Source organism: Gigantopelta aegis, chromosome 6 (assembly GCF_016097555.1).
Source record: "Gigantopelta aegis isolate Gae_Host chromosome 6, Gae_host_genome, whole genome shotgun sequence".
Classification (NCBI taxonomy): Eukaryota; Metazoa; Mollusca; class Gastropoda; order Neomphalida; family Peltospiridae; genus Gigantopelta; species Gigantopelta aegis.
The window spans coordinates 51,016,016-51,151,109 of NC_054704.1; the positions used below are offsets into that span (position 1 = coordinate 51,016,016).

The following is a 135,094-nucleotide window of genomic DNA, read 5'->3' on the forward strand; positions in this document are numbered from 1 at the left end:
GTAAATAAAATGTGTTGAGTGCGTCGTTAAATAAAACATTTCTTTCTTTCTTTTGCACCGACCAGTGATCCATAACTGGTTCAACAAAGGCCATGGTTTGTGCTGTTCTGCCTGTGGGAAGCGCAAATAAAAGATCCCTTGCTGCTAATCGGTAAGAGTAGCCCATGTAGTGGCGACAGTGGGTTTCCTCTCAAGATCTGTGTGGTCCTTAACCATATGTTCGACACCATATAACCGTAAATAAAATGTGTTGAGTGCATTGTTAAATAAAACATTTCTTTCTTTCTTTCAGTTAATTAAAAGATTTGTTTGATTAGTACATCTTCTAAGAGTTCTATACCTTTTGTAGTCATCACTTGTTAAATTTTCATTGCATAAAAATATCTCATGCACTTTGCCTTGTGCTGACATAAATAGGGTAAACTGAAAATAAAATTAAAGATTTCTATTGAATGTAAACCATGGATCGTATTTAACCGATTGATAATATTCTTGCTTAAGAGAATATATGTACTTAGTCCTACATAAGATTTTATTATAAAAAAGTTAAGTTACATCATTGGAAAGACGAGTTTCAGACATTGCATTAAACAGTCTATTTTCTGATCTAGATACCATGTATTTAAAACATTTTATCCACAAGTAATTGAATAACATAACGCTCCACAACTATTAAGTATCGTAAACAAGGCCATTGTGAATTGTTGGAATGGGAAATACTGAGGAGTAATAATCCTGTATATCACTGCACCTCAGTAGTGTTTTACAGCCCACTTTGCACTAGTTCAATAAATAAACCTCAGGCGTATGGTTTTATTTTAATGAACTAACTCTGTACAAGTAATCACTACTGGTACATTTAAGTGACACATGCTCGTCATCAAATCTTGTGAATCGATTTAAATGGCATAAAGTGGTGACAGCAGGTTTTCTTCCTCAATATCTGTGGTAAATGGAATTGAAATAAATCGTCAACAATTGGTATGTGCTCCAGGACTCTTCCAGGAAGCAATCTTAGCACGAAGATCACGTTTAGTGCACAACTTTATGCACTTATGGTGATCATAGAGCTAAGATTGCTTTGTGGAACAGGAACCTGGAGGCAGGGGTAGTGCCAAGTTTTTTGGTTTGTTTAATGACATCACTAGAACACATTGATTTATTAATCATCGGCTATTGGATGTCAAACATTTGGTAATTTTGAGTCTTAGGGGAAACCCAATACATTTTTCCATTTCTAAGCAAGGGATCTTTTATATGCATCATCCTAGACAGGATAGCACATACCACAACCTTTGATATACCAGGCTGGAACGAGAAATAGCCCAATGGGCCCCCAAAAAGAGAAAATTACCATGTGATTACAATCAGTCGCTGATGGACTTTTCTGTGTCAGACTGCGATTGAGCCAAAACTACTAAATCCACAGCTGATCCATTGTTAATTTTGCATGTGTGATTTCTAGTTTGTGATCTGGGCATAAATTTTTATTGATCCTGACTGTTGGGTCTGATCTTTGTAATCACAAGGTTGAACTGTGCTAGCATTTATACATTAAAAATTGTCAATATATTCCATTAAAAGAACTCACTTGAACTCTTGATTTCGCCAAGCTAAAAACAACAACAAAATACCAACAAATGTGGTGGCAGATTAAATATAGTGAATTTTATTGTGAAAGCCAAAAAACACAACACTTGTATTATTATCATCGTGTCAATAAACTATTATATTTAAGTACATAATTGTGTATTATTTGCGACAGTAGTTTTGCATACAGCAATCTGGCTATGAGTGAGTGGTACTCTCCAATTGTTCTAAATATCTCTAGCTTAATTAATACAATAATATTCATATTTATTCTCTCCTGCTAATTATTTTTGATAGGCGATCGGAAAGAAAGAGGAAAGTAGTTTTGTTCTTTTTTGTTTTCTTTCTCTTTTTGTGCTTATGAATGAGTTTATGAATGAATGCCATTTTGATAATGAAATGTAAAACTCACAAAAATACAAAACTGAATAGTAAAATATGTACATCTTTTTAATCTCTAACTTTACAAATAGTTTAATGTTAAACAACAACAAACAACAATTTGGATGGAATTCTTGAAGCACAATGGCATAAACTGAATTTGATGTTTCTTGATCTACATGTAAATAATTAATTAATCTAAATTCACTGCTACATTTAAACTAATTTCCTATTATTCTGTATCATTCAAGGCAGACAAGAATTTTCAGATATAAGCATAAAAACAGTATGTCATTGACTAACAATTATTATACTTTATGAAATAAAACTAAAATTTTAATTTTTTTTATTTCAGAAATAAGTTCTGCGACCCAATTTCCAGCTAAAAACAATTGATCCCAATTTAACCATTTCTACCTACCAAGGTATTCTTGCACGATTACCTGAATCAAATAATACACTGTTGTACGTGTTAATGGTATGTTCACTATTCTACAAGTTTTCAACTCTTTGGTTTGAAATTAATATGATGTACGTTAAGCGTAACGAGTTAAAATTGCTTTAACAAAACAAGTAAATGTACGTTATAAAATTTATATAATGTTTTTGGTTGGGTAAAATTTTACTGTTTTTCTTAAGAGAAGCATATCAACAATGACCAAAGAAAGGCAGTATATAATTTGACAATGTAACATTGCGTGGCTAAAGCATTATTAACAGCATACATGTGTTATTTGAAAGGAAAGGGTTATTGGGAAGGATGATAAAGGTTCTTTATTTTTGCTAATTTTTTATTTTTCACCAGTTCTATATTTGTTTTACAGAAGGGAAGGAGTGGAAGCTGAATATAATTGTCAGAATTTGCAATATTGCACTACTTTATGCAAGCAAGCAAACACACACATAAATACCAACATTCAACTAGGACTGAAACAATTATATTCAATTTTTGTTGTCAAATTCAACAATCTAAAATAACAGAATTAACATAAGACACAAAGACTTGTCTATACATTCAAAATCCAACCCTTTCCTACCAATCCTCCTGGGCTTATTTAGTTTAAGTTTTGTTTTAAATGGCTTGTTTTTTAGATTACCCATCTAAAACTGGCTCCCAATAAATTAAAGTATTAGAATTTATCTTTTGGCAGTTTTGTTTCGATGATGTCATCAATTTTTTTTGGTCTACACCCCCCCCCACCCCATCAGTTCTCTTTTATAAATTATTTAAAATTGACCCTTTAATTTAAATACCTTCTGTCCGACACCCAGCCACTGACCATACCAGAGACTGAGTGTGGGATAGAGGTGCCTGAACCTCTCTTGGATATAGGCACGTTAATAAAGTAACCATTACCATTATAAATTCACAACACCAGATATCCACTAGCAGATAAACAGAAACTGATTTCACCCACTTGTCAGCTAGTTATGTCATTGTTAAGAGCCCATCTTGAAATAACCTAACACCATTAACCACGATGGATCCTTGTGATCACTGAAATACAATTTTCATGGTCTTTTCAAATACTGTGTTCTAAAGTTATTATAAACAATAAATCTTATTTTATCAGTTGTATTTTAAAATACCTGGCCTGGTGCTTATAACACTTTTAAGAGTCTAGACTCAAGATGCATGTGTGTGATGTCATTAAAGATCAAGTCTGGACTCTAAAAGTTTTATAAGCACGGGCACTGATAACATTATACCCTATGCAATATTCAAAATATTTACATGTATTATTTTCCAAAACAGCCATAAATACAGCACCTACAGTGTTCATTAATTTTCATCTACTACTGTTGGCATCATGCTTATTTTTCAAGATTACAATTACAAAACTCATTGCATTCGTTATTTACAGCCGCCTAATTTTTCACAAACAGTATCCTACTTTCAAAGATATTAGCACCCAGATTCCCATGTGAACCCTAATTCACTTGTTAAAAACAGTAAAGTTCATTTTAAAAGGCATGAAAGCAAATAACCAAAAACAAATACCTCAACTTTTTATAGTTACAAAATCATGTTTACTTCCAACCTATAGCCTTATATTATAAAAACAATTTTATAGCAATTATAAACTTGACAAAATGCAATGAAAGTAGACCCCCCCCCCCCCCCCCAAAATGCATTCACATATTAACATAAATGTGAAACACTGCAAACATTAGGAAAACAAAGAATATAGAGAATACAAAAATTTAGTGTTTTTAAAGAATTCTGCTGACATTTACATTTAACTGTAACTGTACATCTGATTTGTAAGCAAAAATCCAGAGATCAATCACAAAATTGCTCAGTTGTTAACCAGTAGGAAGAGCAAACAAATAAATGTAAAAATGGTTATAGGAATTCATGGGAGAAAAACAAAAACGGATGATCTCTATTCTAAATAATAAAAATATATTTAAGATTATAGCTTTAAAAACTATACATTAGCCTACAGCATAGATAAAAAAATATCCCCAGTCAAATTAACCAACCAACTGCTTATTAGTTATTTTGAATATGTCACTTTGTTTTTAGTCTCATAAAATTTCTCATACCTACAGCATTTAAAAACATCTGGTTCCAACATTTAATGACACCAAAGACAAATAAATATGATTCGTGCAATACTATCTCCATGGTAACAAGAGCCATTCTAAAACTGTTCACACTGGTGGGAGGGGAGGGGCTACAGTTATTATTTTATGCCTGGTAGAACTGCTTAATTTTTTTCCTATGCATACAGGGTTTTAAAATTATTATATTTTTGGAGTGATAGTTATACAGATGTTGTTCAATCAGACCCTCCCCCACCCCATGACATTAATTGTGGAACAGTCCTTACCTTATGTCACAGAAGACATATGCATGGGACTGGGAGCTTTTCTTCTGGTTGGTAACAGTGCGTGTATTATTAAATTTCACTTTTAGTTTGAAAATATCAATCTCAAAATGAAGCTCACAGTCTGTGTGGTATAGTAAATATCAAACAACTCGATGTAAGAAAGAACTGATGCCAAGGCGCTGAGTGTAATTACCCGTTGTGCACAAAACACGAATAGTCCCAAGGCCTTAAGTTGTGTGAATATAACATGCAAGTAATAACATCACAACACTTTCATGTCACCATACACCATGCGATGACAAACATTTTTTAACTGATTTAAATCTGCCAATACAGCAGTTACACTGGGACAAAATGGTGAAACTTTAATACATAATATAGTTTATAAATACATGTATTACAAAATAATGTTTCCTTTTCATATCACAGAACTTGAAATTATTTTCCATACCAAACAATTTTCAATACAAAGATTTGGTCATTGTCAGTGGACCACAAGGCGCATTACATAATGTTCTGTCAATGAGTTAAAGAAACCAAAAGTAAGATGATGTTGAAATGCACTAAAAATATATGTTACAACACCACACACGCACACATACATACACATTTTTAAGTAACGAGCAAATGACAAAATACTAAATAAAAATACATTTCATGTTGTAGAAACAGTAGACAGGAAAAATGTGGATGTTTTAATAAAAGAACCAGAAATATATACATCATTTGCTGCAACATATCCTGCATTTAGGAGAGGCAAGCGATTTCACTGTAATGTTAAATTCTATAACATCATTATTCCACACATAAGAACAGTAGCTGAAATTTTATTTTAACTAAATTCAGTTAACATTAATTAATCAGCAATTGCTGTTATAAAAAAAGCCAGCAATGGAGTATCCCCTTATGTCATTGGTACAATTCCTGGTGAAGTCAGAGAGGCACACCTGAACTTTAAATAGATGGTTATGGCTGGAGACTTTAGTGGGACTGTTTGTATTAGGACATCAAAGGAGAGTGGGTCATTTCCTTAACAAACTTCTGTATAAAATAATCTGGTGGTATGTACAAATCCCCAGCCCACGTTCTGCTAGAATAGAAAGTGAATGCTACAAACGTAAAACCCTGTTTTCGTGCAAGAAAATGTGTTGACATCCGTTATGATCAACCATGTTTGAGATCGATGCTGAATAATATACCTTCTCTTTAACCAAGTCAACATGAGACTCTTATCTACTTACTTAAAGTATGTAGTAAAGTATTGTACGTCGACTTAAGTACGTCTGAAAATATGGAGACAGTGCTCAATGGTACACAATACCAGCTAGGAGCTTCGCACACTCCTCACATGTTTAAAGTCATTTTACTTGTCCTAAACTAAGTAAAATATAATTTTTATATATTGTATATATTATTTTAGATGCTTGTTTTTGCTAGTTCACCATTACTGGTTAATAATATAAACTGTTTAAACTTTAAAAATGTGAGAAAAAAAATGTCAAATTCCCTGTTATACTTCTTATAGTGTTCAGAAGGCTGGAAGGAGGATGTTCAATTTTTTGCAAGTAAAGTAAAAGTAAAGTTTGTTTTATTTAATGACGCCGCTAGAACACATTGATTTTTTTTATCTTATCATCGGCTATTGGACGTCAAACATATGGTCATTCTGACACTGTTTTTAGAGGAAACCCACTGTCATCACATAGGCTACTCTTTTTATGACAGGCAGCAAGGGATCTTTTATTTGCACTTCCCACAGGCAGGATAGCACAAACCATGGCCTTTGTTGAACCAGTTATGGATCACTGGTCGGTGCAAGTGGTTTACACCTACCCACTGAGCCTTGCGGAGCACTCACTCAGGGTTTGGAGTCGGTATCTGGATTAAAAATCCCATGGCTCGACTGGGATCCGAACCCAGTACCTACCAGCCTGTAGACCGATGGCCTGCCACGACGCCGGTATTTTTTGCAAGATGCTCAAGAGGTTGAAAATGCCGTATTTGAACACCAGAAATTTAAATTGTTCTCAGGCTGTATGCCACCGGAGCTCCACCCTCCCTCCACACACACACACACACACCAACAGTATTGGAACCATTAGGCCCTCAAATATCAATTTCCCAAGCCATGACACTAACAGTGACCCCGTTCCTTTGAAATACACTCAAGGGCCCTGCAATTCTTGTACTTCTTCTATAAATATATATAATTTAGACACTCATGAGTTTATTATAAACCATTAAATTAAATGAACTATTGATTGCATTTTATAAAACCAATACAATTCAGGATCATCACCAATCTACCACAACTCGATAACTCACACTTGTTTCATGTTAACACAAAATGTCATTAATAAATATTAACTTCACAATAGCATTATTTCTGTGCCTAAAAAAACTAGTAGTTAAAGTTTAAACACCAAAGCAAAATCTAATACTGAACTCTATATAAGACATACAATAAGCTTTATCTACATTACAACTTACAGCATTATGTCACAGGAATGTGACCAGTCAATTGCAAAATAGTTGTGATACATTATAAATAGCATTCACAGGAAAGGATATGAGGCTTGTGTTACTTCACAACATGCAAAACATAACATAACTAAAAGAATGCTAGTAAGCATTTAGAAATCAATTGTTTTTAGCTATGTGATAAGCTTAATTTTTTTTTGCTAAAATGTATAGTTTGACAGCCTGCATCACTGTTGGCCAGTGATATTGGCATTTATCCAAGACGAGAAAAGTAAGCTTGATTTATGTGTATATATATATATATTTATTTTAAAATCAGGTCACTGAAAGGGAGCTATGGAAAATATTTATATACCACTAACCTAAAGTATGTCTTGTATCACTGAAATTCTGTACGATATACAATATTTACATACACTAAATATACACGGGTAACTGCATTCCAAAAAAGAACAACTTCACTGCCTCCATATTCATAATATACACAAGTGTAAAAGATTTCAAACACTTTCAACAACAGTAAACCCGCAGCAGCAAACATGTAAAAACTATTGAACGTGTTATCAATAGCACACCTCGATGCAGCAGTATTGTTTCATGGGAAGCAATAGCTCAAAAATACTTTTACATTTAATTTAGCAAATATTAAAGTACTGTAAATTCTAGTCACAAAACAGTGTGTCATGGTACTACATTGGACAGTTTTGTTTTAAAACAACAATTAACACCCACTCATAATAAATACCAATAATATGATATTGCCTTTGAAAATAGTATAGTTCATTTGATTAAAATTGTGAATAATAAACTTCGGTACTTCTCTGTAAATGGTGGTGTAGTGAAATTATTTGTGTAATTTGTCTTTCAAAATCTAAATGATAAATTCTTCATCTCAGTAGAAATATGCATGTGATGGTTCAGTTGTTTATGAAGTCACTGAGATTACATAACTATAATGTGTAGCTAAGAATGCACATTTTCCAGAACACCACATAATTAGATTTTCTAATAACATTAGCTAAAATACGACATATTAGCATTTCTTAATCCCAATTTAAAGTGGAATGCTTCAGTAATGATCATTAATGAAGTTATTAGCAATATGTAATAATACACAAAACTTGAAATCATTTTTGGTATCTGTAATCTTAATACATTCTTGGTAACAAACACTTTCAGAAACACTGTCATCGAACTTTTGACCTATAAACACAAGGTGGTTTGTTACACCTGAATATATACTTGGTAAACTAAATACAACAATGAAACGTGTCGTACATAACCAACTGTCTAATAACTGTTTAAATAGTAAATTTGTGAAATCAAGAGGAACAGTCAAACAGTCTGTAAGGTAGCCAGCAATATACTTCATGCAAAAGAATCTGAAAAATAAAAGGAAAGGTTATTCAAGTTTTACATTCAACACTATGCCAATAATAATATTAATAATAAAGGGAAGACGTTTCTAAAATAACTGAATGAAAACAGTGTTGTCAAATGTAACTGGTAATATACTTTTATATATATATTTTATTACAATTAGCAGGGCTCACCCTGGATCAAAAATACCTGTAGCCAAAATATTAGCCAAATGGTATTTTTATTAGCCATATTGAAAATGTTTTAGCCAAAATTGTTTTAGGCATTACTATTGAGTATTTATATATGGATATAAAAATGCATCTTTTTCAGCTAATTTTGTACAAACTGGAATAAATCTGAATAACAAAAACCATATTACCTGATCAAAATCAAAGACAGCAATGGGGGTAGGGACAGTTCATATTACTTTGATTTTTCAGTGTGTGTGGGGGGGGGGGGGGGGGGGGGGGGGGGGGGGGGGGAAGAGGGGAGGGAGGGGGATGCATTATCGGAATCATCCCACTATCCCTAATTTCACTAGCCCTGAAAAATGACCAATTAATGGCTGCCATGGATGTTCCATTTCTTTAGACTACTCCCCTGTACATATAAACTATTAATAAATAAACATGTCTTGTTTTACTGATTAGGTAGACACAATAGATGAGATACCCTTTTAATGCCTCAATTGAAAATGTGGAGTACATGAAGGAAAAGAAAGCCGGGAAATCGCATCCAAATATATACTGAATTGTTTGCTCATGAAGAAGCTTCAACTGCTGTATCCATGCTCCAACTCGAATCTGGACAGAAAGCACCCAAAAGAAGACGAAAGTATATTGACATTGATACTCGTATTGACAAACTCGGGCTTGCCTACATTACAACAGAACGGACCCTAGACTCCTACCCCAGTGCCATTGGTCATCTGATGGATAGGAAGTGTTGAACAATCAGTTGCTAAATGTGTCAGTGCAATGACGTATGTTGCATTGTTTGTATGGTTTTGAAATGTCATGTTTTAAATGTATTATTAAAGTGCTATTACAGTGCTATTACCATAAACACTATCGAATAAAACATTTATTTAACTATATTCATTTTTGTAATTACTTATTTGATTTAGTTTGTTTATAATGGGGATGACAACCGGTGGCAGTAACAGCCAATATGACTGACAATCTGGGGCTAGTGGAACCAGGGCTAGTGGGGCTAACTCGCATTATCTTCACAGTTGGAAGCCAGTACCCCGTACACCCACCCCTACTTCTAAAGCCTATGACATTAAATTAACAAACATACAGAAAAATGGGAATAAGTGGATGTTTATGGAAGGTGTTGTTGTTTTTTCTTTCTTCCTTTTTCTCAAATAAAAATTTGATAGCTCTTTTTTTTTTTTTAATATAGAGCTCATTATTTCTTTAAATAGCAATTTTTATGTTAGTTTGAATTGCTTATTTTTTTTTCTGCTTTAAAATACCTAGGCTAAGAATGCCGACTCCACAGTATATTCCATTTATTAAAAAAATCCACCCAAAAAACGTTAATAAAATAAAATTTACGGTCTTTTTAAAGTCCAGCTAACTTATTAACTGTCACCTCACAGTCTTATGATTATTGTAAACAAATTTTATTCAGTGTACATTTAACTGCAAATTGTATAAATACTGCATGTTCATTTCCTGCGATCGCGATCTGCATGCGTGCTCTCGACCATGAGTACGAAATTAACAGACAAAGGAAACTGTAATTAGGTATTCATTGATGCAAACAACTATTGTTTTTCTACAAATTTACATCAAGATTTACTTCTGTGTAATCATATTGCTTAATCCGCAACGCTGTCTCTTGACATGTGGGTGTCAGCTGACTGAAGCGTGACATATATTCGCATCGAGAGCTGTTCTCAGTTCAGCCAACGAACGTTCTTCCTAATGTTCGCAAACTATTTGATTGGTGTCCATCATGTCCATTTGGTTTAATGTGAAGCGCACAAACCAGTCTAGCAAACATTTAGTTTTCGCTCGGTCTGGCTGAACTCAGCCCGTGAGATGGCCTACATGTCTTTCGGCATTAGGCTTATGCTTTATTCTGGATGACACCGTTTCTCATTAGCAGTCGCGAGATCGCCATTACACCAAATGAATATTTGGTATTATTATTATGTTTGAGGTGTCGATAGATTATGTAACCGTTTGTTCACATCAGAAGATAGAAAATGGCTTAGCCAAAATTTTAGCCAGTTGCAAATTTTATTAGTCATGTTTTCTAAAAATTAGCCAATGGCTAATTTGGCTACTGACAGCGCGAGCCCTGATTAGTATAGATTCCCTAAATTATTTTGAGTAGTGCAGCTATGCACACATGTGAACACACACACACACACACACACACACACACACACACAAACAGACACACATGAACACACATACAATTAGTACATACATACTCATGTACCTACACAATATGCCATAAATATAATTCTCAGGCGTTCATCAAATACCTGGATCTTTAATGGCATTCCCGTCTCCAGCCTGCTCATCACCAGTGTTCATTTCCAACAGAATCGCTTCCGGTCCTGTCACTTCCTTTTCTTCTTCATCTAACTTTTTAGCTAAACCAGGCTGAAACATGAGATCAAAATGCAGGAAATTTCAATGCCATGAATTTGAGTGGCAAGCAAACAATACTTAATGTAGCTTAAATAAATTTACCAAATTATTCCATCACATTTTAGCAAATAGTAAAGTTTGTTTTATTTAATGACGCCACTAGAGCACACTGATTTTTTTTATCTTATGATTGGCCATTAGACGTCTTTAGCAAATAGTGTACAAGGAGCACCTGAAATAATTCTTCTTTTGATGTGCTTAATGAACTCTGTATAGTCCATCAAAACAACAACAAAAATTCATAAGTCATTAGTGATATTCTTTTAATTATGATAAGTGTGTGTATCAGAGTTGGAAATATCCTCGGACACAAAATCCAGAACATGGTCTTGAAAAGAAGTGGATTACTGTGAGCTTTTCAATAAAGATCAAGGGTAGAAATTATTTTCAGATGCCTAAATTTGTAAAATGTTCATCTCTAATGGTAGAAGTTTAGCTGACCTGGCACTTAGTTTCCAAGAATAAGTATTACATAGACCCATGCAATTATTTAACAGCTGTAATGAAGCTCATATTTAAACTTACAGGGCCATCAATATTTAATGATGCAGGTAAGTCATCTACACCAATTTCTCCTTCAATCTCTCCATTCACCTGAAAAAAGAATATATTTCATATTATTCTAGACCTCCTCTTGAATTCATTTATAGTACTGAAGGTGTGCTGCTGAAAAACTCATGTGGTGAACCAACATACCAAATATGAAAGCCATTCATTAAAATGTTCGAGTTGCAAACAATTTTTAAAATTTTAAGGTCCCATATGATCTCAACTCATGGGGCAGGCATGAAAGTTAACCATTAAAGGAATCAAGAGCTAAAAGAAATTAGAAAGACATATCCAAATGGTAAACAAGTTGTAAATGAATTTCACTTTCATTGGGGTCATATTGCACTTCTACACTGATAACCACCTAAACCAAATACAAAAGAAATCTATTTAAGAATTTAAGTGTTAAAGACAATCAGAGAAACTGGAAATTACTATTCTATTGACACGCTTTATTCATTGCAATCGAGACAAAACAGCTATCAAATACCCAACTTTCAATTAGCTACTGGTACCTGAGAAGGTAAATGATTTTCCATCTGATGTGAGGCATCGGTGGCTGGACGTGTTTCTGATTCTGTGACGTTATCCGTCTCTGTACCTGGCTGTGCTCCTCCAGTGGAAGAACTCACTTCTGTTACTGTGCCGTCGGCATCACAGCTCGGTGACGACGAAACCTGGTTGACTTCCTGAAAACCATCGTCCTGGGTGGTATCTTGGGCCGGTGCTGCCGGCTGTGATTTACTATCAGCTTCCACAGTTTCCTGTGGTGCTGCCGTGTGCTCCAGTTTGGCATCACGGGACACAGCCGTTTCTGAGGGATCCTCCATGCTCTGGGACTCATCAATTTCGTCGTCATCTTCATCACTGCCAATTCTAAGAATCAGTTAAAAAACCCAATAAGAATTGTTAACTAGGAATCTCAAAATGAAGCTCAGAATAAAATAACCACAATGTAATTTAAATACTTTTAACATGTTATAATCACTTAGTTTGTATTTTACATATAATTTCTCACAAATCTCATTTTAAAGAAATGGTGAAAAACAAAAAAAAGAACACTCTACTTCTGTGACAAGTAATTTTGGTTTAATGGACACCATTCATTAATCATAACAAAGCATGTGTATTGCAATCAGACATTATGTGAGCTTATATTTTGTCAACAAAATTTCCAGCCAAAATATGCATTTTTAAAATACCTGCTCGTCAAATTCCACTTAAATATTTTAAAGACATGGTATAAAAACAACTATACTACTCAAAAGAATTTAAGGATCAAAAATTTATAACCAAATAAGTTTCAGAGTGTATTAGATTGATGATGTAAACTACACCAAAAATTTAATTTATTGTTCCATATTTACAAAAAAACACAAATAAACGTCACTGTATACAAGAAAGTCACATGACATGCTGTCAAAGTTGAAGGTTGTCAAACATGGATTTTACACATTAGAACATTCGTTTAATAGTGTGTGAATCCACCCCTGGCGCGAATACACTCGACACATCGTTGCCTCATGCTGTTGATCAGATGTCTGAAGAACTCTTGGGGAATGGCCTGCCACTCTGCCATAAGAAGTTGACCCAGATCATGAAGGTTGGCCGGAGGGGCATGGTTATCCCGAACTCTCCTGCCTAATTCGTCCCAGGCGTGCTCTATTGGGATCAAGTCAGGCGAATATGCTGGCCAATCCATCCTGGCGATACCTTGTTGTCTGAGAAAGTCCGTTACCACCCTGGCGCGGTAGGGTCTGGCATTGTCATCCTGCAGAACTGCCCCGCCGCCAATCTGCTGAAGGCCTGGGAGAACCAACGGCCGGATAATCTCATTCAGATAGCGGATTCCATTCAGATTGCCATCCACCACATAGAGGGGGGTCCTGTGGTGGATAGAGATGCCGCCCCACACCATGACGCTGCCACCACCGAACCGGTGACGTTGTCTAACGTTAACGTCAGCGAAGCTCTCCCCAGGACGTCTGTAGACACGAACCCGACCGTCGTTGAACTGGAGACTAAAGCTGGACTTATCAGTGAACATCACTCGACCCCACTGAACACGTTGCCACCGCAGATGAAGCGTGCACCATTGACGTCTGGCCGTTCTGTGACGTGGAAGGAGTGGTGGTCGAACAGCCTGGCGACGGCAGCGTAGATTATTGGCTCTCAGACGATTGCGTATGGTTTGATCAGACACTCGAGTTCCAGTCGCAGTCCGCAGATTGTCACGTAATCGGCGTGCAGTGGTTGTGCGTTGACGTAGAGCCATATTGGTGATGTAGCGGTCCTCTCTATTTGTAGTGCTTCGGGGTCTTCCCGAACGTGGACGATTTCGAACAGAATTCGTTGCTTGGTACCGTTGCCACAGTCGGCCAACGACACTCTGACTGACACCAAGTCTCAGAGCAACATTTCTTTGCGTATTGCCATCCTGAAGCCAAGCAATAGCCCTTCCTCGATCTTCGATAGTCAGTTGTTGTCGTACCATTGTCGAATTTGGAGTGTGCACCGTACACGAACGCAAGCTCCAATTATACGGAAATTCAGCACTGGGAACATGGAATACACATGCAAAGCGTGCAAATGAAGCGCTTTGTGAAAAAGCAAGTTATGGGCACTTAGCAGACCTTTCGCTTTCGCCTTATTTACGTGCAAATGTAAGCATGTTTTCGCCATTAGAACTAGTCGACAGTGTCAATGACAGTGGATTTTAATTCATTTATGGGTTGCTTAGACCCACTTTCGTCAAAATGGAACAATACCATGCGTGACATTATGGTCTAGCTAATATAATTGACATTCAGAAAATAATGTCGAAAATATCGTCCGACCCTTAAATTCTTTTGAGTAGTATATTTTCAAACACTTGGTCTATTTTCAATATAAATGATAGCCTATTCAGTGTGTCAGAAACTATCATTTGATCTGCAGACAGCAATTATGGCCTAATGAAAAAGTGGACTGGAGGTTAACTGGGGACAAATATCTTGGGACACAATGTCCTGAATGTAAATGTCCTAATTAACTTTTGCCCTATTTAGAAGGGATGAAAGTGACATTTGACAAAAAAAATCTGCAAAACTTTGCAGGACTTTGACAGGTGTAGTAGGATACTTTCAACTTTTCATCCAAGAACACAAAACATTTTCAGATTGCAATGAATGCCAAAACAATTGTGCAACTATAAAGTTTAAGTTTCATTGGCCTACCCTTATAGTTTGTGAGAAACTAACCATGCAACTTAATATTAAACTTTAACGCGAAGTTAAAGCCATCACAATCAAACACGTAATGCCTATTTATCATCCATTAAAGGCTTTTGTAGGAGATATTGCTGGCATTATAATTATCTCCTGCAATATTCTCCAAGGAGATATTGCTTCTTTTTGTTACGTCACTGTGTATGTTTCAGTGCTAAACCTATCATTAGTGACATCACGCCACTGTCGTTCTACTAGTTAGCGAGTCTATTGCTGCCAAATATAGTGACATTCAACCCACATTACTGACATTGTTTACAATTGTCGCAAATAAAAAGAATGATAATGGATGATAAAAAGAATACTGCCCCTCGGGTCTTGTAATATCATAATTTTTCAGCACGAGTCGACAAATTATGATATCACAAAACCCTCAGGGAGTATCCTCTATATCTCGCCTTTTTATGTCATACAGCGAGACAAAAACTGGGAGATTTTTTTTCAGATATAGACCAGATTTCTTGTTAATGGTTCAACCAAGATTCTAGATTCAAAATAAAATTTCCTATTTTAATTTTTTTTATTTAGCCATGTCTGAAGTGAAGTAACTATACTGAGGGATATTTACAGGCAGCATGATTGCCATGATCTTTCTTACTTGGGATTGATTTTTTTTTCGTGGACATTTCAACAATTCATGTGAAAACTGACCAACTAGGTATTTTCAGTTGATGCAAGTATGAATTGAAACACATTGAGCACATGTTTAGTTGTGTTATAAGAAATTGTGAACCACATTATTACAGTACAATTGTATCAACCTGGTGAATGGCTTTGTTTCACTTGGGGCCAGCTCAATTTTAAGGCCAGAACTCTGGTATGATTCATCATCTTTGTCGGTGTCTTGATAAGTCATCTCATTGGCTAGTTCATCATCACGTTCCTACAAAACAAACCCATTATCAGGTAACAACAATACTGAAACAATACAAAAAAAATACATCAAAAACACATCAGAAAATGTTAAGATAAAATAACTGAATAATAATATATCAAAAGACATAAATAAGCATGCATAAAAACGTATTAACAAGTAATTGAAAATTATCATATGGATGCCATTTATCAGTCCATATCCAGGTACAGTGGACTCTGTCTAAACCGGACTCACTTCGTACCGTCGAAATAGTCCGGTTTTACATAAAGGACCGGTTTAGACAGTTTCACCCAGAGTTATGGTTCTTGAATGATCGACAGTGACATTTAATCCCATGTTTTGACTGCGGATTTGAATCAAATTCTTGTATTAATTTGACTTTAGTTTCTAACGAAATTTCGATACGTTGCCGTTTTTGGGGTCGTTCTGCCATTATAAATGAAATAAGATAACACAAAATATACGAGCGATTCGCACCTATTTATACATGCGTTAGGTTGACAAGTATAACTTGCCGAATTCATAAGTGTGTAATCAGTTAGGTATCAATACACACACTAATATTAATCTGATTGATCTAACGACCTACCACAATAAGAGTAAACTTCACACGTGTACGATTACATTTTGTATTTGGCGTCCTGATTACTTGGCAATTGACGATCATTGTTCAACTAATTAAGCAGCCCGTCGTTCAGACAAATCCCAATCCGGTGTAGACAAAGGTAATTAATGCATGAACGGTTCTTTCGTTCTTGATTTTTGATCCGGAGTCCGGAGTAGACAGAGTACGGATTAGGCAGAGATTTATATCTAAGAGATAAACGGTAGCTGGGCGGGACTTTAGAAATGGACCGGTTTACGCAGAGATCCAAATTACACAGAATCCGGTTTAGACAGACTCCACTGTATGTTGTTTGCAGTAATGATGAAAACCAAACTTGTAAATCTAATTTAGTGAATGGTGGGTTATACAATAGAGCCCCCTTCATCCCATCATTTGTCCATTTCTAAAAATATCCACAGAACAGTGGAAGACTGTAAGACTGTTTATCTTAACCTTGCCAAGATCTTCCTCTTCATTGAAATTCATCCTCAGGTTGGTCTCCGCCCCCTCCTCATCTGTCAGTTCTACAGACGACTCTTTACCATCTGAGTTCTCGCCAACAAGTGCCGCCATCTCCTTGCTATTGGGAAGAGGTTGATCAGACTGAAAACAAAAACAGCAACATCTGGTGTGATTTTACAAAGTTAAAAAAAAAAATTGGTCAATGCAAAGAAATGTTTTTTCGACAAATGCAAAAAAAGAATAAAAGTGAATTTAAATGATTTTGAAGTACCTGAAACCATGTTTTTCCAATTAGTTTGTCAGCTAAATTAACTGGCTGGTGAAGATCTTGCATAAGTCTTAGGAAGGCCAGCTCATTAAACAGCACTTCTGACATCTCCACCAGGATCTCCTCACCACACTCTCGCATCCTGAAATTCAAAGAAAGACAATTCTATTTAGTTTTGTTGTTACTTGAAAATTTATGACCGATTCAGAATTGATCACATGATTATTATAACAATTACAGTGCCTCTCCTCAACTCTATATGACTCATTCTAGAACAGCCCTTGGAATAACACAAAACACTGAGATAAACATCCTACTTAGTCTGAATCACAAAGCAGAATTTCATTACAGCATGTGGTCATATTGGATCAGTAGATACAAATTGTAACAATTCAACTTCTAGCCATAATCCATTATTAGATATGGCTTTGTTAAATGTTAATAATAATGAAAATCAGAAACACATTTTCTCCACTTAGTTTTGCTTGTGTCTAACAAACATAAACATGGATATAATTAAAAAAAACTAAAAAACTATACATAACAAAAAAGAAAAAAACCTTTTAAATAAATAATTGTCATAACACAAACTATTATTTAAAGTTTACATACTTTCTTCCCTCGAACTTGGCCATGGAGTCTTGAAGAATGGATCCGAGCTGCCTGTGGAAGAACCGTGTGAACTCCTGCCCGTTGTCGTGCTGTCTTGTGAGCGAGAGAACGAGCCGCTTGATGTAGGCGAGGAGCTGTGGCGAGCAGACGTCGTCCATGTGCTCCTTGATCACGGGAATCACCTCCGTCATGATGCTCTTGATCTGCTGGTCCAGCTGGGCCGTGTCAATCCGGGGGTACTAAAATAATCACACACACACATGAGTACTGTACCACTGGGCTACATCCTTCCCCTCGTTCCACGAAGTGACCGTAGTGAGTCTAAGACCACCGTAAGTGCATATGGTAGTTATGCACATAAGGCGATTTTAGTGCTGAGATTGCTTCGTGGAACGGGGCCTGGACAGACATCATAGATACATGTAGCTGGGGTGTATACTCAGGACAGCACGATTGAACCGTAACTAGATAGAAGACAAGAACAGAAATCACAATAAAATAAAATGAAAATGATGTTATCTCAGGCTACAAGACAAACTGTTATTTTTCTACTTGGTTAAGAGCCCCTAAAAGCTTGGATCTCAATTTGTTGCTTGATTGTCTTAATATATATATATATATATATAATTTATTATATATATATCTATCTATTTATATATACTTTTTTTATCCCACTACTTCCTTTCCTTTCTCTTCTTTGAAATTCGTCTCATTTCAGTTTTCATTTCTAGTCCTTGTCTCTCCAACTGTGACAGGTACTTGCTACACACTGGCCATTTCCCATCAGCTTTTAGCTGTGGGCTTAGTCTGACCACTTCGGGGAGTGTTCAGTATTTACTTCTGGCATTGTTAAAACGCACTTGTAACCAACTACTATACACCCCTACTACCGGCTATGTTAGTTCTGTGGATCAGATCATCTTTATTAGCAGTAGAGGATGAGATTGTCAGGTGAGTGCAGGGAAATACACAGAGACTACACCAGTGGAGGAAGCTGAGACAGGTAGGTGATGGTGTGGACAGCTCAGAAGACAGAGTTGGAGGAAACAGACAGAAAGGGTTGAAACATTGAAATCGTGGGAGAAATTGGAATTTTTTTTTAATATTAAAATATGAGAATGATAGGTAGAGGGTGAAAGATGAGAAGGATGAAAGAAAGTGTGAGCCAGCTTTGACGAGATTTGAACCACTGTTGTCAGCTTGATTGTCCAGCAGCTTATCCAACAGACCACGGAGCTCACTGATTGTTCTTAATATTAATTAAAATTTAATTCAGGAGACAAATTTTGATTTTTTTTTCGCAATAAAAGCTATTCAGGCAGTGCAGTCACTAACCATGAGTCAACAATTATTGCATGAGACACATTAAGTCATCATCACGTGTATGATGTTAGTGCACTGCTGAGACATTTTTATGCATAGTTAACATACCGTCACTTCAGAACTCTCGCTCCCCTGATCCAGGTTGGTCCCAGCTTGCTCAGACATAGCTGCTTGTCGAACTTCTTTCAGTCGTTGCTGAAAACCCTGATATGATCTTTCTTCTGCATTTTCTTCATCCTTCTGTGTCTTTTTATACTCCTGCATTCTTTCTAATGCCTTCAAATTGAAAAACTATTTTAAAAAATCCCTTAAGTTTACTTGGTAGTGTATTTTGTTACTAATAACGAATAAGTAACACCATTTAGATTATGATTATGTTTTGTTTAACGACACCACTAGAGAACATTGATTTATTAATCATCAGCTATCGGATTTCAAAAATGTGGTAATTGTTTTATGTATAGTCTTAGCAAGCAAACGCATTAGTAGCAAGGAATCTTTCATATGCACCATCCCAGACAGGATAACACATACCACAACCGTTGATATATTAGTCATGGTGCACTGGCTGGAACGAGAAATTGCCCAATGGGCCCACCAATGGGGAACAATCCTGCACTATCCCACAGACAGGATAACACATACCACGACCTTTGATATACCAGTCATGGTGCACTGGCTGGAACAAGAAATTGCCCAATGGGCCACCAGTGGGGATCAATCCTAGACGAGGGCTATACCAGTGGGCTATGTCCCACCCCTATACACATATAAATTGTTATTTACCTTATCAAAGTGAATGACTGTGTCTCCGAGGGAGTCCTGAGCGAAGGGGGAATCCCAGAGACTTGTGGAAGGAGTGGACAGTGAGCTAGTGTTGTCGGCCAGCTCAACATAGTCAAATTGGTCATTGTGCAGAGCCCCGGTAGCCTGCAGTTCACTCAACTTCTTCTTCTTGGCAGATGCTGCCAAGTGTTTCTTCACCTGAGACTGTGTGTAAAAAGTATGGCAATGCAAAGCTGGGATGAATAAATGTTTATCAACATCTCAGCACAAAAATAATGCTTTGTTATTGGATGTTAAACAAAGGTAAAGAAGTTGATACATTGAGGATTGTTTTAGAAATAATTACATTTATTTTGTAATATAGGTAATTTATTTTAATACTCAGTGTATGTGGTTGCGTGTGAACACATCTGTGTGAATGTTTTTAATATTATCCAAGATTTAGTCATGAGCTGTAACAGTGTCTCTGTGAAATAAAATTTATATTAAAAAAAAACCCAGAAATAAAACCCGATTTGGTCAAGACATTTCACACAGGAAATGGGAAGGTACTTTATTTTATTAATTTCCACATCTATATGGATACAAAATAGTAATTAACAAAATACAGTAGTCTCGAATGTGATATCCATTATGTATTGTAACGGGACAGGGGGAGAGAAAAGCACTTAAAAATGTGGAGTGGAATTGATACTGTGTGAAGGCTGTTCCAAAAATGTTTACAATCATTGGTAAAAAACAAAAAGGCACTCACTTTAATTTCTTCCTCATCAGAGGTTGCTATACTCTCACTTGGAGTTAACTCTGATGCTGTCCAGTTCTCACCAGCATTACCCATCCATGGGGAACGTACCTAAAAATATTTAATAAAAATATTAACACTCAAAGGATATTTAAAATATATTCTCATAATCATCATCAGTCAATGGAGAAAATCACATGGCCTTTGTTGAATAAACAAGGTAGTTGGCCACAAAAAAATAATTATGCACCCAGGAATAAAGTCAACAACATGCAGACAAGGTGATTAATGAAACAATTACCGTATTTGACCGGAAATAAGCCCATGTCTTTGAATAAGCCCCCCTCCGTTTTGATAGCATTTAAGAAATTAGGCCCTCATTCGTAAATAAGCCCACCCCCAACTTCGTCACCTTATAAATAACATGAAATTGCAAGTTTGCTCAAAGTTCATTTAAAAGGTCATACCTCCTGTAGATAATTAAACACAAATGTAACACAATATTTTACCACCAGTGAGATTTAGCAGTCTAACAATAACAGTGTGTAACATTGTTTTCAATTTCATGCCTGCAGTATTTCTCTGAAGTATCCCAGCCCAAGTATGAACTAAAAACCAATGTCTATTTTTACCACCACACTGGGTCCGCAGTTAATGCTAATTAAGCAAATACCTTATTCTGATTGGCTAAGAACAATGACCTTAGATTGACAATTCTTTGTAGTGTACGCTGGCTGCTTGTGTCAGAAACGTGTGTATAGGCTACTGAGTTTGTTGTTAATTGCTGTTGTTTTAAGTCTTCTCAGCATTAAATTTTGGATGTAAATAAACAGCACTGGTAAGTAATTGTAACATAGAAGGTGTGTTTCTATTAATTAGATACTAGTAAAAAAAAACCACAATTTAATTAATAAACAATTATTATTTATTAATAACAAATGGAACACTAATTAATAGATGTGCTACTGAACGTTTTTTTTCTTCCTAGTTCATTTAAGTATTGTTATTTATTTTAATTATTATTATGAAAAAAAAATTCTACAAAACTGGCCTCTTGTCTGGGAATAAGCCCACCCCATGCTAAGCTCACAATGAGTTGTCTTGGCCCCCTGGGCTTATTTCCGGTCAAATACGGTAATGAATATCATGAGTGATTAAACAAAGATAATTCAACAAGGTTATTCTTCCAAAGATTTTATATTTTGAAAATTTTTAATATTTTTGTTAAAAGCAATTATTTTATGTCATTGAGATTTGGAATAAGTATAGTATAACTATAGCAATTCCATCACACAATTACCAGCTTAAAAAACATGGCGATCCATAAATGTTTGGCGGCGGTTGTCTGATGGTATTGGGGGTAATCAACTGTGATTTCAGGAGTGATCTCATCATTGTCCATGATGCCCTTACAGCCCAGCGTTATGTTGACGTTATTCTAAGACCAGTTCTCTAGCCACTTTTGCGCCGTCACCGAAGACCAGGAGCTCCCCTTCTGTTTCAACAAGCCAATGCCTGTCCACATACTGCAAGAATTACCCAGGCATTCCTGCAACAAGCCGGTATCACCGTTCTGAACTGGCCTGCAGTTTCACTGGATTTGAACCCAATTAAACACATGTGGGACGAGTTAGGATGTCGTGTACGTCACCGCCAGCCACCACCGAGTAACGTCGCTGAGCTTGCACAGGCATTGCAGGAGGAGTGGAGGAACATTCCTGTGGCTTATTCCTGTGACGTTTGTGCCAATCCTTTCCCTGTCGTCTTCACGCATGCTCAAAGGCCAATGGTGGACACACCAGATACTGACCTTGATATGGGGGGGGGGGGGGGGGGGGGGGGGGGGGGGGGTTTTGAACTTTTTGATTACGAATGCAACTCGATTACTGATGATAACTGGCCATGTTTCCATGTGAATGTATCTCATGAATACCAGTCATTAATGTCATATCACATTATCCATCAATTCATTAATAGTTGTTTTTGCGTTTTCATTGTGTGTCAGTATATGTAATTTACTACAAGTTATTTATTTCAGAGCCAATTGATTTGTAAATTGCACATACAAATTGTATTTCTTTGTTATTTCCAAAACACTTTTACTTTTCTTCTTACATCAAACCAAACTGAAATTATTTACAAAACACATTTTAATAGAATGACTATAGATGTTTTCCTTTTAAAAAAACTTTTCGTGAATTCCCTAATTTTATACTTTTCCCAGCCATGGTAGATGGATTAGTACCATATTCAAGCACTAATATTTTCACCATGTTTGAACTTTGAACTCTGAAAAAAATTAGAATAAGCAGGTTACATCGTATTAAACTCGTTACATACTGAAGGTACGCAGTTGTTGTTGTTTCCTTCCTTTGAAAGAGTTTTAGAGACCAAGTCCTGAACTGCATAGAGTCCCCTCTGGCGAAGGTAGTCAGTATTGAGCTGCTGTAATATTCTGAAGAGCTCGATCAGGAAGTGAGGACGGCTTTCATTCTGAGATATGAAGACTGCCACTTCAGAGTAGATAGTCTCTTTCAATGCCTCAAAGAGAGATAACTCCCCGGCACTTCTGTACTCTCTGTGGAAAAAGAAAAGAAAAGAAATGTACATAAGAAATGAAATATTTCGGTTTCAAGCAAACCTGATGGTCAAAACAAAGCATTACAAAACTGTAACAATTCAAATATTTATCAAAAATAATATCCTCAGAATATGAATATCTGGATGTTATTTTTTAATGTTTATTTTTTGTTTCGAATAAAACTTTAGTATGTAGCTGGCACTCATAAACTTCAGTAGACCCACTTCCATCAATCTAAATCTAACAAAGGTAACTATCAAACTAAACTTCACACCCCTCATCACCTAACTCATTCTTTTATTTCTGAAATAGTTTCCAAACTGAAGAAACATTTTAGTCTGTTGGGGTTTTTGGGTGGTTTTTGTTAAAATATTTAACATGACTCTCCCATAACACAATGGAGGATTTCAACCAGTCAGATTACTGGTTTGTTTGGGACCAGTCCACTGGGAAAGTCGGAAATCCTATTAGCTAAAAGCCACATTATATTATAAAAAGAAGAATAGTTTCTGGCACAAGTCCTTTTGTAGTTGGTTTTTCTGACACAGGGGTGCACAAATGTGAAATTGTGATAGTTGCCCGGTGGACAACCAGTAACTGAAATTTGGTTGCCCAACATCATCTCTTGGTTGCCCACATATTTCATAAAACGTTTTATGAATATAATTTTGAACTGTCTTTAAAATGAAACTGAAATTTAAAATGTTATTATTATTATCATTACTTATCAGTTTAGTTTTATTTCTTTTTTAACATTATTTATCTACAGCTCATCTTCGCTTAGGCTGAAAAAAAGTTTGATTTGTTTAACGACACCACTGGAGCACACTGATTAATTAATCATCGGCTATTGGATGTCAAACATTTAGTAATTCTGACTCCTAGTCATCAGAGGAAACCCGCTACATTTTTCCTAATGCAGCAAGGGATCTTTTATATGCACTTTCCCACAGACAGGAAGGCACATACCACAGCCTTTGTCCGGTTGTTGTGCACTGGTTCGATCTCGCTTGGGCTGTCACAGTCATAATACTTTGATGAAGTCGGGGCTCATCCAGGATTAAAAATACCTGTTGCCAAAACAATTGCCAAACGGGATTTTTATTTGCCATAATGAAAATGTTTTAGCCAAAATTGTTTTGTGTAGTACTGTATAGAGTATTTATATATGAATATGAAAATGTATCTTTTTCAGCTAATTATGTACAAACTGGAATACATCTGAATAACAAAATTATCCCCGATTAAAATCAAAGACAGCAATGGGGGTAGGGGCAGTTAATATATTACTTTAATTTTTCAGTGGGTGAGGGGAGATATGCAGAGTTGGAAGCCAACGCCCTATGGAAACACACCAAAAATTCTAAGGCCTATGGCATTGATAAAAATCTGAGAGCCAATACTCTTCCTTCTTTTTTTAAACAGTGCTCATTATTTCTGTAAAATAACAATCTTTATTTTGGTTTGAACTGCTTTTAATTGTATTTTAAAATAACCCATCTATTCCACACCCCAACAATTTCGTAATTTGCACCATTTTGTTGATTTCTTTTTTTGATACTTATTATGTCCTTAAGTCTCCTTTTGATTTTTTCATACATGTATGTCTGATTGTCAGTCACATATATTCGATCTTAGCTAAATATCTCCTTTGCTACTTCGTTTTTTTTATGTGGATCTTTTTATCATATGTACTGTATACATCTGTGTGTGGATATCAATAAAAAATGGGAATAATTTCCGCGTCGTGTTAAATGCTTGTTGTTGATTTCAGCTTATAAAATACATAGCCTTAAGAATGCTGACTTCACGTTATGACAACTATCCATTTACGTCAAAAGGTTTTGATTAAAAAGAGAATGAATTCAATTTTTTTAAATCTAGCTAACTTTTGAGATGTCACTTCAGTCAACAAATTTATATAATATTTTATCTAACAAATATCATGATTATTTTTAACTAATTGTATTCAGTGTACGTTTAACCGCAATTTGTATAAATACTGCATGTTCCTTTCCCGCGATCGCGAAATGCATGAGTGCGAAATTAACTAAGACAACGGAAATAAACAAACGAAACAGCAATTAAGTATTCATTGATGCGAACAACTATTTGGTGGGGGTTTTTTTCTCACAAATTTACATCAAGATTTACTTCTGTGTAATCGTATTGTTTAATGTCTGCAACAATGTCTTTTGACACATGCAACAGTCTCAGCTGACTGTCAAGTGTGACCTATATGCACACTGAGAACAGCCAACGAACGTTTTCCATTGGTTCCCAACGTGGACATTTGGTTTAACGTGAAGCGCATAAACCAGTTTAGCGGACGTTTTTTGTTTTGCTCGGTCTAGCTGAACTCGGCCCTAGCCTACTTGTCTTTGGCCCTGAACTAGCATGTGTACTGAAACTGACACGCAATTTCGGTCCATTTTTATGCTGAATTCTTGATGTCAACGCTTCTTGTTACTAGTTGCGAGATCCCTGTTAATATTTGGTATTATTAATATATGTTAGGTGTCGGGATAGATTATGTAACCGATTGTTCACATTGGAAGATAGAAAATGGCTTAGCCAAATTTTTTGCTCAGAACTGGATGGTTGTTGGGTGTAGTTTGTGGCCTTTCACATGTCTTGTGCCCTTTGCTAATAGCCGCCATTCTGAAACGTATCTGTCTGCATTGAATTCGTCAAAATCATGCACGATGGATATTTATATTGCCTGTCAGTCAAGTTATCAGTTTCGATACTTTTGAATTGCCCGTGACTGTCCAAGTGTCGGGAAGTTTTGTTTTTCATTTTACTTGTTTTATGATTTTCTTGGTTGCCCGTCGGACAACTGTTTGACAAAGATTGGTTGCCCGCAACATATTTTGGTTGTCCTGGGCGCGCGGACAACCGATTTGTGCACCCTTGTGACACGAGTCTCAAGAAAATCAATCCTCTGAGTGAGCTTTCGTGAGCTCCAAGGATTGATTTTCTTGAGATGAGTGTCAGAAAAACCATCTACAAAAGGACGAGTGCCAGAAATATTTTCTAGTTCAATCATACTTATCATTTTATTATAATTATTATAAAATTCACTGCATCTTATTTTTGTACAGTGACCTCAAGACCCTGCTCACAGCTGTTATATATTATGTCACTAGAAGGAATGCATGCAGTGTTACATGATGGAATGATGCAATGAACATGTAGCAACGGCCGTCTATCTCATAAACGACGAGACCAATTAACCAATGAAAAGGGTGCATTACCGTCTAGAGGACATGTGCTAGATGCTTTTTTTAACAAGGATTTCTAGCATCTTTCTACTGGGTGACTGAACTAGAAATAAGATTTCTACGAGTTCACACAGGCTTTAGTCAACTCATTGTTTATACCTTGCCCTGGTAAACAGGCTGTTGGGACTTGTAGCTGCTCTAGCAGTGGGTAAGCTTGGCATATCCTGAAAACCAGAAGTGGATTTCTCTCTCGCACTGGACACTGGAGGCATATCTTGAAAGCCTGCACCACTGATGCCAGAACTCAAACCAGGCTGATAACGCTGATTACCAGCAGAACTTTCGGTAGTGGGAGTCGAGTATTTTTTTCCAGTAGCTACAAAATAAGAAACTCATGTTAACAGCAAGAAAATTATACACCGCAGGACAAATGAAATCCTTATACAGCACCAAGATTAGGCAATGTGCCAGGATAATCAGATTTTATTACAATTACACACGGTTATGGAAACCAACCACTGTTCCCCCAAAATTGAAGGTCATGTTTTCTTGGCAAACAGAAGTACAGAAGCAGGTCATCGAGTAGATACCTTTCACAAATCACCTGCTCACAAGAACTATAAATCGACTGGTAATTCACATCATATTACCAATTCAGCAACTATGTTTGTAGACAGATGCTTAAATTGTCATAAGTTGCAAAATAATAAATATATCACTATAATAATCATATCATAATCATGTGTAATTTTTTATATTAAAAAGCATGGTGTAAAATATTAACATACACCTACCTGATTGTGATTTCATGGACTGTTCTTGTTGGCTTTTCCTACAAACAAGAATTCTTCACAATTAAATGTCACGCCTACCATAAACCTATTTGGTGATGCATATAACTGCATCCATAAATGTGTATTTAAATGCATGTTTTTTTTTTTAAATAATCAAAAACATAACAAAACAAAATAAACTTTAAAAAAAAATCAGATTAAAATTTTAATTTAAGAATTAAAGTTTCAATGGTATAGGACTTATAGTTTATGAGAAATGGAGCTAAATGTGAAAACTTAACATTAGAGCCAAATGCAAAAAAAACAGAACTGAAAAAAAGAGAGGAAAAAAACTACACCACTGCATCAAGAAGGTATTGCAATCATAAACCAGTCAGTGTTGCCAATATTTTTTAACTCACAAAACATTCTAGTTCTCAAGTTTACAGGTTTATAAACTGATGTAACAACAAACATTTAGTAGAATGGATTCCTACCTTTTTCTAGTGTTTTGTGTGTTGAAGGCATTATCTCCCGCTGCCTTCTCTTTCTGTGGTCCCGAGAGTGTGAGAATGTTCACGTGATTGTTTGCAGACTGATTTGCCTGATAACTGCTTTCTGGCATGCCAGTACAGCGGAGGTACGAGTCCAGGCGGGGCGGAGGTGCTGGACGGAGGTTGTTCACATGGAAACCAGAGGCTGCTCCATTCGCCTGTGATGACTGCTTCAGCATGTCTTCCCATTTTGTACTAGATGCACTGGGTGCTCTTCTCTCGTGGGGCAAATCACTATTACATACAAAAAGGAAAGGATTTTGTACTAAAACAGATTGCTGTCAAAATATAATTAATAACTGACAAGTTTACCTCAGAAAATAATAATAGCAAAAAATCATAAATGCATCATTTTGTCAACATAAAATATGCCATGACACAACGTCACTGGCTAGATTAACTAATGTTCAATAACTGAACTCTAATGTTAATAAAAACTTCAGCTGTGCCATACTGTATTGCTAACAAAACCCAGCTGTTCACTGTAAAATGATACATCTCATGAAATCTCAAAACAATGAAATAACGACAAAAGCTAATGGCTAAAAAGATTTTCAAGAGGACTAAATACATGTAGTGACAAAAGCTAGTAGCTAAAGAAGTTTTTTTTTTAAACAGGATTTTGGTCTTTATAAAAGCTAGTGGCTAGACAAAATTTAAAAAAAGAAAAGGCCTAAAATTTAATAACAAAAGTTAGTGGCTAAAAAAAAAAAGGACCCACATAACCAATAAAAAAATATCTTTAAAAGTAGGACTAAATAATAACAAAAAGTTAGCGGTAAAAAAAAAAAAAAAAAAAAAATAAATAAAAAAAAAATAAAAAAAAGCTAGCTTACCGAAACAATGGAGACTGAGGTTCTAGAGTAAATGCTGTCTCCTGTGATGGCGGCAGATTAAAGCTGCTCGTTGCCGCACTGTTGGGAATGGCGGACGCTGATGGCGGTACCATGTGAGGAACAACGAGTGGGCTGGGTCGGTGGTCCTCCGCGATCTCCGAGAGGTTGTGCTGGCTAAGCCTGTTGAGATTCTGGTAGAGATTGTGGATCTCCATCTGTTGCATAGACAGCTGCTGGTAGCACTGGCACATCATCATCTGCTGCTGCTGAATCTGTTGCTGCAGCATGTCAGGCACCAGGTTGCCGCGGGCCATGGCAGTCGGAGACAGAAGCATGCCTAAAGACAAGAAAATACATTTTGAGTTTACTACATTAATTCATTTGGAACAGTTGAAAATTGATTAGCAACTACTGTTTAATGGTTTAAAATTGTGTAACGATCTTTAAAACTTGCACAGTGATACTGAACAAAGTGTTCCCTGACAATTCATAGTAGTTCGTTAGCTCATCTTTAAATCTGCAACTGTGGCGTCAGCGTTCAGAATATAATGCAGCTGCTTGATAGAAATGAGATGTGTGTGTATGTGTGTGGTGTGGTGTGTGGTGTGTGTGTGTGGGGGGGGGGGGGGGGGGAATGCTTTGCAGGAGTCTAAATTATAATGAGGGGATCAATTCCAGGGATGGAAACTATACTGGATAAAAAAAAAATCTAGTTTTGAAAAGTAATGGGATTATTTTGAGTTTTTCATCAAAGAACAAGAAAGAAACTGAAACCTAAAGTATTTAAATTTATGCAATCCAATGAGAGCACACAACCCCTCGACTACATATGTATTTGCAATCACTTGACAACACACCCCTTATAGTAAAATGTTTTTAAAAATTCAAGGACAGGTGCTTTCAACTTCATGGATCTATACAAACCCAGTTACACAACAAACAAAATAATATAATATAAAAAAACACAACTCCCTCCTCCCAAATTCCACAATTATCTAAACACGAAAACAAAATTTACAAACCTGATGATGACAGACTGCTGTTAGCTTGGCTAATGTTCTGCTGATCCAACAGAAGAGCCTGGCACATGTGGGACATTCGCTCGAGTTGTTGTTGAAGCACTGCCAGTGTTTGACCTTTCGGGCTTTGTTCAGCTTCATTGACAATCTCTTCAGGAGATCGATAGTTCTGAAACAACATATAGAATTCATCTGTAATACATTTAAAATCCATAGTAAGCCCCACATGTGAGGCCAGTGGTAGTTTAACAATAATTTAATGCTTGTGGAACTGCTGCAATATTTTCTCTATGGTTTAAATATAAATTAATAGTGGGCAGTGGATATACAAAAATACTGCTCCTCCTCCCAACAATGTGATCAATTTTTAAAGCTTTAAAGACATTCAAATTTAGGCTGTGAACCAGCACTGTATGTTAGTTGTTTGAAAATAATATTATGCATCACTATCTTTTAAATATTTTACCTGCATTTTAGTAGCATATTTTCATTTACATATAATTCAGCAGATTTATTTTTAAAAAATCAAAATACTAAAGTATATACTAGTTAATTTCATTTCAACTTATTTTCGTGCTTATATCAATTACAGTTCAAGCACATTGTCCTGGGCACACACCTCAGCTATCTGGGCTGTCTGTTCAGGACAGTGGGTTAGTTATTAGTTGTTAGTGATAGAAAAGAGGGTGTAGTGGTCTTACACCTACCCATTGAGTCATTAAAACTTGCTTTGAGTGGGAGCAGGTATCAGGCCGCGAACCCAGTACTTACCAGCCTTATGTTCGATATCTTAACCATGACACCACCGAGGCCAGTTATACTAGTTAAAATTTATTTTCAGATTTAATATTTGGTTGTGCAATATTTAATGAAATTCATATATGAAACCTTTATCTAATGCCAAAGACTTGACAATAAAATAGAACTACACTAAAAACAAATTACTCAAAGATATGCATTAAGTCTCAAAGCACACCTCTTGTTTAGTTTTTGACACTTTCTTCCCCTTTCCTTTCTTTTTTTGAGGTCGAGCTATCTGCTTGGGTCGTGTGGAGTCTGCAAATATGAAAATAATAAATAATGGAATACAGCACGGAATAAGAATATCATTATATCACCACAACAAAAAGGGAAAACAGGTAATAAACTCAACACTGAAAAGACTGAAAGGTGCCTTGCTGACAGTGTGCATCCTATCATTTATATTACACATACCTATTAAAATTATGTGATAAATATATCTTTTTCTGACGAGCATGCTTTTACTTAATCTAACGGGTGCAAAACATTGTGCCTCTGCTTGAAAAAATATAATTTATTAGTGATTTATTAGAAACAAGGCATTAAATCTAATCAATTATATACGTATGTTATAAATCATTATCATTCAAGACGTGTTTAGATTGGAAATCATTTCCCTTATTAGTTTGACGAGTCCGATTTTCCCCAGCCTCAACATTTTGAGGAAAGTGATATTCAACACTCCTTGGTTTAAAAAAAAAAAAGTATATTAATACTGAATACATTTATTTACATTTAGTGTTTACATAAGGAATAACAAATTCTCCTCTCTCTACTTTTCCAAATAAAATTATCAAATACCAACCCATGCTGATTTATCAAGTTATTAAGTCTAATACATTACATTCTGATCCTCAAATCGTCTCTGTTATATAGCCTGACTCAGTGAGAATAACAAGTAACCTAATTTATTTTTACATTCAATGTTAAAAAATACTCAACTGCCTATTTCTTCAAAAACATTTTTTACTTAGGGGATAAACTACAATTTTGTGGCTTTATTTACACACCTATCTGTTTTCTGATGGGTTGGGGATAACCTTGTGTCCTGCCTCGTGCAGTTTTTGGTCGTTCCATGCTACGCATCGCACGTTCAGAGCGCCGCTTCCTGGCATCCTCCTCTATGGTGTACGTCCCGTTCTCCGAGTCTTGTTCCTCTTCCTCTTCCTCCACCTGCACAATGCCATCACTGGGATAGCCTAAAGAACACATTAAAAAGGTGTACACTACTGTAAAACTCATAAACAAGGAATACTGTGTCTAAAAATTGAGTCTAGTTTTGTTTGAAAATGTGTAGGTAAATTCAATCTGCCATGGCTAAACATAATGCTACAAAACAAAAGCTCATTAATCGTTAATTATTTAGTTTTAAGGGTTTTTTTGCAAACATTTATCAAATACATTAATCAAATTCAACTACTTTTCATATTTGGTAATTTGGTCAAATGAAAGTTTAAATTTTGTGAATATTTAATGAGTAAGTTCAACATCGAGGTTGTAATTTTTTTTTAGGATTAATGGTTAATTAGTTAATTATTAATTGTCAGCGATAGCAACACCTATTTAAAATCACTGCCTGCAGCCTACTAAAGAACACCCGAGAAGTGACATACCATCATCTTCATTTCTATCATTTCCATCTTCATCTTCAGTGATGCTGCCCAGATTGTCAACAGTGGATCCACCCCAGGTTGCCATAGTCACATCTACACTAGCACTTGGACTGTTCAGATAAGAAATTCAGTAAAATGATATGTTAAACATAAACTGTAAAAAATTTAGCTTTGTTACAATAGTCATCCAAATCAACTGTGAATGCACACTAATACTTGCTGGTTTATGCTAACAAGTATAATGATACTTATTATAAAGAATACACATGAATCTCAACTCATCAATGACTACATTTTATGAATTCAAGTCAGAACTAAAAGCTATAGACATAGTGGTATAAGTCACCAGCCTTATGATCGGTGGGCAATGGGTTCAAATCTAACAACTGGCTCCCACCCAAAGTTATTTTTAATGGCTTACTGGGAAGGTGCAAGGCCACTGCACCATTTGTTTCCTAGTAATCACAAACCATTTACCCATGTCCTGTCCTAGATATAGGCGCAAAATTCAAGTTGCAATGAAATGAACTAGACAGGCTGTAAAAAGTTAATCATACAATCATGGCCTGATAGGAACTTACGCAAAAGCATCGGTGGAATATGACACCGTATCACTCTGGTTGTCCTGATTCCTCACGTACGACTTCTTGTTTCTATCTTTCTTCATTATGGCCTCCAGCTCCTTCTTTTTCTGTCTCAATTCTTCACGCAATATTCGCTGCTTTCGCATCTTGCTGTAAAGTTCATCATTGGAGGCAACTAACAAAATGAGAACAAAATTTAATTTAGTAAATGCAAATTAAAGATTATTAAATCAATTCAAGTTGCTCTGTTTTATTCAATTCATTTGTTAGAATTTTCTAAAAATGCACACACACTAGTACGATCAGGTATTCACTATTATTATTATGTGAATGTATATAAAAATAGAACACATTGGTTCATTAATGACTGTGAAAGCTTGCTGAACCCTAATACATTTAACTGTTTAAAAATAAGCCTGGATCTAAATTCCAATAACCTGGGCACTACCAAGGACTACTGATGCCAAGACCCATCTGACCTTAGGATAGCATTCTACTACTGCAACACCAGCAGGGCTAGCTCTGCCACTCGCCAAGTTCACCAATTGCGAATTTTATAATTGGTGAATGTTATTTTATTCCGGCAAACAAAATTGTGTAATGATTGATATTTTGTTGAAAAATAACTGCAGATTTGCATTTTTAAAGATGATTTGAACAAAAATGTTCTACTCAACCAGAGCTAGCCCTGAGTTAACTTACAGGTAACAACTGGAGTGTTCTGATGGCCCTGTGGCTGCTGGTCCTCCTGGATCTTGTCAGACTGGTTATCCGCGGCTCTGGGGGTCACGCTTTCTTCACTCTGTGAAAAAACAATTTAAAAATTCACCAACTTTCTAACACCTAAACAATAAATTCTCTTAATTAAAAATATAATTTTAAAAGTACTACAAGAGCATGTTTCACTTAACATAAATGATGTTTCTGCATCACATTAATCCTATTCATGACCAGAAAAATAATACAATTTATGATAGGGATCATATATATTTGGATGATAATTAGATAAATAGAGTTTTGTTAAGGAGATTGCTTATTCAAGTATCACTCAAATGACATACATTTTAATGTTTAGTAATGTGCATGATAGATGATTCACTAGGCTTCAATACAAGAGATACGTAACATTTTTGACCAAAAAAAAAAGGAAAGGAATCTTTTTTAACCTTCTGACTACTGCAGGCGAGATATCTCGCCCGACATCACGTCAGTCGATATACTGTACACTGTATACAGTGCATTCCCCAGTTCATATTTCCCGCTGTTTCGCACACGACACTCACCGGAAACGGAAATATAATTAAAGAATGGTGGGGTTTGTTTTGATTTTTTCAACTGAAAATACCTTGAAATTTTTAGTTCAAAAAGTGGTTTTCGGCAAGTATTTTCGCTTGACAACAATAGCGGCACGTCGCGGTCATTTTCAGGGATCGATAGCTGATTGTGACAGCTAATTTGATAATAAATTTGATCGTTTTACCAACAACGAAAATTACCAAATATTGCAATATGAATCTTAGTTCGGGTTTTAAAAAAAAATTCTGGTCAGAAAACCACTGTTATTGGGAATAATGGACATAAATATTGGACAGCTGGCCACAAATACCCGTAAGTAAATGCAACTTTTTCGATTTTTTGCCTAATTTTAATCACCATTAGCCAATCTAAAATTACAAAAAAAGACACGAAAATAATACTTACCGATTACTATATGAACTTTATTTCATGTTTTTATAAGGGTGAGGCAGTGTCTATGGAGAGCAATCGATCAAGTGTCCCATCACACTGATAAGAAATTAGTACAGTACTCAAGTATACAGAGGCCGTTTTTAGACTAGAATTATTTTTACCATTGCATCCTCGGTAGCCTGAAAGTGCTGAAGAGCGCTCTGGATTGCTAAAAGTCTGTGGCGCTCAACTTTTAGTTTCTCTAGCTCTTCTCGCTGGGCTTCAAGAGACGGGCTTTCAGAAGTCTGAACACTGTGGTATAGAAAACACAACAGTGATAACATAGAAAAGTAAAGTTTAAATTTAAACAAAACATCATACATTGCCATTATAATGAAAAACAGTTACCATACACCAAACATTTTACACCAACCACCGCTCCCTCTTGAACTTTTTTAAGCATTCAGGAAAATTTTATGATGCTCCAATTAGGACTTTCTTCTACAGAAATGGCAGGCCTTATAGCTTGCAAAGAGTGGACCCACTACAATGATTAAGTATCAAGTTATTGTTAATATACTTCACAGACAACTCAAATAACAAACTGAATTAGACCTTGATCATTCTCTGATAAAATGAAGTGAGACTTCACTAACAACAGATTAACAAACACTAAATTACATAACTGTTACTGTATTAATTACAACAACTAACCTTGCAACTTCTCTCAGAAGTCCCTGTGTTTGTGTTCGAAGACTTTCAAGCTCTCCTCGCTGAATATGCAAAGGAACGTCAGACCTAGGAACACTGAAACACAAATTAAAATGTTTAATTAGCTAAAAACAATAACAGAGATATTTTAACTTCCAAGTGTTTATTGCCAATGGGCATGTTTTGATAGCAGTTTTGAAAATATGATCTACTTTTACAAAGCATAGCACCTGATTTCACACAAATGATTGTTCTGTTCATGTGCCAGTTATACAATTTCTACATCATGTGAACGATAAATATACAGAACTTCACATACGTTGTTTTCGCTTCCTATTTATTGCACAAGTTTATTTTGCGCAAGAATATATACCACGAGTCCGCATAGTGGTTGAATGGTATGTTCTTGCACAAAATAAACAAGTGCAATAAATAGGAGGTGAAAACAACGTTGTGAATTTCTGTATTTATTACTTACCTTCTTTTATGCTTTATGAAACATTTTGTAATTTAATGTCATAACAACACTTTCTGAAATCTATGATTAATACTCCTTTCATGGATTTACTTAATGTTAAGAATTATACTCTGCAACAATCTTGTGTAATGTTTCAAATATGATGTGACATAATTTGTAAATCATATACGACGTCAGTAACAAAAAGGCGCTAACTCCACTAAACATAAAAAGATAATTCCCCATTTAAAAGTTCTGGTCCAGATTGCACATATGTGTGATACAAGATAAATTTATCACATGGTTTAAAAATATCTTTATCACTATAATAAGATTGAATAGGTATGTTATAAATCACTGTTTCACAGTTATGTTTAATTGTTGGATCGGTAAAATAATACACTTAGTCTAGTGTACCTTGGTTTGGCCTGATCTGTAATTTCTCCTTCACTAGTAACATTCTGATCAGAAGGTCTTGTTAACTGAGCAACGACATCATCATCTAGATTGGCCGAAAGGTTTTCTGGAAGGTCAAGGGCAGCATCGGGAGACTGTTGTACAATGGTCACAAGATCCTGAAGTCGACGCAGCTTTTCCTTTGCAGCTTTCAATTTTCTGCATAGTCAAAATCAAGCAAATAATTTAACAAAATGACTGGATTATTTATCTCCATTTATAGTATACCGGTACTAAGTTAACTTATCTTGGGATTCAACTCAGCAGACAATCGCACTAATGGAATATTTTACAGAATTAAAAATTTATATGAGACATTCTATGAGTGTGTTAGATAAATATTAAATGGTTAATAGAACAGAATGATAGGAGTAGGATTGTTTACTATTTCTGCATGAATCTTTCAGGGTTGGGGGGTTTTTTGGAGGGTAGGAGGGATATTGACAGATGGCTTAGGATTTTCATGATTGGCCAAAAAGAATATGCTTTTACATGTACCATAATTTAATATAATTAATTTAACTTTATTGTTTCCATCAAGTATCTAAAAACTCAGGTAAACAAAACAAATTCTGACTGACTTACTAACTGCCAGAATTGCGTGTCTGGCTGTCACCAAAAGCATTCAGAGAGTACTGCTAAAGCAATACATATACAGAACTTCACATACATAGTTTTCGGATCCTATTTATTTTGCGCAAGACTATATACCACGAGACCGCATAGCGGTCAAGATGTTCTTTCGCAAAATAAACGAGTGCAATAAATAGGAAGCGAAAACAACGTATGTGAAGTTCTGTATTTATTATATACCTTCTTGTATGTTTTACAAAAATGGTTTTTAATTTAATGTCATAACAACACTTTCTTAAATCTATGATCAAAACTCCTTTCATAGATTTACTTAACGTTAAGAATCTTACTCTATGGCAGCCTTGTGTAATGTTTCAAATTTGATGTGACATAATTTGTAAATCATATGTGACGTCGGTAAATAAAAGGCGCTAACTGCAGTAAAAATAAAAACAGAATTCCCCATTTAAAAGTTCCGGTCCAGATTGCACATATGTGCGATACAAAATAAATTTATCAAAATGTCTTTTATCACTATAGTAAGATTGAACAGGTATGTAATAAATGTTCCTACAAAACCCAACAATTGTTCTTATCTCCTAAATTCAAGGGCCATACTTCTGTGAAAAGTGGGTAAATCACAAACTTAATCTGTAACAGTACATGATAAAGCTATATACAAAATTTCAGGTTAACATCTCAAAACCTTCTGGGCCATAACTCCATCAAAAAGGGATAAATCGCCATGAAAGTCAAACTTGATCTGTAACAGTACATGATAAAGCTATACATAAAATTTAAGGGTCAATATCTTAAGACTTTACAAAAAACAACATTTGGAAAACTATGGGACAGATGGACAGAGATGAAACCTATAGTCCCCTCTGTTTGGAGCGGTAGGGGACTAATAATTTATATATGACATATTTTAACCTTGATAAACTTTCCGACTGACGACTGCTGTAACAACTGTACCTGACTTTCTCCTGTATTTCTGGATCATCTCCCCAAGGCCCAAGACTTGACACTACTGACGCTTCATCCGAGTCGCCACCAGACGCATTTTCCTCATCCGACTGTTCTGGGGCAGAGATATTTGCCGTCTGCATTCCAGGGAATGTGAAGGTTTCCTGTACCGGTACCTGGTGCAACTTTGCACGATCACTATTTCCTTGTTGCCTGTTACTGGAAAGCAGGGTGAAATAGTTATCACAACCAAGAAAATGATCCAGTTAAAAATTAATTTTGTTTTTGTTATATGGGACCGTTTCTACTGTTTTTGCAATTGCAATGTCTACCCATATCCATACAAAGTTTGTGGGTACTGACACTACAGCAGGGCCATAAAAGTTTCATTGATCAAAACACATCCAGTTGGGTTTATGTCGGATACGGAACAAAGAAGACCTACACAAGACTTTGTATGTTTGTTTAAATCTGTAACTATTTAACTGTAACATAAAAACTGAAAATTAATTTGTCATTAATGAGTAAATTAAGACTAAGTTTTTCAGAAAATGTTCGTACCTCATTCGAGTTAATTCCCCTTCTCCGTAATCACTGTAACCTGGAACTGATGACTGTTCATCCTGTTCACCCATCTCAGAATTTTCACCTTTTGTTGTCTGGTAATACTGAACCAAATCACGCAGTTTATTCAGTCGATCACGAACATCATGTAACTGGCTAGAAGGTAAAGAATATTTGTTTAATATCGTCAGTATATTTTCAACTAAAGCTAATTAATGGTTATTTCAACTCATCTTGTCATGAGAGTAAACCCACAAGAACATAGATATGTAAAATACAACTACTATTGTACATAACTACAACCATAAATATACCAGTTGTGGACATCTAGTAAAAAACATATAAGCCACATTCCATACCTCAAACTGCCTAAAAGGAATATTATATTGCTTTACTATTACCACCTTATTGTAAGCGAATACATGACACTTACTGTGCAAACATTATTGATGATAAATAGACAATTTATCCAAAAACAAATCATGTTAGAGGTTTAGTAACTTTTTTCTTCTTATTACCCTTTATAGCAATGTAAATAACAGTTGGCATCCAGCACATTTTGTCAGACATAGACCATAAATTACAAGGTTTTTATCCAGTTCCCACCTAGTATTAAATTCCGTAATCTGATACAAATGTTCAATACCTAATCCAGTCAAACATTAGACTATTAATTTCTTCGTTAGTGTAGAGAAAACTAACCTCAGCTTGTTCTGAGCGTCCATCATGTCGAGCATCTCCTGGGCGGTCTCGGCGGTGTCTCCAGCAGCAGCCGACGCTCCCAGGGAATCAGTGATTTTGATCTGAGACGATGTAGGACTCATGTTGTCATCATCTACAAAACAAAACACATCGTTTGCATGCTTTGTCTTATAATGAAGCAGATAAGCTTTGGCCTTACAGTTAGCTCTGTAAAAACTTTCATACTTTGCAAATTATCCAATTATTCCTTAGAATAATGGATCAAATAAGGCCTTAAAAGAAAATAATAGCTCTATGACAATTAAATTACATTATGTTCAGACAGTAAAGAATATCTAAAAAAGAAAAAGAAAAAAAAGAAAGAGTTGAAAACAACAGATAACTCAATTATATGTAAATTTGATTTTAATTACTAGTTTATGGGGTAAAAGTCACTGTTAGTTCAAAAATAGTTTTGGTAAATATAAACACCAACAGTGTTAGTGCAATTCATATACTGTAAAATGTTTCTAATAATATTCTCTTACTCTTAAAAGGTTTTTAAATACAATCTGTCAATTAAAAGCGGCAAATGCTTCAGTCTGACATTACACATAGATTTACCCGTGTTAGCATAGTCCATCTGGTCCAGTCCTCGGGTTCTCAGAGTCTGCAGCTGTCCAAGCAGAATATCCATCTGCTGTTTCTTCTCCTGCAAGTCTCGCATCTTATCTTGTAGTTGTTGTCTGTTGCTGATCAGAGTGGCCGTTTCAACCTCCGTATTGTTGAGATTACTTGTCTGGAAAATCCATAAAAACAGAAATAAAATACATCTGCAAATAATGATGATATGCTCTAAGCTTCAAGAACATAGCATTTATAATTATAGGGATTTAAATATTACAAAATGTATGAAAGGAAAGGAATATTTGTTTAATGACATTTCAGCAATGTTTAAAACTATGACTAATGGGCATTTAACATATGGTTATTTTGACACTTGATTGAGAGAAAGAGAGGAAGCCCACTGCTGCTAACTAAGTTACTTTTACCAATAAAACAAGGATTTTTTTTATCCAGTTCCCACAGAGTCAAAGTTTGTTTTGTGTAATGACAACACAAGAGCATCAGTTATTGGATATCAAACATTTGGTAATTCTCAGGGGTGAACAAATGTGAAATTGTGATAGTTGCCCGGTGGGCAACCAGTAGCTGAAGTTTGGTTGCCCAACATCATCTCTTGGTTGCCCACATATTTCATAAAACGTTTTATGAATATAATTTTGAAGTCTTTAAAATGAAACTGAAATTTAAAATGTTATTATTATTATCATTACTTATCAGTTTAGTTTTATTTCTTTTTTAACATTATTTATCTACAGCTCATCTTCGCTTAGGCTGAAAAAAAGTTTGTTTTGTTTAACGACACCACTGGAGCACACTGATTAATTAATCATCATCTATTGGATGTCAAACATTTAGTAATTCTGACTCGTAGTCATCAGAGGAAACCCGCTACATTTTTCCTAATGCAGCAAGGGATCTTTTATATGCACTTTCCCACAGACAGGAAGGCACATACCACAGCCTTTGTCCGGTTGTTGTGCACTGGTTGGAACGAGAAACAACCCAATCAGCTGAATGGTTCCACAGAGGTGGTTCTATCTCGCTTGGGTTGTCACAGTCATAATACTTGATGAACTCAGGGCTCATCCAAGATTAAAAATACCTGTTGCCAAAAAAATTGCCAAATGGGATTTTTATTTGCCATAATGAAAATGTTTTAGCCAAAATTGTTTTGTGTAGTACTGTATAGAGTATTTATATATGAATATGAAACTTGTATCTTTTTCAGCTAATTATGTACAAACTGGAATACATCTGAATAACAAAATTATCCCCGATCAAAATCAAAGACAGCAATGGGGGTAGGGGCAGTTAATATATTACTTTGATTTTTCAGTGGGTGAGGGGAGATATGCAGAGTTGGAAGTCAATGCCCTCTGCAAACACACCCAAAATTCTAAGGCCTATGGCATTAACAAAAATCTGAGAGCCAATACTCTTCTTCTTTTTTTAAACAGTGCTCATTATTTCTGTAAAATAGCAATCTTTATTTTGGTTTGAACTGCTTTTAATTGTATTTTAAAATAACCCATCTATTCCACATCCCAACAATTTCGTAATTTGCACCATTTTGTTGATTTCCGCGTCGTGTTAAATGCTTGTTGTTGATTTCAGCTTGTAAAATATGTAGCCTAAGAATGCTGACTTCACGTTATGACAACTATCCATTTACGTCAAAAGGTTTTGATTAAAAAGAGAATGAATTCAATTTTTTAAATTTATATAATATTTTATCTAACAAATATCATGATTATTGTAAACTAATTGTATTCAGTGTACGTTTAACCGCAATTTGTATAAATACTGCATGTTCCTTTCCCGCGATCGCGAAATGCACGAGTGCGAAATTAACAAAGACAACGGAAATAAACAAACGAAACAGCAATTAAGTATTCATTAATGCGAACAACTATTTGGTGGGTTTTTTTCTCTCTCACAAATTTACATCAAGATTTACTTGCGTGTAATCGTATTGTTTAATGTCTGCAACAATGTCTTTTGACACGTGCAAGTCTCAGCTGACTGTCAAGCGTGACCTATATGCACATTGAGAACAGCCAACGAACGTTCGCGAACTATGCGATTGGTTCCCGACGTGGACATTAGGTTTAACATGAAGCGCATAAACCATTTTAGCAGACGTTTTGTTTTGCTCGGTCTACCTGAACTCGGCCCTAGCCTACTCGGCTTTGGCCCTGAACTAGCATGTGTATTGAAACTGACACGCAATTTCAGTCCGTTTTTATTACTTTGGCTCAAAGACTTTACAGAGTTAAAATAACACACTACAGATTTTTCAGACTTTTCTTGCACACATGTTGCCGTTAAAATTAATAACTGTGATTATTAAAATAAGCAAACATTGTTATGCTGAATTCTTGATGACACCACTTCTCGTTACCAGTCGCGAGATCCCTGTTAATATTTGGTATTATTAATATAGGTTAGGTGTCGGGATAGATTATGTAACCGATTGTTCACATCGGAAGATAGAAAATGGCTTAGCCATATTTTTAGCTCAGAACTGGTTGCTTGTTGGTGTAGTTTGTGGCCTTTCACATGTCTTGTGCCCTTTGCTAATAGCCGCCATTCTGAAACGTATCTGTCTGCATTGAACTCGTCAAAATCATACACGGTGGACGCTGAGTGGATGGCAGCGTTAGGGTGGATATTTATATTGCCCTGTCAGTCAAGTTATCAGTTTAGATACTTTTGAATTGCCCGTGACTGTCTGAGTGTCGGGAAGTTTTGTTTTTCATTTTACTTGTTTTATGATTTTCTTGGTTGCCCATCGGGGCAACTGTTTGACAAAGAATGGTTGCCCACAACATATTTTGGTTGTCCCGGGTGCGCGGACAACTGATTTGTGCACCCCTGATTCTGACAGAGTCATCAGAGGAAACCCGCTACATTTTTGCTAATGCAGCCAAGGATCTTTTATATGCACTTTCCCAAAGACAGGAAAGCACATACCTGGGCCTTTGACAAGCTGTGATGCACTGGTTGAATTGAGGAAAAAAAATATCAGCTGAATCGATCCACCAAGGTGGTTAGTTCCCACGGAGAGGACTGTATAGAGCACAATCTTTGATGTACCAGTCATGGGGCATTGGTTGGCAAGGGAAAATAAAACTCTAAACAACAGCAAACAACAGAGGGCAATACAAACTGCATAAGTAAGACAGATTATCAGTGCATAAAACTTAAGACCAGATTAGTTGCATGATGATACCTCAGCAGTTTAAAACTAAAGTATCTTACATATGATATTTGCAACATTACTAAGAGATGAACATGCTGCTGTCAAATAGGCTACTTCTACTGACCAGTAACATGAGGTCTATTATGTGCACTTTCTCTCATACCATGGCATTCGATGTACTTATTGTCCTGCACTGACTGGAACAGATTTAGAGAATACTCAACAAACTACAAGGCAATACCGTTTATTTTGCACAAGTGACTTGATAGAAGAACAACATCAATTCATGAGTGCAAGATAAACTGTATTGCCGAGTAGCGAGTTGGGTATTCTATTTTCAAATGATACTATTATTGAAAACAAGTTTGCAAGCTGAGAACAAGAGACAGCGTTGCATCATAGCTGTGACTTACGTATCGCTGATGAAATAAGTTAGTTGTTGACATGACTGCCACCATGGAAACTAAGACGTCAAAGTCTATAGTGAAGCACAAATTATGACGTCAAAATGTATCTAGGGGGGAAAATGGCTTTTTTCTTTTCCTATGGAAAGATTATTTTTCTTTCCCCACTTCTGTCTGCCCATATGGGTAATAAAACATCTTTAAACCTTTAGTAGCTGCCAATGGCTCAATAATATTTATAAATGCATTCCGTTCTTTTAAAAATCTTCTAATGCAAAGTTCCATCTTTATTTAAGTTTACCTCCGTTTTTAACTCATTTCTCAGTATGTTGAGATCCCGCCTCAAATCGGCCAGTTCCTTAGGTACGTGTTCACTGTTACGCTCATCATCCTCCGATTCTGGATACCCCACAATGTTCGACTTCAATGGTGGGATGTCCTGACGCAGTGCCGCTGCCTGGGCTCCTGCTTCTTCCACTGCCGCAGTAATCTGCGCAGTTATTCCAGCCGCTGAAAAAACAACAACATAAACATGTCTCATATGAACTTAACTACATAATTACACAATATTAATGTTTGTATATATCCAAATATGATTCCAGTCTTCCTAATGTTTATAGTAGCCTCAACTGGATTTTATCTCCCAATAATGTCAAACGTATTAAAACTAAGTATAAGGTAGTAAAAAACCAGGTTGAACTGCAATATACATTGAGATACCAGAAAAACACAGATGCTGGTATTTTAAGCAAATAAAGTGGAATTAATATGAAAACATGCTAAATGACAACAAAGTCAGATATTAAATGATTTTTATTTCAAACCATAGGTAAGATTTTGGGGATTACTAAATGTGCATAATTTGAAATGAAACTAATGATAAGTTAAAAAGCCAAAATTCTTTATATATACTCTTCAAAAAAAGAAACGCAAAAGGGTACAAATGGGTTATAACTCCGATTTTATGTTTCCTACCGGTTCATGCTTTGTGAATATAAGGTCATTGCATGTCCCAAACACATTCCCACGGTTACATTCGATAAAACGCAGCTACTGTACAATAAAGTTCCAAAATGTGAATATTCGCAAAAACGCAGCCACGTGCAAACCATGTCACCACTGCACGTGCGTTGTCTGCACGTGCAACATCAACACCGACAGTATAAAAGTGCAGGGTGTTCGCTTGCCTGGCCTCTGTATCTGGCCGACAGTTGACAATCCAGGACATGCCACGTCTCAGTGAACCGCAGAGAAACAATGCCATCGGCCGACTAGACGCAGGCGAATCCAGAACGGCCGTTGCCAGGGCATTCCATGTGTCCCCAAGCACCATCTCCAGACTGTGGGACCGTTACCAGCAACATGGATCAACACGTGACCTCCCTAGATCCGGTCGACCACGGGTCACTACCCCCGGGCAGGACCGCTACATCCGGGTACGCCACCTTCGGGAACGATTGACTACTGCCACCTCCACAGCCGCAGCAATACCAGGTTTGCGCAGGATATCCGACCAGACCGCACGGAACCGCCTACGTGAGGTAGGAATTCGTGCCAGACGTCCAGTTCGAGGTGTCATCTTAACACCACAACACCGTCGACTCCGACTGCAGTGGTGCCAGATTCATCGACAATGGCTCAACTGCTATGGAGACAGGTGTGGTTCAGTGACGAGTCCCGATTTCTGCTCCGACGTCATGATGGAAGATGTCGCGTGTATAGGCGTCGTGGTGAACGTTATGCGGCAAACTGCGTGCAGGAAGTGGACAGATTCGGCGGGGGTAGTGTCATGGTGTGGGCAGCCATCTCACACACTGGCAGAACTGACCTGGTCCACGTGCAGGGCAACCTGAATGCACAGGGCTACATTGACCAGATCCTCCGGCCACACATCGTTCCAGTTATGGCCAACGCCAACGCAGTGTTCCAACATGACAACGCCAGGCCTCACAACGGCTCTCCTACAGAACAACAACATTAATGTCCTTCCTTGGCCATCGATATCACCGGATTTGAACCCAATTGAGCATCTATGGGACGAGTTGGACCGACGCCTCCGACAGCGACAACCACAGCCCCAGACCCTGCCCGAGCTGGCAGCAGCCTTGCAGGCCGAGTGGGCCACCATCCCCCAGGACGTCATCCGTACTCTGGTTGCTTCAATGGGCAGGCGGTGCCAGGCAGTTGTCAACACACGCGGAGGCCACACCCGGTATTGACTCCAGGTGACCTTGACCTTGGTGGTGTGTCCTATCACTTACTCACAATGGACTAGAGTGAATTGTGAACAATCCTGCAACATTTGGTAATTATCGGACTCACCATTCAATAATTAAATCAATTCTCCAAATGTTACGACAATGTGGTTTTGCGTTTCTTCTTTTGAAGAGTATATTTTGAACTAATGCTGATTTGTTTTATTTATTCACATGTGTACAACTTTGTCAGTTCACAAGCATATTACACTGATGTTCTGATGTTCCCAAATAAAAATGTAACTATTAGTATTTAAGGACACTAATGCCACTCACTAATAATTTTGTTTACATAAAGAAATAATGTACTTGTAAGTGCACAAACCTTCTTTTTGTTTAGTAGAAGCAACGGCTAATCGCTTTTCACAACTATCCTTCATAGTCAGCAAGGCATCTTGTCGTTCTTGCAAAGCCTTCAGCTAAAACATTACAAGACAGAATTTAACAATTCATACCGTGTATCATAATAATATTACCGTAACCTAGAAAACTAAGAAATGACATCAACAAGAATTTAATAACTACTATTCATGTCAAATGTGTGGTAAGAATTAGTCCAGACAAGAAAGAAAGAAAGAAATGTTTTATTTAACGACGCACTCAACACATTTTTTTTACGGTTATATGGCGTCAGACATATGGTCAAGGACCACACAGATTTTGAGAGGAAACCCGCTGTCGCCACTACATGGGCTACTCTTCCAATTAGCAGCCAGGGATCTTTTATTTGCACTTCCCACAGGCAGGATAGAACAAACCATGGCCTTTGTTGAACCAGTTATGGATCACTGGTCGGTGCAAGTGGTTTACACCTACCCATTGAGCCTTGCGGAGCACTCACTCAGGGTTTGGAGTCGGTATCTGGATTAAAAATCCCATGCCTCGACTGGGATCCGAACCCAGTACCTACCAGCCTGTAGACCGATGGCCTACCACGACGCCACCGAGGCTGGTAGTCCAGACAAGAGGCACAATTTTATCACATTACTCCTCTAACTAGCAGTTCTGTATCATCTATATGCCTTTTCTGTACAAAACACATACAACAGTGGAATAGATACTAATGGGTCCACAGAGTGGAATCAATCCGTCCACCAATTACACCTGAGGTGAGTTCTCTAGGTGCCGTCCTAGAATTCATCATATCGGATGGGTCAGGAAAAGTCACTAGAGGACATTGATTTATTAATCATTGGCTATTGGATGTCAAACATTTGGTACTTTTTACAATTAGTCTTAGAGACAAAACCAGTTACATTTTTCCATTAGTAGAAAGGGATCTTTTATATGCACAACCCTACAGCCTTTACAGTCGTGGTGCACTGGTCAAAATGAAAAATGCTGGATCGATACCAGACCGAACGTGCTTCAGGCGAGCGCTTTACCACTGGGCTATATCCCTCCCAAGGGTGGATCAGGAGAAACTATTTATTATTTTCTGCCTGGTATATTTGCTGTATTTGTTTCCTAAGAATACTTGGTTTAAATAAAATGTTATTCTATGGGTATATGAAAACACCTCCTCACCCTACCCCCTTCCCCATGGTCAATTGTGGAACAGCCCTAACAAAAGAAATACTACATTGAAATCCTGCTCACCTGGGCTTGTTTCTCCAGTAATATCTTTAGCAGTTCCTCCTGGTGCTTTAGTTGCTCAATTTGTTCTCTCTCGTTGCTAACCTCCACAACAGCAGTCTCCTACCAAACAAATAAACAAGGTTCACAATGGTTTTTCATAAACCAAAACAAATTCTTGCATCAAAATAACTCTGATGTTATTGACAGAACTGAAAGATAACTTTAAAAATTAGTCACCAACAGGGTTAGTTACGAAAACCTATGTTCTTGATGTCCCTTGTTAAATTTAATTGCATGTTTTCACTTTCCAGTGCCTGTATACATATTGTATATCTCAATTACTTTATTTGTTGAATATTACTGATTGTAGAACAAAGATCTCTTAACCGTATTACTTTTTTTGTTGTTGAAAAGATCCATATTTTTCTGAAATTGCTGCCTGGTGCACTATATTGTGAATTGTGAATCCACACTGAAAATCATGATCCATAAAAACACAAATGGCCATGATAAATGGATAGTAAACAATATATTAGTAACCAGACATATAAAGAAACTGGAATAATTATCTATTATTTTGATACAAATACTGCTAATTACCTCAACATCCCTATCGATATCCCAGTGAGTGTGCCTTTTCAAGTGACCAGGAATAACGGTGTTGTCCATGTTCCCAGAGGCCTCTGAACTATTGGAGTCACTTTCTTCCCCATCAGTGTCACCAAGCTTGTCCTCTATACGTGGACGGGAAGAGGAGCTAAGAGTATTTTCTTCCTGAAAAAGTGACACAAAATTAAAACAAGAATTCCTCAGAATTACATGTCTCGCCTACCATAAACTGATGTGGTGGAAAAAGAAGTATTTTATTAAGTAACATTCAGAATCAATCTAGTTCTCAATTTTTTATATATTTTTTTAATTTAAACCAAAAAAATTCTTTTAATTTAATTGTATTTAATAAACATTGAGATAGAAAATCATTGATGCAAATGTAAATAAAATTTAATTGACATAGGACTTCTAATTTGTAAGAAATGGACATAAATGCAAAATCGAAACATTGGAAACAAACATAAATATTGATATTAATGGTGTCACTGTCGGAGAAAACAGGGCAGGATTTAGCTCAGTTGGCTGACCCATTCTTTGACAGGGTAGTTCCCATTTCAATCAGTGCCCCATGACTGGAATATCAAAGTCCAGTTTATATGCTGACCCGTTTGTGGAAATATCACACATTTTGAGTATAATACATATTAGATATTAACCTTCTGAATTAACCGTCACGCCAGTCGACATACTGTACACTGTATACTGTGCATTCCCCAATTCATATTTCGCGCTGTTTTGCACACGACACTCACCGGAAACGATTTAGTAACAGGAAACAAAAGACACCTTAGCTTCCTGTGTCTTTAAAATTAGATTTTTCACTGTAAAATGGCTTGAAATTTTGAGTTCAAAAAGTGGTTTTTGGCAAGTATTTTCACTTGACAACAATGGTGGCACGTCGCAGTCATTTTCAAGGATTGATAGCCGATTGTGACAGCTATTTTGATAATAAATTTGATCATTTTACCACAAATGCCCATAAGTAAACGCAACTTTTTCGATTTTTTGCCTAATTTTAATCAACAATAACTGATCTAAAATAACCTCAAAATTAGAAAAATACTCGAAAATAATACATACCAATTCAAATATGAACTTTATTTTATGTATTTATAAAACATTTAAATGAATATATGCGAGTAAAAATTATAAACTTGTACCCACTCAACATGATTTTTGTCAAAAATTAATCCAGTAGTCTAAAGATTAATAAACATTTGACTAGCATGCAAGACCAGATTTTTCTACGCTGAAGACAACAAACTATTGCATGGTTTGACATGAATTCACAAAAATAAATTGATAAGCAAAACGTTATTGCAGAGGTCAAAATTGGCTTAAATTCCTGCCGGACATTTGGTCTGGCAAGCTACAAATTCTGCCGGATTGAATCAAGACTGGCCAGACCAAACTTGATCATAAAGCAAAATAATTGCATGTCCGATGGGAAAGCAGGCTAAAAGATCTCCCAGCCCATGGTGATGATGAATGACAAAGAATGGTTGGCACGGCAGTATTTTGACCACTGTATTAAAATATCAGCCATAAATATGACTCACAGTTGTTTCTGAAGCATTGGTATGAATTTCAAGATCCACCGAGATTGTATCATCAGAATCATGCTTGTCATCATCTTGCACGGGAGCAGAGCCAGTCCCATTTGGCATTCTCATCAGCGCTTCATCTCGCATTGCCTGAAAACACGTAAATTATTATTAAAATATTACTTGGTGTTTTCTTCACCCAATAATCGATGTGTATCTTTGTGCTAGGGTGTCGTTAATTCATTCTGTGTACTTATACATATCTTGCTATCTATCTATCTATCAACAAACCATATCTGTTGCAATAAGCTAACCATGATTGAATTCCTTCCAAATAAGTTTAAACATAAAACCTAACAGTTAAATTTTATTTTTCAGTAACTAGTATCTCTTCTATGTGACTCTTACTGAAATCAAATAAACTGTTACAAAAAATCATTTTAAAAATATAAACATATTGATGGTATAAAAGGTGTTTCATATTTTGGTTAATTCTGTTGTTTTCTGGTCATGTTTATAAGAGCAAGATAGTGTTACTTTTTTTTTTTTAAATGAAGGATTTCAACTAGAAATGATTTTGTCACTTAACATGTTTATCAGTAATAAGATGTATTATTTTATAAAAATCAGGCAACCTACCATATTTTCCATGTAAGTATTCAAACCAAAAACAATATTTAGTAACCTTAAAGAAATTAAAGGTAAATTGTGGTAAAACAAACAAGTGAATGAACATATACCACTGACAGTTTGACAAGTCTGAATCAATACCAACTAATTGCATGACTGCATCAGGACTGTATTTTAATGCAATATAACAGCAGGGAACATTTTGTTCAGTATCGTGTCACAACAAGTTTCAGAGATCGCTACACAATTTTAAAACATTAAACAGTAATTGCTAATAAATTGACTAGAAACATAGCTAATCAAGATTTTAAAAACAAAATGTTCCCTGAACAGCAGCAAATGACCCGACCTCGATACTTACCAACATACCCTGAAGAAGACTCATATAGCCACGCTCCTGGTCTTTAAGATTGTCTACTAGCTTTTTCAACTTTTCCAAGTCTTCTTTACAAGAACGCTAAAAACAACAAAATAAAATGATAAACACAACTAACCCAGAGCTTCTGTAGGTTTTCCAGGCAGTTTAGTTCTTGCTGTTTCAGCGAAGTAATCACTTGTTTTAACTTAGCAGCTCTCTCGTCATCGCTCTACAATAAGGTTAAATTTTCAAAATTAACTTTTATTTAATTACTTAGTACAACTTGAAAAAAATAAGATTTCCCTTTGATACTGAAAAAGATTTTATATATTTATTTATCATATATTAGCTAGCATATCCAGTGTAATCAAAGTATGTGATATTTTTCAGATCACATACTTTCGGAATTTGATAACTTTGCAAATTAGATGTAAATTAATTGAGGTCACAGCACCACGTTTATTGATATGTAAGCAAACGTACTACAGTGACTATCCACAATTGACGTATGCATTCATATTCGTCAAACAAAAATATTCCAATAGCTTTACACTGAAAGTTGTCCAGCGTTCAGACAACAAAAAACATTAAACACTAATTTATTTTTATGAAAGGATAGTTCTTGTTTACTTTTAAAACTAGAATATTAAACCTTTTGATGTGAATGGGCTGGGGATCTTGAACAGAATTCCAGTTTTCTGTCTGTGGGATCTTTGATTTCTTTAGTTGAAAATTTAACATATCTGTATTTCAGTCATATTATTTTGATCACTATGTACCGCAACTGTAAATGAAGTGGCTATGTTAAGAACCTGATCTCCAAACTTTTGCAGATTGTCCATCATGCCTGTGGCCTGCTTGATATAGTCTCGTATCTGCATCAGTCGACCAACAATTTGGTTACTGTCAGGCTGAAATAGTGAAAACAATTTTTTTTTGTAAATATAAATTCGGTAAACTCAGTCAGCTTGACAAATACATTATTTATACCTTATATGCAGTTAACATTTCATCTTCAATTAGTCAGGGAAGATTTTGTTTTCAAAATCTTGATGAGCGATATTTCTAGTCAGTTGAAAATTGATTAGCAACCACTGTTTAGTGTTTTAAAATTGTGTAGCAATCTAAGAAACATGCGTAGCGAATCGCAACGCGATACTGAACAAAATGTTCCCTATTCCCTATTATATCTCCAATCAACATGCAACAATTTAGCAAATAATAAATGTAGAAAGAACATGGTAATAACCTTGAAGCCTATCACTCTCTTCCTTTATTATTACAAACAATAATGAGGAAAAACTAAAGATTCAAGTTAAACAAAACACTGCCAGAAGACACCACAGCCCATTATTAAATGTTTGACAGAATCCCTCCACCTACAGAAGAAAAGTTGTTTTCTACAGGCTGTATCTTATACCATGTTTTTTTTTCTTCCAAAAAATTATAGCCCTAGAACTGAAATTGCCTGCCTACCCCATATGACCCTGGTGTTTCAGCTCTGTTGTTATTGTGGTTGGCTCTCACCTCCCGGTTCGGTCGCAGGTCGTCCATGCTCCCCGATGGGCCAGGATGCTTATAGTTTGGTCGCCTGAGGCGGTCAGTATTCACAACACGTTCGTTGTTCGGTTCTCCCTCAGCACCAAGTTGCTGCAATATCAATGAAGACATGGATCAAACAACATCACCCATGTCTTCTCAATATGATTATTCAGTCAATTGTGGAGGTTTGTATTAAATATTATTGGTGATTAAAAAGCTCACATATACTAACGTACTTATAACAACATTAGGCAGTCATAGACATGAAATAAGTTGAGAATGGCCATTCAGGTTGTTACCACATGTCAAGAAAGTTGAGAACTGAACTTTGTTCTTTACAAAATCTTATTAAACAAAAAAACCAGCTCCACTTAAAGTTACAGTCTCTGGTTACTATATTATACCATCATGTACAAATATGAAATACTAGCTCAAATGCACTTTTAAAAAACCGTGTGTGTTCACTATCAACAGAGATCGTCAAAAAGTATATGCTCGATTCGTCACCTGTGTTGCCATTGCTTGGCAAAACACAAATGACAGCCTGTTGTCAGTTTCAGCTAACACGTCTCAAGAAATGAAATGAGAAATCTTGCTCTGTACGAAGAACGTTCGGTTGAGAATAGGGTATTAGGGTGTTTTGTTAAAACCGGTTTAATATTGTCAACTTATTATCGACAATCATACTTTCCTATTTCATAATTAATATTGTATAAAGTGTTAGTAAACTTTCAAAGTTTAGTTTGTATAAAATATTGATCATGTATCTTTAGTTATAAAATATATTAAAGTAGACATTGAACGTTTTCACTTCTTAATTTTACAAGTGTTATGATCAACAAATTAAAATACAATATTCTTTCATATGGAAAGTGGCGTAAGTTAATTTGCTTTAAGAACATCAATGTTAGAGCATATTGATTTATTAATGATCGGCTACTGGATGTCAAACAATTGGTAATTTTGACATATAATCTTAGAGAGGAAACGGATGTATGTGCAGGGGGAAGGTATTGGGGGTCGAAATCCCTCCCTGCCCAAGCGAAAACAAAATTGAAATATATTTTCTGGGGGAGCATGACCATATAAACTTCGCTCAAGACTGTCTATTACCCCCACCCCCGCTAAAAATCCTGCCTTGGAAACCCACTACATTTTTGTTTTTTAACAAGGGATCATTTGTATGCACAATCCCACAGACAGGATATCACATACCAGTTATAGCGCACTGGCTGGAATGAGACTGCCGATGGGGATTGATCCTAGACCTACTGCACATTTTAAAAAAAACACTTTTTGGTTTAAGTAATGAATAAAAATAACATATAGTCTTGATAAATGTTAAGTAAATCAAAAACACTGCCCTCTTCCTCTTCCCCTAGAGCGTTACGTAATAACAATTGTTGACACCCCCTTACATGTAACGCGTATGCCAACCGCTGGCCACTGTCAAAATTTCAAGGCAAATCCCCCACCAACCTCTGGAAAGGTGTTATACCATACATCTATGGATATAAATATGTTTTGGAGATATGAGACAACCCCTCAATCGAGACAGTTAAATTTGTTTAAAATCACATGAGAAACTTGGTGCCTGCGTAAATCACATAAAGTTACAGTTCTACTGGCGTCCCGCTAAATGAAGAAAAACAAAACTATCCATTGTGTTTGTATTGCGAAACTATAGCAATGTGGTGGACCGTATATGTACAAAACAGAATAGGATCATCCATTTTAAATGCTTAAATAATAAAAATATTCCAGGAACTGCAGCTTTAAATGTTGATAAATTGAGTTAGTAGAGCCACTGAAAATCCGAAGAAATCGGTAATTCCGCAATGAACCCATCATCTGCATACAAACCGTCGTCAAAACGGAAATTTCTGTGACTTTTATATTCAAGTGCGGACACAACCTATACTAAATAACAGTCTAGTATTTGATTGCATGTAAACAAATAAACAATAAATAATAATATATTGCATTGTATTACAGTATATACTGTAATACATACTGGCATCTGTCAATCAATGGTGCCAGACTGGGTTAAGTCTGTTTCAACAATTTAAATGTTAGTAAATTTAAGATACAATTATTGAATGAAAATGTTGTTAAAAAAATAATCTTTGATACTGTAGTGAATCAGAATGTTTTATTTCGGAAGTATTTAAAAATAAAAACAACATTTAATTTACTATAGATGCACAATAATGGGCTAAATAACGGTTAACGGTTTATGGTTACATTTCGGTTAATACTGTTTATTATCGGAAACCGAAAGTGACTGAACTTTATAATGTGCCATTGCGTTCAATGTATTTTAAGTTATTATCAGATACCAGTCAAGTAAGAAAGCACGAGGTTATTTCAATCAATAAGAAGTCAAAAGGTCTCTGTTTATTGACAAAAGTACGATTTTGAAAAAAAAAATATGTAAAAGTAACCAGGAAAAAAAGAGGACAATTTTGACCAAATAAACTTATTTTCCGTGTTTTTCTGCGGAAAATGGGAATTCCGTTTTCAACGGCCGATTCCGTGATTTCCATGGGTTTTCCGCAGTCGAGGATTTTCGGTGGCTCTAAGTTAGTTAAATATAAGATAAACATACAAGTATCAGTACAATGACAGTGATATGAATGACTAACGATGTGTCAGTGTGTCTGGGGAGGGATCTTGGAGTAATAGAATGGAAATATAAATTTATTGTAACCCATAGGTTACCATTTCTGTATTTTGTGGTAACCTGTACATGGGTTACCACACTATATCATGTAGTTTGATGCTTGATTATGCACACATATTATCAATCAGTAAACAAAAAAATTAATTCTCTTTTGGTGATACTCGCTAGTGGCTTGATACTGTATTCAACGTTTCTGTATGTATTATTTTTAAAACCTAGATAATCAGCTAAAATTCAGGAAGGAATAATAGTGAATGCTAATTTTCTCTTAAAGCATAACGGATATTTTAGTTCAACTTTTTGTGAGTATTATTCTGACATTTCTCAAAGAAAGATAAATTGTCCACACCTCATCCCACTCTCAATATTCTTAAAATGGATTTGACAGATTCAAAACATCCCAAATGACCTCAAATCTGATAAGATATCTTGCCTGAACATAACAATGAAGAGACAAACATAATAAATTACATTTTGATTTTCAACATGATAACCAAATAAAATTATATACTTTTTTAAATGATGCAACTGCAAAAGTAACAAAACTGGAAACTGAAGGTGCAAGTATAAATTAATATTAAATTTTTTAAAATTTATAATACTAATTATTTTCCAACAAATGCATAAAAAACAAACACCCTACTTTTCATCGCATTTTCCAAACTGTTCATATAATATTCAGAAGTGTTTTTTGCTATAAACATACTTGCAGTGGCTGTGCTGCAAATGGTGGCACACATAACTAAGAAACAACTGTAACAAACACACATACATCATCAAAGTCACTGAAGGTCATGTGCTGTCGAAGATTCTCCAAGGCCACCCTCTGTGATGTCGGTGTGGTCGCAGTGATGCGGGTTCTCGGATATGTCGACGGCGTGTGCTGTTTCTTCTCCGTCTGTGGAGGGGAGTCCAACGAGAGGGACTGCTCCCGCTCTCTCTCCGGATTGCCTTTCGACTTCTTCTTACGCTTTCCATCAAGTGACTGTGTAGTGGGTTTCCAATCAGAAAAATCCTATAACAGAATGTTAGTTGAACTAATAACACACTCTTCATATCTCAATATATTTTGTAATACAGTAACTGCATATATTTTAATACAAATAATACAGTGAAATCTGTCAAAGCTAGATTATGCTGGGGATCTAATATTGATCCAATTTAAACAGGATCCGGTGTTTAGAGGATCGTGATTTAGAATTGAGAAAATATGGGACCATGAAACTTGGCTGGTTTTGACAGGATTCCAGTTTGTTCAGGGTCTGGTTTAGACAGGTTTTACTGTAATAATTTTTTTTAATTAAATAATAAACTTATAATACATCAAATATATAAAGTGATAAATATGAAAAATTTAGTCTTTGGAAACATAAATTGTTTTTGTATACCTGTAAAAACAATTCACATTTGAATACCTGTAGATATTTTAGGTTATTCAATTGCAAACAATAACTTAACTAATAACATGCAGTTGCTTAGCAACACAAACACCTGACAATAAATTATTCTGCTCTGACGTATATTAATTAGCACCTTTCACTCAGCTGTTGACGTTGATGATGACATAGAACTTTGTTTAGCAATGTGCAGCAACAAGAATGTATTCTCTGGATTAATTTTCATGATGTTTTAGTAAATATGAACTGGTTCCAAAAACAAAACATTCTCCACACAACCAAAGTTGCACTGGTGTCCTTTGAACATATAGAGTTGATGACAAAGCTGGGAGTTTCTTGAAGCTTTCATAGATGTTATGTCATGTAAAACATTAACAGACACGCAAACACAACCAGAATCAAACCAATTTTCGCAAACTGACAGCACAAATATTTGAACCAAAACTTACCTTTGGGTTTCAGTAACTTACTAGAAATTAGAAAATTAATCAGTAGTCAGTTCTTGCTAATATGAATTTTTGACATAAACACTGCCACTCAAGCTTATAAAGTTAATTACCCAGTTATTAATCCGGACTTCATTGGGCACACTGCTTAGGCTCAGGACATCATCTCGGTCAGAGAAACTGGTTGTCCTCTGCCAATTGCTGCGCTGCTTTACCTCTTTCTTAGACATTGAAACACCTCCTGTTGCCATAACAGATTTCTATTTTACAAAAAAGAAAGAAAATTATACAAAATATTACTCGAGTACTTGTTTCCTGCCCCCCTCCCCCCCTCCATCCCCCAAAGACACACATATACTTCAACAGTAAAAAGACAATAAATATTCCATTGAACATTACTAAATGTACCAGATATTTTGCACCAATTTAAGGTGAATTTCTGGTGCACCAATGCAGTCAAAACGAAACAAACTATGAAAACAAATATTAGGTACCCTATTATCTTGGAATTTAATGGATATACAGTCAAACCTGTCTTAAGCGGTCACACAAGGGAGTAGATAAAAGTGGACGCTTAAGACAGATGGCCGCTGAGTACAGGTTGCCACATACATCATTTTCTGGTTTACAGTCTGTACTGCTAGTCAACGGATGTGTGCTTCACAGTTGACTATAAATCAACATTTGACATATCGTCTCCTTCAGAAATAATGTAAATGGAATGTATTAAATTAACCGTTCTCAACAAGTTTGTTTTCTTTTTCCATTTAATTACTTAATTCCTACTTCATGCGGTGTATTGTCATAGTAAGTGAATCTACAAATGTCAAGCATAGCCTGCCCAGTGGCAATTGGGTGTATTCCAGAGTCATACTTTCTTTATTGATACACAATAGAGATGTCGGGACTGAAAGGGTACAAGTATTCCTGAAGGTGTGAAGACCAGTTTTTTGCTGCACCTTATCGCTGTTGTTAAAATATCTTTTTTATATAACAGTAAAACTTTACTGTGGCCGCTTAATACAGGTATTTTAGCGATTTGAGATCCGATTTAGGTAGCCGCTGGCTGCATAAGACAGGTGACCGCTTATTGCAGGTGCATTTACATTATAAATCATTTGGGAGGGGAAAAAGTGGCCGCTTAAGACAGGTGACTGTTGAGTACAGGTGGCCCACTAGGACAGATTTGACTGTACTTTAAAAAATTTGTATAGATTATAGTAAAAGATTAATGTTGTTTTCGGTGTATTTGTGTGGCCTTTTTTATTATTACAAGCTTTAAAAAAAAAAAAAAAAAGAGTCCAGTCATGGATTTTGCCCAGTACAAATTTGTTATGCTTTCACAATTGTCATAAAACTTAATATTACTAATAATTTTTTTCCGACACAAAATGAAGTTTGATTTTATATATATATGTATAAAAATGCATATGTTAAAACAGTTATGGATCATATCATGCAGCAAGGGATTTTTTATATGCACCATCTAACAGACAGGGTAGTACATACCACGGCCTTTGATATACCAGTCGTGGTGCACTGGCTGGAACGAGAAACAGCCCAATGGGCCCACTGACAGGGCCTCATGAATAAAGGTTGAAAAACCCTTGGGTTTACAACATCCATTCACTCAGGACAGATAATTCATAATAGCTCGTATGGGGCCATACATAATTTTCAACATTTTCACAAGTGTACAGAGGGTACACTTTTGACCAATCCCCCCCCCCCCAAAAGTGTACATCCCCCAAATGAAAAATGTTGATCGACATTTTTCATTTTCAAAAAGAGTGTACGCTGGCCCCTTAACCCCCCCCCCCGCATATGGTTTGTACGCTCTCGTGAAAATTATGGACGGCCCTTAGTTATTCTATCTGCCAATATTTAACATTTTAAATGTGTCTACATACAGCAAAATAATCTTTCAGTCATGTTTATTTGCTGTAAATGTTACTTTTTAAAATATACCATTGCCAGGCTCAAAGTTGCCATCGGTGGGCCATTTCACACATGGCAATTCTTTATATTTCCACTTATTTTCATGCTTATATCCAATTAAGGTTCAAGCATGCTGTCCTTGGCATACACTTGAATTGGTACATGTATGTTATTAACAAATGTGTATACCATATTGTGTGCAGAACCAGAGTGTTCCGCCAACTCGAAGTAAGCACCAAATCTCCAAACATGTGACCGATACTATACACGATTTTATTTTGTGCACCATCAATAAGCTTAAGAAATGTAGCCCAGGGTTGAATTAATATGAAAACGATGGTCGCAAGCGGGACCAGTTGAAAAAAACCTCTTACTGGCCCTTCTCAAATTTAACTAGCCCTCCATTAAAATTAACTGAACAGCAAAAATCATAATGAATAAAGTTAAAATTTACATTCAAAATATGTTATTAAGTTTTAAACCGACACCAACTAAAATAATATTTTTTGAAGAAAAAAAAAATCCTGTATAAATAAAAATGTTGGTTTTTTGCGTGTGTTTTTTTCTTCACATTACCATTAAATTATACAGAATAAATCTCGTTTTTAATACAGGGGAGAAGACAAAATGCTAGAACAGACCAGGTATGCCGCATGACTTGAATTGACTCTGAAGTAAAAAATAATGCAATACAAAGAGAGTAAATGTAGAACTGCGCGTGCTTAAGTAATTAAACTAATTTGGGAGTGGCAGTCCTCTTTGTAGCGATGCAAGAGGGTAAAATTTCCAGTAAAGGATTTCCTCAAGAGTTTCATGGAATCATGCATTATTTTGCCAAATGCCCATTCAACTGCATTGTGCAGAGATATGGCCCTGATCATGTTTTACGGTTTTGTTGTTCAGATTACCTTGGATGTTCCATCAGACCTATATCAGAAAAGAAGATTTAATCTATGTAGTTTGATGGTAATTTATAAAAAAAAAAAAATATATATATTTACCATTAACTCCCATTCACCCCAACCCATTTTTTAAATTTGAGATGGCAAGTGTTTAACATTTAATAAATTAATGTTTTTATATGAATTGTATCTTTACTCATTGTGAAATTACATGTCAATTCATCGGTTCCCTTTTGACGCAAACGGGCAATGGCCTAAAACTAATATTTTTTGCCTTAATAAAATGTATGTTTGTCTGTGTGTGTGTGTGTGTGTGTGTATGTATGTGTGTGTGTTCGTGCAGATACCGACGACGACAATCAACTGACTGGCCTTTGGAATAAGCCATGTAGTAATGGAAACTTCAATTGTGCTCACGTTAGTGTGAGTTCGAACTACATGTATAAGCCAGATTTCGATTTTTCCCAGGATAATATAAGCTAATTAAATATGATTATTTTTTATAATCAGCTTATTGGCATGGACTGGGGCCCATATTTTCGAAGCTATCTTAGCCTACGAAATCGTGAAATCATCGTAAGCTATGACATCACTATGGCATGCGCTGTAGTGACGTCACAACCTACGACGGTTTTACGATTTCATAGCGCTAACATGGCTTCGGAAATAGGGCCCCAGTCCATGCCAATAAGCTGACGACTTCATATTTAAATATGCATGCAGTGTCTTCAATAAGTTTTGATTTCTATTTTTAGAACGACCCGGCCCAAAACCACAGAAGCTGGGTCAGGCGCTGTCAAAATATAAAGCATGTTCTATGTCTTCTGCTGTCAGATATGTAGTTCGTGCCAGCACAGATGCAGTGTTTTGTCATATTCAGTTCAGTTTCAATATGTTTCTTTTTTTCACTTGTACCATACTAGCCAGACACTAAAATTCAACTACAATAAATTACTCTCCTACCTTTAATTACCGTTACATTTCCCCCACACAACTTGTACAAAATACCATTACAGTGACACATTTCCACATATGAGACTGTAACGATGTCGCCAGTATCGACGTTATTGAGATAGCATAGGGCAAAATACATGCAGTTTTCTGCCATTTTTTTCTTCAAGAGGATTGAATGCCTCCAAAGTACAATCTACCGGAGTAAACAAATTCATGTAGGCATCTTAGCCATGCATGACAATGAACATATAGCCTATGCATCTGCAGTACTGTGCCACTCAAAAAAACGTTTCCGAAACTGATCACGAGATGGATCATGTGTGATCGTTCAATTTCATAGTAATATTTTTAAGGAGACAAAACAAAAATGTACTAAAATAATCCTGGGACAATAGTGTAGCGTTTGTGGGCTACATAGTGAGGTCATGGGTGGTTTATAAATAGTGGTGTCACCGATCCACATCTACTGCACTGAATTACCGGACATGTAAATTGTTTTGGATACAAGGGGGTATCTACATTTATGGACAATTTTAAAATGTTCATTTTCTACCGAAATAAATGATAAAATAACTTGTGGTGTATCTCAGATTATGCACTGCTTCATTGGTTAGAGACACATTTTATTAAGTGTTTCACAGTGTTCACATAGAAAATGGTCTTTCAATGCTTAGGTGCGCCGATACACCGGACAGCACTGTGTGTGGAATCTGTGTCATTGTTGTAATGTTTTTTTCCAAGATTTCTGTCTGGACAAAATGTGGGTAAAAGTTAATGAAAAATAAAGGTAGGAGATCAATTTTTCATAGTTCTTAACATTTTGGTTCAGACTTTAGGGTAAAAAGATGGTTGTTATGGAAAAACTTCACTACCAAAATGAAATTCGAAATGAAGTCTCTCACCGAGTCACTGCCATATAATATTTTAATTTGAACAATTTATGAAAAACCCCACAAAATATAGCATACGGGATTACAAACCTCAATCAACATAAAATGGAAAAGTAAATAAAACCTGAAGTTCGCCAGAGCCGCTGAGACAGTGAGAGCGCAGACGTGAATTCATATTTTAATTTTTGATGCACATCCGTTCCACAAATACCTCTCAGAAAGGCTATTTATTTACATACACATTAGTTTACATATACCAAATACAAATTAAATAAGTTTTTGCTAAAACATCATATTTTATAAACTTACTAAATAATAAACAACAAGATAATCGACGTTTAGAAACTTCAGCAACAAGCACTGTCATGCTCCATGACGCTTTCTTCGTTTGTTATTTCTTCCAGTCCCGGTTGTAGACCCCGATACTCACATAGCCTACCAACTTCAAGTCAGTCACTATGGGCTTGCATTGCTAGGCTTTGCCCGTGAATGTCCTGGCCCTGCTCTGCTTAAAACTAATAAAAGTCGTGATAGACCCAGTTGTGAGGTACGATCGTTTATTGAGCTTAACCTACAAGCGTATAAGCACTACATGTCGTAGGATGTTTTTAGTACAATGTGCCCAGTAAAGATAATCTTTAGTCCTTCCCATTTCAACGTGGTAAGTGTACAGGTGTCCTCTATTGTGATATTGTGAAGTAATTAGCAATGCAGGCTCATTACTGCTTAAGCGTGTTTCACCAAGTTGGATCCAGTAGTGTTTAAAACAACACGCCTTATTTCAAAGCTGCACCGCTAACTACCTGTATGGACGGAATGAATGAATGAATGAATGAATGAATGTTTAACGACACCCCAGCACGAAAAATACATCGGCTATTGGGTGTCAAACTATGGTTTGTTGAATTGTTTTTTAATGTACATTTAATTTAATTGGAATTGAAGACAACACGTTTTTATTTTATTTCGAGGTTATTAGGCATAACGTGACGATGGAGGGTACAGTAGATAGAATTTACGCCATTGAATGAGAACATGACGGGGGGGGGGGGGGGGGGGGGCAATAAAGTCTTCCGACGCGGAGGCTTGCATTACCTATTTACCACATTGTGTACGAGCGAGTGGACGAATCATCCGCATGATAATGAATACAAACAGTTAATAAAAACTGGATAGTAATGTTGAATTCTAACTCTATTTTACTTTTTTGGTTATAGTATACACAAAATAATGTTAAGAAACGATTACAATGTCAAAGAAATAACTATTAATATGTTTTAAAAAAATGCAGTCATCGAGTGGACGAATTGTCCGAGGTGAGTGGACGAATCGTCTGTGGACGAATTGTCCAGTGGACGAATCGACTGGAAAGCATCACTTACATAGATCATAGGCAAAACCAAAATAATAATCTGCTCTAAATGTAAAATAAACTCAGTCTTTGCTCTAATAAAATAAAAACACTTAATTCCTATATATAATATCAGTTTACGTGCACATTCAGAACAAGCTGTTGTAGCGCAATGAACCTAAATTGAATATAAAATGGAAAAAAAAAGAAAAAGCTTCAGCAATCCCCCCCCCCCCCCAAAAAAAAAAAAGAAAAAAGAAAAACACAAAAAACCCCACAACAACCCCAAAAACAAACTAAAAACAAAAGAAAAAGTTAAATAGCATATTCTAGTCCGTATTTCTCCTACAAGACAGCGAAAATTACGTGGGTTTATAATGTTTTTGTTGGGGTTTTTTGTTGGGGGGTTTGTTTTGGGTGGGGTTTGTTTTTGGGTGGGTTTTTTTTCGGGGGGGGGGGGGGTATCAATCACGAAAACGCACGCACTGCATCATTGTTGAAAGGGAGTGCTGTCGGGTTTCTTCCCGTAGTATGTGCATTAGTGGTTAAAATTCGAAATATTTGTTATCTGCGAACTCAAAAAAAAACCTTAAAAAAATCAATGTAACGTATTTAAACTCTATACGGTGGTAGACAAAAAATAAATAATTAAACAAATAAATAAATAAAATCGTGTTTTTGTTTAGTTATCATCTCTGACGGCAGAGAAAGACGGTAACCTTTCAAATGTCAGTCTAGCTTTCGAATTGCAGAATACTCGGGCTAAATAGAACATAAATTGCTGGTACTTCATAATGATTTAATGAAATAATAATGATAATCATCACCATGACCATGTGGCTACAAAACGATTGTGTTTCAAACCATGGCACGGTATGGGTACCAGACGTTTCTCCCCACAGCCAGTTCGCCCCAGTCAATTCGCCCCCAGTCAGTTCGCCCCCAAATAGGATGTCAGTTCGCCCCCACGTGCATAACCAGTTCGAACCTATAAAGGTACCAGTTCGCCCCCAGTCATTTCGGGTCATGTTCCTGGCCTGGAAAGTCATGAAATTTTTATATTGGTCATGGAACGGCCTGAGTGTAATAAAGTTCTGTTCTGATATATCCATACGTGTTTGTTTTGTGTTGAATACGAATGTCTGGCTAGGGAGGTCAGGTCAGGTCATAGGGTTTTACGTGCACTTCAGAACAAGCTGTTGTAGCGCACGGCTGTCACGGGCACAAGAGCGCGTCCATGACAGACAGACAGACAACTCATTTTACGTGCCCCTATCCACGAAGGTTCAGGCACGCCCACCACGGATTTAGCCTCTGACTTCGCCAGTGACTAACTCCGGAGCAGGGGGGGGGGGGTAAGTTTGAGGTGGGCGGAATTTGGAAAAAAGCCATTTAGTAAGGTCAACGCGAGCGCGGACCAAATAGCAGACACTTCGCAAACTTGAAGTACACCGAGTGGGAGCCGTGCTCTGATTGGCTGAATTTCGATTCCTCGGCGAAGCCTGTATTTTACCTAAGTCTACAAAGAGTAACTGCATCCAAATACATGTCCGGACTCTAAAATTTAACCCAAAATAGTTAAGACTGCTCAGTCAAAAGGTTTTAAAGGTGATTTTGAGCAATTGAACGGGCGCCAAAATACAATGCGTTAGACTATTTATAAAAAAAATAAACATAAGAATTTTGAACTGCTTCTAAAACGTTTAAAGTCTAACTAGCCCAGTAAAGGAGGTTGGTACCTGTCCTAGGAAAGGTTGGTGTCTAGGGGGATCCGATGTAGTCGGTGGTCTCAAGATGCTGGAGGAACTGCCGGTAATCGGAGTCTGCTAAGGTCTTGGTGATTGGACGGTAGTGTGGACCCGCGACGGTTTTGAGGACTCGGTGTAATGCCGGGTTGACCCGGTGTACGTGACTCGATATTCTAATAAGCTTCCGTATGTGGCAATTAATCCCCCCAGGTGGGGGGGGGGGGGTAATTGCACAGCGCACTCGACAACGTGTTGCTGGATTGGCTGCATAACTGGAATCGCAAGAATCGACTGCAAGAATCGACTGCGTCCATGACAGGCCAGGCTAGGCTGGTCGTATGCGCTTTTATGGCCATTATCGCGTGTTAACCTGTTAACTGTAATCAGTCAGTGTTTTTTTGAAGATGATCATCTTTTTTGATGTTTATGGTCACTAATTAGTGGCCAAATGAACCCCCGTAATAATCCCTCAGTTAGAATAATGCTCACCATAAGAGGCCATATCGAATTGCTGTTCAAAGCCCTCTTAGGTGTTAGCCGAATATGCATAATCAGCATCAAGGTTTTGTAGCTGATTAACCATTGTTTTATTTATTTCTTCTTAAAACAGATCATATCTGGCAGGAATGGATGTTTTAATAAATGTTGATTAACCATTGTTTTATTTCTTTCTTCTTAAAACAGATCATATCTGGCAGGAATGGATGTTTTAATAAATGTTGATGATGTGTTTTGTGAATTTGTGAAAAAATGTCGGTGTCTACGCTTATTCAGCACCCTACGTTTAATTACATCTGAAAAAATATAACCCCGTATTACAATTCTCATGATTCATGATCAGTCCAAATTGTAGAAGGACAACAACCCCTCCCCTCTAAGAAAAGGAACACACACAATTCAGACACACGAACACACTTTAACATCCTCTAAAGAAACAGTACAATAATTGTTTAAAAGTAACAACTAATTGGGGGTGAACTGACAAATATTTGGGGGCGAACAGGCAAACAGTTGGGGGCGAACTGGTACATGGGGCGAACAGGTCAAACTGACCGGGGGCGAAGTGGCTGGGGGGCGAAACGTCATGGATTCGCAAGGTATAGCGGACAGAGACTGTTAGAGGTGGGGCTACAGGCTTTGGGGCGAGTTGACCTGCTACAGGGCCTATTTATTAACTCGTCCTCCCGAGGGCAAGGGTCCAATATTGATAAAATGGTTAGAGTTTAGCCTGAGATACCTTGCAGTAATAACAGTACGGTACGTAACGTACAGAGTGGAATTTCGCCAAGCAGCAGCATTCGGACCATTTCGTCCGATTACGGATTCTCCGGTTTAAGTCGTGTAATTGGCCGAGGAGTTCCGAGTATAAGTGGCAGACGGTGCCCTACACTTTGGAATAACCATTAAATGTTCTATATTAGTTATCTGGTATATAATCATATCACAAAAGAGGAAGTGGTCTACCCAGGATATTATAAGAAGGTACCCCTTACTTATTTTGTAAACTAGAATACCCAGCACGTGTTTTCACCGGTTCTCCACGCCCGCTTCAGTTCAATACTTATTTTGGCAAACTCTCATGTGACGCAAATTAAAGTCGCAGATTGTAGTTTCAATGTTTTGTTAAGCTACAAACCTGAAACACATCAGAATAAACTTTAAATATAGTGAAACTTGAGTCTGTGACACAGAATCGGGGAAATATAAAAAATACTCTTAGCTCTAGCTCGTCTCCATAATCGTTACTTCTCAGAGGTACGTGCGTTTTTAGGATGATAAAAAAGAGAGCAATTCGTGTTATTACAAATGCCAGGATGACCAAAAACATGCTGGATGTACAGAAATGTATAATTTAAACAATAAAATGCCAATCATGAAGGTCAAAGTTTTAAATGAAGTGAAAACTATTTGGTACTTTTTAAAAACTAGGGTCTGTTGCTTTAACTTTAGCTGTAATTTTATAGTTTTTAAGAATTAACTAACTAAAGTAATCATCCTCATTATATACTAACACATGATGAAAATGCAAAAACAACTTTTCATTGCAAATAACGACAAACTATTAATGAATTGATGGATAATGTAATATGACATTAATGACTGGTATTCATGAGATACATTCACATGGAAACATGGCCAGTTATCATCAGTAATCGAGTTGCATTCGTAATAGAAAAGTTCAACCCCCCATATCAAGGTCAGTATCTGGTGTGTCCACCATTGGCCTGTGAGCATGCGTGAAGATGACAGGGAAAGGATTGGCACAAACATCTCAAATAAGCCACAGGAATGTTCCTTCACTCCTCCTGCAACGCCTGTGCAAGCTCAGCGATGTTACGCGGTGGTGACGTACACGGCGTCCTAACTCATCCCACATGTGTTCATTTGGGTTCAAATCCGGTGAAACGGCAGGCCAGTTCATAACAGTGATACCGGCTTATTGCAGGAATGCCTGGGTAATTCTTGCAGTATGTGGACAGGCATTGTCTTGTTGAAACAGAAAGGGACCTCCTGGTCTTCGGTGACAGCGCAAAAGTGGCTGGAGAACTGGTCTTAGAATAACGTCAACATAACGCTGGGCTGTAAGGGCATTGTGGACAATGATGAGATAACTCCTGAAATCACAGTTGATTGCCCTCCCATACCATCAGACAACCGCCGCCAACCCGATCACGTTCCCTCACACATGCATCAGCTTACCGTTCATGGAGTCTCCTGTACACACGTGCTCTTCCAACGGCAAAGGAGACAGAAAAACGGGACTCATCTGAGAAAACAATGCTCCGGTAAAAGGCTGGTGGATGATTACCATTCTGGAGAGCAAACTGTAGTCTCGCAGCACGATGTCGCAGTGTCATGATATTACCGTTGTACGGGCGTCTGCATCGAGTCCAGCTGTTCTGAGTCTACGGATGACCGTCATCAGATGGATATGCCTTCCATGACATCCTATCGTGTTGCTTGCTTTCATCATCGCATTTCTGAACCGGTCACAGAGGTGGTGTCATCGAATCTGCCGATCTTGGAGTGGGGTCGTAACAGGACTTTGACCAGGTCGAAATTAATGAAGTGGCGACAGCGGGTTTGCTCTTTCTATCTGTGTGGTCCTTTTAAGACCATATGTCTGATGCCATATAACCGTAAATAAAATGTGTTGAGTGCATCATAAAATAAAACATTTCTTTCTTTCTATAATTTTTAGAAAGTAAGAAGGAAGGAAGGAAATGTTTTATTTTACGACACCCTCAACACATTTTATTTACGGTTATATGGTTAAGGACATATGGTTATAGAGAGGAAACCCATGGCACTGTCTCCACTTCATGGGCTATTCTTTTTGGATAGCAGCAAGGGATCTTTTACATACACCATCCCACAGACAGGATAGCACATACCACAGCCTTTGATATACTAGTCGTTGAGCGAGAGCTGTACCACTGAGCTATGTCCCGTCCCCTAGAAAGAAAGAGAACTGTTCGAAATTTGTCAAAGTACATACAACACAGTTTCAGTGATTTCAAACCCATAACCACAACCCCTGAAATTGCCCACAGAGATTCTTTGAGTATGAGTGTGAAAATGGCAGGCAGTCTGATATGTTTATTTTCTAGATGGTATGTTGATGATAATTCAATTTTGCATATGCGCTTGGGAAATGAAAATTGTGACACGTATTTGTGCTTGGGGGGGGGGATTAAAAAAAAAAAGTCATTAAAAAAAAAATATAGCTATCGGTCTTAAAAAATTGGCCAAAAAAAGTATTTACTTGCCCTACATTGAAAAACACTAGCCGTGGTCTACCGTATTCTAGAAGCCCTGAAAATGTTTGATACCCAGTCGATGTTGATTAAACAGTGCACTGATATGTAAAACAAACACATTTTTGCTGATGAACATGAAGCCAGTTATTTTTTGATGATTGCCTAGCCCGATATTTTAAGGAACCAAGACAGTGAAATAATTATTAAAAAGGTAAGAAAGAAGAATGCTTTCTTTTAACAAGGAACAATATTTCACACAAACCATTGTTCTGTTCACATGTCGTTTACACAACTTTACATTGACACGAATTGCCAATCAGTTATATTGTGTAAGTAAAACTTTCAGTTTTCTAGAGTGAAAAATATCAGATTTTGGATCTTTGTTGCATGCAGCATAAAAGTAATCAATATTAATATTCCGGTAGCGAAGATACCTGTAACAAGCAACTGGTATATAAATTTTACACTGTTTATTTACTGATTTACAATAAAATAGTTTTAATTTGTATTTTATTTTATTTCAACTTAACTGATCAGCAGGAGATACTGTATTTGTAATTAAAATGCAAATCCAATGCAAATTTGAGTTAATGGATTAGGTGCCATACATGTACATACAACCAGTTGGCATAAATATATCAAATATAATTCACAAAACTGAACATTCAAATAATCAATTACTGCAATCTACAAAAATCATGTGAACCAACTGCCAGTTTGAAATATTGTCCCCTGTTTTAACATGTACTATGTGTGCTGGTACATAATAGCTTTAAACGGTGGCTTTATACTGAATTTCTGTTAATTAAATCACATACATACATGTCAATTTTAATGACTAATTACACTCATTGATTTCAAGGCCTGTATTGCTATGACAGTTAATTGGAAACAAAATCAGCATCAGGCTTGTTCTTGCATATATCCAAAATCTGTTACATAATATTTGTTCTGAATGGCTCAGTAACTGTGGCTTGATAGTACAGTGCACTTGAAGAACAGGACTGGTAGATGGGGGCTGTATGTTTATTGGGTCCTAGATAAGAATATTTATCACACATGTATGTATGTAGCAGAATTTGAAGGTAAGAATATATTTCCTAATATGTGTATCAATAATTATTACTAATTGTACTTTTTAAAGCAAAGACTAACCTGGCTCACAAAGTCGAGGTATCTGTAGTCCGTCCACGGGAAACACCATTTTTCGTACTGTGGAAAAGACTACCGTACAAGTTATTTATTTCTGAGCCGATTGTTTTCTAAACTGGACACAAAAATAGTATTTTTTGTTAAATAACAAATAATTCCAAAACACTTTTACTTTTCTTCTTACATCAAACAAAACTGAAATTATTTTTAAAAAGAAAGAAAAAAAAAGTGTTTTTTGTCAGTAATACCAGTTTGGCTTTTTTACATGAATAGAAATTGTGAAAACATTGATCAAGATATAACTTAACAACAGCAATATACTCTCCCTTATAGTGATGTGAGAATAACAAAAAATTTCTATTTCTATATGCAAATGAAATATTGTGAAAACATTTGTCAAGATATACATTTGTGTAACTTAAAAACAGCAATACTCTCCCATATAGTGATGAACTTTGTCTAGTCATACATTTTGTAGAGTTTGACATTCTTATTTCTCGACTTGTTTTATCTTACACAAGTACAACATTATTGTATATATAGACACATTAACTAAAGAATAATCAAATATAGTTTATCAGGATGAAAATTGAAAATTTTTGTTATTTCCAAAACAGTTTTCCTTTCTCTTTTTTTAAGTCGAGTCAGACATAAAATTTTAACTGAATGTCATAATTATTTCAAGAACAACTTGCTCAACACCTTCATGAATATGTTCATCAGGGTTGAAAATTAACATGAAAGTCATGGTCGCCAGCAGTTAGGGCCGGTTGAAGAAAAATCTTACTGGCCCTGCTCACAATCAAAACTAAAACTAGAATGTTTTTTGTTGAATAATACACACATGCTCACCGTATATATAGTCCAATTGCGTCAAAAGAAAACCGATGAATTGGCATTTAACTTTATAATGAATAAAGTTAAGATTCATATAAAAAAAACATGTTATTATAAGTTTTAAACCATTACCAACTCAAAAAAAGAAAGAAAAAGAAATCCAGAATTAAAAATGTTTTTGCTTTACAAAGTACTGTACCATTAAATAATACATATTAAATCTCATTTTTGATATGGGGTGAAGGCAAAATGCTAGAACAGCCAAGGTATTGACTTGCATTGTATCTGAAGTAACCAATAATGCAGTACAAAGAGACTAAAGGTAGAACTGCACATGCTTTAGTAAACTAGTCTGGGAGTGGCGGTCCTCTTTGTGGTAATGCAAAGAGTGATGCATGGAGTAAACTTTGTGGCAATGCAAGAGAGGTGACATTCTCAGTAAATGATTTCCTCTGGAGTGGCTGTTTTCCTAGGCTATAGATGAGGCACTAGATAGAGATACGTGGAATCATCAACTAATTTTGCCAAATGCCCATTTCGGCATTTGACTCTGCTTTGTGCAAAGGTATGACCCTGATCATGTATTACAGTTTTGTCATTCAGATTACCTTGGATATTCCATCAAATGCCATAAAACCTGTATTGAAAAACGAGTTAACCTATGCAGTTTGATAGTAATTTGTAGCTAATTTTTGTTTTAATTTACACTAAACTTTTAACCCCAATAAAATATTATTTGAGATGGTATGGGTTTATTACTTAATAAATTAAATGTTTTTACATGAATGTTACCTTTATTCATTATTTTGGCACTGTAAAAATATAGAACATGTTCTGTGTCTTCTGCTGCCAGATTTGTTGTGTGTTTTGTCACATTCAATTCAGTTTCAGTGTGTTTCTTTTACAACTGGTACCATACTCACCAGACCCTAAAATTGATGGTCGCCCAATGGATTACCTTTGTAAAAATCTTAGTCGCCCTTAAAGGTCACCACGGTTCATACATGTGTTTGTATTTCTTTAATAAATAGTTAAAACCATATACTGTACATGTACCTGATTACCTATATATATATGTATCATGAGCTGATAAAATGTGTATATAATTTTTAATTTTGTTTTACACAGTGTCTTTTCTTTTACTAATACATTCACTAAAATCATGCTCCTGAAATTGAGCAAGATGTAGACTTAATTGTTTTACAGGCAAAGGATTTCCTTTTGTGAGGTTTTAGCTAATTCATTAACTTTTTACATTGTCCATATGATGACAATATCTTTTCTGTTTTCTAGGTTTCTGATCAAATCCTTTTCACTGAATCCTACAGTGCATGTTGAAGTGATCACAAAATGGATGAGATGAAAGATGCATGTGGAGTTTTTGGCTGTGTAGCTGGCGGCAACTGGCCCTCCCAGCTCGACGTTGCTCAAATTATACATCTGGGTCTGATTGGTTTGCAACACCGAGGACAAGAAAGTGCTGGCATTGTCACAACTGATGGAGAATCGGGTAAATTTCGACAGAAGCGGGGCATGGGTCTGGTCGGCTCTGTATTCTCTGAGGATGATCTGCTGAGACTGAAAGGAAACCTGGGTATAGGCCACACACGGTACTCAACCCAAGGTGTCTCGGACTTGGTGAATATTCAACCTTTCACTGTGGAGACGATCCATGGGCTGATATCTGTTGCTCACAATGGAGAGCTTGTTAATGCTCCAGCCCTGAAGAAGAAGCTTCTGCTACACGGAGTTGGACTCTCAACTACCTCAGACAGCGAACTCATCACCCAGCTGCTCACACACACCCCAGCTTGTGGTGAGCCTAATGGTGTCAACTGGGTGGGACGCATTCAGAAACTGATGACCGAGGCACTGACTGCTTACTCTTTGGTTATCCTGCACCAGGATAGAATCTATGCCGTTAGAGACCCGTTTGGGAACCGTCCCCTGTGTATTGGCAAGCTGGTGCCTGCAGTGGCTTTTACCAGTAACCACACAATAACAGATCAAGACATCGATGGATGGGTTGTGTCTTCGGAGTCCTGTGCTTTCCATGCTATTGGTGCGAGGTATCACAGAGAAGTTCTCCCTGGAGAGATTGTCGAACTGAGCAAAGACGGTATTCGGTCGTGTTACATTGCAGAAAGACCTGAAGCAAAGAAGTCAGCATTTTGTATATTTGAATATGTGTACTTTGCGAGGCCAGATTCAACTTTTGAAAATCAGATGGTTTACACTGTCCGGCAGAGATGTGGCAAACAGCTGGCACTGGAGGCCCCTGTGGAAGCTGACCTTATTAGCACTGTCCCCGAGTCGGCAACACCAGCTGCCATGGCATATGCCAAACACTTACAGATCCCTTACATGGAGGTTTTGTCCAAGAATCGTTATGTTGGACGGACATTCATACAGCCGAGCATCAGACTGCGGCAGCTGGGTGTGGCAAAAAAATTTGGACCTTTGACTGAAAACTTCCGTGGCAAGCGCATTGTTCTCGTAGATGATTCCATTGTCCGTGGCAACACCATGGGCAACATTGTGAGACTGTTGAAATCCTTTGGGGCCAGCGAGGTCCACATTCGTGTGGCTTCTCCACCAATCAAATTTCCTTGTTACATGGGAATCAATATTCCAACCAAAGAGGAACTAATTGCCAATCAGATGCCCATAGAACAAATTGGGTGGTATTTCGGAGCAGACAGCTTGCAGTACCTGTCGATTGAAGGGCTGCAGAAAGCAGTGGAGGAAGGCATAAAAGATGACAAAGAACAGGGTCACTGTATAGCTTGTCTTTCAGGGGACTATCCTGTTGTACCAGATTGGTAATGTCTACCGAAATTCATTACAGCAGTCCATGACTGGACATTGATATTGGCAGACAAGGTGAAAAAACAGATTTCCAGATTTTAGCACTACTTACATACTGTTTCTGTACATTTTTGTGATAAACAGTTCACAGCAACCTTCTTTTCCGGATTCTTTGTTTAATGTCATTCTCATCTCTATATTGGGTATACGGGTACATGTATAAAGGATGATTACTGTCTGTGCAATCATGACTTATATTATCCATGACAAAGAAGGGTCAATTATGATGGTCACAATTGAGGAATATACAGAATCTTGTCATGTATGCGAAATGATCATAGTCTTACATTTATAATGTTGTGATGATATACCTCTATACATTGTGTATAACGTGTGTAAATTGTGATGACAAGTGTACAATATAAATATTATTCATGAACAATATGTCATTAACAATATTCATGAGATTGTTTCTGTGAGGTTGTTTGTTGATGAAAATAGTTATAATCTTAATTTGTATTATATAGTCACACATGTTGATGATTATTGACATACATGGAAGTAGCAAATCCTTGTAATAACTTAATCAGAATCCTTGTAATAACTTAATCAGATGTTAACATGACAAGTAAGTTATATACTATATGTATTATGGTACACATTCAGGAAAAATATGTAGTTATTTCATGTACTTGTAGATACTTGTGATATATATGTACAATCATGTATGTTACCTGTTTGATTTTTGGCAGCTGCCCATTCATGATGAGTTGAAAAATAATGTTTGTAGTTGATCAATATTCATATAAAGTTGTGATAGGCTTTTATAAAGTGCAAGTTGTTTTCTTTGTTAAACAGTGATAGTGAATACAAGTATATGTTTTTTATTTCCACCCAGGCAAATGGGCAACATTGTTATTGATTTCAGGAACAAATCATCAGTATGTATTTTATCAACCACAACTGTTCATTGACAAATTATGAATCACTGATAAAGAAAGTAAAGGAATATTTGTTTAACCAGACCTCAGGCTCAACACATTAGAAAAACTGACTATATGATGTCTATCAAGTAACATGTAACGAGAGAGAGAGACAGACTGATTAACTACTGCCATAAAGGTTACTTTTATAGAAAAGCAGGCCCATAGGACCCTACCCCCCCCCCCCCCCACACACACAGACACCTCCAACACACACACACACACACACACTTGTGGGACAAAAATGTAAAATTTTTGGTCCCACTCAATGAATGCAGATAAGAATCTTGCTTGTGCCCCTTCCCCACTAAAGAAGGGATCATTTGTGTGCACTTTTCCATCAACATCACACAATAGAACACAATCTTAGATACACCAGCTGTGAGACACTGGCTGGGGGTGAATAGTCAACTGCATGCTGTGGTGTCGTTAAACATTCATGCATTCATTCTGTCACCTGCAGTGATACAAACATTTTACCACATCGACTTGTCTACCATTGAATAATTTTTGGATCTGATGGGTGATGATATTTATTTCATCTATAGTCATGTGATTCACAGTGGGGATTTTTTAAATTATTTTTTTCATTATTAGGTGTTTTTTAAAGGCATTTTATTAATATGTTATGTCATGTGTTGGTTGCTATTTTGTTTCCAGAACACTTTGCCTTGCTAATATTGTGATAGGATTGTCATGCTTCATGCATGTACAAGTGTTTTCATGTTAAAAGCAAATGAAGTTTTCTTTTTCTTTTTATCTGATATAATACATTTACATATAGGTTGTGCATGTATTGTAAAATCATCTTGAAAATATTTTTAATGGAATATTTGAGATAATATTTGGGATAGTTTAAACTGAAGATCTTTTGTTTGTGTTGAAACCCTATCAGAGAAATGACGATTGATGTCAAATGCATTTTAAATTTTATTTGTGTATATGTATACCATATTGAAATTGTACTGTGTAGCATTTATGTCAATTTATAGCAATAATATACATTTCTTTAGATATTTTGTACAACAGCATTAAAATGGTGTACAACTTACTTGAACTTTGAGAAAAGTTCAAATTCACAAATAGTACATTTAATTTCAATTTATTTTCATGCTTATATCCAATTTAAGGTTCAAGCACACTGTTTTAGGTACACACCTCAGCTATCTGGGCTGTCTGTCCAGGACAGTGTGTTAGTTGTTGGTGGTTAGTGGTTAGTGAGAGAGAAGAGGGTGTGGTGGTCTTACAGTTACACCTACCCACTGAGTCGTTAAAACTGGCTTTGGGTGGGAGCCAGTACTGGGCTGCAAACCCTGTTACTTGCCTTATGTCCGATGGCTTAACCACAACACCACCGAGGCCGGTATATAGTACACATTTCTGGGGGAAGGGGATTTCCACCTGGGTGAGTTGGAGTATAAACATTACTCCGGCACAGTAATTTAGTGTCTCTTCCAACTAAGCAAAATGGGAACATTTAAACTAAAAAGGGCAAGTTTTCATATTTTTCATTCATTAAATTAAAATTAATATTTAAAAAAAACCTTGAGCATAAAATGGTTGAATACACTGCACTTTTACACAGAACATACATGTACATGAACCACAGCATTTGATATATCAGTCATGGGTCAGTGGTTGGTACAGGAAAGAAAGGAATGTTTTATTTAATGATGCACTCAACACATTTTTATTTACGGTTATATGGCGTCAGACATATGGTTATGGACCACACAGATTTTGAGAGGAAACCCGCTGTCGCCACTACATGGGCTACTCTTTCCGATTAGCAGTAAGGGATCTTTTATTTGCACTTCCCACAGGCAGGATAGCATAAACCATGGCCTTTGTTGAACCAGTTATGGATCACTGGTCAGTGCAAGTGGTTTACACCTACCCATTGAGCCTTGCGGAGCACTCACTCAGGGTTTGGAGTTGGTATCTGGATTAAAATCCCATGCCTCAACTGGGATCCGAACCCAGTGCCTACCAGCCTGTAGACCGATAGCCTAACCACGACGCGACCGAGGCCGGTGGTTGGTACGGGAAACCCCCAATATATCTGTAGAGGCAAACATTCAACAAACTGAGCTGAATGCTGCCCCCTCACTGGTGGCATTAAACAAAACAAAACAAAACTTCATATTTCCACAGCAGTAAATGCAGAAGAACACATACATGTACAGTGTCTGTTATACATTTATGATGGGATACTGGTTTAAAGGGGACATTGTGCAAAAATTATTTTGATTAGCTTAGGTTGGCGTGAGTATTTTTTCACTAGGTATCAATATTTTGCATAGAATACACTACAGTTGAGTGTCATATACTTATTTGTCTTATTTTATAGTACACTAGTAATAAAAAGAGTACATGTTTTTAACATATCGGTAAAATATTACAATATATATATATATATATATATACATGTATATATATATATATATATATATATATATATATATATATATACATGTATATATATATATATATATATATATATATATATATATACATGTATATATATATATATATATATATATACATGTATATATATATATATATATATATACATGTATATATATATATATATATAGTTTTATTTGTTGTTTTCCTGGCATATTTTATAGTGATAACTTCTACCTTTCATTTATATCTCTGGCTATTGACAATTAAAAACTCATAATCTGTTTGTTATATACCAATACAAGGCATGTTTTATGTATTTTACTGAAATAAAATATGTAATTGCTAAAGGGGTATTATCATGCGATTAGTCATACAGACTTGTCACATGCGATCAAACTACTGTGAGAACACCTAAATTGGAACGACTTTAGTCTTATATACGTTTCAATTTTTAACATTCCAATTCCATACAAAAAATTGCATAATGAGAACACCGCTTAATCAGCATTGATTACAGAATATAACTTTTTTACTTCTTATTTACATGGTAACATTTTGAATAATGACATTGGAACTAAAGTTATCCATAACAAAATGCTAAACAACAATATAGGTTTGTAACTTACATGTATATATTATGTTCTCAGGGATGTTTTTAATTGTAACTTACTTATTCATAACATTTATTATTTTTATATTAATACATTTTTGTTTTTTTCTTTCCATATTTTTATATTGTGCATATACCTTTATTATAATGTGTGTCCTTTCAATTGGTGGCTGAACAAAAACCCACTCAAAAATCCTTACAAAACGTCTTCCTTGGGTTTTTTTAACATGTATTTAATGTCAAATGTTGGGTTTTGTGCAAGTTTGAACATTCAAGTATATTTTTATTATTAAAACGGGTGGTTTTGTTTTGTTTTTGTTGTTTCTTAAAATAGCTGTCAGTACTTATATATATTGGTTGATGGTCAATATAATCTATTGGTTGCTGTGAAATACATGAAGGATTTAATAGTGTTTTGAGCAAATGAACTTTTTTAAAAGGCAGAAATAGTAACTTGCCTAATGAGAATAAGAGCTGAATAATTTAAGCTTATTTTCCTTAAACACAATTATTCATTGTAAATACACGTATACATGTATGTCAAAAACAGGCTTTGTAAATTGTGTCCTAAATGTTAAAATAGATGTAAAAATCCACTTTTGATTAGCTCCAATTTTTGTTGATTGTGTAATGAGCAGTGAATTTTTATATTTTAATTTTTTATTTTTTAAAAATCTTTTTTTGAGGGGGAGAGGTGGAGTAATCCACTATCATGATCTCATTACTTGTTTCAAAATATATGTTGTAACAAAGGTTTACACATTTGTAATTTTTTAGTACTAAGGTTTTCACATTTGTAATTTTTTAGTACCCGGTACTAAGGTTTACACATTTGTAATTTTTTAGTACTAAGGTTTACACATTTGTAATTTTTTAGTAATTTTTTAGTACTAAGGTTTACACATTTGTAATTTTTTAGTACTAAGGTTTTCACATTTGTGATTTTTTTATTTTTTTTCATTCTGATATATTTTCACTCTATCTACATTTCAGTCTGTACATATTTTTATGGTCTGTATCTGTTTTGTATTCCACTATTGTTTTAATATTAATATTTATTTTTTTCCTGTGTTTTTTTACCTTCAGTGCACAATTATTTGACAATTGTATGTTATTTTTTTTGTTTTATTATCTATTGACAGTATTTAATAAATGATTTGAGACTTTTTTTTCTTTTGTTTTCATTTAAACAATTTATACAGTAAAACCACAAATTTAATTTCTAGGGAATTAAAATACATGTATTTGTAAATATATTAATATATAACATCAGTTATATTTGCAAATTTCGTATTTCAAATTTTGTAATTATCACACCTTAGTTACATTGTTTTGTTGCATCTAAATTATTGTTTTGTTGCATCTAAATTATTGTACAATCAGTCGGATCAAAATGGTTGAATTGCCTTTAAAAGATGGGTTTACTTACATCAAGTTACATGCCCTAAATGGAATTAGGTTTTGTCCATTTTCAAAACTAGTGCCATTTATCTAATAAATCAAAAGGCCTGATATGATATCTTTTCTGTAGTAAAATGCATATAAAAATACCTTGCTAATTTTATAATGGGAGTAGCCTATGTTGCGATAGTGGATTTCCTTTCTGTCTAAAGTTCTTTTGACATGTTTTGAAATAACCATATGTTAGACACCAAATAGCCATGATTATAGTTTAAAATGTCTTGTTAAGTATTATTTTCCTTTTCTTCAAAAGTCAATAAAACTGGGTCTCATTTGAAACAATAAGATCAACCTGAATTGGGCACATTCAAACATACCGTTACAGGTGTGCTGAGTCTAACCTGCGCATGAGATTGCAGGCTATAAAAGTGACATGCTACCATTTAACATTGTGACATATTTTTAGCCAGGAGATTGCTACTGGTAGTAATTCTGGTATTTTGCCATAAAATGTGGGAGCTATAACATTGTGATTAATAGTAATGAAATGTTTCATTCAACACTGCAGTAGATGGCACAGTTAATCTGCTTGTGTTTCAATCTATACATGAAAACTTAAGTGATTGAAAAGAGTGAAATGAGTGTTTTGCTTCTGAACACACATTATTACCAATATTGTTAAAAATATCTTGTGGAGTTACACCCCACTAGAACAGAAAGGGTGATGTAATACCTCAATGTCATGTGTTGACAGCATATAACTGGTACACCAGAATGTCATATTCGAGTTCATTGACATAAATTAAAATTGATTATGGGATATTAAATGAGCTACCGTTTCATACATGATATGAAATGAAAGCTTGTTTAATATCCTATAATTACTCAATTTTAATGAAACTTTAATTTTTTTAGATACTGTAAATCATAACTGGTTGACCTTTTTTTTGTCACATCTCAGTGAAATTGAAAAGAAAGTGAATGGTTTTTGTTTTGTTTTGTTTAATGACAACATAGCACATATAGTTATTGTCACACTAAGTGGTATTTACAGTATGAATGCATGTTTTAGCATAGGTGGTACACTAGCAATCATATCAGGTGAGGAATATTGAGAACAATGTTGGGTTAGTGGACATGTTACACAATAGGATTGACCAAATTATTCATTAAGGGCACGGAACAAAACAATTGATAATAATTCATACATGTATATAGTGAATCAGTGATATGAGGAACAAAGTTTACCCAAACAATTGATAATAGTTCATACATGTATATAGTGAATCAGCGATATGAGGAACAAAGTTTACCCAAACAATTGATAATGGTTCATACATGTATATAGTGAATCAGTGATATGAGGAACAAAGTTTACCCGAACAATTGACATGGAACATTGCTGCATTAAATGGTCAACAATTATTTTATAAAAAAATCATGTGGTTTTTATTCAAAGCATCAATAATGCTTTTTAAGCAGTCATAATGCATATTATCCACTCCTCTTGAGCGATAAGTCACCACTAGCCTAACATGATTTAGTGATTTTAAAATGTTTTTAATAATAATAATAATATAATAAAATATATTTAATTTTAAGCATCAACGTTCTATACATTTCAAGATTTTTATTTTGTATCATCATGTAGCATATTGATGATAAAAAAACCCTATAGTATAGTGCTATAAAAATGTCATAATACATAACGTAATAGTCCTTGTACACACCAGTGTATAAGGCAGGTAAATGAGAAGCCAACTCCTCTAGTCTTGGACACATTCACTGGGAAAATTTGGAGAATGTGCCCAAGACAGACATGCTTGAATCATCAGTGGATGTAAGCATGTGTCATATAATTGATCGATTGTTTCAACTCTCTTTTAGTAGTTTTATTGACTAGTCTGGAATGAGCTTTGTGTTCTGTCCAAGGAAAGGAAAAAGTTACTTGCAATATTTTAATGACATTTTTAAAACTATATTTAGGCTATTTTGTATCTACCCTATGGATATTTTGACACTTGATCAGGTGTAAGAAAGAAAACCACCTATCGAGAAAGTGACATGGGATATTTTATATGCACTTTCCTCATAGACTGGACAGTATATTTCATAGCCTTTGATATATAAATCATAGGACACTGGCCCATAGAGAGTGATCAATTCTGAAACCCATTGCACTTTAGGTGCATGCTCTACCACTGAATTACATCCCATCACCCTGTTCTGTCTAAGAGTTTGCCATGTAATATCTGCCACATAATAGCAGATTGACAACCCCATTACACCGTAGGCTAGCACCGAGTGATGCTGTATAACCAGACCACATGATTAACTTTAGTCTTCTTCAAACCCCTAGGTAACAGCAATCTTGTGGGGGTTTATGTTAAAGATGGGGTCAGCTGACCTACTAAAGGCAGATTTCACACTGTGTGTCTTCAAATAATACTTAGGGGTGTGATTCAGGACAATGTAGAGTGCTTATCTAAGGTGCGAAGTGTTAATTGCCCTCAATGGACTTCCATGTTTTTTCATCCCATCCAGCTTCTTATGACTGGTAACCTACAAAGGCCATGGTATGTACTGTCCTATCTATGGAAAAGTTGATTTAAAAGACTTCTTGCTGGTAGAAGTAGTGTTTGTGTCAGCAGCAGGTTTCCCTTTTTCTTCTCTCTTTCTACCAAGTGTTGAAATAACCATATATTGGGCACCAGATAACCATAGTTTAAAATGTGCTGAGGTCTTGTTAAACAAATATTCCTTTCATCTACTACAAGTTGTTTTTTCAACATGTTAAACCAGCTATACAAAATATCCATAATAAGTGGTATATGATGACTATTTATTGAATAAGTTTAAAGGTTTTGTTTAACAACACCACTAGAGCACATTGATTTATTCATCCTCAGCTATTGGATGTCAAACATTTGGTAATTCTGATATATAGTCTTAGAGAGGAAACATGCTACATTTTTCCATAAGTAGCAAGGGATCTTTTATATGCACCTTCCCACAGACAGAAATGCACATACCATGGCTTTTGATATATCAGTTATGGTGCACTGGTTGGAATGAGAAATATCCCAATGGGTTCGATCCTAGATTGACTGCTCATCAGGTGAGCGCTTTACCACTGGGCTACGTCCTGCCCCATTTCTTGAATTTCTTTAATAAAGTACTTTTTAAGAAAAATAACGTATATAATTTCAGGCAATATTTTGTAGCATCATTTAGTACAATTTCTCATTCCAGCCAGTGCACCACGACTGGTATATCAAAGGCCGTGGTACATGTATGTACCACCCTGTCTGTGGGATGGTGCATATAAAAGATCCTTTGCTGCTAATCGAAAAGAGTAGCCCATGAAGTAGTGACAGTGGGTTTCTCCTCTCAATATCTGTGTGGTCCTTAACCATATGTCTGATGCCATATAACCGTAAATAAATAAATAAAACATTTCTTTCTTTCTTTCTTTCATTTAGTACATGTACATGTAGGTCAGTTACCATACGCCTTTAACATTTTGTCAAGTAAAGTAACATGATATTGATTTGTAATTTCAGAAATGGCAAGGGCTCTAAGATCCATTTCCATATTCTCCTGACTGGCATGCAAGTCCTTCACCATGTTCCACGCCCCGTCTCTGCTACGTCAGTGTCACAGACAGCTAGGCCTACACATCCCCGAGGCCTACACATCAACTTATTCATGTATGTGGAGACTGTTTAAGAAACATTTCTTGGCATACAATGGACAGAGAAGATTACTTCATTTCACAGGTACAGCTGGAAAATATAAATCTCCTACGAAGACATTAGTGAGCAGTGTCCTTGGTGAACTAAGGGAAATGGACCCAAATGTAAAATCTCTGTATGAGGGACTGTTGGAAGGCAATCGGGCCAGTTTGGCAAAGGCCATAACTCTTGTTGAGTCTGTTCATCCAACACACCGAGAACAGGCCCAGGTTTTGTTGACAAAAATATTACATCATCAGAGAAAGCAGCAGAAGCACGCTTTAAAGGATTCTACTTTTAGAATAGGTAATTTATTTATGTGTATAATAGGTAATTTATAAAAGTATATTCATAGTAATAGAAAATTTATATATGTGTGTACCTATTACTTATAGGTAATGTATGTAAGTGTATAATAGGTAATTTGTATAAATAAATCATGCGCTGTTAACCTAATTAAATGAAGTATGATTTTCAAGACAGGAATCCTGACATCCGATTCCAACATTTAATCCTATTCATGAAAATCAATCAAATCCAGTCAGATTCTTTGAACAGCAATTTTTAGAACAAAACAAATTTAAATATCCAAATATCTGGAAACGTAATTATATCAGGCGGAAATAAGAGGAAACTTTAAATTCCATGTGTAGATAATAATTATTTATTACTATATTGGCATCAATTTCTGAATATATTTTGTTACATGTACTTAACATATTGTAAAAACAATTTTAAAAATCCATGGAAACAATTTGATTCTTGTGTAGCCAGAATCCAAATTGTGGAATTTAACAAAACATATGGGGCCTAGTAATAATAATAATAATAATAATTATAAAAAAAAAAGCAACCCAGACTGTATAGCTGGACTCATAACTCTTTTTCTTAAGGTGGGTGAGACATAGCCCAGTGATAAAGCGCTTACTTGATGTGCCGTTGGGTTTTGGGATAGATCCCCATTGGTGGGCCCATTGGGCTATTTCTCGCTCCAGGCAATGCACCACGACTGGTACATCAAAGGCCGTGGTATGTGCTATCTTGTCTATGGGATGGTGCATATAAAAATCCCTTGCTGCTAATCAAAAAGAGTAGCCCATGAAAAAGCGACAGCACGTTTCCTACCTCAATATCTGTGTGATCCTTAACCATATGTTCGATGCCATATAACCGTAAATAAAATTTCCTTCCTTCCTTCCTTTTCTTAAGTGAAGGGTGATAGATGGTATTAATGTAGGTTTATGATTTGGAAGGTCACTGGTGGGAAAATATGTTAAAACCCTGTCCTCCATCCTCTTGCATGGGATTGGAAAAAGATAATTGCACAAAAAGTAAGGTTTTAGAATTTTTCGCAGACCATACCTGATATATTAATCTGTTTTCAAAGTAAAAACAGTGAGAGGTCTTATTGGACATTTGGACAGTAAATAGGTTAAAGTTCTGTTTGTTAGATTATATTTAAAATATTTTAAAATTAAATTGAGTATAATTTTGCATTACAAGTATTTTTGTGTTTCTACTTGTAGGACTAACAGGCCCACCTGGTGCAGGGAAAAGCACGTTCATTGAATCTTTTGGCAAGTTTCTTACAGATCAAGGTCATCATGTGGCTGTTCTAGCAGTGGATCCATCATCTTCAACAACAGGAGGTTCACAACTCACTGCTAATTGGTTTTCTTTATATTTTAAAGTTAGAACGAGGGGATTTAAACTTTAAATGAACTGACCCTAGTTAGTAGGTGATGTAAAATATTTTGATGTGTTACGGTGTTTTTAAATTACACCATCCCTTTGAGTCATTATAGCTCATTCTGAGTGAGAGCTGGTACTGGGATTTGAACCCAGTACCTACCTAATGTCCATGGTTTAAAGACACCATCACTAAGGCTGATTAATATTACTATTGTGCAAAGAAAAAGGTGTTTTGTATACTCATATTACTCGAGTAGCTAAGCTTTTGTTGCCCATGGACAACCTTTAGGATTTCAGTGTGAAAATTAATAACAAAGTATTTTATAAAGTATTTATTTAAATCTCATTTTATAAAGACAAATCTAAAACATACCACAATCTCATAAATTCTTTGTTCATTAATTATTAAAAATATTTTAAAAAATAACTATAAAAACTCACTGCTGCCTAGTGATAAAACCGCAAGGGATCTTATATGTACACATTCACATAAACAGGATAGTACATTATATATATCCTTTCCTCATGTAAGAAACAAACCCACATAATTTTAAATAGTAAATCTTCTCTATATTCAGGATCATTGCTGGGTGACAAGACTCGAATGCCCGAGTTGTCACGTGACGAGAAGGCCTACATTCGACCCTCGCCTGCCTGCGGTTCTCTCGGTGGCGTCACTCGGACAACCAACGAGGCAGTTGTCCTGTGTGAAGGAGGCGGGTACAACATGATACTGATCGAAACAGTCGGTAAGCCCTGCACACGTTAATACTATAAAACTACATTTGTCTGGAAGAATGTAGTAATTAATACATGTATTCTTCCTGACAGTTGTACCAAATAGCCAGTATATATATTTCATGCTGTTGTGTCATTAAATATTCATTATTTAATTTCCTGTCAGTTATAAAGTCTGTTAAAGGATTATCCACCTCCTACATTATGCAAACCCATCAGTTTGTTTGAGTGGTTTGACATACATCGTTAATTGTAGCTTATGAGCCAGCAGCAACAGTGTTCATAAGGGTCATAGGTTTTGCCTGGTAAATCATGGAATGTTGATTTGGGTTATAAATGGAAAGACAAAATCTTAGTTCAGGCCAGATCTTCCTTACCTATCTCTATAGGATCATCAAACCTTGCATGCATGTACAACTTAGGATTTTGGTGTGTCGTGTACCATAACCTACCCTTTACGCATTACTGCATATTAAAGGAAACCCTTGTCTCGGCCATCAGATCCCTAGCTAGAAAAATGTAGGTTTCCTCAAGACTGTCAGAATTGTCAAGGGTCCAATAGCCGATGATTAATTATTAATCAGTGTGCTCTAGTGTGTGTCATTAAACAAAACTTTAACTTAAATTTGTTTTAACTTTAGCTGGTCTGTCATGGAGAGACCTGTAGGTAATAACATCAAGTGTTATTTATCTGTAGGTGTTGGCCAGTCTGAGTTTGTCGTAGCGGACATGGTGGACCTGTTCTGCCTAATTATACCTCCAGCTGGTGGAGATGAATTACAAGGTATGTATTTCACATACTTAAGCTGAATTATACACACCCGATCCTATTGCAGATTTTACTGCACTTACCTAAATCCTCTTATCCACCCTCTCTTTTTGGATCTTTCTACCCACCCCTTCCTTCAGATTCTACACACCTTCTTTCAAAACTGTTTCAGATCTTTCTATCTACCCTCTTAGTTCTTTCTATCCACCCTCTTAGATCTTTCTACCCACCCTCTTAGATCTTTCTACCCACCCCTTCCTTCAGATTCTACACATCTTCTTTCAAAACTGTTTCAGATCTTTCTATCTACCCTGTTAGATCTTTCTACCCACCCTCTTAGATCTTTCTACCCACCCTCTTAGATCTTTCTACCCTCCTTCTTAGATCTTTCTACCCACCCTCTTAGATCTTTCTACCCACCCTCTTAGATCTTTCTGTCCACCCTCTTAGATCTTTCTGTCCACCTTCTTAGATCTTTCTATCCACCTTCTTAGATCGTTCTATCCACCTTCTTAGATCTTTCTATCCACCTTCTTAGATCGTTCTACCCACCCTCTTATATCGTTCTACCCACCCTCTTAGATCTTAACATAACTGAAGGGGAAATGTTCTGGAGACTAGGAAAAAGAGTACTAGAAATAGAAATAAAGAGTGAGAGAAGGGGGAAAAAAACACTTTCTTGAAAGATACATAAGATCAATGAAATCTTAAAAAGAAAAGAAATTATAGAATGTTGAGATACATTTTCCGAACTGACGATATTTAGCATAAAAGTATGCTTATTAACATATTTGGATATTTTGTCATTAACAAGTTTATACATGAATTTATACAATTTGTTATAAGAACTGCTGCCAAGGTTACCACTGATCATCGAAGTCTTTATATAGGCAATTTTTATAAAATATATATTTTTCAATCTGTATTTTATCAATTATGAATCTTAGCATTGCATTTTTATTTAATCTGATCTTTTGTAATTTCATTATATATATATATATATATATATATATATATATATATATATATATATATATATATATATATATAATACTTTATATTAATAATCAACCAATTAATAAAACAATGCTTTTTTGTTATAATACCAAATAAAACCATGTTTTTATCCAATTGAAATTTTTCATCTTTTTTTAATGCCCATTCTTCTACTGCTTTCCATAGGACTTTAACTTTAGAGCACTCATAAAATAAGTGTTCTAGTGTTTCTGGCATAAGATGGGGAAAATCGCAAATATTAAAATCAAAATATTTTATTTTATTTTAAAATATATATGTAGCCGTTATCCTGTGTAAAATTTGTTATTTTTAGCTGAATATAATAATCTCCATACTTATTTGCTGTCATTAAACCTGTTATAGCTTGGAAAAGATGTATCTATTTCGAGTTTGATATTAGAAGTCTTCTTAACTAAGTAGCTTTTAACGCTGTTGTAAAATTTCTAATGTTTAGCATTTTGATGCCTCCATTTACATAGTCTTGCATTAGTACTTCTCTTTTGACTTTTTCTGGTTTGTTTTGCCAAATAAAATTAAAAAACATTTTAATTATATTTTTTGTTACTTGATCTGGCACATTTGGTAATGCTATTAATAAATGTGTTATTTTTGAAATTATTAAGGTTTTGATAACCACAATGCGACCCAGTAGAGTTAATTTTCTAATGGACCATTTCATCTCCATTAACTTCGGTTCAAAGTTAGCTTGAATAATTTCTTCTATATATACTACTCAAAAGAATTTAAGGGTCAGACGATATTTTCGACATTATTTTCTGAATGTCAATTATATTAGCTAGACCATAATGTCACGCATGGTATTGTTCCATTTTGACGAAAGTGAGTCTAAGCAACCCATACATGAATTAAAATCCACTGTCATTGACACTGTCGACTAGTTCTAATGGTGAAAACATGCTTACATTTGCACGTAAATTAGGGCGAAAGCAAAAGGTCTGCTAAGTGCCCATAACTTGCTTTTTCACAAAGCTCTTCATTTGCACGCTTTGCATGTGTATTCCATGTTCCCAGTGCTGAATTTCCATATAATTGGAGCTTGCGTTCGTGTACGGTGCACACTCCAAATTCGACAATGGTACGACGTCAACTGACTATCGAAGATCGAGGAAGGGCTATTGCTTGGCTTCAGGATGGCAATACGCAAAGAAATGTTGCTGTGAGACTTGGTGTCAGTCAGAGTGTCGTTGGCCGACTGTGGCAACAGTACCAAGCAACGAATTCTGTTCGAAATCGTCCACGTTCGGGAAGACCCTGAAGCACTACAAATAGAGAGGACCGCTACATCACCAATATGGCTCTACGTCAACGCACAAACACTGCACGCCGATTACGTGACAATCTGCGGACTGCGACTGGAACTCGAGTGTCTGATCAAACCATACGCAATCGTCTGAGAGCCAATAATCTACGCTGCCGTCGCCAGGCTGTTCGACCACCACTCCTACCACGTCACAGAACGGCCAGACGTCACTGGTGCACGCTTCATCTGTGGTGGCAACTTGTTCAGTGGGGTCGAGTGATGGTCACTGATGAGTCCAGGTTTAGTCTCCAGTTCAACGACGGTCGGGTTCGTGTCTACAGACGTCCTGGGGAGCACTTCGCTGACGTTAACGTTAGACAATGTCACCAGTTTGGTGGTGGCAGCGTCATGGTGTGGAGCGGCATCTCTATCCACCACAGGACCCCCCTCTATGTGGTGGGTGGCAATCTGAATGGAATCCGCTATCTGAATGAGATTATCCGGCCGTTGGTTCTCCCAGGCCTTCAGCAGATTGGCGGCGGGGCAGTTCTGCAGGATGACAATGCCAGACCCCACCGTGCCAGGGTGGTAACGGACTTTCTCAGACAACAAGGTATCGCCAGGATGGATTGGCCAGCATATTCGCCTGACTTGGCCCCGATAGAGCACGCCTGGGACGAATTAGGCAGGAGATTTCGGGATAACCATGCCCCTCCGGCCAACCTTCATGATCTGGGTCAACTTCTTATGGCAGAGTGGCAGGCCATTCCCCAAGAGTTCTTCAGACGTCTGATCAACAGCATGAGGCAATGATGTGTCGAGTGTATTCGCGCCAGGGGTGGATTCACACACTATTAAACGAATGTTCTAATGTGTAAAATCCATGTTTGACAACCTTCAACTTTGACAGCATGTCATGTGACTTTCTTGTATACAGTGACGTTTATTTGTGGTTTTTTGTAAATATGGAACAATAAATTAAATTTTTCGTGTAGTTTACATCATCAATCTAATACACTCTGAAACTTATTTGGTTATAAATTTATGACCCTTAAATTCTTTTGAGTAGTATATATTAACTAAAAAATATACTAAAATGAAGGAAATGTCATCAGCGTATTGCGATATTAAATATTCTTGCCTGTTTACAGTTATACCTTTCAAATCCTTTGAATTTCTTATTAATATACATGTAGCTAGTATTTCGGTGCAAATTATGAAAATATAGAGGGAAAGGAGATCGCCTTGTCTACAACCTCTTTCTAGTTTAATATTTTCAGACAGAAATCCATTTTGTAAAATCCTTGATTCTGAGTTATTATAAAATGTTTTAATCCATGATTTAAATGACATTTTAAAATTGAAAAACTCAAGTGCTTGTTCAGTGAACAACCAAGAGACAGAGTCAAAAACCTTTTCAAAATCTACCAGGAACAATAAGCCTGGAATTGTATGAACTTATGTATATTGTATTATATCGTAGATTAGTCTTACATTTTCAGCTAAAAATCGAACTTTAATGAACCCAGTTTGATCTTTTGAAATTATAATTTTAAGGAACGTTAATGCTTCTGAATATGTTATTTCTCCTTCTAGTTCCTGTGCTTCTTTATCTGTTAACTTATTAGCCTCAATGTTGTAGATATACTGGATGTTTTCGTTATTTGCTTGATTTGTTTTGGAGAAGAGTTTTTGATAAAATACTTTCATTTCTTCTATAATTTGTTTTTGGTCTGTTATTATACTACCATCTTCAAGTTCTAATCTAGAAATTAGTTTATTATGAAAGTTGTGCGATTCCATATTATAAACATATTTTGTTGGCTTTTCTCCTTCTTCGACCCATTTTACCCTAGATCTAGTAAAATGCCCTTTTAATTTATTTTGTCTAATTTCGATCGACTCATTTCTTTTTTTCTTCTGACAAATCGGAATTAACTGTACATTCGTCTTCTTCTAATACTTGTATTTCCTCTATTCATTTTTTCTCTTTAACGTCTCCTGTTTTCTTTTTGAATGCCCAGTATGAAATGCTTCTCCCTCTTAGTTCCATTAGTAAAACTTCCAAAAACAGTTGATCATTAATTGTAAACTGAATTTCTTCATTTAAGATATTGTTGATATTTTCTAGATCATATAGAGGAATTGTGTATTGACATTTAATATTTGAAATGGTTTCCTGAATGGTTTGTACATATGTTTTATCTTTAAGTAGGGAATTATTAAACTTCCAGAGTCCCTTACTGGTTATAAAGTGCTATAGCTTTAAATGTAAAACGACCCCGGAGTGGTTAGATGAGCTGTCTTTTTAATTTTTTAAACAAATTGCATTAGATTATTTGAAGAAAAAAAAGTCCAGTCGAGCTTGTTTTACTGGATTTTTTTCACCCAAGTATATTTTTTAACTGGGGATAGAGTTCTCGGAATGTATCTTTAAAGGAATGCTTAAGCAAGGCTTTTGGACTGGTATGCATATTCAACGATATATAATGCTCATTATTGCTTAATATCAGCAAGTATATTATTATATTTAATTAATAAAACGTTAAATACGACGGCCCTCTGGCAAGCTGGTGGTTATGTAATACTTAAAGTGTAACATCAGGAATGAGTCTTAGAACTAGGGAAACAAATCTACCTGGTTTTTGCAGGATGATAAAATAGTCGTGCATAGCAATGCTCTGTAATAATATACATCCCAGTAAGCCAGCAATAAGTATATATTATTTTTCAATATAAAATAAACCACCGTTGTCAAAGTTGAAATAATTATACCATGTTTTACCCATGCATTAACCTATGTACTGAAATGATACACAGAATGTTTTCTTAGTTAATTGGTCTACTGGTCTGTTAAGTGCCTCTACCTGTGATTCCTGACGAGCCAATTAGTTGATGCTGTCTAGACACAAAAATACATACTGGTATTGTGTAATATTACCTGTCGCCCCTAAAATGGTAATCTACATGGTTTATTACGGTAAGTAGTTCTGTAAAACTACTGATTAAGTAGACTTTCCCCATCTAAAACCACAGAACTGACCAATTACATAGTCCCAAAGAAAAGAAAATTATCACTTGGGTATTGTGGGTTGTCGTTTTTGCTCCAACGTAGCATACTAATAGGCCTAATAGTGTACATTTTTGCTTTGGATTATTTAACAGAGAAAAATACAATAACATCATTTCGTTCCGTTAATGCAACTTGAAACATATTTAGTTAAATAGTTTATTATATTATCACGTTATTTCTGTTGTTTTACAAGTCAGGTTGATCAAAGAGAAGCGCCTTGCCGAACAATTTCTGTTTTTGTTTACACTGTGCATACAGGAGTTGGTCAAGAGCTGACATCACTTCCCCCCAAGCTAGCTGTACTGGACGCATTGAAAAGAAAAGAAAATGGCTGCCCCCAGTTAGCAGGAATAATCACGTTTTTTTATTAACACTAAAATTATGCATTTTTCATTTGTTAAAGTGTCAGTATGTGTAGGTGGTCTGGGTATGCATCTTTCCAACATGTAAGGCTCATGTTTTAGTTTACTCTCCCTTTAAAAGTATATTTTTCAAAGTTTTCTAGTATTTTGTCTCTAGCTTTAGAGTTGTTGATATGCGTATAATTATTTGTATCTAAACTTTGATTAAGTACAAAATTAAAATCTCCACATAAAATATATTTTTTGTTTCCAATTTCTTCAATTATTTTTATAAAAGTGCGGATTGTCCTTATTGGGACCATAAATTCTTTCCCCCTCTATGGTTAAATCTAATAATAAGTAATTACCCAAAGTATCAATTTTTATATTATGTAATTTGTACTCAAAATTATTATTAAATAAAATAGCTACACCCCTAGGGTTACTTTTATAAGAGCTAAATATGCATTTGAATTCCCATTGAGTTCGTATATATGGTTCTAATTCTTTTGTAAAATGAGTATTTTTTAAACAATATTTCTTTTGTAATAAGTAATTAAGTACATCTCTCCTTTTTTCGGGATCTCCCAATCCCTGGCAAGTAACTGTCATTATTTGTAAACTAGCCATATGTACAGTCTTAAATATGGTATTTTATTCTTTATATGTTATGATATAACTACAGATACCTATTAGGCCAGTTTGTAAATCTGTGCTTAAAAGAGAGAATATAAAAAATGTATAGTACATTATATAGAAAAAGTACAGACAGACATTTGAAGAAAAAGTACAGACAGACATTTGAAGAAAAAGTACAGACAAACATTTATTAGATGTTAGATCTTTCTACCCACCCTCTTAGATCTTTCCTCTTTTTGGATATTTCTTACACAGTTCTTCGCTCAGCCTAGTGGCACATTCACTCTGGGTTGGAGCCAGTAATGAGATAAAAAAATCCTCTGTTGTCTCAAGCCAATATGCATGTATACCAGCCTTAAATCTGATGACCACTCCACTACACCACCGAGACATGACTATGATTTGATAAAACACTTCACCATGTCACATGCTCAAAACATAAGCTACAACAGGAACTCTTCCATTTATGTCTTTTTTTTATTATTCAGCAATTAAGAAAGGCATCATTGAAGTGGCAGATATAGTTGTTATAAATAAAAGTGATGGTGATCTTGTGCCAGCTGCCCGGAGGATAAAAGCAGAATATACCAGTGCTCTCAAGTTCATGAGGCGACGATACAAAGACTGGAGACCTCAGGTAAAATGGTGATAAAAAGCTGCCTGGCTTGTTGTCTAGAAAATATCCAGAAGTGTTAGTGTCCTTGCCAGCAGACACTCATGGGCATGGGAAAATAAAAGAAAGGAGGAATTTTGGTCATTTAAATACAAAACATGTTATTCCCCAGATACATGTTTTGTTGAGTTAAGCTGACAAAAAAACAACAACCTAACTCTACTCCACAAACAAGAAAGCAGTCATGAGGCAGGGGAAAACCTGATGGGTCCACCAAGGGCAATTGATTCTAAAACCCACAGAACCTCCGTCCACCCCCAGTGTATGTGGTAATATTTAAATCAGGGACCTGGGCCCATGCTTATAAAAGTTTTAAAAGAGTCTAGGCGCAATCTTTAATGACGTCACATGCATACAATTTGTATGGTGTTGTTATATCATTACTGTCACAGACTCTATTAGTGTCTTGAGTCTAGACTCAAAATGTTTTATACACACCAGGCAAGCTTAGACTGAAATCTCTAATGGCGTCACATACATGTAATTTGTATGGTGTTGCCATTACATTAAAGTCTCAGACTTTATTAAGTAAAGTTTGTTTTGTTTAATGACATCACTACCGTAGATCACATTGATTTTATTCATCATTGGCTATTGGACGTCAGACATTTGGTAATTTTGACATATAGTCTTAGAGAGGAAACCTGCTACATTTTTCCATTAGTAGCAACGGATATTTTATATGCACCATCCCATAGACAGGATAGTACATACCACAGCCTTTGATATGTCAGTCATGGTGCACTGGCTGGAACGAGAAATAGCTCAATGGGTCCACCGATGGGAATCGATCCTAGAGTGACCGCACATCATGCGAGTGCTTTACTACTGGGCTATATCCTGCCCCACTTTATTAAGTCATGAGTCTAGACTCGAAATTTTTTATAAGCATGGGGCCTAATATTATCTAATATTTATTTACATTTCACAGGTGAGAATTCTACCACTGAGCTATGTCCCACCCTAATTTATGTAGTTACATTTAAATCTGTACAAGTTTATTTACATTTCACAGGTCAGAATTCTACCACTGAGCTATGTCCCACCCTAATTTATGTAGTTATTCAAATCTGTACAAGTTTATTTACATTTCACAGGTGAGAATTCTACCACTGAGCTATGTCCCACCCTAATTTATGTAGTTACATTTAAATCTGTACCCAGTTTATTTACATTTCACAGGTGAGAATTCTACCACTGAGCTATGTCCCACCCTAATTTATGTAGTTACATTTAAATCTGTACCCAGTTTATTTACATTTCACAGGTGAGAATTCTACCACTGAGCTATGTCCCACCCTAATTTATGTAGTTACATTTAAATCTGTACCCAGTTTATTCACATTTCACAGGTGAGAATTCTACCACTGAGCTATGTCCCACCCTAATTTATGTGATCACATTTAAATCTGTACCCAGTTTATTTACATTTCACAGGTGAGAATTCTACCACTGAGCTATGTCCCAACCCAATTTATGTAGTTACATTCAAATCTGTACCCAGTTTATTTACATTTCACAGGTGAGAATTCTACCACTGAGCTATGTCCAACCCTAATTTATGTGATCACATTTAAATCTGTACCCAGTTTATTTACATTTCACAGGTGAGAATTCTACCACTGAGCTATGTCCCAACCCAATTCATGCGATCACATTTAAATCTGTACCCAGTTTATTTACATTTTCAGGTGTGCAGGGTCTCATCTATCACCAAGGAGGGTCTGCCTGATGTGTATACCAAAATGAACAGCTTCAAGGACACAATGGTAAAATCAGGAGAGTTTGCAACGAAGAGACAAAAGCAGCTCAAAGTGTGGATGTGGAACCACTTGCAGCAAGATGTGATGAACCGATTCAGATCCAGTCCATATGTCCAGCAGAAACTGCCAGAGTTAGAAGAACTTGTCATGAGAGGGGTCATCACACCTGGGTTTGCGGCAGACCTCTTGCTGAAAGCCTTTGACAAACAGTCATGAGGTCACTTTTTGAAAAATAGATGACAAAACCCCTGGATTAATTCTGGATAGTGAAGTAAGGCAGTACATAGCCTGAAATAAGTGAAATGGCAGTACAAAATGAATCATTAAAATAAGTGGCGTTGCAGTACAAAATGAATCATTAAAATAAGTGGCCTTGCAGTACAAAATGAATCATTAAAATAAGTGGCATTGCAGTACAAAATGAATCATTGAAATAAGTGGCATTGCAGTACAAAATGAATCATTGAAATAAATGGCGTTGCAGTACAAAATGAATCATTAAAATAAGTGGTCTTGCAGTACAAAATGAATCGGCACAGTAATAGGTTTACCATACTTCTGGTAGACAAAAGACAATTTTCGTACATACTGTAAACCAGATTCCTGAGGGTAAAACTGCTCCCCCCCCCCCCCCCATACCCCACCTACTAGATATGGCTTAGTAGTTCCACATAAAATTGGTTTTTGTTCCTTTTTTATTGAAAGGTTCACAATAGCTTTCTACATTTTAAGACCCTACAAAGTTTTCAATATTTTTTTAATGTTCAAAGAGATTTTAATTTCTGAAAAACATTCTGGTAGAGGAATAAAAGGCATGTTTTTATAGTGATACCCAGGAGCAGGATCTAGCTCCATTGGCAAACCAATATATATCAAAGGTTGTAATATGTGCTGTACTGTACAACAGATCGCTTGCTGCTAATAAAAAAAATGTAGGTTTCATCCGAACAAGTAAAAATGATCAAATGTTTTTCAATATCCAATAATTAATGATTAATTACTCAATGTGCTCTTGTGCACTTGTTAAAAAACAACAACTTGAACTTCCAATTGAATTACCAAAAATGATGGTCAGTTTTATAAATATTATAACGACAGCCAGATGCATTGTTTAATTGGCAATTAAAGTAAAGTTTGTTTTATTTAACGACACCGCTAGAGCACATTGATTTTTTATCTTATCATCGGCTATTGGATGTCAAACATATGGTCATTCTGACACTGTTTTTAGAGGAAACCCGCTGTCGCCACATAGGCTACTCTTTTTACGACAGGCAGCAAGGGATCTTTTATTTGCGCTTCCCACAGGCAGGATAGCACAAACCATGGCCTTTGTTGAACCAGTTATGGATCACTGGTCGGTGCAAGTGGTTTACACCTACCCATTGAGCCTTGCGGAGCACTCACTCAGGGTTTGGAGTCGGTATCTCGATTAAAAATCACATGCCTCGACTGGGATCCGAACCCAGTACCTACCAGCCTGTAGACCGATGGCCTGCCACGACGCCACCGAGGCCGGTTAATTGGCAATTAATACATGGTTCTACGGAGAGAGACAGGAAGCATGATTTTGGCACATGGGTCCACCAGGAGAAAGGGTGGGATTGACTGACGACCCATTACTAGCCACTAGCCAATACACCAAGTGTTTAAGGTTAAAGTTTGTTTTGTTTAATGACACCATTAGAACACATTAATTAATTAATAAATGGCTGTTGGATGTCAAACATTTGGTAATTCTGATATGTAGTCTTACAGAGGAAACCCACTACATTTTTTCTGATGCAGCAAGGAATCTTTTTATATGCACTTTCTCACAAACAGGAAAGCACATACCACAGCCTTTGACCAGTTGTTGTGCGCTGGCTAGAATGAGAAAACCCCCAGTGAGTTGGAATGGGTTCACCGACGTGTTTCGATCCTGTGAAGCAAACACCTCAAGTGAGCACTCAACCGACTGAGCCAAACTGTTTAATAAGTATTGTGGTTTGCATTTATAACCAGATAATTTTATTCACTGCAGGGAAAGAAATATGTTTTAGGTGTTTGTCATATATCACAGTGTTCAATACATTTTTGAGATTTCATTGCCCCTGATGAGCCAATTAAGAAACTTACTTACTTGACCAAATTCAATTAGTGGAATTTCAAAACATTACGTAAGTCTAGACTAACCAGAATATTTTGTTATATTACAGCATATCAAACTTTGTTTTGTTCATTAGAAGCATTTGGTTTGTTTTTGTAAGGTGTATACAGTACTTTAAGAGCTATGTGACACTGTAGAATAATCTTAATTACTTACTACTGAAAAGGACTGTATGCACTCTTTAGAATCATTGCATGGCGTGTGCAGTTTTTCTTACAATGTTGTTCCTCACAAAGGAAAAGTTCATCACTCTGCACATAAATAATGGAGTGTGGGCGGGATGTAGCTCATTGGTAAAGTGCTCGCTTAGGATTGATCTCTGTCGGTGATAATGGGAAATAAATTATTGCCACCTAGTATACTCTTGACTAAGACATCTTTTATATGAATCTTGAATCTCAGTGGAAGCCTTTCATATTAGGTATCCCCAGTCAAGATAGTACATACTGGTATCAGTTTTGATATACCAGCTATTGGCCAATGGTTGGAACAGGAAATAACCCAACGGCTACATCTGGGTAGGACGGGAGTCAATTTGATGCCCCATTGCTCTTCACGCTCAGGATTACATATTCTGGTTTGCTTTTAAGTTATTAAAATACAGTAGAATCTCGGGTTAAACCTCGGAAGAGTCGAATACACTACAATGTTCAACCCAAAACTAAGTCCTGAATTACACTTACGCGATGTTGACCGAATGGTTAGATCGAACTACCCAATGGACTGAACACTTTCTCTAGCACCGACAGGGTTGGAGCCAAAGGGATTCAACTGTAATTGCCATTTTTCATGAGGTTTTCTAAAAGTGATAATTTTGCTTGAATCCGTATACTGATGGAAAGAAATAAGGGGACACACGAGTTGTAAGAGCCAAACTGGCTGCAACAAAAACCTCATTAATGTCAGGAAACTAACCATGTTACCAACTGTCAACCCCACATTATATATTAATTTTGTATTTTATACAGACATACCTACACCAGTAATGAATTTCATGTATTTCCTTTTTTCCCCCATCAGTGTACTATACAATGTAGCTGGGTTGTAAAGACACAAGATATAGGTATTATACATACATACATACACATACACACACCCGACACTGGCAGTGGTAGCATCAATTTTGCATTGAAGTTACACATTTAGACTGGTTTCTCACAAACTATAAGGTCTAGGTCAATGAAACTTGGTTTGTAGTTGCAGCTATGGATGTTCATCACAGTGCACTGAACAAGTTTCTGGTAGGTGACATTTAATTCTGTGGAACTGTCATCTGTCAGTATGGCTAGGGGTGGCAGATTTTATTTCCATTTTTTAGTTTGTTAAATATCAACATACATGAACCCAGTAATAATTTGAGGATGGGAAATAATAAGCAGGGTGATGCATGCTGCTGCCTTTTTTTGTGTGTTGTTGTTTAACAGCTTTACTAATTAAAGGACAATTTTCTATTTCAGATTTAGGCAAATTCCATTTGTTCAATGTATTTAAAACTTCACAGGAACATTTCCTAATCTTATTTCAAATAAAGTGAAAGAATGGATTGAATGATGCCACATTTAAAATTAACATTTGGCCAATGAATAAGTCAGGTAATTCGCTAAGACTTCCCAATGACTATAAACTATATAATAAATTAATTAACACTAATTTAAAAATAAATAAATAAAAAATACCCCCCCCCAAACAAAAAAACTTTAAATGCTAGACAACTAGAACACTAATAACTTTTTCTCCATGAAGATTTTTTAATACATAACAAGAATAATTATATGGTAATGTTTATTCCACAAATAAAAATATACAACAAAGAAATATATTACTGCATAGATGTAAAAACTTAACATAAAAATTTGTATTTATAAAAATGTTAGGAATATAAAATATATAAAATAATCAGTTCTAAGGTATTAGATTATTAACCAGTTAGCACTGAGCAATCACCTGTCATAAAATCCCACTGTATTAATAATTTATTATTCACAATCATTTAAATCTGCAGATACAAAAGAGAGGGAGATTCTGTTATTCCAAAACGTTGTCAATGACAGGTCATAAATATAACATTATATATAGTGCTGTTATTTCTTTCATTTGTGTACATGCAGTTGTAACTATGGTTACCTTAAAGTTTAAGTTTCAGATCATATTATAACGTTTTTTGTTTAAAGTATCATTTATTCCAAAGTACACTTACATGATACATCCATTATATATATATGGTATTCTTCTCCAGAAATACCCAGATGTCCCAAAATATAAATACAGCTTCCTCACCAGTAAGAAAAGAATTTATTGACAGAACCTGTACATTGTAAACAAGTACAACGCATTAGCCCATGAGGCCAAGCATCTGCATCATCAAATGAACATGTAATTTAAGCCTTATAAACCTGACACTAGTAATAGTAATGTATTCTGGTGGAACACAATGAATATTGTCGGAAACTAAATCAGAAATCACAGGTTACATGTTTAGCATGTGCATCACGCTTAATGCCAGCTATTCACTGCTGAGGTTTTCTTGACCAAATCATTCAGGTTAGGTCCGAAAGGATCCCACGGTTTGGGGTTATTATTTTTGTAAATATTCTTTGCCATTTTAACCAATATTTTCATTAAAAAAGATCAAATAGAAGTTAATTTAGCAGTCACGTAATGTTTTTAAATGAGTAATGGATTAAGTTGGAGAATACATGGTTAACTCTGTATTCTCAATTATGTACCCTCTGGTTGGACTGGTAGGGGACTAAGAAATAATGAACAGGTTTAGGAACATTTCATAAAAGAAAACAAAGTTTGTTATCCTTGGGGAAAAAATAAAAAAACATAAACCTGTCACTTTCTGAAACATGAAACTGTAGTTGCACTAATTATAACAGCATCAAAAAAATCACATTGATATGTTATTGAAGTTTCAAGTTCACACATTAAAATATGAAAAGTAGGTCAAAATTACAATAATACTTAATCCGTTTGTATATATACATGTATATATATCTATATATAATAATTTATATATACCAACATTTATCATCCATTTACACACATGGTGGTTATAAGGTTAATGTAATATATTTACATACACAGTGTAAAGAGTTTGTATATATGGTTGTGAAAGGTCCACTAGCATGTTATGTTCAGGTTCTAATAGACCAAATCAATTCCTATTGGCGATAATGTTAACGTTTACTAATAAAACTGATATAAGCAGCATATCAACACACCCAGGAAGTACAGTAATAAAAAGAGTGGCACCTCACATCTAATGTAATGGGGGGTCACATACCATTTGAGAGATTTAATTAATGTTTTTAATAGCAACCATCATTTTTGCTGAAAATTGCAGTTCCATTTTGGGGGGTACCCTGCATTAGTTTCAACCTCTGGTATATACTGCATAACAACGGTATAACAAATACAAGTGTATTTATTTATTGTCAATGGATAATAGTATTTGCACAAATAATGTCACATATTACGGTACTACTAATCACACCCACAGCTGCTTTACTCCGTAAATATTTGACGGTGTACCTCGAACTTCAACACCGAACTCTCTTCTTTGGTACTAAGCAACCTCCAAGGCAGCTGGTCAAAGGTACATGTAGATCAGAGTTGTTTCCCTTCTTGTGACACTGAAACACTTGTTGATAGGAATGGATTGGATTTTTGTTTGCCCACAAATCAGTTCAGTAATTACTGACCTCAGTGGTGTAGTGGTTAAGCAACCGGACGATAGGTACTGGGTTCACCTCCCAGTACAGGCTCCCACCCAGAGCGAGTACAACTTTGTGGGTAGGTGTCAGGAAAGTGTGCTTGAACCTAATGATTGAAGCACAAAAATACCTATAATTGAATGAAGATAAAGTAAGCTTCTCTCATTACTGATTAGCAGAATAGTGTCTTTTTATATGCACTGTCCACAGGGGAGCACATATCACAACTTTTGATATAGTGTGGTTCAAAGGCACAAAAATATCCAATGAAGATGCCGTGTGCATGAAAATTTATTATGTGCTTTACCTTTTTGGCATCGATCCACAATAATAATTACAGCTTAATGCTTGGATGCTTCTGCATAAGGAGGGGGAGGCTCCTGTCTTGATAAATCGTATGTGTTTGGGTCAGGGCCAGCTGGCATATGCATACCTGGTACATACGGTGTTGATCCCAAAGGAGGCAAAATGTGCCTTTGGAAGAACAGCAACATCTTTCTTTTAATTGAAATAAGGCCTGCCCTTTCAACTTCAGGCGTTTCCAGAATACAGGCCAATTCCCAGCCCTGACTGCCAAACTGCTGGATCACAGGTTCCCAGTTGGTCTTGGCATGGGTGCCACCCAGGCCACCCACCACCTTCATCCAATGGTCAACGACCATTCCCTGGTACACTGGGGTGGGGTTCTCAATGCAAGAAGCAGGTTTCTCAAAGAACCAGACTGAATTGTGTGCACCGCTGCTTGAGAACCCATGTTGTTGGTACTGAATACTCTTGTCCATGAATATCTCCACCAGACGCCAGCCCTGGCTAAGAAAACCTCCCAGATGACCATTCCAGTCACAGTCAACATGGATCCCACTGGACCCAAATGATATGGAATACTCGACGTTGATGGGGATGGGGACACACTGGTAAACATATCTCTCCATGGTTGGCGTTGTTGGAACCTCAAAGAACAGATCAACTCCCATAACTGGAATAAAAGAGAAAAGAAAAGAAATTCACGTATTACAATCTGATTAAATTTACTGGTAGGATGCAACTACATACTAAGACATCAGTTGATGTTGGTTAATCATTTTGGATCTCTGAGTTCACAGAAAATCAGTTGGGTCATTAGAATTAATCGACTAGAATGATAAAGCCATTTTTAAATGGTGTTTAAGATATCAAATCACATACATTGGATATTAAGACATAAAAAGATTAAGAGGGCCTTTAAAAATTTATATGAGCCAAATAAACATTGTAAACTGCTTAGTGCCAGCCCTTGACAAATTTAACTTGACTACTGAATGAAAATCTCAAGTTATAATATTGACTGCCATTCAAACCACTAAAACCAAATGATATGAAAGCCATCTGTTAGATTTAAGAATCAAAACCATTCAGGAACTCTCCGTACTCTGGTCAATGTTCCACTTACAGGAAGCACAAACTACATGTACCTGGACTGATTCCACGTCTTGCTGCTCTATATCCTTGCCCCTTGAGGTCGCCAGTCATCTCTAGGCATACAAGTCGACTGCCATCCTGTGTGTTGTTTACTATGGTTTGATACAGATGTGACGTGTCACTGACTGTACCCTGAGTCATGCTGAATGAGATGAGTCCTTTGTGGATGTTCTGAGTCACCAGTGTGGACTTCTCCACCTTGAGCTGCCACCATTCGCTGGATTGCACGGCCGGGTAGCAACAGAAGATGCCCTGAAATGGGCTGGTCACAGTGGGATTACTTAGACTAATGCCCTTCTGCCGCACCACATCAGGAATGCGGTAAAACGTCAACAGCCTGAAGCCTTCTTCATATTTTCTAGCAAGTAGTGGATAGTAGTTGTCGATGTCGGTGGTTATCATGGTGTTACTGGTAACAAACAAACGAATGTGAGCAGAGATTGACACCTCAGTGTTCAGGAAGAAGTATTCTGCACTTGGTCCTGGGTATGGAGGTCCTTGTGGTTGTTGGGGAGTCTTTTCAGTCGATATGATTCTTCCTCTCGATGAAGTGTTACCCATCTTTGTCTTGTTAACGGGTAAACCGTATACGTATGTCAAACTGTTTCTACAAATATGAAAGATAAATAATAAGATCAACAGAGAAGAAGTTACATGTATACTGACACACAATGAAAACGCAAAACAGATATTTTTCAATATTTTGTTAATATATTTATTGGACTTAAAATAACAATTTATGAGAGGAAGCCATTGATTGGTACTTTTGCCTGGGTTTTAATCCTGGTTTTGTTCTCGTTACACGTACAATAGCAGAAACACACAAAATGGTGTGAAATGCGTTCACAACATGGTCAATCATGCTGCATGCAATGCATGTGAAATGCCAGTGTGTGGACACATAAATGTCACGTAATGGTGTCATATTCCTCGTCACATTAAGAATGCCACGACTCAGAGAAGAACAAAGGGAGCGAGTGTTGGGCATGGTTCAAGGGGGGACTTCGCAAAGCCAAGTTGCTAGGACCTTCAGAGTCCATCCATCAACTATTGGACGACTTGTTGAACGTCATCAACAGACCGGGAGTGTCCGTGATCGACCTCGACCTGGTCAACGTCCCGTTACGACCCCACGCCAAGATTGGCAGATTCGACGACACCACCTCCGTGACCGGTTCAGAACTGCAACGATGACAGCAAGCAATACATAGGATGTCATGGAAGGCCTATCCATCCGATGACGGTCATCCGTCGACTCAGAACGGTAACATTATGACACCGCGACATTGTGCTGCGAGACTAGTTTGCTCTCCAGAATGGTAATCATCCACCAGCCTTTTACCGGAGCATTGTTTTCTCAGATGAGTCCTGTTTCTCTGTCTCCTTTGCCGATGGAAGAGCATGCGTGTACAGGAGACTCCATGAATTACTGACGGATGTGTGAGGGAACGTGATCAGTTTGGCGGCGGTTGTCTGATGGTATGGGGGGGCAATCAACTGTGATTTCAGGAGTGATCTCATCATTGTTCACGATACCCTTACAGCTCAGCGTTATGTTGACGTTATTCTAAGACCAGTTCTCAAGCCACTTTTGCGCTGTCACCGAAGACAATGCCTGTCCACATACTGCAAGAATTACCCAGGCATTCCTGCATCAAGCCAGTATCACCGTTATGAACTGGCCTGCCGTTTCACCGGATTTGAACCCAACTGAACACACGTGGGATGAGTTGGGACATCGTGTACGTCACCGCCAGCCACCACCGCGTAATGTCGCTGAGCTTGCACAGGCGTTGCAGGAGTGGAGGAACATTCCTGTGGCTTATTTGAGATGTTTGTGCCAATCCTTTCCCCGTCGTCTTCACGCATGCTCACAGGCCAATGGTGGACACGCCAGATACTGACCTTGATGGGGGGGGGGGGGGGGTTTGAACTTTTCGATTACGAATGCAACTCGATTACTGATGATAACTGGCCATGTTTCCATATAAATGTATCTCATGAATACCAGTCAATAATGTCATATTACATTATCCATCAATAGTTTGTCGTTATTTGCAATGAAAAGTTTTTGCGTTTTCATTGTGTTTCAGTATAGTTTAAAACATCAGGTTTTTTGTTCGTTTTTTAAGATCAAATGACAAGAATAATTCAACAGTTGTCCAGTGTTAGCCGTAGTTTTTTTAAGAGACTGTCCTGAGTTTGGTACCTTTGTAAGATGTTTTCCACTAATAAAGTCATTTTAATGACTGAAATAACATACCAGTAATATTTTTCTTGTTTGAAATATCAGGTCTGTATATAACATGTGTTTCTGGCTGTGCTCATGGTTGCTGTAGTTAAAATTTCATTTTACTTCAATAAACAATGTTTCCTCCCCCCTCTATACATTGTACATATAAAATTAATGGGAGTTAAAATCAATTTTGGGTTACTACGAACATTAAGATGATCATAAATACATTCATAAGCATAAGAAGCTTATATTAGACATTGTTCAGCATGTGTCAACACGCCTAGAAATTTCACTTGCCATGGTCTCAACCCCCCCCTCCCCTGCATAAATTCCTGCACCTGTGACTCCCACCCCCCTTATTTTAGATTAGATGGGGCTCTGACTAACAAGTGTGCTTTTGACTCATATATATTAAACAATCGGGTTAAATATCAGCCTTATGTGTTGAAAATATGCATACCCGGACCACCAACACATACTGACAGTTTAAAAGAAGTGAGAAACGCATAATTTTATAATAAATTTTTTAAAAACATGATTATTCCTGCTAACTGGGGGAAGCCATTTTATTTCTTTTTCATCGTCTCCTGTACTGTGGCTTGGAAGGCAAATGACGTAATCTCCTGTAAACTACCTCTATATACAAAGTTAAAGTTAGTTTTGTTTAACAACACCACTAGAGCATATAGATGTCAAACATTTGGTAATATATATACATATATATACATGTATATATATATATCATATAATATCTTACATTTTCAGTGTAATCATAGTATGTGATATATTTCAGATCACATACCGGGTACTTTAAGAAATTGATAACATTACAAATTAGATGTAAATTAATCGAGGTAATGGCACTAGATTTATTGATATTTAAGCAAAAGTACTAGGGTGACACTCCATAATTGACAAATTTATTCATAGTCACCAAATAAAGCCATTTCAATATCAATTTTACATTGAAAGCTGTCCAGCGTTCAGAAAACAAAAAACATTAAGCCCTAGTTTATTTTGATGTAAGGACATCCAAAATGACGTCATTCCAGTCATTTTCATTCAAAAGACACAGCGTCACATATTCTTACATCATTTGAATTACTAGTAATGGCGGACTGGAATTTAAGTTGCGTGTACCGTTTACAAACACGTTGTATTAAGCTTGAGATTATATGATAAGGACATTATTACCCCCGTGTGTTTCGGTATCATCAATATATATATTAGGACTAAAAATTGTAAACATTTTTATTCCTGATATATGATATTGATGATACCGAAACACACGAGGGTAATAATCTCTTTATCATATAATCTCAAGCTCAATACAACATGTTTTTATGACAAAGAGATTATTACCCTCGTGTCTTTTGGTATCATCAATATCATATATCATATGTGTCATTTTGGATATTCTTACATAAAAATAAACTATTGCTTAATGTTTTTTTGTTTTCTGAACACTGAATAGTTTTTAGTGTAAGGTTGCTGTTGAAATGTTTTTCGTTTGATGGTTATGAATGCATACGTCAATTATGGAGGATCACCCTAGTACGTTTGCTTAAATGTCAATAAATCAAATAAGTGACCTCAATTAATTTACATCTAATTTGCAAAGTTATCAAATTCTTAAAGTATGTGATCTGAAAAATATCACATACTTTGATTGCACTAGAAATGTAAGATACTATACGATACTATATATATATATATATATATATATATATATATATATATATATATATATATATATATATAGTCTAAGAGAGGAAACCCGCTACATTTTTTTATTAATAGCAAGAAATCTTTTATATGCACCATCCCACGGCCTTTGATATACCAACTGTGGTGAACTAGCTGGAACGACTTTTTAACAAACAAATGCAGTAATTTAAGGAAAGTTAGTCAGGAGAACATTTTAATTTTCTTCATCAATAATAGAGGGGGCGGGACGTAGCTCAATGGTACAGTGCTCGCTCGATGCACGGTCGGTGTGAGATCGATCCCCATCGGTGGCCCCATTGTGTTATTTCTCATTCCAGCCAGTGCACCACGACTAGTATATCAAAGGCCGTGGTATGTACTACCCTGTCTGTGGGATGGTGTATATAAAAGATGACTTGCTGCTAATCGAAAAGAGTAGCCCATGAAGTGGCGACAGTGGGTTTCCTCTCAATATCTGTATCAGGGCTTGCACTGTCGTTCGCCAATTGCAAAAAAAAAATTGCGAAAGAATTTTCAATTTGTGAAAGATTTTTTCCCCCATCTGATTTTTAGAACCAAACATTTCTTCAACCAGCTTTGTTCTGTTGATCCGCCTCGTGGTGTAAATAAGCGCTATTTGCATGTCTGTGAGCCAGTCTACTATTCAGTAGTGTACTGCCAGCTGCTTGTCGTAAAGTTAGAAGACGCAATTAAATAAAATTAAATACTCTTTAAGTCATGTTGCATTGTTGATACTAAATGTTTGATTACTAGCGACAACAATTTTTAAATTTTATTAGTCGTGTTTTGTCGTACCGGTTACGTTGTAAATCTAGGTCACGTGGTTGAGTTCATTTCCACGAAGTGGGTACGTTGGTGAGGAAGACATTGTTTCTCACTTATATGCAATCATTATTAGTTTAATCTTTCTACGTTTACAGATTATATTTCAAACATATTAAATGGCGAAATTATAATTCATATCTGCTATATCTACTGATATAATATAAACGCCAATGTGATACATCCCTCCGAAAGAAAGAAAGAAAGAGATGTTTTATTTAACGACACACTCAACACATTTTTATTTACGGTTATATGGCGTCAGACATATGGTTACGGACCACACAGATTTTGAGAGGAAACCCGCTGTCGCCACTACATGGGCTACTCTTCCGATTAGCAGCAAGGGATCTTTTATTTGCACTTCCCACAGGCAGGATAGCACAAACCATGGCCTTTGTGGAACCAGTTATAGATCACTGGTCGGTGCAAGTGGTTTACACCTACCCATTGAGCCTTGCGGAGCACTCACTCAGGGTTTGGAGTCGGTATCTGGATTAAAAATCCCATGCCTCGACTGGGATCCGAACCCAGTACCTACCAGCCTGTAGACTGATGGCCTACCACGACGCCACCGAGGCCGGTCACTTGTGAAACAGTCGCGAGCCAGTATTTTGATAGCAATAACATATAAAGACGTTTCCTTGGTCTTTATTTTGGGTGACTGGCAATACTCTTGAGTTGGACACCAAAACATTTATGAACAGTATTCAGTAAACTGAGTAATAAATCATACAGGTAAGTTTGGAGGGTAGTTACAAAACGAGGTCATGGGGTAGGGTATGATCAAGAGTTACGCACTTTATAATAATAAGTAAAATAAAACAGCCTGTCTGGTCATTGCGTTTCTAAAAAAAAATAGATTTTTTCTATTATATATATACAATAATACATCTATTTATTAAGACATATGCATATAGGCTGGTGGCTTTGGAGCACTCTGGAGAGGTAGCACAGTATCTGGTGTGACTGGTAACAAGTCGTTTCGCCCGTTACTAGATCGCCCGCGTCGTTTCGACCCGGATCCATTTGTACTGTTAAAGGTAGGGTCAACTCAAACAAGAGCCGTATGTGTTGGAAAGATGCATACCCGGACCACCAACACATACTGACACTTTAGCAAATGAAAAAACGCGTAATTTTAGAGTTAATAAAAAAAACATGATTATTCCTGCTAACTGGGGGCAGCCATTTTGTTTCGTTTTTGTGATGTCCGGTGGGATAGCTTGGAGCGAAGTGACGTCAGCTCCTGACCATCTCCTGTATGTACAGTGTAAACAAAAGCAGTAATTTTCGACAAGGCGCTTCTCTTTGATCAACCTGACTTGTAAAACAGCATAAATGACGTAATAATATAATAAACTATTTAACTAAATATATTTCAAGTTGCATTAACGGAACAAAATGGGGTTATAGTATTTTTCTGTTAAATAATCCAAAGCAAAAATGTACACTATTAGGCCTATTGATATGCTACGTTGGAGCAAAAACGACAACCCACGATACCAATGTGATAATTTTCTTTTCTTTGGGACTACGTAATTGGTCAGTTCTGTGGTTTTAGATGGAATAGTCTACTTAATCAATAGTTTTACAGAACTATTTACAGTAATAAACCATGTCCATTACAATTTTAGGGGCGACAGATAATATTCCACAATACCGGTATGTATTTTTGTGTCTAGACAGCGTCAATTAATTGGCTCGTCTGGTTACCAATCAAATACACACCTGCCAATTAGGAATCACAGGTAGAAGCAACTAACAGCATAGACCAATTAACTAAGAAAACACTTGATGTATCATTTCAGTACGTATGTTAATGCATCCATGGGCAAAACATTGTTAATTGTTTTGACTTGTTGTGTAGCCACTTTGACAATGGTATTTTATTTTGTATTGAAAAATAATATATATATATATTGATATACTTATTGTTGGCTTACTGGGATGTGTATTATTACAGAACATTGCAATGTATGACTATTTATCATCCCGCAAAAACCAGGTAGATTGTGTTTCTCTAGTTCTAAGGCTCATTCCTGACGTTACGCGTTAAGTATTACGTAACCAGCAGCTCGCCTGAGGGCGTACTCATTGAGATGGTACAAAATGGCTGCGCCTGTTATGTATAATAGCCGTCACATTTAACCGTTTTATTAATTAACTATACGATTATACGTATTAAGCACTAATGTGCCTTATAGGTAGGACTTTCCTTTGGCACTGTCATGTATAAAGAACATTATAAAATTTTAATACTTATCATTAATAGTTAGGGTTAGGGTTAGTGACAGTGCCAAAGGAAAGTCCTTCCGCATTATATATCGTTGAATATGCATACCAGGCCAAATGCCTTAATTGTCCTCTCTTTTAACTGAGTCGGTTCGCCCCCATGTAGGGTCGTTTCGCACTATATACTTACTGATGGCTTACTGGGAAAGATATTATTACAGACCAGTACGTTTAATTATTTGTTCAGTTCTAAGACTAATACATATTCTCGGAACCGGCGTTACGTCACACGGCCTAGTTACCGATCACTTGGGTGAAGCAAAGCCTTAGGGACCGTAACAAAAGTATATTGAAGCCAGAGAGACTAAGTCACTTAGTCTTGATTCTGACCCCCCCACCCCCCTCAAAAAGACTAAATGGGCAGTTGACTTTGGCTTCATCCAAATTGACGTTACAGAACAAGGTTTGGAAAAGACCAAAGGAAGACAGTAGTAATATAAAAGATACAAACAGTATTTATTCATGAATGCACATAGTGAAACAATGTTTTCCGGTACCGGCAGTAATTTGCGACAACAAGCGTGTTGTTTTAATGCATTTCTTGATCTTTATAACGGCATACAAATCTTCTAACAAATGTATAACTGCTAATTTGCAAGACCCTTGCTCTAAAAAAGCTGTAACTTTTATTCCCATTTTGATATGCTGCCAAACTGAGCCGAACCGGGCCGCATGTGGACAAGAGACGATTGGCACCAACCGGATTAGTATACGGCTGATCGCACAGCGCTTGATGTGCAAGGTAGATATTTTTTAAACAACTTGTATTGTTGTTAATATCTTGGTGCAGAGTTGAGTTGTTCCTGTCAAGTCTCTTTTTGTTAATTAGAAGTTACAATATATCGTGAAATGTTTGAATGCGCTGTTTATTGGGAGAAAATATCACACCCACCCGCGACACGACGCCACACGCAAATTTCGACAAGTGAAAAAAGAGAAGTGACTCTTATTAAAGAAAATCATCCTAAACACGCTCAAGATGTATAACAACAATTGTTTGTTTGTTTTTTGTTTTGTTTGTTTCATTACTTTATTATTTATTAGTGTTACACATGATTGCCAAACCACTTGTCATACTAAGAGAGCTAACTCTTTACGATCGTTACAACGGCAAGACCCGTGTGGTACCAACATGGCCGTTATAACGAGAGTTGACTGTAATACATACCTAGCCACCTTGATATCCTGGTTTGCATGGGCAGTAGGTCGACAATAAATACCTTGGCCAGTGTTTTGAAGCCTTTTGGGTTGTGTTTGTATGATGATTTTCAAGTTCAAAGCAAGTGAAGCCAAAAGTGATAAAAAGACTAAATGGAGATGTTGAAATCGTAAACCCCCCCCCCCCCCCCCCCCCCCCAGACTAAGTGACTTAGTCTCTCTGGCTTCAATATACTTTTGTTACGGTCCCTTAGTGATTACTGTTTTACATAGAATAAAGTTATCATATTAACTTTTTACATGCCTTACATATTGTCATTTATTTTCTATAGCTAACACATAGTTGCAATACGTCTTATGTGTATTATAACAGCTTGGGTTGCCATATAAGAGAAACGAACAACGGGAATCTGAATTAGTATAATCTATATTTAGTACCGATGTGTTTCCGTGTACTTTGAATGTCGAGGGCACAGGGCAGGTTGGGCAGAATATAATTTTTGTTGATGCAATTTTCAGGTAATGTTAATTATAAATTTTAACAATTTTGAAATGATAAGATAATTATTATATTAATAATTATGATGTGGGCTACAAAATATATAATTTGTATTTATAATAAAATTTGTATGCATGATTAAGTTAATTATTTTTATGATTTAATATTTTATTTCCAAATAATATGTAATAATTAAACAATGGCAAAGTTGTTACTTTACAAGTTCAAAATTACAATAGTATTATTGTCATATCTTATTATATAGATGTATAATTGGCAACAGTATAATGTTCCACTGAATACATTCTTTTATTCTTAAAACAAAATACAGTTTCTTGAAATAATGAAATGCTTTTGTTTTTACAGATTGCAAAATTACCACATGATGTTGCCCTTCCTTACCGGTTGAATGCAGGCAACAAAAAATAGCAATAATAAAATATAGCCATCCTCAGACCTTGACATCTAGGGGGAGCAATATCTCTCTCTACTTACCCATCACACCTGAGATTAGTTTCAAGGAGAATAATATATAGTTTCCTTTGGCATGTGAATTTATATACATGTAGTATCAATATGGTAATATTTTAAATTGCCCCCCATAAACTACATTAGGGAGCAAATAATCAGTTCCCTCAGTTATTTTCATGTCGAGGTCTACAACCTAATAAAACATAAGTGTTACCTCGTCGAACAAACATGCAAATGTTTTAATAATAGGGTTTAACCTGGTATATTTAGTAATAAAACACAAAAACTTACCTGAGTAAATAATGGTTAATATATATATATGTATAATATTGGTGTTGTTTTATATCTAGTCACAATGGATATTGCAGATATTTTCTTGTTCAGTCTTGTGCTGTATTTGAATTGTTATTGCAGTTCAATTTAAGTAATATCTACAAAACTAATTTTTAATAGTATACAGCTGGAGAAAGGAGGCAAATATGGTTGTTAATAAACTGATCTATATCGGTATGCCTTCTACTAGACTACACATATTTAAAAGTTGCTTTTAACCCGGGTTAAATTACCTCATGTAGATGCACTTGTGTAGCATATTCAAGGAAAATATATGAATGAGATAGTTAAATGCTATATTCTCCATGTCAAACAGTGTTTTCAAAATGGAAAACAAATATCAGATATGGCAGTTGACCATTCATTTTATTGCAGGTAATTTCTAAAGCAGATTACACACACACACACACATACACACACACTGAACTGTAGAATACCATGAAACTACATATACACATGTATATGTAAAAAGGTAAGTCCTCTAACTTGAACAAGTAAAATTTACAAATGTACCACAACCACCAAATTACATTGATCCACAATAAAATAGATTTTTATGTATTTTTAGATTTATGTATATATGTATGTGTAGTGTTTTCCCTAGCTTGTTTTAGCACGGTGCAGCACCATGCCTCAATAGTCTAGCACCATCTTTCCTTAATCAGCACCATGCTGCCCTGAGATTAAATAAGCCTTTTTCACTAATTAATTCTAAAATTGCCTTTATAAAACACCCAAAAAGGTATTATTAATTAATAAAATATGCCTTTTACATCTTTTGCCATTCATTTATTAAAGCGAGCACATAAATTACATTAATGTTTATTTCAATTAATTTTTGTGTATTTTTAATGAAAAAAGTGCCCCGAAAATGCCCCAAAAGTGTTTGGTCTACCATGCCTTGACAAATTTCTAGGGAAATCACTAATGTGTGTGTGTGTTTGTATGTATGTATGTATGTATGTATGTATGTATGTATGTATGTATGTATGTATGTATGTATGTATATATATATATATATATATATTGTATGTATGTATATGTATACATATATAGATATATATATACACACACATATACATACATATATATATATATATATATATATATATATATATATATATATATATATATATATACACACACACACATTAGTGATTTCCCTAGAAATTTGGCATATATATATATATATACTGAAACAAAGGCACACACATTATTTACCCTCTGCACCAAAGTAAATACTAAACACACTGAGAGGGGGGGTGGGGGAACGACCTATATTTTCTTACTGCAGGCCTGCTACAGACCCATTTGCAAAAAAAATAAAAATAATTAAAGTTTAAACAAGAATTTAGGCCTATATTATAATTATTATGTGTGTAATTTAGCAGTATAAACTTTTATTTTAAAATTAAAAAATAAATAAATAAGATGTAGCTGTGGTATGGCAAAATAAATACAAGTATAGATAATATCCAAGCAACTAAGATTAAATGAAAAATAAAGACGACACAAATTTAATGATAAAGGAATATACTCTTTATTCAAGAACTGGATGCATCGTTTTGTTGGGTTTTTTTCATGGAAGACGATGGAATTGTGTATTTTATTTACAGTATAATGTGGGATTTTTATCACTGCACATGCTTTAACCATTTTGTTTGCTAAATTAATCTCCGTTGGTGTCAACAAGCAACAACATTAAAGTCAACGTAGTCGCATTCTGTGAGGGAAGCCATGGAATTCCATCAGGTTTGTCGTTTTAATGACCCTACCCACAAGCGGCGCCTAGTCTCTTCTTTCGGAAATTTGTAAAACGATTTTTTTTTTAACATCATGTTATGGTTTATGCAGCCAACTGCACAACATGTGTTAGGCATCGTGACCGTTAACTGTTGTAAATGATCGACCAAAGTTGCCTCATTTCACTATCAAACCATACGTAACTAAGGAGAAGCTTCACCGCGTCACGTGATAAACAATGGCGGCCAGGGGTCGAAGTACCCGTATGTTCGGTTCCGAGAATTACCTGATGTGACGCATTAAGTATTACGCAACAACCTGCTCACGTGAGGGCGGATTAAATTTGTACCATTTTATTAATTAAACACACCAATATACTTGTTGATAAATTAAACAATAATGTGCATTAAATATCAATCGTTGAATATGCATACAAGGCCAAAAACCTTACACTTTCATCAAAAAATGTGTGAAGATGCCGCTTTCCTCTATTGTGTAATCACACAGTAATGTACCCCCTCTCCCTGCATGCATGCGAAATGTGTATAACCCTGACCCGTGTTAACAGTTAAGTGTCGCTCACATTCAGTCGGTTACAGGTAAGCAGTGATTTTTCTGTGTAGCTTTGACGTGATTGCCGCAGGTTCCACCTATTGCACCATTAGTTCACCACGGTAAACATCTACGGTCCGTTTTTTAACATTTTGACATTTATTTGGACCCGATGTTTACAATGTTAATAGCAAAAACAAGCGTGCAGTTTCCGCCCAGATTTCAGGCGGAATCGATACAACCATGGAATTAATTATTTCGTGGCGAAATATGAGATGTAGCAATAAATATAAACACTTACTGTATAAAGAAAACTTCCCGAGTCACGTTTTACGCATAAATAGACAGTTTGTCCAAATAGTAATCCTGCATTAATCCAATTTTCAGTTAAAACAAAATCTCGAATATTCCCGCCGGCCATTGTGAGCATAGTTAAAATGTGATTGAAAACTGTTGGTGGAATCGGATTATTTTTATTATTATTCGTCTCGGGTTCACGAGTTTATTCCACGATATTTAATGGAATATCACGTTTTATAATAATAAATAAATAAACTTAATTAATGAATAATATTGTTTAAAAATCAATTAATTGATAATAAATTAATAATAACAATTAAATTTAACTGAATAAAACTCCTAAAATAACTAATGACCAGTAATTATAGCTAAAAAAAATAAATAAAATTAAAACAAAAAAGAAGAGAAAAAAAGAAGAAAAAAACCTTTGAAACACATGTAAGCAATGGCCTGTAATAATAATATTTAAAAACAATTACTAAAGGAAATAATAATTTTGGAAAAAGTAAATAAATGAAGGCCTTAAAATAAGTAATGACCTGTACTAACAATCATTATTTTTTTAATAATAATAAAAAAGAATAATACACCCCAAAACTTTAATGTGATAATATTATTAACAATGCATATAATGCAACCCACACAAAGCACATATGTAGAAACAAAAATAACAAAATAAATACATTTAATAATCAATTCCATTCAGTTCCGCAATATTTCTTTTTACGTAAAATGCTTGATACGAATAATTCTCGTTCCGCAAAATTTTCATTCCGCATTTTCGATGTGCCAGGATAAAAATAGTTTTCAAATGTTTAAATGTGTCATCTTCAAACATCTAATCCTGGAAAGGTTACCAAAGGTATTGTACTTAATATTTTTGTCTAAAATTTATTAAAATATGTTGTTGTACGTGTTGAGGCTCTTAAATAAAGCACATATGCCTGATTTTATTAAATCGTGATTGCAAATGGAAAATTCGATCCAATGGATAAACGTTACGGCACAGCAATAAACATCACAATAATAAATATCGTGCCGGAGACGTTTATCTTGATGAACTATTGCACCATCAGCATTACTTCACGATCATTAGACTGTTGGAGAAAACCGACTATCCTGACGGTCAGCCGAGTAGGAACGTTTACTGGAGTCCACATCCCTTTCCCGTTTACAAACAACACAATATTTTCTAACGGGAACACCCGACACCAATTTCCCCGAGATTCGAGGAGTCCCGACCGATTGCGAAGTATTCCGAACATCGGACATTGCACGATTATCTCCCTTACTTCATAAAGTTATAAACACTTAGGTCTCACTACACAGATGTCATCTGCCACTGAAACCCATGTTAAACGGCCCAACTTCAAGCGAAGATTGCCCATAGAACGGGTTCTTGTTGGCACTGACAACATACACCATTGCGAACATACATTTTATAAGCATTTATTTTCACTCCAAAATTGAGAACATTTCCGTCTCAGTTTTTTGCTATATGACCGCATCTGGCTGTAGTACCGGTCCGAACAGGTGGTTCATTAACCGACTCACTCCGGCTGTCACTTGCGCTATATACCCATGTCCCAAAAGGTCGATGCACAATATTACAAAATAACATGGGCAAAATACAGCCACAAGGCTTACCATTAAACATACATATTGTTTTAATTCTTCACCATTTCCTAGAAGTGAATATGTGAACCATAACATGTGTCCCAATTAGGAACTATAGTGGACCGTCATTAATGAACTCTCACCCGGAAGTGATCTGTGTAGTGAGACCTTAAAGTCTAGTGACCGATTTTGTCAAAATTGGTCTGAAGTCAGTTTGATAATTTGGGTCATTTACACCATGAAAAGCTATACTAGAGCCGTGTAACTTATGAACTCTAACCAATACACCAAAAAATAGATGCACCAAACCATCCAATAAAACTTCATATGACATTGTTACTCCTTGGTCATCCACACAATAGATGGCCATCAAACAAGCAGCCACTATATGGTAATGTATGACCTTGTTGGTAGTTCTGATATGGGGAACATACATAGAAGCTAATTATCTAGTTAGTTCATTAAAAATATTAGTTTCCATCAATTGTTGCTATGGGCAACAATTGTTTCATAATGAAGTGTTGAAATCCAGTTTTTTTCTGTATATTTCAGCATGAAGATCCACATATTATTAATGGCAGATACAAATTCTACTTTCATAGTAGAATACTATGTTATATATCCACAATACCATCAAAACTGTTTGTCACTATGACTGTACATTCGAAAAAATTCATTATGCACAAAATCACAGAAATTAGGGTGAATTTGGATATTGACCGTGTGACCTTGAATTTTGACCTTTTACAATGAGAAACTCAGTGTTAGACACTCAGATCAATTTATTTATTACATGTAAGAACACTAGAATATACATTTTGACACACACACCCCTAAAAAAGAAAAAGAAAAGGAAAAGAAAAATAATAAAAATAAATAAAATTGACATGTTTGCAATATTTACCCAAATAGGGCCCCCATACACTTAGCTGGAATCCACATCGATGTAATTACCTTTTATAATGATGCTACACTAGTACATTTTCATTTTGGCTTGCTAAACTTATATATTTTGGGATAAACAGTAATTTCATGTTTTACATTATGGTCTCACTACACAGATGTCATCTGCCACTGAAACCCATGTTAAACTGCCCAACTTCAAGCGAAGATTGCCCATAGAACGGGTTCTTGTTGGCACTGACAACATACACCATTGCGAACATACATTTTATAAGCATTTATTTTCACTCCAAAATTTAGAACATTTCCGTCTCAGTTTTTTGCTATATGACCGCATCTGGCTGTAGTACCGGTCCGAACAGGTGGTTCATTAACCGACTCACTCCGGCTGTCACTTGCGCTATATACCCATGTCCCAAAAGGTCGATGCACAATGTTACAAAATAACATGGGCAAAATACAGCCACAAGGCTTACCATTAAACATACATATTGTTTTAATTCTTCACCATTTCCTAGAAGTGAATATGTGAACCATAACATGTGTCCCAATTAGGAACTATAGTGGACCGTCATTAATGAACTCTCACCCGGAAGTGATCTGTGTAGTGAGACCTTACTGGTCTCGGTGGTGTCGTTGTTAAGCCATCGTGTCCGGTGTATCGGCGCGTTCCGTGATTCGGCGCACTTGGTATTTTGCTCAAGTATCCTTAGGAAGTTGTCATGCTGTTGGTGTTTTTAACGAATTAAAGTTCAATTCCTTTTTCAATGAGTAATCAAGTATCAATATATTTATTGTTAAGGGTGCAATTTTTTTTTTTTTTTAGAATTATCAATAATTATATCATAATTTCAAAATCAATCAATCACCTGTTTTTGTGTATATAAACGCGAATTAGGTCAGCCTTATTAATATTAAGAATGTTAAAACCAGTCTGAAAACACCTTTTCCTCATTTTTAAAATTATATTAAACGGTATAATTATTTGTTTCGGTTATTTTTATTTAAACTGAAAAGAAAAACAGACAAATGCAAACAAAACGAAAATTTTACACCTTAATTGAGTCATTCCAGTTCACAATTGTCACATTGTTACAAAAAATAAAAGCGAAATAAGATCCAGGTGTGTGCACAATCTACCCGAGAAAAAAAATATCTATATAGGCATCTTAGGTCTCACTACACAGATGTCATCTGCCATTGAAACCCATGTTAAACTGCCCAACTTCAAGCGAAGATTGCCCATAAAACGGGTTCTCGTTGGCACTAACAACATACACCATTGCGAACATACATTATATAAGCATTTATATTCACTCCAAAATTGTGAACATTTCCGTCTCAGTTTTTTGCTTTATAACCGCATCTGGCTGTAGTACCGGTCCGAACAGGTGGTTCATTAACCGATTCACTCCGGCTGTCTCTTGCGCTATAGCCTATACCCATGTCCCAAAAGGTCGATGCACAATATTACAAAATAACATGGGCAAAATACAGCCAGAAGGCTTACCATTAAACATACATATTGTTTTAATTCTTCACCATTTCCTAGAAGTGAATATGTGAACCATAACATGTGCCACAATTAGGAACTATAGTGATGAATAAACTCTCACCCGGAAGTGATCTGTGTAGTGAGACCTTAGCCATGCATGCAAATGAACATGTATGCATCTGCTGTACTGTGCCACTCAAGAAAACGATTCCGAAACTGATCATGAGATGGGTCATGTGTGATCGTTCATTCTCATAGTAATATTTTTAACAAGACAAAACAAAAAAACATACTGAAATAATCCTGGGACAATAGTGTAGCGTTTATGGGCTACAAAGTTAGGTTATGGGCGGTCTATAAATAGCGGGGTCAACGATCCACATCTACTGCGCCGAATCACCGGACATGCAAATCGTTTCGGATAAAATGGGGTGCCTATATTTATGCACCATTTTAAAATGTTTATTTACTACAGACATAAAACAATTTGTAGTGTATTTCAGATTATTCACATAGAAAATTGTCCTTGAATACTTAGGTGCGCCGATACACCGGGCACCACTGTATAGGTATAGGGTTCGCAGCCCGGTACCGGCTTCCACCCAGAGCGAGTTTTAACGATTCAGTGGGTAGGTGTAAGATCACTACACCCTCTTCTCTCTCGCTAACCACTAACAACGGTAGGACTTTCCCTTGGCACTGTCACGTTTATAAAGAACATTATAAATACTTAGGCCCTATCATAAATAGTGCCAAAGGAAAGTCCTCCCCTTAATTAAATATAAGCACGGAAATAAGTTGGAAAATAAAGGTAGCGCTAAACCAAATAACACCCAGCTGGGTTAAAAGTTTGAGATGCAGAGTACAGTCAAGCCTGTCCTAGCGGTCACCTGCCTTAAGTGGTCACTTCCCCCCTCGCAAACGATTTTTAAAATAAATGCACCTGTAATAAACGGCCACCTGTCTAACGCGGCAAGCGGCCACCTAAATCGGATCCCAAATCGCTAAAATACCTGTATTAAGCGGCCACAGTAAATGTTTAACTATTATATAAAATAGCGACAAGGTGCAACAAATAACCGATCTTCACACCATCAGGAATACTAGTACCCATTCAGTCCCAGCATCTTTCCATTAATTTCAATTATGAAAGTACGACTGGAATGCATCTAATTGTCTCTGGGTAGGCTAAGCTTGATATCTGTACATTCACTTGCTATGACAATACACTGCATGAAGTAAGAACTAAATAATTAAATTGAAAAAGAAAACAACTTATTGAGAACGGTAAAAAGAATACATTCCAATTACCTTATTTTTGAAGGCGGCTACATGTCGAAAGTTGAGCACACAATCATTAATTAGCAGTACAAACGGCAAAACAAAAAAAGAGGAGGGGGGTTCGTCCGAACCGTCCCGCAAAAGCTGAGGTCCACATTTTTCTTCTTTTTTAAATATTGCACAAATACTTGATTGTAACTTTTGCAACTCTCCCATAAAACAATATTTGGCTGTTTTCGTCAACAATGTTTAATTGTATTTTTTGCTATATTGATGATCTTGTAGCATTAGATAATTACATGACAATGACTGTAATTCACCTTCCATTGATTTATCAACCAAAGTTAGAACTAAAAGGTCAAAAGCTGAAAGTAATCCTGTTCATGCCTTGATCTTTACATTAGAGGGATTGAAGTCAACAATGGCCTCCATATATATAAAGCAATATCCTTCTGCCATTTTGGCATATAAGTTACATTACCATGCCGGTTATTTCCAGGTATTTCAAAATGTTTTACGGCCAACATGTAGATGCCATTTAGATCTGACGCATCAATGACAAAAGTGAAATGGAATGAAATGCCGTATGCAATACCTTTTGCTGAAAACGTCTGAGGACTACACCTGTACTCATAACAGGGGCTGCATGTGTGGGCGGTGAATCGTGATGATACAATTTTTAAAAACGTAATGTGTTTTGTTTTTCATAAATATGTTCATTATTAAAGGAACTGATCATAGTCCTGAGGTACACGTACGATACCTTTTGTTTTGCTAAGGTTATAATAAGCAGTTGCCGAAAATATTAAACATATACCTCGGGTCAGTACACTGGGTCAATACCTTTAACTCCTGTCTGTGTGCTAAAATTTAACAAAAATCAACAAAATAGTCGAAAATCATTTTTTTTAAATATACATTTTTAAGTTCCAGATGCCAGGAAAATGCGTTTTAGGCTTACAGAGATTAAAATTTGTCCGGGGGTTGGTGCATGCCCCTGGATCCCTATACAACTTCATTTTCAAAAGGCCTCAGCAAATACCTAGTCGAACCCCCCCCCCCCCCCCCCCCCTCTAAATCCTGTCTACGGGCCTGTTTTGGGATCTAAAAAGGTGGGACTTTTGGTTTAATTAAATAATGTCATACGCAGGCTTTTAAGTCCCACTCTTGTTGCCAAAATGAAATTAGTTTATTGTGTGCTATTGACACTACTTCGTTATAATTATTCGAATATTAACATTAATGCTATCATTTAATAGATATTTTTTGGCATTTAAATCTGCAATCTCGTTGCCAGGGATGCCGACATGAGCTGGAACTCATTCCAAACAAATGTGATGCCCTCGAAACTCTAGTGGTATATGAGCATGTACAAATTATTCGCCCTTTAACAGAAATAAAATTAATTATATTAATAATTTGTTTAATTAAGTATGAGCTTCTAAACTTTAGTTGCTGTATGGCTTATAGAGAGCTGAGAGAATCAGTAAAAAAAAGTAAAAATTGTTTTATTTAACGACGCCATTGATTTTTTTTTATCTTATCGTCGGCTATTGGAAGTCAAACATATGGTCATTCTGACACAGCTGTCGCCACATAGGCTACTCTTTTACGACAAGCAGCAAGGGATCTTTTGTTTGCGTTTCCCACAGTTTGTGAAGACTGCGACCAACTATACTCTGGAAGGTCTGCCGTCCGCTGACATGTGGTTGTTCATCACGACAGACCAGGCGGGCACCAGTGCACTGACTGTGGACGAGTGTTTTCAACTCGAAGTCATCTCAAAGGACACCGCGTTTCCGGATTCATTGGGATGAATGATCTAGTTTTTATATATTGTTTAATAAATCGACATTATAATGCAATGTAGCGTTACTTTGTTATTAGTCCCCCACTGGACATCTAAAACACCAATCCTAGTATATGGATACATGCCGTGTATCTCGAATAGGTCACTGTGACCTTGACTCTTACCCTTGACCTACATCTGGAGGTTTTCAGATGTGTTTAGACAAAATTTAATGACAATGTGACGTACGTTGTATTGTGTACATAAAGGTTCCACAACGAATGACGGTTGATTATTGTATTTATTTTATTCTCGTTAAAGGGACATTCCTGAGTTTGCTGCCATTTTTAAGATGTTATCGACTAACAGAGACTTTTTAACGATTGTAATTAAATATCAAATATATTTTTCTGCATAAAATATTATTGGCTGTATATTAAATATGCTTCTGATCGTTCTAATATTTGTACTGGGTTAAATTTCGTTTTATTTCCGAAAAAATATTTTTTCGTACGTACGAAATTATTTGAAGACGAAATCCAGTTTGGGCTTCTTAGAAATATTAAGACGACCAGAAACACATTAAATAAACAGACACTGATATTCTAAACAAGAAAATATATTTAATATGTAAGTTTAATCGTAGAAATATTTTATTAGTCGGAAACATCTTACTATGCAGCAAACTCGGGAATGTCCCTTTAATTAAGACATGGGTTATAGTCTTAGGTGACATTTTGAAAATTAACTAACATGAGTGACATACGTAAGATAGTCAAACTTCACGAATTGATCAACATATTTCATAAATGAGGGGATTTCTGTTGCCATTCTACTAAATTTTGTTTTTAATTGCTCAAGATGATCAGATAAAAATTAGGAATTACAATTGTGACGTCACATTATAAATATTGCATCCCAATGCGTTTTTATCCAATCCAAAGCCTCTGAGATGTTTCTCATCTGGAGTGTGATAACCTATAATTTATGTTTCATTACTGCTGCCAGTGGTATCACAGTGTCAGTGATGTAACACGAGCAGTTGTAGGATAAATAGAATGTGCAGGCTGCCTTTGAATATAAATGTACAAGCAATCAAATCATAAGCAATTATATATGAGCATTTACAGGTCTCGAACAATACATGGGTTGGTTTTTATTTAGAAATAAGGACGTATTTGAATAGTTGAAACTTAGTTTATGTGTACAATTTAATTGCATTTAACATCTGAACACATGAGCATATTGTCGTTGATTCCAAGTCATAATGAAGGGAGTATCTTTCCTTCATCCACCTTGCAGTTGGTACGTGCAGGTTGAACTCCTTGAGGTGGTCCAGGATATATACCGGTGAGAAAACCTTCTCATGAATCTGATAAACCGACCTCCAAAAAACCGTTCCCTGTCCAAAATATGTCCTTGTTGGCGTCAGAATACCTCATGCAGGATGAATTACCGTGACAGTGCCGTTTTAGAGTATCTTTAAATAATACATACGCCATTTTGAACACTGCTTCTGAAACGTGACATTGTTTCTGTTATATCATCAGTATACATGTCTGCGTCAAGGGACAGCTCATTTAACACTTGAAATGTATGATTATCATCACCGTCATTTACACTCTGAGTTGCGAATGACAACCTCTTCCTAAATCGCTTTTCTCCTTTCTTTTGTGATGATATCTGCTGTGGTGGTGTTGGAAATTCCTTGTTGGATGTAGGATATGCATCTATTGGTGTTGATATGGAAGATGCTTTCTTAAATTGACTGAGTAATCACAATTTGCAAAGTCTGAGGTACGACGATTACATAGCCTTTTGCCCGAACTGGATATCCTAGGTGTCAAGACGGGAAACAACTTTCCTCTTTCGTGATTAGTAAATGCCTAACTTAACTGGACTCTTTTTGTATCTCCCCATTACTGAAAGAAAAAAAACCCACACACCTTAAGTTGAAATATATAATATTTTAGGGGTACAAATTCAAATATAATTTTTTGAATAAACGAAATCTTGGCTTAAATCCGGGGGAGCAGACGAAAATGTGCCTAAACTATAAGAAATGTCTTGGATGAACAATTATAAAATGACTTTCCAAAACGTATTTGCTTAATTTAGCTTCCAGGGTGTACAAGCTCTCACCGTGACACTTTCTAAGTATATAAATATAACTTGATTCGTTAAAATAACACCAAACATTTTGATCATGTTTGTTTTGACCGTAAAAACAACAAGGTTTTTCTTCAATAGCTTTTTTTCGGTTGAACAAAATCGAAAATGACGTAAACAGATGGATAGAGTATTCATTCTAGAGCCGTATCGCAATATTATTTTAATCAGAAAGGCATTTAGCATGCAGCTGTAAGACAAAATGTACTCACCGTCGTGTGTCGAAGCGAGCTTTATCCTCCATTTTGGCAGTGGTATACGAAGTTCAAGTACGTGTCATACGGTTTAGGTTGGACCCCTTGGAATGGTTAGGTTGAACTACCCGATGGGTTGAATACTTTCTCGAGTACCGACAGGGGTTCGGGCCAATGGGATTCAACTGTAATTCCCATTTTTCATGAGGTTTTCTAAAAGTTATAATTTTGCTTGAATCCGTATACTGATGGAAAGAAATAAGGGGACACACGAGTTGTAAGAGCCAAATTGGCTGCAACAAATACCTCATTAATGTCAGGAAACTAACCATGTTACCAACTGTCAACCCCACATTATATATTAATTTTGTATTTTATACAGACATACCTACAACAGTAATGAATTTCATGTATTTCCTTTTTTCCCCCATCAGTGTACTATACAATGTAGTTGGGTTGTAAAGAAACAAAATATAGGTATTATACATACACAACACCGACACCGGCAGTGGTGGCATCAATTTTGCATTGAAGTTACACATTTAGACTGGTTTCTCACAAACTATAAGGTCTAGGTCAATGAAACTTGGTTTGTAGTTGCAGCTATGGATGTTCATCACAGTGCACTGAACAAGTTTCTGGTAGGTGACATTTAATTCTGTGGAATTCTCATCTTTCAGTGTGGCTAGGAGTGGCAGATTTTATTTCCATTTTTTAGTTTGTTAAATATCAACATGCATGAACCCAGTAATAATTTGAGGATGGGAAATAATAAGCAGGATGATGCATGCTGCTGCCTGTGTGTGTGTGTGTGTGTGTGTGTGTGTGTGTGTGTGTGTGTTGTTTAACAGCTTTATTAATTAAAGGACAATTTTTTCTATTTCAGATTTAGGCAAATTCCGTTTCTTCAATGTATTTAAAAATACACAGGGACATAGCTAATCATATTTCAAATAAAGTGAAAGAATGGATTAAATGATGCAGCTCGACATTTAAAAATTAACATTTTGCCTACCATGTCAAATGAATAAGTCGGGTGATTCGCTGAGACTTCAGAATGACTATAAACTATATAATAAATTAATTAACACTAATTTTAAAATAAATAAATACACCACCCCCCCCCCCCCCCCCCCCCCCAAAAAAAAAAATCCACAAAAAATCCACAAAAAAACAAAAAAAACAAAACAAACAAAAACCTTTAAATGCTAGACAACTATAACACTAATAACCTTTTCTCCATGAAGATTTTTAAATACACAACAAGAATATTTATATAGTACTGGGTAATGTTTATTCCACAAATAAAAATATATAACACAGAAATATATTACTGGATGTAAAAACTTAACATAAAAATTTATATTTATAAAAATGTTAGGAATATAAAACAGTCAATTCTGAAGTATTAGATTATTGACCACTTAGCACTGAGTAAAATGTTTTATTGAGTCATAAGATCCCACTGTATTAATAATTTATTATTCACAGTTATTTAATATAAATGTGCAGATACAAAAGAGAGGGAGATTCTGCTATTCCAAAACTTTGTCAATGACATTAAATGTTTTTGAACAGTGGACCTTCAGAGTAACAGATTCCCTTAAACGGACATACCCTAGTTTCAATACGTGAAAATTAACACTAAGTTTAGTTAATCTACAAACCTGTAAGACATTTGGATAAAGTTACAATTGAGAGAAACATAAGTCTGTAACTTTAAAATGGTGAAATACCCTCTAAAAATAGACTAAATCTCGACTCCATAACTGATACATCTCAGACGCACGTGCGTTTTTAAAAATATGAGAAAGGAATTTGTGATATTAAAAACACTAGGATGACCAAAAACACTTCGAATGTACGGAAACTGATAACCTAAACCATAAAATGTAAGTAAAGTATGATTTCAGTTTTCAAAATCAGCTATAATAGTCAAAAATATGCCTTAGTTTTTAAAAACTAGGGTATGTCCCTTTAACAGAAGTAACCAGCAATTTCACTCTTAGAGTAATAGCTATCTGTACACCCAGAGCACATTAATCTTAAAAGTGTTTGAAATGGTATAATGTCAATCATTATGAAGTGAAAGTAAGAATACATGAGCCTAAATATATTATTTAACATAAAACGTTTTAAAAGTTTAAAATACCTTAAAAATCAATGTCCAAAAAAGGAACAAAACATAAAAAACACTCTAAAAAACCACACAAAAAATGATTACAATAAATGCAGTTGAAACAAAAGAAGAATTGGAAGTATATGTATTTAAATATATGTACACGTAAGTTAGACTCAAAAAGAAAAGGATACAGAACTGCAACCAGTAGTAATTTATTTTTGACTGACCCACAGTCCTAATTTTATAGTATAAAGTGTTACATGGTGTAGTAAGGCATCAACCACACATAGAAACTAATATTTTTAAGAAGTTAAATAGAAATTAAAGATTATATTATATTATTTTTTATAATGAAATTTCTAACTTGCAATAATTGTTTGTTTTTTGTTTTTGTAATTACAAGGCCATGATCACTGTTGCATTGTTTCTGATTCTCTTTATTAGCATGAAACAATGTTTTATATCAGAACAAACATTCTCAAAGTACAGGGCTCCAACTAATTTTCATATCTTCTAAGTTCATGGGTTATAACTGTCAAAAATGGCTAAATCGCCATGAACTTCACACTTGATCTGTAACTACATGATCAAGCTATACACTAAATTTCAGCTCAATAGCCTGGGACGTTGCGAAAAAAATATGTGAGATATGACAGAAGGACGGAGACAAAACCTATATTAATCCATATCTGTGACGTCACACTATTGTTCAAGGAGTATATTATTTTTCAAGAATCAACACCTGTGAAACAATGCAATTTGAACCTCTTATAAGTTCGGGACAGGGATTCAAACCCACTACTGACAGAACTTGTACATTGTAAACAAGTACAACGCATTAGCCCACGAGGCCAAGCATCTGCATAATCAAATGCATATGTAATTTAAGCCTTATAAACCTGCTACTAGTGATAGTAATGTATTCTAGTGGAACACAATAAAAATTGTCGGAAATTAAATCGGAAATCACAGGATACATGTTTATCACATATGCATCACGCTTAATGCCAGCTATTCACTGCTGGGGTTTATGGGGTTTATGAGGTTATAAGGTTATGTAATATATTTACATACACATATAGTGTAAAGAGTTTGCACATATGGTTGTAAAAGGTCCACTAGCATGTTATGTCCAGATTCTAATAGACCAAATCAATTCCTATTGCCGATGATGTTAACGTTTACATACCATTTATGAGATTTAATTAATGTTTTTAATAGCAACCATAATTGTGCTGAAAATTGCAGTTCCATTTTGGGGGGTACCCCGCATTAGTTTCAACGTTTGGTATATACTGCATAACAACTACTACAAATACAAGTGTATTTATTTATTGTCAATGGATAGTAGTATTTGCACAAATAATCAATGTCACATGTTACGGTACTACCAATCACACCCACAGCTACTTTTACTCCGTAAATAGTTGACGGTGCACTTCGAACTTTGACACGGAACTCTCTTCTTTTGTACTATGCAACCTCCAAGGCAGCTGGTCAAGGCAGTTTGCCCACATATCAGTTCACTAATTACTGACCTCAGTGGTGTAGTGGTTAATCAACTGGACGATAGGTACTGGGTGCACCTCCCAGTACAAGCTCCCACCCAGAGTGAATACAACTTTGTGGGTAGGTGTAAGGGACGGTCCATAATGTCAGTGGTTTTCATTTGACCCCCCTCCCCCCTCCCCTAATCCTAACATAAAAACATTGATATAATGTGTACGAAACATTGACCTTCGATGGACCGATGTTTTACCTGAAAAGCAATCCGAACATGGCTTTTACCCCCCCTCCCCCCCCCTCCCCCCTTCCGAACATTGTTCGGATTGTGAAGCACATCGATATGTATGGACCGTCCCTAAAGCCACTACACAGATTTTTCTGTCAGGAAGTGTGCTTGAACCTAATGATTGAAGCACAAAAATAACTTTAATTGAATGAAGATACAAGTAAGCTACTCGCATTACTGATTAGCAGAATGGGGTCTTTTTATATGCACTGTCAACAGGGGAGCACATATCACAACTTTTGATATAGTGTGGTTCAAAGGCGGGAGGGGGCACAAAAATATCTATCCAATGAAGATACCTTGTGCATGAAAATTTATTACGTGCTTTACCCTTTTGGCATCGATCCACAATAGGGGGCAGGATTTAGCTCAGTCGGTTGAGCGCTTGCATCGCAGGATCGAACTACCTCAGTGGATTCGTTCAACTGACTGAGGTTTTTTCTCTCGTTCTAACCAGTGCACCACAACTGGACAAAGGCCGTAGTATGTGCTTTCCTGTCTGTGGGAAAGTGCATATAAAAGATCCCTTGCTGCATTAAGAAAATGTCGCGGGTTTCATCTATTGGAGTCAGAATTACCAAATGTTTGACATCCAATAGCCGATGATTAATAATCAATGTGCTCTAGAGGTGTAGTTAAACAAAACAAACTTTCTTTCGATCCACAATAATAATTACAGCTTAATGCTTGGATGCTTCTGCACAAGGAGGGGGAGGCTCCTGTCTTGATAAATCATATGTGTTTGGGCCTTGATCAGCTGGCATATGCACATCTTGTACATAAGGTGTTGATCCCAAAGGAGGCAAAATGCATCTTTGGAAGAACAGCAACACCTTTCTTTGAACTGAACTGGGGCCTGTCCTTCCAACTTCGTGCGTTTCCAAAATACAGGCCAATTCCCAGCCCTGACTGCCAAACTGCTGGATCACGGGTTCCCAGTTGGTCTTGTCATGGGTGCCACCTAGGTCAACCATCACCTCCATCCAATGGTCAACGACTATTCCCTGGTAAACTGGGGTGGGGTTCTCAATGCATGAAGCAAGTTTCTCGAAGAACCAGACTGAATTGTGTGATTGGCTGCTTGAAAGCCCACGTTGCTTGTGATGAATACCCTTGTCCATGAATATCTCCACCAGACGCCAGCCCTTGCTAAGAAAACCTGCCAGATGACCATTCCAGTCACAGTCAACATGGATGCCACTGGATAAGGTATGCTCGACCTTGATGGGGATGGGGACAAACTTGTAAACATATCTCTCCGTGGTTGGAGTTGTTGGAACCTCAAAGAACAGATCAACTCCCATAACTGGAATAAAAGAGAAAAGAAAAGATATTCATGTATTATAATCTAATTAAATTTATTGGTAGGATGCAACTGTACTCTAAGACATCGGTTGATGTTGGTTAATCATTTTGGATCTATGAGTTCACAGAAAATCAGTTGGGTCATTATAATTAATTGACTAGAATGATAAAGCCATTTTTAAATGGTGTTTAAGATATCAAATCACATACATTGGATATTAAGAAATTAAAAGATTAAGAGGGTCTTTAAAAATTTATGTGAGCCAAATAAACATTGTAAACTGTTTAGTGCTAGACCGTGACAAATTTAACTTGAACGTTGAATGAAAATCTCAAGTTATAATACTGACTGCCATTCATACTACAAACGGCCAGGTGTGAGATTTTAAAAGACAAATTGAGGAACACTAAAACCAAATGATATGAAAGCCATCTGTTAGATTTAAGAATCAGAACCGTTTCAGGAACTCTCCGTACTCTGGCCAATGTTCCACTTACAGGAAGCACAAACTACATGTACCTGTACCGATTCCGCGTCTTGCTTCACTATATTCTTGCCCCTTGAGGTCGCCAGTCATCTCTAGACATACAAGTCGACTGCCATCCTGTGTGTTGTTTACTATGGTTTCATACAGATGCGACGTGTCACTGACTACACCACAAGTCATGGTGACTGCAAAGAATCCTTTGCGGAAGTTCTGAGTCACCAGTGTGGACTTCTCCACCTTGAGCTGCCACCATTCCCTGGATTGCACGGCCGGGTAGCGACAGAAGATGCCCTGAAATGGGCTGGTCACGGTGGGATTACGTCGAATCCTTCTGCCATTCAGCCGCACCACAATAGGAACGCGGTAAAACTTCAACAGCCTGAAGCCTTCATATTTTCTAGCAAGTAGTGGATAGAAGTTGTTGACGTCGGTGGTTATCATGGTTTTACCGTTATCAAGGAGATGAGAGGTTGACACCTAAGTGTTCAGGAAGAAGTATTCTGCACTTGGTCATGGGTATGGAGGTCCTTGTGGTTGTTGGGGAGTCTTTTCAGTCGATATGATTCTTCCTTCCGATGAAGTGTTACCCATCTTTGTCTTGTTAATGAGTAAACCTTATACGTGTATGCCAAACTGTTTCTACAAATATAAAAGATAAATAATAAGATCAACAGAGAAGAAGTTACATGTAGTTTAAAACATCAGGTTTTTTGTTCGTGTTTTAAGATCAAATGACATGAACAATTCAACAGTTGTCCAATGTTAGCCTTAGTTCTTGAAGAGACTGTCCTGAGTTTGGTACCTTTGTAAGATGTTTTCCACTAATAAAGTCATTTTAATGACTGAAATAACATACCAGTAATATTCTTCTTGTTTGAAGTATCAGGTCTGTATATAACATGCGTTTCTGGCTGTGCTTATGTTTGTTGTAGTTAAAATTTCATTTTACTTCCTTAATGCCCCCCGCCCCTATACATTGTACATATAAATTAATGGGAGTTAAAATCCATTTTGGGCTACTACAAACATTAAGATGATCATAAATACATTCATAAGCACAAGAAGCTTATATTAGACATTGTTCAGTATGTCTCAACACGCCTAGAAATTTCACTTGCCATGGTCTCGACCTCCCCCCCCCCCCCCCCCCCCCGCGCATAAATTCCTGCACCTGTGCCTCTAACCCCCCTTATTTGAGGTTAGATGGGGCTCTGATCTATCACCAACAAGTATGCTAACTGGGGGAAGTCATTTTATTTCGTTTTCATCATCTCCTGTACTGTGGCTTGGAAGGCAAATGACGTAATCTCCTGTAAACTACCGTTATATACTTCAACAAAGTTAGTTAGTTTTGTTTAACAACACCACTAGAGCATATTGATTTGGTAATTTATATATATATATATATATATATATATATATATATATATATATATATATATATATATATATGAATGAAAATATATCTGTATTCTTATTGGTAAAAAATCAGTCACATGACCGTCCGTAAATAGTGATATTGCCCTGAGACGGTCTAACCGGTCGATCAAAAGTGATATTGCTCTGTCCAATGAAAATAAGGATGAGACAAGATTCTATCCAATAAATGAGTAGGTAACGTAATATAAAACAAATAATTCGGTTTCAAATTACACGTGGACATGTGAAAACAATGACATGATGATGAAACTATCGAGACGTTTGTTGATCTCAGAAATTGTTATAGTCTAATATTTTGGGCAACTGTCAACAACTTCAATTTGTAATGCGCCACCTCTTCGAAGAAAAACATTGCAAACTCTGCTTTGCTGTCGTGGAATATGTCCAACTACCACATGCTCTTGTTTGACAGCAACATCGTATGAATCATAAGGGTTCAACGTATCAATTTCTGTTAGCAACACTTCGCCGATCTTAGGTGTCCAGTGTGTTCTATATATGTGAAATCCTCGAACAGCGCTAATTATTGAGTGAAACTCGACGTTTGCCATATGAAGATCTATCTGAAAGACAGTGGTAACCATTACTATTCTTGATAACCCGTGACTTGATATTTGATATTTGGATTCGGTCCCCTCATAAACTTAGTTTCCATGGAAAAGATAGGACTCAACACATGTTAATCTACGGTTATTTGGCATCAGACATATGGTTAACAACCATGCAAATAACGAGAGAAGTAGAAACTCGCTGTCGCAACGCCATGGGCTACTCTTATTTTGATTAAAAGCAAGGGCCCTTTTATATGCATTATTCCACAGGAAGGGTAATACATATAACGGCCTTTTTTATAGTTGGTATGGGAAAAAATGTATCACAGAGTAGGTCCACCGAGGTGGTTCGATCCTTCGACCGAAGCACCTGAAGCAAGCACTCTACCGACTGAACTAAATAAGTCAACAAAAAATAGACCCTGTTATTGAAATTGAACATGGAATTTCGTGCGTTCAGTCTACACATTTTGGATAATGATGGTGAAAAACAAGACCAGAATTGCGCGTACGATGAATATTGTGCTCTAAAGAAGTTGAATTAGTTTTAAATTTCAGAGTAAAAACATGAGCCAAAATATCTGTAGGCTTACGTAATCTAGATAGTCTATCAAATGTCACACGAATCGGTGCAGTAGGTTCAATTCCTGCCAGTTGACACTTGGTGTTTCTAATTTCTAACGTTTACGGTACTTTTAAATAGGACGTGTCACAGAATGATGTACTATTATTGTAGATATTAAAAAGGGAAATCATTATAAAAGTAAATTCGTAGGATGAAGGACACGTGATAGCATTACTATCATAAGGTTGTTACAAATAATTATTTTCGTTTTGTTTTGTTTTTATTTTACTTTTTTTTTTTTTGGTGGTTGTCACAAGTGATTAGATAACTAAAAGAAACAACACATAAAACCAATATAAGTTTGCTACATTTATTTACATCAGCAAATAATAATCATATACACTCACATTTCAATCATTACTCAAACCATAGGCCTATTCATCATACATAAATGCACACTAACACAACTCCTCGCATCCAAACCTTTCTCTCCATCATACATTTAACAAATTTCACCAGTCACCATCTTAGTACAGATGATCACCACACTACTCAATATTAATTACACACAAATACTACTCAATGTATTAAGTATATATCACATCACACATATAGCATCACGTAATATTTAAAATATTACGTATTCAAAATAAGATATCAGTGTCCACTTATGACTTCATATATCTTCATTAAACAGTTCTTTTATAACACCCAAAGTCACTTATTTATATTAACTAATTAAGCAGTATTGCACATACCACTTTCTTCCATTATCAACTATCACTGCTAATGTTTCAACACATACATGAGCACGTTGTTAACTAATACAATTATGAACTAATTGCACAACTCATCCTTCTCTTCACCTACCGAATTCACCACACCTCCATTATTATACTTGCACAGTATAATAATAAAATTACAAAACAACAATCCGTTGTTTTTATGTTACCCGAACATGGCTAATAAATAGCCCACACATGGAACTTCATTTCCACATTACCACCACACTGCACTCTCTCGTGTACCACTCCTCCACGAATCACCACACCTCCACAAGCTCAACTATCAGCCACATCTTCATCCAGGCAAGCCATCTCTATAACTCTGGATACATCTCCACACAAGCAAGCCATCTCTACATCTCTCAGTAGACACTACTTCTGTACCATCTAGAACAGATACCTCTTACAGTGCTGTAACCAAGATACACTTAATTACTATGATGTAACACCTTATTATTCCATACACTTTATATACCAATCAACTTCATCTCTTTACTCAATGTCCACATTATACAAGTTATACTAAATATTCATTATCCACATCTTTATAAAATTAATATGTCATTACCATACTACTACACTTTAGCATAATACAATTATGTTTTATAACCATCACAAAATAACAATACATACTAAATATCAAGTATTTAATTACTTACGGTTAAGCATTAACCCGAACTATAAACACCAAAGTCTTTCACAAACTTCTGTCCAACTTGCACAACTCTTGTTCACTATTCTCTCTCAAAAATAAATCATACTGCCCCAAACAATAACCAAGTCATCTCTTTTATTCACACAGTCAGCTTTTCAGTTACCATCCACTCTCTCCTGCTACAAGCTATAACAATACAAATTCCTAACTTGCCTAATTAATCCCATACCAAGAAACCTTTAGTTTCACGATCCAAGCTATGACTAATCTATTCCATTTCTCTCAACTGTACAACCTGTATTACCGTATAATTGATAATAAGTATTATACTATAAACTTCATATGTACAACTAAAAATACCACATGTGTACTAATAAACATAGTATAGTAAATCTACAAATAATTACTTTCAAATCACATTCTGCTCTGATTACCCTTGACTTGTGACAGTGGTATATTTATAAAAAAAAAACGGTCTATACCCTTCACCCTTGTCAAAATAGAATACGCCATTTAGAGTGCTGCTTTAAAAATAATAAGGGAGGAAATTCGGTTTTTAGCGTTTCCTGCCTAAGTCACAAAGGAATGTTAGGTTTTATAAGGGTCCAATTTGGCTCCAAGGGTGTTGGGTTAAGTGCTAGATTAAGATTCAGTAGTTCTAGATTATTAGCCATACAATAAGTAAAGTTAATAGATGAATTATCATCTATAATTAGTCCTGGAAGGTCAAATGGATTCATTCAATCTAATTAAAATTAGCTCCACTGGTTAATTACCATTACATGTGGATCTAAAAGCAGCCCGTTGGAAATCATGTCCAGTTGACCTTTCATTCGACAAATCAAAACCTTACGTGCAAAATCATACCAGTAATTTAAAAAGAATTTGAAAACATTCGGGATTATGCCGAGGGTATACGAAATGATTCGGGTGAATTACGAAGTATGCCGGAAACTAAATTCAGTATAAAATTTTACATAAAATTCGTTTCAAGACGACAAAAACCGTGATGGTATAGCCATAAAATCTGTTTATACTAATATACAATCCAGAGTTTATTACTGCACTTTTCTCCCTTTTTTTTTCAATGTTGAAATAGACCAACAAGTTCGCCTATTGCATAAATAGTCTCGCCCGATATTTTTAGAATTTGTATGCTCCCGAATAACGCTATAAAAGGCGAAGTGTAATTGGTCGATATTTAAATTATTATTTATAGATGAAATGTCACCTGGACACGGGAGTCCACGCAATGGTGTTAGATCTACTGGTAGACCAGTAGAGCTAATTTTAATCAGATTGGGATTCATTTTACTTAGCGGGTTGGTTGGAACCAAACTTTTAATTCTAAACAAAAGTTTTATGGATTGCTTTGTACGTCAGAATTTTAAATTCCACTATTAAACTGTCAGTAGGAGTTTCTGGGAAGACCTTGGCTATGATTCTGAGTGATTTGTTATATACCACATCCAAACGCTTGAGCTGTGCAGAAGAGGGCGTGCTAAAGGCCTGCGCACAATATTGGAGCCTAGAGACGATCAAAGCTTCAAATATCATTAATAATGATTGTTTATCAGCACCCCAATTGGTTTCAGACAAAACTCTTAATAAATTTAAATAATAACAACTTCTGAAATATGTTGTGTTTTTTTTAATTACGACTTTGGTCAAAGATTATACCTAAGAATTTAACTGAAAACACTTGTGGGATGGGAGTACCATCAAATATAAAATTAAGTTTAACTTTAATAATACGAGTAGAATTAAGAAAACAGTATAGTTGAGGTTTCGTTCTGGACACTGTTACCACCCATGTGTTAGCCCAATTTTAAAGGTTGTTTATGTATTTTTTAATATCTTCTTTAAGTTGTTTGATACACTTTGCAGTCGCCAAAATGCAGTGTCATCTGCAAAAGGTCCAAGACCCAGTTTTGTTTTAATAAAAGATTAGCCAAGTCATTAATATAAATATAAGTGTTGGGGTTATGACAGAACCTTGGGGGATACCATTCTCCAGTTCCAAGTTTTTAGAAAAGGTTTCAGAAACATTAACTGTAAAGGTTTTATTGTTAATAAATTTCTCAATAAAGTTGAACTCGGAGCCCCTAATGCCCATGCCATACACTTTAAACCCTTCGAAAAACTTCATAATAAATTTAGCAACTTCACGCTCCGGGAAAAAAATAAATAAATATCGCTTGCAAAAGCGAACTTGGTGGGTACCCGTTAATTGTGGCTATTCATACAACTAGGATTAAATACTGGGCACATCTAGAAAATGTATTTTAATCCAGAAAAATCCTTGCCGATGATGTACAATGCAACAAAGAGTTACACGCCGACAGAACAAGCTGGCACAACTATTTCAACTATTTCAAGATAATGTGTGACAAAAATGGTATTAATACTTCTCCTCTGCTGAAGCCCATGACTACAAACGGCATTCATTTTTAAAATCATATCTCCACACTGTCACAAAGCACTCACCAGCAGTGCTATGTGCACACCGACTCGAAATAGAAATTGGAAAGTATAAAAATTTTGAACACAAAAGGATGTGCAAAATCTGCAACTCTGGTGTCAGGGCCTTACAAAACGCAGAAAGATACCATATAAACAACTACACCAACTAAACCCAACATTTTCTCAGTTAATTGCTCCAATCATATGGCAGTATTGCTATGATATGTTTGAACAAAGACGTCTTCTACTTTCAGTTGCTACACTTCCTACCTAAAGGCATTGTCACGTGTTAAATATTGTTACTAGGATATCGTAACCATTGTAACATGTGTTGTTTTTCTTTGGGTTTTGTTGTTGTTGTTGTTGTTGCTACATTAGGCTAATGATACGTGTCCCCTATATTAGAAAATCAGATCTGC

At 36.0% G+C, this 135,094-nt stretch overlaps 4 protein-coding genes across 13 annotated transcripts; 2 read left to right on the forward strand and 2 right to left on the reverse strand.

Annotated features, from left to right (window-relative positions):
- Positions 1-6,646: 6,646 nt before the first annotated feature.
- On the reverse strand, positions 6,647-61,227 carry LOC121375531 (pericentriolar material 1 protein-like). 4 transcript variants are annotated; one of them, XM_041503031.1, is made up of 40 exons: positions 61,148-61,227; positions 56,268-56,414; positions 55,084-55,326; positions 51,614-51,736; positions 50,899-50,997; positions 50,090-50,185; positions 49,114-49,248; positions 47,543-47,716; positions 46,964-47,062; positions 45,690-45,783; positions 43,411-43,619; positions 39,501-39,675; positions 38,898-39,030; positions 38,193-38,351; positions 37,641-37,850; positions 36,054-36,251; positions 35,183-35,275; positions 34,651-34,780; positions 33,503-33,602; positions 32,798-32,975; positions 32,217-32,326; positions 31,614-31,802; positions 30,779-30,858; positions 29,806-29,971; positions 28,784-29,120; positions 27,891-28,181; positions 27,415-27,452; positions 26,780-26,996; positions 23,156-23,393; positions 20,828-20,926; positions 20,074-20,277; positions 19,396-19,563; positions 17,965-18,203; positions 17,356-17,494; positions 17,076-17,225; positions 15,900-16,021; positions 12,388-12,748; positions 11,849-11,917; positions 11,155-11,275; positions 6,647-8,671 (listed from the first exon to the last, which is right to left on the reverse strand). In XM_041503031.1, the coding sequence occupies exons 2-40, from the start codon at positions 56,403-56,405 to the stop codon at positions 8,658-8,660; spliced, it is 6,138 nt and encodes a 2,045-aa protein (XP_041358965.1). In that variant the 5' UTR covers positions 56,406-56,414; positions 61,148-61,227; the 3' UTR covers positions 6,647-8,657. The 4 variants fall into 4 exon arrangements, with proteins under 4 accessions (XP_041358965.1, XP_041358966.1, XP_041358963.1 ...); XM_041503032.1 differs by lacking the exon at positions 50,090-50,185 and adding an exon at positions 50,223-50,315; XM_041503029.1 differs by having other exon boundaries at positions 51,563-51,736.
- A 3,759-nt stretch (positions 61,228-64,986) lies between these two features.
- On the forward strand, positions 64,987-93,979 carry LOC121375335 (methylmalonic aciduria type A homolog, mitochondrial-like). Of its 3 annotated transcripts, none has more exons than XM_041502742.1 (7): positions 64,987-65,034; positions 81,462-81,938; positions 83,159-83,281; positions 83,903-84,073; positions 84,760-84,846; positions 91,651-91,799; positions 93,527-93,979. In XM_041502742.1, exons 2-7 carry the CDS (start codon positions 81,524-81,526, stop codon positions 93,812-93,814), a joined length of 1,233 nt encoding a protein of 410 aa, XP_041358676.1. In that variant the 5' UTR covers positions 64,987-65,034; positions 81,462-81,523; the 3' UTR covers positions 93,815-93,979. The 3 variants fall into 3 exon arrangements, with proteins under 3 accessions (XP_041358676.1, XP_041358677.1, XP_041358675.1); XM_041502743.1 differs by lacking the exon at positions 64,987-65,034 and adding an exon at positions 65,085-65,194; XM_041502741.1 differs by lacking the exon at positions 64,987-65,034 and adding an exon at positions 65,271-65,419.
- LOC121375334 (amidophosphoribosyltransferase-like) lies at positions 70,989-73,634 on the forward strand. Its single transcript, XM_041502739.1, has one exon. It carries the CDS (start codon positions 71,038-71,040, stop codon positions 72,511-72,513), a length of 1,476 nt encoding a protein of 491 aa, XP_041358673.1. The 5' UTR covers positions 70,989-71,037; the 3' UTR covers positions 72,514-73,634.
- Positions 93,980-99,154: 5,175 nt separating the features above from the next.
- On the reverse strand, positions 99,155-114,202 carry LOC121375708. Of its 5 annotated transcripts, none has more exons than XM_041503298.1 (3): positions 114,144-114,202; positions 100,918-101,531; positions 99,155-100,442 (listed from the first exon to the last, which is right to left on the reverse strand). In XM_041503298.1, the coding sequence occupies exons 1-3, from the start codon at positions 114,152-114,154 to the stop codon at positions 99,808-99,810; spliced, it is 1,260 nt and encodes a 419-aa protein (XP_041359232.1). In that variant the 5' UTR covers positions 114,155-114,202; the 3' UTR covers positions 99,155-99,807. The 5 variants fall into 5 exon arrangements, with proteins under 5 accessions (XP_041359232.1, XP_041359236.1, XP_041359235.1 ...); XM_041503302.1 differs by lacking the exon at positions 114,144-114,202 and adding an exon at positions 113,063-113,097; XM_041503301.1 differs by lacking the exon at positions 114,144-114,202 and adding an exon at positions 112,793-112,905.
- Positions 114,203-135,094: the final 20,892 nt, after the last annotated feature.

Excerpts from the sequence above, each read along its gene's own strand:
- LOC121375531 (XM_041503029.1), bottom strand. The coding sequence starts at position 56,405 with ATGGCAACAGGAGGTGTTTCAATGTCTAAGAAAGAGGTAAAGCAGCGC. Across the intron at positions 37,851-38,192 it reads GGGGAATTAACTCGAATGAG|TAACAGGCAACAAGGAAATA; the intron begins GTACGAACATTT and ends CCTGCTTTCCAG. Across the intron at positions 20,278-20,827 it reads CTGATGAGGAAGAAATTAAA|TCTCAGGTGAAGAAACACTT; the intron begins GTGAGTGCCTTT and ends TTTTACACACAG.
- LOC121375334 (XM_041502739.1), top strand. The coding sequence starts at position 71,038 with ATGGATGAGATGAAAGATGCATGTGGAGTTTTTGGCTGTGTAGCTGGC.
- LOC121375335 (XM_041502742.1), top strand. The coding sequence starts at position 81,524 with ATGTTCCACGCCCCGTCTCTGCTACGTCAGTGTCACAGACAGCTAGGC. Across the intron at positions 81,939-83,158 it reads GGATTCTACTTTTAGAATAG|GACTAACAGGCCCACCTGGT; the intron begins GTAATTTATTTA and ends TTCTACTTGTAG. Across the intron at positions 84,847-91,650 it reads TGGTGGAGATGAATTACAAG|CAATTAAGAAAGGCATCATT; the intron begins GTATGTATTTCA and ends TTTATTATTCAG.
- LOC121375708 (XM_041503298.1), bottom strand. Across the intron at positions 100,443-100,917 it reads AAGACGTGGAATCAGTCCAG|TTATGGGAGTTGATCTGTTC; the intron begins GTACATGTAGTT and ends CTTTTATTCCAG.